Source organism: Cheilinus undulatus, linkage group 1, assembly GCF_018320785.1.
Source record: "Cheilinus undulatus linkage group 1, ASM1832078v1, whole genome shotgun sequence".
NCBI classification, from domain to species: domain Eukaryota; kingdom Metazoa; phylum Chordata; class Actinopteri; order Labriformes; family Labridae; genus Cheilinus; species Cheilinus undulatus.
In genome coordinates this window covers 23,133,700-23,254,070 of record NC_054865.1, presented here as the reverse complement: position 1 = coordinate 23,254,070, position 120,371 = coordinate 23,133,700, and the positions used below count along the sequence as shown (strand labels likewise).

The window sequence follows — 120,371 nt, the reverse complement described above, 5'->3', positions numbered from 1 at the left end:
ACAGCATATAAAAATACATGCACATGCTTTGTATCAATACTTCCTTACTCTTTTAAATGTTTTTGTTTTGTTTTGTTTTTCAGTCCTGATCTGCATCATCTTTCTCTGGACCAGCCTTTCCAAAACTTCAATATGCCCCCGCCCCCACCACCACCACTACACCCCTGTACCACCATAACAGGAGAGTCTTATATTACTTTGATATTATTTTGTTTCATAAAGAGAATTTCAATGCAAATGCGCTGCTTTCAGATACATTAATATTGCTCAGAAAGTGTTTGACAGGATGAGAGTTAGTTTCTGCTATTCATTTTGTTTTAATCAGGCATCTGCGAAGTCAAATAAATTTTCTTTTGCAGAATTTCTCTCTGTAAGTGTACTTTGTGACCCAGCAAACTCTTCTCATGTTGCAATAAAGTCTCCAAAGTCACTGATAAATTATTAAAATCAGGAAGCAAAATTGGTGAAATGAGTCGAAACTTTTGGCTGTTTTTTTTTTTTATTTCTGAGTCTTAGAATAATAAAATTTAATACGTTATTTTATGATTATTCAAAAATATATACCGTGCTTAACAAATTTATTAGACCACCACCCAAAGTAAGGTTTATGCCACAGCTGCCCTAAATTAACAGCATTGGTAATTACCAAAATCATTTTTTATGTTTCTGCAATGGTTAATACACCAATATGTAGAAGCTCTTTAACCCAAATGATATTTTCAATGCTAAAATATAATTATTATTGCTATACATGAATTTTCAAATGTACTGATTTACAAAAAAAAAAAAGAAAAAATAGTAAAGCACATTATTATTTCTTGATTAATATGTCAAATTATAGTTATTTACTTGCATTCCTTAACAGAAAAATGAGTTTTAGTGGTTGAATGTTATGCTTGATTCATTTCTGACTTCTCAGAGAAGCCCAGTGAGCCGGCTCAAATTTGGGTATAAAAAGGTGAATTCAGTTTGAAATTCCTCATTCCTGTTCAAAATGGAAAAACGTGGAGAGCTCACTGAAAATGAAAGAGTCCGCATTAAAGCACTTCATGATGCTGGATGGTCTCTGAGACAAATATGATGGGTGGTGTAATAAATTTGTTAAGCACTGTATATATTTTTTAATTTGTTTGGTTTTAAGTCATTGTAAATGACCTCTTGCAGCCCACCTACAGTGTAAATCTACGACCCATCAGTGGGCCCTGCCTATATTTTGGGAAGCGCTGCTCTAGACAAATAAAGTTACTTAAGCACTGCACATAATTATCATTTTCAAGGACCTTATGGGTGTCTTCAGTTTTTCTCCTCATGCCTCTACAGTAAATTTATTTGTTTGTTTCCATCATATTTTCAGATTCAGATGAATTATTCTAGTATAACAAAAATAAAAGACAATTTTTTTTTCTAAGTTCAAATGAGATAGTGAGGTTAAGTGAAGTGTGTAGGAGCCACCATTAGTTTAAAAAAAAAAAACCTGGTATCTGCCCCACCTTTAGCTGCAATATTAAAAAGACATGCAAAAGTGACTGCATGATGCATGATGTAATGACTGCCAGTGATTCTCAACTAATCCAGCATAATAACAATTTAAAACAATAAACTAGTTCATATCTTGTTAAAAGCACCACTTTTGTGTGCTTGTTGGAAATCACACATTTTTCAAATTTGGTGCAACATAAAAAAATATATATATATTTTTTTATCCGTCTTAGTCCACTATTTTCTCTTTTATTATAAAATTTGTCCAGACCTGGCTAATTCCATCATAATAAGCACTAGCCATCCAGCATCACTCAGGGCCGGCAGTGTTTTTTTTTTTTTTTTTTTTTTTCTGACCACCCACTTCTGTGAAATTTGTATTGCATTCCCAATGCTACACTTTAAATTATAAAACTCAAAATTGAAAATGAGAGGAGAAACTGGAAAAAAAAGGTCCTTTTTCTTGACCAAAGACCCCTATCCCCCTCCACTCAACTGGCCACAAGCCTGTTGTCAATACAGACAGCCAGCTTTATAAAAGTGTCACTTCATTAACCATATTGTGTTTGCCCCAGTAACCTGCCACTGTCTGAGGAGGTATGACCCATCTGCATTGTTCTGAAATTGGAGGCTGAGTTTGTGTTGAGGCACCTCTCAGGACAGTAAACCAAAATTATTCTTGTGTTTATGTACTATGTGGTTATGAGAATCACTTAATGTTATGATGCATTTAAATCAAGCTCTAACAAGATTTTATGTTGGCACTGCTCAAAATACTTCCTCATAATGCAGTATGAAACAGATCTGAGGTCTTGCAGCAGTTCTCAAAATATGAAAACCAAACCACAGTTAAAATACAGTGCCTATAAAAAGTATTCACCCCCTTGGATTTTTTATCCTTTTATAATTGATTATATAATGTGCCTTTTTGACAATAAATACATCAACCTCTTCAATGTCAAAGTAATGTCAATTAAACAAAAATATGTAAAATAAAATAACTGATAAATATTTCCCCCCTCTTTAAAGTGCCTGACCAAATTCAACAGAGGTCCAGTCAATTGGTACTAGTATTCTCATGATTACTGAAATGAGGATCACCTGAGTGAATGTGTCTCAAGTGATTGTAGCATAAAGGCACCTGTGTCTGGAAGGTGCAATCAGTAATTAATCAGTAATCCTTGCTACCATTACACCATGAAGACAAAAGAACACTCCAAGCAACTCAGAGAAAAATTGTTGAAAAGTATGAGTCTGGGGATGGATACAAAAAAATTTCACTGAAGTTAAGTTAAATCTATCATAAAGAAATGGAAGGAATATGGCACATATTCATTTCCTGATCCCTAGATCAGACTGTCCTCACAAACTGTGAATGTGCAAGAAGACTAGTGAGAGAGGCCACCAAGACACCTGACTACTATGAAGGAGTTGCAAACTTCAGCATCAGCTGTTCACACCTGAAACCTGTGCATCCTTGAGCAGCACTGCTTGAGCAGTTTTGCAAAAAAGGAGACAATTTTCAGTGTCCAGATGTGCAAGCCTGATTGAGACTTATCCACACAGACTCAGTGCTGTGTTTGCAGAGAAAATGCATCTACTAAATCCTGACTTGAAGGGGGTGAATATTTATGCAGTCACTTAATTTACATTACATATTTTTATGTAGTTGACTTTACTTTGTTGAAATCTGTTTTCACTTTGACATTAAAGAGATTTCATTGTAATTTTGGTTGGTAAATAAACAAGAACAATTATACTGACCATGACTGATTTATAAAATCACTTAAAAGGTTACACACCCAACCTGGTAAATACTTTTACAGGCCCTGTATTTGATTGATGGATAGAAAAGGCTCATTAAAAATGATCTTGTATAGTGGAGGGTTTTGCAGACATGTTCCTGATCCTCAGCTGTTTATCTGTAACGGCTACAACAGAGTCTTAGTATCTTTCTCCAGGCATGCTTAACTTAATATATATCTTCTGCTGGCTTGTTCAAGCACTGAAGCAAACAAACTCACTCAACCAGGTTAAGTTTATATATATATATATATAAATGCATTTATTTAAGTTAATCATTTCTCCTCATTCAAAGTTGAATTTTCTGCAGTATCTATAAAACAGGGAACAGTTAGAAGCGCTGTACAGTCAGACAACAAAACTAGGAACCGCGGCTGAGTACACTGTGTATATATGTACATACTGTACACACACTGATGTAGGTATATACAAAAATATACACTTTTACATGTGTGACCCCCTCATGCCATTACACCCAACACTGTCATTCAGTTAAGTCACATTCCTGTTAGAAAACACATAATTACCTCATTAATTCATACTGATTACCATTTGTTTTGATCAGTCTTTACTACTTGATGACACTTGTACAGTATAGTGTCTTATGTGCATGTTAAGCCCCTCTTATGCCCTGGCTCAAACACTGCTGCTGCCACTCGAAGTAAAAGATGGTGAAGCTTAAGCAGTCCTGAGCTGGATGTCTCCACAGGGCCTCTCACGGTATGAGAGAGGGCTGTTCTCTTAATCCTTCGAGGGGATTTGAGGTGGGCCGAAGGGAAAAGACATCCCTCTAGTTAGCATGAAACATGACATAACTGAGAGAGCAGAAAACCTAACCTTCACTCATTCTCTCAGATTAAAAACCCCATTGGGTTATCCGTTAATTGTTGCCCTCCAACTCACAGGAAGTATGGATGAAGTCCTGCAGGCTCAGAGGGGAGAATAGTCTTGCTCATTGGCTGGTATTCAGTCATACGGCCCCGTTTAAAGGAAATAAAGATGTCATTCTTCTTCTCTATAATGATTGCATTAAGATATTTCAAAGCCAAAGTTTTACCCCTCAACACCAGATCAGTAGTGAAGTTCTGCCCTCCTCTCTGTAACCCTGCAGGTCAAAATGAGCCTAGAAAGAATGACAGAAAACTTACTGGAGGCAACACTTAATGAGTTCCCTGCGACTTTTACTCCTCTCATTCTTCGTCATTTTCTTCCTCATACAGAGAAAATAGGAAGGAACTTTGGCACAGTGTGCTAAAGATGTAAACATTTAATCATCCAATCAAAGCGAGGCGCTGGACTACTAAATTAATACAGTCATTTTCATCTGTGTATGCAATAAAAACAATAAAAAATAAAATAAAAATCTTTTCATCTGCACAAAAATTAAGACTAGTTTAAAAGAAAAAAAAAGGCTTTGAACAACACGTCTGCACCGCTGTAGCAGAAACTGTTGCCATGGTCACTCAGGTGTGTGCAGTTTCAGTTTCTGATATTTGTGTAGGTTAAACAAACAAAACAAAGGACAAAGAAAAGCGTGATTAAGAAAATAATCCGAACCTCTCTGCTACTGCATTGTGCATCAGAAGATTTTTACCTCGAGTCCTTTCCCTTTTTCTTTTCATCAGTGGTGTGACATCAGAGGGTGCTACAGGCCACTCAAAACAACTAAAGATCAGAATCAGATGTTCATAATACTGAAGAACTGCAGAAATAAACAAAAAGGGAGGCTACAACATTTGCAAATCTACTCTATTTTTCATATCAAGACCTGAAACACTTTTAACATATATAATTTAAAAATGATCGTACCTGCAGCAAGCTCATCTGAGGAAATCTCAGTAACATTTTATTTGAAGGGCATAGGATTAACATGACTGTTATAAAAAAGACATAACACCTGCCATTCATATAAAGGAGGCTTTATGAACATTTATAAATATTGTCACCAAGTGTGTGTTGGTCAATTATGTCATTTTTAATGCATACCCTCTTCTACACACACCACTACACCAGTGGACGCCCCAATCAACAGTGGAAGTTTTCAGTGTACCTTGTACTCTGTCTGGTTGCCCTGCAGCTATTTTCTTTCCTGGAAAGCCACATAAGTAAAACCTGGAGCTAGGCTTAGACAGCTGACTACAACCTTACTTTACCAACCTGACATGCCAGATAGACTGTTTGATATATCCATTGCATGGATTTATTTCACATTCATCTGGGAAAGTTTCCATTGAAAGTGTTCCATAAGAGCAGGACTTTTCAAAAAAATATCGTAAGGTGATTTGGAGGGAAGTTCTGTCACATTCATGATGGACCAGTCAGAGAAACAAGAGAAAATGAGGTCATACGCATGTGTCTCTTGTGAGCTGACAGGCTACTACTCATAGATATCAACACATAGATGCCACCTGGGCAGCTGGCTTTCATTGGAGACAATCCGTCAAAAAAGTGGTCCAGTTCCAATTAAACTGCCACTTTTCTACAGCTACATCCAAGCTAATACTTAGTGCAGCAGAAGCCACTGGATACACCGGCCAACCCCACCCCTAACGGTCGCATACCCATGCAGAAGCAGCTGGCAGAAGAGCAAAAAACATTTTTTCCATCATGATAAGCTTTAAATCCTATCTCATATAAAAATGTGGTCCTGGTAAAACTGCCACTATACCATAGCTAAGTCCAAGCTAATCACCGCACTACTGGTAGCCATTGCTGTTGACTTTAAGTACAATTAATCACCGCCTATCGCTACCTCATGCCTCATTCTCCTCAAATGACACTGATTGGTCGGCACAAATGTTGTGGATTAGAGCTTTTCAAGATGGATTTGTCTGATGACAGAGATGAAGTCTGGCTTAACCATCTGCTTTTCAAGATTATTACTTTACTGCACAAAGAAGCAAAAAAGGAACACTGTCAACTTTGCATTTAAGGTGACATAACTAACTGAATGATGCTTAATGACAACATTTATAAACATAAAGCCTTATTTAGGTGTTAATGACAGGTGTCATGTCATGATCATAACAGTGACATGTCAGTCTTATGCATACCTCTACAAATAAAGTGTTACGGAAAATCTCCAACTTTAGAACCCAGTTATGAATTACAACAAAAATCAAGTCAAAGAAACAAAGAGACATTTAGAAAATCATTTAGTTAAATCAGCTCTTCAGCAAAACAATTTTTGATTTCTAAAATTCTTGGGACAACTGAAAAGGTTTCTTCTCTCCCTTTTCAGTATCTATCAGTAAATCCACCCTCTGATTAGCATGTAGTCTAACTGGATCTCTAAATCAAATTTGGACCCTAGAGTCTGGTCACCATGGCAACACAATACTTTACTCTCATCTCAGCGAGCCCCTTGTGTTTCTCCTCACACCCCCGTGCAGGTCCTGCAGCCTAGCAGCACAATGCAGCAGCCTGTCAAGTCACAGGATAGGCTTTTTCCAAGCAGCTGCGGTTTCAGCTGACCTTCTCCTCTCACTCTGCTAACAGTTACCATGAAGGTTTAAGACAAGGCAAACATCAAGGACCAGGAACAAAATGGAAGAAAATAAACAAAGCGAAGGAACAAAGGAAGAATCAGACAACACAGGAAACACAGCCAGCTGTCTTTGTCAATTTTGGTAACCAGGAATAAAAAAAAGAGCCTATGGATGTGCGTGTGAGAGAAATGCTGAGTATAAAAGAAGATATTTGACATAAAGAACACTTGAGGCTTCTTTTAAGAATAAACCAACACGTGATTCTTTTATAGGTCATTGCTGCTGTATTGTTTGCATTCAAAGATGTTCTGTGTTGTTGCCTTGAAGCTGCCAGGTGATGAATCACGCTGAATTCAATCAAAACCAATTCCTTCCAAACTGTATCATCATAACTCATCAATGACTAATAAACCAAGGGCTGGAGCAGTTTAAGATGAACCAGAGCACAGGCATCAGAATCATGTACTGCAAAATGGCATCAGTAACATAAATCAGGTAACAAAAGTGGCATAATCCTGTTTGGTGACACTGAAATACTGCTCTACAGACTGAAGCAGCTCTCCAGAATAAATGAGATGAGTTCCAATTTGCATTTCTCATCAGCAAAAACCGAGCCAGCAAGTCTGCCTGCGTGTGCCATCAAAAAATCCGCTCATCTCCTGCAGAATGAAGACAAACAGTAAAACCTTGTTTATCGCAGCTTCAAACTCCTGAACAGATGGCTCATCGAAGCAGAAAACAAAATATGTTGATGGAAAACAAGTGACTGAGTAGGTTGGTGACACATGCAGCTTCTCAGGACATGTGAGCATGCACAGTTGGTGCTGTTTGACTGCAGCCACGACACCTTTTCTTCTTGCAGTTGTTCCCTGGTGGCAGTAAACAATGTTTTGTGTTGTCAAAGAAAGAAGGGATCTGATGTCAAGTGCAAAATGTTGTAAGCCACACGCAAGCACTTGTGTTTTCGTCTTTTATCATGCAAGAGCAGGGAGGGGTTTGATGAGAGTAAGGACACAAAATCTAAATCATGACTCTGCTGGCTTATCCGCTAAGTATCTTCCTGTTGCAGAGCAAACACCTGTTGGCTCAGAGAAAAAGCTGCGATGTAAAATCCAGTTCAGGAGAGATTATAAGATAGTAACCTTCCTACATTTCTGACAAAGTCGCAGGCAGAGGGAGCAATCTGTCGGCAAAAGAAGAAACCGATCCGCTCCACAGAGAGCTGCTAGAGCGCAGTTAGAGTATGTGAAGAGAAACTCTTTAATTGCTCCTCTGAGTTCCTTAAACAGAAAACATCCACTTGAAGTTTGGTTCCATTTTTATAAAAAAAAGCAAATAAAATAAAATTGATAGGAGATTCTTTTTAAGGTGTAAAAGAAGTGAAGATGCTGCAGCAGCCAGTGCTACAGCCTGAAGACAAACCTGAGGAAGAGGGGCTTCGACACACCTCCCAGCCCAATCTGGCTTCAGGCCCCTATCCACGGCATTGAAGCCCACTCCCCTCCATAACACACACAACCCAAATTATAACACACAGCATTCAATTCTACACTTCACCTCTTTTTCACTGTTGATCCTGTAAACCAAAAGAGTAAACTGGAGGAAAAAGCTCGAAGAACCAAGTCCAATTCCTCTTTTCACATCGCTCTGCCTCCAAAACCACAACCAGAGTCCTCCGCCTGCTGTAACAGGCTCCAGCTGGATGTGGTAACAACAAAGAGAGAGCACCAATACCAACATCTGATTTTTTCAGAGAATAAATCAAAAAAAGCTCCTGCTAATCTCTGTGGAGACGAACAGTGAGAAATAAAAAATATGAATAGGAAAATAAAATAATTACATAGTCAAAACATCACTGAGTTCCTTATCACCAGCATGAAAGAAATTAAAAGAAAACTAAGAATTCACTCGTCATTAGTTGCTGGAGCCATCAATGAAAAAACACTGAGGTATGTTGTTTGGATGGAAAGCCCCTTCATTAGTTTTCTCCTCACCATGATGTCAGTGTCATCAACCATCCACCAAACACAGTTTCCTGTTGACTCCTCTACTGTCTACATTCCCCTCCCCCAGTGGGTGAGGCTCTGTTTTTGGGAGGGTTGAGCTGGGGGAGAGGTGTATAGACATGACTGGCTGCACCTCTGAGGAGGAGGAGGACGAGAGGCATCTGTTAATCCATCCATTTGTCTTTCTCCTCGAGTTCAATTCCATCTTTTCATCTATGTCGCAGAGTCTGTTAGTGTCTCTATACCATGACAGAATATTTGAGGGTCTTTAGCGCTCCCTATGATTGTAAATTGAGGGTGAACTTCCACTGCTGGTTGAGGCTCGGGCTGCAGACCTCCACGGTGAGTCCGCCCATCCTGGCACTGCGGCTGTCCAGACAGAGGTTACTGCCCACGTGACGAAGTTTCGAGTTTGACTCGATCTGCTCCCATTTCTAGTGAGACAAAAGGAGCAGGACATGAGCATGACATTAAATGTCAGAAATGAGTGTTGATGTTTGTTAGAGTTTAACCGTCCCTGTGTGCATTACCTGTCTGCTGTCATTCTCTCGACAGCCTTGTAGCTTGATGAGAGAGCCGGCCGTTCTATCCACCACTGTCAGACACAAGTCCATGTGTTTGACCGACTTATCCTTAGTCAGGGCCCACTCCTTTACAGAAACAGACACAACAGGAGTTTATGAATCAGTTTTAGTACATTATCCTTAATGCATTGATATAGCAGGTAAAAAATGTATCCTAACCAAATATATACAATATTTGTATAGCAGTTGTAACAGAATAGCATTTTGTTAACCTACTGTTTTTAATCTTGTGCGTATATGTTTAAATCCGCATACATGTTCCCCACAACCCGGCGCTGTGGGGAAGAGTCAAGCTACACATGTTGCCACCTATGTGTTGCTCAGCCAAAGATCAGCTCAATGGCATCTCTTTTGTCTGGTCCTTTTCACCCCTTGTAATACGCCTGGTGACCGCCAATAGTTTTGGGGCGCTGGGACATCCACAACACCACCAAGGGCTTGTGGCGTCCCTGCTTCCTGCCCTGATTGTACTCCAAGACATGCCTACTTGCCACACTCACTCCTTTCTCTGCCCTAAAGGTGGGAACTCAATTTGTGTCCCAAACATGCCTAACAGTTCTGCACAGTACTGTATATATGCACATTTGCATGGTCAAACATGTTAGGTTGTATCAACTTTGTTTGGGCACACATCTAGTTTGTGTGAGTTGTGTATGCACTGACCATATACCCTTGTTTTATTTTTTAAATATATATATTTTGGACTTTTTTTTGCCTTTATTCATAGAGGAGGATAGTAGATAGTGTCAGAAAAGCAGATAAGAAAATGGGGGAGGGACATGCTGGAAACAAACCCTTATCCTGACATGATCCTGTGCTGCCCATGTACACGGGGCACGTCTTAACCCTTAGGCCATATGCGTCCCATATACCCTTGTTTGAGATGTTTGTTAATGCCACTGGTAAGCACTTTGGATTCCCTGGTGTCTGAAAGATGCTATATAAATAAACTTCCCTTGCCTAGTTATGGCTTTTTAAAATAGAGTGAAGTCAAACTTTCTCTAGGTTTGTTGTTCTCAGCTCTGTGTCACCCTGAGAGGACAATGCTTCCTTCAACTTGTTTATTCTACACTCAGAGGTTCAAATATGTTTCATGCGAGTTTTTCTCCCTCCCTTTCCAACTGTTAGCCCTGGAAACACATAAGGAAAGAGAGACATCCTGTCTCCAATGGCACAACAGGGGAATCTTATTGCAAGTGAACAATTCAAGGAAAAACTACTGGCTACTACTTCAAAGAAATAAGAACTAAATCTGTCCTTTTTTTTAACCGTATACCCAAATGGAGTGCTACAGATGGCTTTACTTGGTTTGAACACTAAGGGGACAAGGCAGGCTAGGAGTTTTGGTCTGAGAGATTAGTGCTACAGTGCAGATCCATTGGACTGAAGGTCAGATTTCTTAAAAGCTATAAGGTACATATGAACAAGTTCTGTTTACCTCCTTCCAGACACTGATAAACTGTCCCTGGTCATTCTCAATATGTGCTAATTTAAACGTCTTTTTTCAACAGAACATAAACAATAATTCACAACAAAATATTTTGGATTATTTATTATTAACAGTGTCATTACATGGCCGTCCTGCAGAGTGTGTGCTACGCCAGTGTTTACAACACACACTCAGTGCTGAGTGCTGCACATTCAGCAGAGCATCACAGCTGAGCAGACGGTGGTCTGCAACACGATTGGTTATCAATGTGCAGTGAGGTTTGATGTTTTTACAGTTCCTGTTTGAACTTTAAGTTTGTGCCAGTAACGAGATCCTCCGAGGACAAAGCAGTTTCTTTTGTTTCTTTGCTGATATTGTACATTCATTTCTAAATGGAAGTGTTTCTAAGGAAAAGCCTCATCCTGGTATCTTTTGGCAGTGTGCTGTGAATTTGTCAAAATAGTAAATATTTTAGCTGATGGTCTGGTTCCTTTATATAGAGGAAACAACATTAATCCCAGACTGTTTCATAAAAACAGGAGCTTTAATAAAGTTAATTTAAGCAACATTCTACTTATCTTTGCAGAGTTATTTCAGGATATAATTGGTCTTACTCAAGTATGCATTTTACTTCATGATGGTTTTTAAATCTAAATTAAGTTACTGAATGTGGATTTAAAATCAAACCAGGTTGTGAACATAATTTGTGCTATTGCAAAATGATTTAGGACAAACAGGTGTGTGAAGCAGATGGTCTGTTTGAAACACTGAGAACCAGTGTTCCCAGTAAGAGCTGCACACCTGTCGTTCTATTTTAGGAATGTACAACACGTTTACACACACAGGTTTACTTGGTTACTTTTGGGGGCATATCATTGACCAACATTTATCTTCTGTAGCCTTCCTTAAGTAAGGTTGTCTAAGTGTTCAATACTTTGATACTTTTTGAATCCATATGTCCTAAAGTTATACAGTGGTTAACGATCGCTGGTATTAACGATGAAAAAAGTTGCATGAAAACTCAAACATACTGTCCTAAATGCAAAAACATGTAAGGTTTTGATATGGTGTTGCCACTGATTTTCAGTCATTTAGACATGGTGTAGGAGTTTGTTTGCAATTTGAGGCAGTAAAAAATAAGAAACTAGCCATCATTGAGGTCCCAGACCTCTGTCTTTGATGCTGTGGATTTAAAACAGGTATCAGTTAGTCTGGTTCATACCAGAGTTAAACTGATGATCAAAATTCTGGTATCATGACTATCCTAACCCTAGCCCTAACTCAAAAATATACTTTTTCACAATAAGGCTGACGACTTTGGCAGGCCACAGCCACTTTTGTATTCCATGTGCAAGACGGTACATTTACAGGCCTGCTAAACCCTTTCCTTCAGTGAAAGTCACAAAGGAGTAATGCTGGGATGAAGCCACTGAGCTGCTGAGTCAGCATGAGAGGTAGTAGCAGAGGTGTGACAAAGGGTAAATCTGCATAACTTCAAAACTGTGATACTCAACCCGCAGCTCTTTTAAGGCTTACTTTAAACTTTAATGAAGGTAAACACTGTTATCAGAAAAGATCTGTTGCAAGTCACATCATTAAAATTGTTTCCTACTAGTAGATGAGAGGCATTAACTGCAAAATTAAAATGGAAACCTTTGGTTTTTTTATCTATATATTATTACCGTTGGGTAACACCTAACAGAGAAACTTACATAGGAGAAAGAAAAGGGACAAAAGTCCGCTTGTGGTCTCTCCAGTTAATTCATTCACTGAGGTTTGATGTCTTGTGTTCAAAGGTGCTTATGTGCTTATTTTAATCATTTTCTTCAGACACTTCCTGCCAATGCTCTCCCGCACTTGTGTTTTATAATTACTGCAATACATGGCATCATGTATGACTCTCCACACACTTGACGTAATGAGTTAATATTGAGTGAAACATGTCTACCATGTCTAAACATGGGTGCTTTATTCAATCTTTGACGTACTTCTGATAGTAAATATTCTCAAAAGAGCAGATAGAGAAAATTAGATCTTTACAATTGGGCGTGCAGAAAAAGACAAAGAGCTGCCGGTGAGTATGTGCAGGGGTTGTTATAGTCGTTTGGGGGCCCAGGGCAAAGACTAATAAAAGGCCCCCCCAAAAAATATATATATATTTGAAAGCATCTCTTTTAAGTTAATAAAGCAATAAAAAACATAGTAAATGTCCAGATGTGAAATATAAATACCCAAATAGCCAACCATGATTCATCAGTGCTCATCTCAGCTTCATCACTTATCAAGAGCATCATAACTCAAACTAAGCACATCGTGGTATTTTCACATATCTCTAGGCCTGGTGGAACTTACACAAATAAAAAAATATAGGCTGTTATTGGTGACATATCTGTTCCTCTGACACTTCTCAGACATTTTTATGTATTGCATCCTATTTTACAACACAATAATCCACCAATTTTCATTTTGACAATGATATAGCTACCCCCCAAAGAAAGGGAAAAAAGGAGTACCCTCCAAAAAATAAACTTCTTAAGGTGCACGACAAAAAAACCTACTGGAAAAAGAGAAGTCAGTACTGAAAAAAGCAAGGCACAACTGATGCGTTTCGACTCTAGTTTTCCTTTAGATACCCCCCAACCTCCTTTTCAGTTGTTGTTCTAGCAAAAGGATTTTTCAGACAATGTGGCTCTTGGGTCAAATAAGGTTGAGTACCAGTGCTCTTAAAGTTAAGGGCTAGCAGGGTGGAACAGCAGATAAAAAAGTTAAGTTCAAGGCACACAAGCTTAAAAATGGCAGAGCTTTTGTAATATCAACAGACTTCAGCCAGAAAACACTTAAGAACACTCCTGATTCTAAAATGCACTAAATGTTAAAATACTGCCATATACAGTTGTTTTGATGCCAGTTTATACCTGAGCAAATACATTATTTCCTACTGTATTAATGGACATGATTCCATAAATGTACTCAACATTAAAAACAGTTTGATGTTTTGTTACTGCCACAGCTGACACATTCATGAATCCTTCGCCATCTCCAGCTCTCACCACCAGTGCCACCACCTGCCAACCCGGTGTCTCTAGAGCAGGATTTTACAATCTGACCTGTGTGTGTCGTCGTGGTAACGCTACCTGGTTTCCTCCAGCGTTATGGCATTCATAGACACCAACCACCCCATCAGCAAAATGCCCCAGGGTGTCTAGACAGTTTCCTCCCTGCTGCAGGGCTCCAAACGCTATGTCCTGATGATCTGGGACTCTAAACAAACAAACACCGTTTTGTTAACGTTTTATTAACTCAGCATGCTTGTTATAAAATGTGAGTATAAAACATTAGATTCCAGCAGAGGAGCTCAGAGTCATGCTGTTTCACCTAACAAAGCTGTGTTCTCATAATACAGCATCTATAATTTAGGTGGGGGATATGTGTAATCAAAGTTCATTACATAACATTATTGTTTCATTCCATGTTCCCTATCATATTACATAAAATGCTCTCACCGCAGTTCAGGGTAGACGTTCTCCAGGTACCATTTGAAAGGATGGCAGCCTAATCTCTTCTTCATCTCTAAACGGCTCTGGATGCTGAGAGACAGAGAGAGAGAGATGTTGGGGTATCAGAGGACTCAAAGGTTGCAGTTTTCAAACATTTACGGACAGTGATTGAGTTACAGCCCTCCTACTCTTCAAGTCTGTGAGGGCAGACAGTCGAGACCTAGGGCGGATCTTAAGGCTGCATCCTTTGGGGAAAATAACTGCTTATGTTGGCACTGGAGGAAGAGGCCAAGAGTGTTCCCACAAGGTCACATAATAAACGGTACTTTGTTGAGCTACACAGAGTGAATGTGAAAGAGCATATTGCTGCGTGGACAGTATGAGAACAGTGGTAAAGTCTGAATAAGCAATGAATGGCACTCAGTCAGCACCGTGTGTGTAACAGAAGAAACACAGTGCTTTCAGAAAGTATTCAGACCCCCTTCACTTTTTCAGTTTTGTTATCCTGATGCTCCAGTTAAAACAATTCATTTTTATTCTCAAAATGTACACTCAGTACCCAATCATGACAAAATGAAAACAGAATTTTAGACACTTTTTGCAAATTTGAAAAACAAAACAAAAAAAATCTACCACACTGACATAAGTATTCAGACCCTTTGCAACAACACTTGAAATTTAGCTAAGGTTCCTTCCATATCTCCCAATCTTTGCTGAGGTGTTTCTACACCTTGATTAGAGTAAACCTGTGGTATATCAAACTGACTGGACACGATTATGAAAGGTACATACCTCTCTATATTAGGCCTCTCAGCTGACAATGTATATCAGAGCAAAAACCAAGCCATGGAGTCAAAGGAACTGCCTGCAGAGCTGAGAGACAGGATTGTAGCAAGGGACAGATCTGGGGAAGGCCACAAAAAATCTTTGCCACTGAAGGTTCCTAAGAGCACAGTGGCCTCCATAATTCTCAAATGGAAGAAGTCTGGCTAGATGGAAGCCTCTCAGTGTAAAATGCATGGAAATTATGGCCTTCCAAAACATGTCCATCAATTTATTTTACTGCAGGTGGACTGCAGTCAAGGTGAAGAAACATCTCAGCAACGATCAAGAATCAAGAGAAATGGAAGGAACCTCAGCTATATTTTCAATTAATTAGCAATATTAGCAAAAAAAAAAAAAAAAAATATCAGTTTTCACTTTGTCATGATGGGGTACTGAGCGCAGATTTATGAGAAAAACAGTTTTTTTTCTGTCTGTTACATCAGGCTGCAATATAACAAATTTGAAAAAGGGACAGGGGTCTGAATACTTTCTGAATGCACTGACTCTCTTCTTGCCTTATCTAAAAACAGTAAATATTAGAGAAAAGCTCACAGCTAGCCTGCTTTTTAACCATTTCCTCCCACATTCCTGGCCCATTCACATCTGGTGTCTCTTCTCCTCCCTATGAATAACATTTCTTTCTATCATGCTCAGCTATTTTGGCACATGTGGTCATAATGTAACAGTAATCCCTTCAGCATGTCAAACAGTATGGCAGCCCTTCGATCTGTGTAAATCAGCGTCTTACTCTTTGGCCTTTTTTTTAAGCCGCATTAACTGCCTCACATCACATACATGAAAGTGAGTGACTTCTTTCCAGCTGACAAACTGCTAATTGGAAATTCAATTAATCTGCCCATTCATTAACCTGACATGCCAGATGGATGTGTTTCACACATCCATCTGGGAAAGCTGCAATAGGAAACGTTTGAGAAAAGGCAGAGGCTTTGAAGAAAACTCAGAGTATGATTGGATGAACGGTCTGTCTATCACATCTCTATGGGCCAATCAGATCAACAAAACACAGGATGTAGCAGCTATCGAGCTGCATGTGCGCAGCTACCGAGGAATAACACGAAACATGGTGACTATAGACATGTAAGTACTCGACTTTTGTTGTTTTTGAAAAGAAAACAACTCACTGCTGTTCTTTGTTCGTCTTTTAACGAAGGAATGTCATCAAGTTCTGATAAAACTGGCGCTTTAGCAGCATCCACGCTAAGGTCTTCCACCATAATTGCACCGGCCTCTTGCTGCTGCTTGTTTACGTCACGACTCTGCCATGCCTGAAAGTACTGCCCCTCATTGCTGATTGGTCCTGTTATTTTCTAAGCGGGCCCAAACAGTTCAGATGGGAGCTTTGCAAGATGGATTCGCCAGTGAAAAACAAGGAAACGGGCGTATCCATCTGCTTTGCAAGGTTACCCATTCATACGACTTCCTTTGTAATTTATGTTACATTAGGGGTACATTATGCTTTCTAACTTCTGCACGGCTTTTTGTTACTCACTTTCCATAGGGGACATTTCTCGCAGAGGGGACAGCAGCATAGTAGAAGTTTTTAAACTCGTCCATCCAAACCTCTGCTGCTCTTCTCGTGTTCCTGATAGAAAGAAGAGAGGAAGGAGAGAGAAGAAGAGACATCAATTATGTTGCATGACAAAACAAGAGCTAAAATAAAAGATGAAGAAGAAACAAACAAAAAGAGCAAGTTAAATACAAGGAAAGGGACAAACAGAGAGAGGCGTTGACAAAGGGGTGGAGAGGACAGGGACACAGAGATGGATTTAGGATGCAGATGTGGCAGACTGTATCAGTGTTTCATGGGAGCTGTGCCCAGGCAAAACCCAGCATTTCCAGATTTGGGAGTGTGTCCGTGCTTGTGTTTGCGTGTCTGGTAGAAAAGAGAGATGACATTATGAACAAAACAGCACACACCCTGTCTGTCTTTCACTTCAGTTTTCATCTATCTGTTCCACCATTAGGGGGCAGAGTTCCTCTGGTTAAATGGGTTAGGTGCCTGTGTCTATTTCTCCTGCAAATACCCTCATGTGTCTCTGTGAGATGACATGATGTTCAATGACATTTTGTAAAATTTCCATTTCATCTAGTGACGGTTCAGCAGGAGTCAGTGTAAACACAGTCTGCTCATGTGTCCTTTCTACCTTTATAGCATCAATGAATTGTGTTTCACAACAGCATCTGCTGCAGCTGTTGACACACAAACATCAGTAGATGGCTGAATGAGTGGGACAAACAAAGGGAAGAACCAGAATGCATTTCTCTGTTCCACTTGATGCATGTTTCTCTCTATGCCTGCAGAGGAAAAACTCAAATCTAAGCTGGTGTATTTGTCTAAGTCCTTTTCAAAATATGAGCCAACACTTTACACATTCACCTTACAAGTCTACATGAACATCTTATTTCAAAATTAGGAAACATGACAAGTAAACATTTTAGTAAACTGTTATTCTATGAACTCAAAATTCTAACTCTGGAGATGCACCTGCAGTATTTCAGAATTTTTTTATTGTTTTATGTTTTATGCAGCATGCTCTCTTCAGAAATCTGGAAAATGGCTTTTCTTTGCAGTCCTTTCTTTGCAGTGCAAAAAAATAGCATTTATCTCCAATCAGGTTCTTAATTAAAGGTCAAGCTTTACATTGAAGTGCAACACAGCAGCAAATTTAATTTGTGATGCAGAATACAGCTCTAGCTATAACCTCTGGCACTTCAACAAAAAAATGAGTATTTCAAAAGTGAATCTTGCAATGGCTTGTTGAAATATTATGGCTACATAAGTGTAGGCCAATCAGCTGGCCAGTTTCACATAGCTGATAGGGTTGGTTATTGCTTCATTTTTTTCCTGATACTGGTGCTAAATAGATACTTTTAAAAAGGTTTATGTGCCTGAATTGATACTTTTAAAAGAAGGAAGTGTTTAAAAAGTTGTCAGCTGAATAAAAGCTTTATCTGTATCGTAAATGACTTTTTATTAACAGAACAAATAAGTAAAGGAAACAGGTGTAACTTCTTCACATAATTCATTTTGTGCCTTTCCTTTGGAGTGGAGAGTTACAAAAATGAAGCACCAAAGTTGGTCTTGCAATTTGGTAAAGCAGGTATCAAGTCTGTTGGTACCAGTATTAGATACTCATCTCTAGTAGTTGACAGAAGTCTGGATTTCTTTCTTAGTTTTTTAATTTCTCAGGCACTAATAACAATTTTCTTGTTACATACATAATAAACAACATAACTGGTAACATTAAATGTTTTCAAATCCTTGATGAAAGGTCTTGAATCCAAACTTTCTGTATGTAACGACTGACTGATAATTCATCAACTGCTTACTCAATATGAATTGTATGAGCCTGAGGGCTTTTGTTGCTGAAACTGAGTATTGTTGCCATTCTTGTTCAGGTCTCCATTAAAAAAGAGGTTTCATCTCAGGGTGACTAACCTGGCTGAGTAAAAGATAAATGAATAAATAGATACATTTTAAAATAATCTAACCACGATCTCTTTAAAGAGTTCTTGCCGCTCTCATATGGTATTCATATCTATTTACTGCCATTTTTCCCTCTGATGAATCTTTTTTTTCCTTTTTCTTATTTCTGTACTTAGTACTGATAGCTGTGAAGCAATTTTCCCTTTAGGGGTAATAAAGATATCCTTCATACAAAATATACTTTACATAGTGACTTTTAGAGTTGATTATCAGACAAAAAAATGCTCTCTGCAAGTATTTGTGTCTGTTGAACAACTTCAAGGGACGATATGCATCTCAAAGGTGATTGTGTTATTCCTTTGTATTTTTAGGCTACAGAATATCTTTTTTCAGTTTGAAAAGTCTTCAGGTTTTTCCATTAGTTGTACTATTGCAACAACGCTCACTCTTGATACCCCAGACACAGCTTCCCTGAGTGGGCGAGAATGTCCATTGTACTCTGTGTGGCTGCATGGCAGAGAGGAGGTACATATGAAAAAAACAAGCATAAGATATGTTTAAGCTTTTGAGTTAAAAATAATCAAGCTAAAGGAAGTGCTGCATAATCAGTGTGAAGAGCTGAGAACAACAAACCCAGAAGGAATTTGCTCTCTTTCTAAGAAGTCATTATTGTGGAATACATTCACATGCTGCAAGATGCTGCACATAAAAAAAACACTGTTTTTAAGGCTCCCCTAAAACGTGCATGTTGAAAAAATGAAACCTACTCGATCACTGGGACGTGAGAAAATGTAATGTGTTACTTCCCACCCCAGCTACAGAGACAATGCACTCTGGGGAGCTTTAAACTTGGTCCAAAGAGGCTTTTAACATTGATAGTCTTATTAAGACACAGTCAATATACACAGCTTGTATATTTGGGAAATGCTTCTCCCAGAACAATTATAAAGTCATCCAAGTAGACAAAACAGGCGCTGTCTTGTTTCTCCCCAGGGCCACAGGCAGCAGGCACAGAGAGAGAGTATCTGGGACTTTATCCTCAGACTGAAGGGCAAGGCGATGTACTGAGCTGAACCTCAAAGCACAAATGAAGCTGCTCTGCACTGTGAGTCTCCATATTTGAAGCTGATACATGAGAACACTTGTGCAACCATCAAATTAATAAATGATATCTTGAATTGTTGGAGAGGGTTATGCAACTACTTTTGAGACTATGCTGAAGTTTTATGTAACTGACAGACACATACCGTACACCATATTCCCTGAGTGCTTCTGAACTGAAATGAGTCACATTTACAGCCAGCATGTTATCATAAAATCTGATGTCAGTTCATTTATGTCAGTATCTTTATGATTTCAGAAGGTTTGTCCTCTTTAGTTCCCTCTGTCCCTTTTGGCTTCAGTCTGCAGGGAAAATTTAGTATTTTTATTAGGCCTGTTAATCAAAAGGCGTTAACGATCGTGATTAATCTAGAAAGCTTAACGCGTAAAAAAAAATAATAACACAATTTAATCATACGACTAAGTTTGACTACAAATTCCTCCCGTAGTCCTCCTGCATGGATGTTTATGTGCCTGGGGTGAAAAGGTTAAAGGCAGGTCAAACGCAGCCAGCAGCGATGAGTGAGGAGACCCAGGTCTGCTTCATGGCAAATTTCAATTTAAAAGTTGCCTTACGGAAGTCTGGATGAAACAAAAGTTGCGTGTACATACTGCGGTGGTGTCTTTACACTGAGGCACAACGAGTCTGAGGTACCACCTCCGGGCAAAACGCATCTTTGCTAATGTTAGCAACAATGCTAACAACAACACGGGATCAAGCCATGATAGCAAACGTTGCTAATGCTAGCAAAGACACTAACAACAACACAGGATCAAACCATAACGTCAAGCTACACCAGCACAGTCCAGCAGACCCAGATTTGTCCCCTAAAACAACAACATCTAAGCTGATTAATGTGATCACTAATGGAACACCAGAGACTGCAGACCATCGACAGTGTTGATGACAAGGGGCTTCAAGACATCATCTAATTTATCTCAATCAAAAACACAAGGAAATGGTAGTATTCAAAATGTTAATTTAAAGATAATTATAATAATTATAATAATAAAAATACATTTTATTAGTAAAATTGCAGTCAAAGCACTGTTATAAAGTTAAAATAATGAATATAAACACTTGATAATAAGAATGTTAAAAATCTAAAAACAACTTAAACTGAAGAAATGCTGTGATTAACTTGATTAATTTTTTCAATCAAGTGACAGCACTCATTTTTATACGCAGCTGGCAGACTGGGTTCTCCCTTTAAAGAGGAATCACAAATACCTCTCAACAACTCAGATTGACTGTCTCAGACAATGACACATAAAAATGAAAAACTCATTCCAAAGATACTCCAAAGGATGCTTTAGTTTAGCTTTCATCTCTCGTTTCCCTAGCTCTTTGTCCAGAGAAACCACAGCCACTTTGAATCCCCTGTGATGTGTTTGTTGAAGTTGTTAATCAGGGCTGTGAGGGTTTGCCGGGCTCTTTTCCAGGGTTGGATACTTGTGGTTGGAGACTGATTCAAAGCAGAGATCTATATCTTTCCATGCCTCGTGTTTCCTATTGTTGATGTTCCTACAGTGTTTATGTGGGTACGGGCATCAGCTAACAGATCCTCTTTACATTAGAAGGCTTTGTTTCCAAATCTGAAGCCAACTTTATCCCTGTGATTACTACTCTATTGTCTTTTAATTGTCACTACTGATTTTTATTACTGTATGCAACCATGGTTTAATTCTCTAAGCTAGATAAAGTGATAAAGTGATCAACAAAGAAAAAATATTAACCAGTTATATGATTAAAATAAGACCCAAAAGAGCAGGAATCATTGCAAAAGCAATGCAGTATAAAAATGTATTAGTATTAGTGCGGTCAACTGATTACAAAAATTAATCAAGTTAATCACATCACTATGCTGTAATTAATCACAATTAATTACAGCGTTTCTTTAGTTTTAGTAATTTTTCAATTTTTAAATGTTGTTATTATCAAGTGTTGATTGTTGATTATATTACAGCTTTAAGTGTAGAGAAATGACCCATATAGAAGCTATTCTATTTTTCCAACATTTAAATAAGATTTTAGCCATTTTATCTTACAAGGATTATTTCTACACTTGGAGAGATTCTCTATTTTGCACTGACATAAGGACCCATGGATCAATTTGTCAGCCCCTTGCTTGTTAAAAGACAACTCTATTACCTAGAACAGGGGCAGGCAACCGGCAGGGGCCACATGCAAACTAACAGGGGCCATGTCAACTATTTTAGTACATACAGAACAGGTCTGATCCCAACCTCTTGCACTCACATCTCAGTGTGTCCTTGGGCAAGACATTTTACCCAATTTTGCTCCCACTGCTTTCACACATGAGGGTAATCATGACTTAAGGGCAAATTCAGGATAGACAACACAGAGGTAGGAATATAATGGGAATGGGAAATTAATTTCTTAGAAAGAAAAGAAATGTGATGGATGTCACCTTAAAAATAAATGAATATTTGCAACCACTGTCTATAATTTTGTGTTGTACGTGTGTGCTACCTTGCAAACACTGTCCCGCTGCCCCCGGGGAAGGTATAGGGATGCTGTTTTCTGAAGACGTGGCCAACTCTGCTGCAGGGGATGATCTCTAGACTACCACCACATTGCCACACACGAAATGAGATCTCTGGAAAACAAAACACAGCACAGGTCAGATCCAAATAACTTTCTGTGTAGACATAATACCTTTATTTTCTGTAAGCAGAATGTAGGAGTATCTCCTGAATAAACATCCTTCTCTAGCACTGAAAAAATGTTTTGTAAATGAGACGTTGTAAATCTGAGTCTGAACTGTTGATCCATGTTTGAATCACTGTGTTGTCTCCAGAGGAGCATGAATCATTCTGTTTATTCTCAAAAGGTTTCCCAAATGAATTCAGACAAAGAAACAGAGAGACACAGCTGTTATTATATCATTGTACGGTTTGCAAATGATCTCTATTGTGTACACTACGGTTATCTTCACTCAGTCCTTCCTGTGATCATTATCACATTATCACTGTAATTTTCTAAGATCAGCCATCATCTCAAAGACTCTTTCATTCAGATATGACCACCAGAGGATTTTCTGCTCCTGGCAGGGAGACTCTGAATGAGCTCATGAGCTGATGACAGCGTGAGACACTTCACCAGGGCTTCTCTGGTGATCCTGAGAAAGATTAAGGTTTTGTAAGTGAGGAAGAAATCTTCAGTCCATCAATATAAATGCAAAATTTATGATGAAAACAAAACAAGGTTTGATGGAATAAATAAATGTCTGAGATTTTAGTCAGCGCAAGGGGATTGTGGTCTCTTGTTCCAAAAGTGAAATTTGTGCAGCAATGCTTAAAACCTTCATAATGTGTGATGACCAGCAGGGGGCAACTCCTCCAAAAAAGACAATCATTTGTATCAAAGATGATCAGAGAATGACCCTTCCTGTTTACATCACCTCAGTAAACCTTTTACTCGTGGGTTTATAGTTTCAGTCACTAGTTTGAAGTGTACTTCTATGGTGCTTGCTGTTTTTTTATAACTATTATCCCAAAAAAACAGTGATGAAGGGTATGATTTGGCTTCCTGTGATTGATGAGCTGCTACAGCAGCCCCTTACCCACCATGATTGAGACGTCAGATTAGGTATCAACCCTGTCATTCAGATCTAATCACTGCCAGTCCAAAAAATCAAGCTTGTGACAACTGATAGTCTAAACTTAAGGCTCTTTAAGCTGCAGTTCAGAAACAAACAAGTGGCATCACTGTGGCTGTAGCTTTCACAGCTACAAATGTGTATTTAATATATCAAAAGAAGTTATAAGTCAGTTTTTCATCGCTAATTGTCTTTCTGACTGATGATGATAATATCTACCCCACCCAAATCTGAATGTGGTAAAATATGCAGCAGCAGCAGCAGGGAAAAGTAGAGAGGCAGTCTGGAAAGAGGCAAAGAGGTAGCACTGAGGCAAGCCTTAAGCCGGGTGTGAATTTAATCCAATTCAGGCATGAATTTTGAGTCTCACAACTCGCTTGTAAGTCACACATATTTTCAGTCTGATTGTGCCTCATTTGTTGTGCACTGACAGGTGTATATGACATCCGACCATCACCCGACTACGGCCCAACCAGCCGCTCCTGACTGGTCGGATAGATTTCTCACATGTATTTTGGTCATATGACTGCATACACTCCCACAGTAAGTGCAGAATCCTCAACTTTGGGGCATTTTTCCTTTGTAAAATGCAAGACAATGTCTTACATCACCATGAAAACAGCAGGAATACTTTCTAATGCCCCCCATAATAAAGGAAATACACAAGCAGGAACTATTTCTACCTCTAGCTGACACAGATGGTGATGGTGTTTATGTGTGTGTGAGATGGAGAAAGAGATTGTGAGAAAGAGGTTATGACTAGATATGACTTCAACCTCAGTATCTGAGACTGTTACAGTCTTTCCTGACTTCACTTGTACAGCGTGAGAACTCATGGCCATCGGACCATACAGTGCAAGCACATAAATCGATGTTTGTGATGCTTGCAAATTTGTGCTATATCAGCCTTACTTTATTTAAAATATATCTGTCATAACAGATATAACCCCACAGAGTATACGCCCAGAAAGACATGGGCTATTTAAACCAGAGCTATTTTTAACCCAGCCTGTAAAAATGTCTATTTCTGCAGAAAAAAATGGGCAATTAAAATATGTTATACTTTAATTTCTGGGTGTTTTACAGCCAGCCTCAAGTGGACCACAAGGAAACTCCAGATTGTTGTACTCTGCATTGGCTTTAATTTAACAACAGAAGTTGTTGCTTGTTTCAAAATTACAAACAGAAATGCTCTGTGCAGAAAAAATGTGGAAAAAAACACTTTGAAATAGCAAGTAAACTTTACAATCTCATTTTTATAATCAGAGTTAACCAATAATGCACTGAAGTTAGAGGTGCCAAAAGGTAGATTTTAGTACCACAGGATGAAAGCAGCTGCCCCCCACCCCCACCAAAAAAACCCACAAAAAACCCCAACAACACACACAAAGAAAATTCCATTCTTCTTGCAAAGCTAAGCTAAGCTAACTGTTAATCTTGCAAAGCAGATGTTTTTCGCCCATTTCCATGTTTCTTAGCTAATTTGACACACGATGGACGCATGAAAGAAATCCATCTGGTGTGTCAGGTAAGCTAACTGTGGCTTCACATCAGCAAATAGATATGTTGGACAGAACTTGCTTAAAGACAATGATATTATCTGATAAGCCTCATAATACAGATGTCCCCAGTTAAAATCTGGTAGAGACAGCTATAATGTGTGAAGGCTGAAATAATTAGTTCATTTTAAAGTATAGAGTAAAGATTATCTGTTCCTTCAGCATCCATTACAGCATAAAACTTTAATATTCTCAACACCATCATCTTTCTACTGTGGTTCTACCGACTCTCAGCTCTACTGTGACTGCTGAATCTGCATAACACTCACCCAGGTTCTCTCCTCCCCACACATCCATCATCATGTCATATTTCCCCAGCTGCTCAAAGTACTCCTTATCCATGACGAACAGACCTCCAGCGATCATAGGAGTCCTGCAGGGGGCACAGAGACCAAAGGTTAGATTAGTGGATGGAGGCAAACAAGTGTGTCATATGTGTGATCACTTAAATCAATGCATGGGTTTAATCTGTCTCACTTTATGGGGGCGATGGGATTGCCTTGTCTGGCTCGTCTTTGGTCCAAGGTCATGTAGTCCCATTTAAACACCAAATTCCAGTCAAAACCTGCCGAAATAAACACACAGAGGATGAAATAACAACACCATCAGGACCATAATTTGGGATTAAGTGGCAGACTGGTTACGCAATTAGATTTGAAAGGTTCACATTAGGTGTCTGGACGCATCAGCAGCTGTCTGATTTCACGTGTTTGTCTATTCAGAGGGAAGTCAGCCCCAAAATCTGACATTACACATGTGGATGTGCCAATTTACTTAACACACTAACCACATGAATTGCATAGGATGTGACAGAACAGAATTAATGTCTTGGAGAAAGCCAAAAACACTTGGTATGTATAATGAAATGAAGACCTCATTCACATCAATGTTATCTGTCTTCTGTAAAACTATTTACAGCATCCATCAAGCTACATACTTACAACACAACCACTCATTAAAAGTGAAGAGAAACATTTAGAGCGCCGTATGTTGACTGACTGCAGTATAGTTCATTAACCCATCTCCTCTATATGAACAGATGGGACAAGTTTCAAACTACAAATTTAAAATACTTCTAAAATATTTTTGTCCAACATGGTTTTAGTCTTTAAAGTTAGTCCTATCATGCTGATTTATGTCCTAGTGTTTATTTTTTCACTGAAGCTATTTGTTGCTAAAATAAGTGGATGTAATGCCAGCACTGTTGACAAATGCACCTGTAGTGTGACTGAGCATGATGAGCATGTTAGAAGAACAGCAAAAGAAAACACAAGTATCAGTACAAGAGTCATTTAAGTTTCCATAACTGTGACTGTTTGCTTCAAACTGAACACTCATGACTCTTTTCTGCTTTCGACCCGACTGACCCAGGTGATATTTAATAAAATAATAAAATTGACTCTGGGCTCTGCTACTCCCCATTATGTTGTTTTGTAGAGTATTTTTTTATCCTGATATTTAACAGGATATTTTAATTTGGTTTCGGCAGAACATCCTACTTCACTCATTCTTCTCTGTGCTAAATTTATGCGCAGTGGTCCAACATCCGGCAAAATTGAAGTGCTGCATATCTGGGGTTTCAGGACTACTGCAGCTGTGACAGAGCAGAGACATACTGCAGCAGAGCTGGCAGAAACACTCATCAACTAAAACCAAAAGCTATTGGCTCCATTGTCATGAGAAGGCAGAGAAGGGCCTAACACATATTTCAAGGTATTTAGGGGTCAGGATTCCTGTACATTGTTTTCTTGATGATAATTGAATAAACTTAATTGAATGAAAGAAAATGTTAGGTGCACAGAGCTATTACTAACCTTATGGATTTACAGAGGAAAGCAGAAATCAACTCAAGGGAACCAGGCAACAATAAATGCTGATAGGAAGCGCTCTGAAACTGAATTGTGGGTGCTGCAAGCTCAAAGAGCGCCACCTTTAAACGCAGGCCTTAAACTGTGTTTGGCTAGAAGAAGGAGAGGGATATGAATTCTTTGGCTCCTTCAGCTACATCCCTTCTGAGCAAGTACTGAATTCAAATAAATAATAAAAAAAATAAAAAAACAACACAGGATAAAATAAAATAAATAAAGAATATTAAAAACACTGAGCACAGCATAGTTTTAACAGCGTGAGATTAAAACTGTCAGGTTATACAAACAAAATGAAAGTAAACAGGAAACTATAAATTGGTGACAGGGTCTAAACAGATAATAAAACAATAAAACTAATAGGCATAATACACAGAAGTGGGATTAAACTATTTATAACGGATTTACTATAGAAAAGCCTTTGTGTAAAAGTAGGTTTAAAGGAGCGATTTAAAAGAGGGCAAGGAATTAGCCAACCTCAGTTCCTCAGGTAGGGAGTTCCATAGTAGTGGAGCTCTAACAAGGCAAGCTGGCGGAATGCAAAGGAGGCTGCTACCTGAGGACCGAAGACAGCGGCTAGGCTCGCAGGGTGTTGGTGAATCTGTGATGTACTGTATGTTGGGGTGAGTAATAAGTAAGTAAAGTAATAAGTAAAAGTTTAAAATCAATCCTATACTTGACCGATAGCCAGTGGAGAGAGGCGAGAATGGGGGTGATATGGTCTTGTCTCTAGGAGTTTGTTTAAAGTCTGGCTGCTAAATTTTGGATGAGTTGGAGACAGGAAATACGTTTTTGGGAGATACCAGAATAAAGTAAATTGCAATTGTCAAGTAGTGAAGAAATGAAAGCATGGATAACATTTTCAAGGTCTGGATAGGACTGAAATTTTTTTATTTTTGCAATGTCTCTTATCTGGAGAATGCAGGATTGAGTGACCTTGGTTATTTGGGTGTCAAAATTAAGGTCTGAGTCGAAAAATACACCTAAATTGCAGACGGAGTGTTTCAGATTTGCTGTAAGGTTGTTGAGATTGTTTTTCAGGGTGGTGGTGAGAGAGGGGGGCCAAATAACAGGACTTCTGATTTAATTCATTGAGCTGAAGGGAGTTTTGTGACATCCAACATTTAATGTCTGAGAGACAGGCCATAACGTGACAATTCATCAGTGTGGCTACTGGTCAGAGGGACATATGACATCAACAATGTGATATGTCAAAGCCCATCACGAGGGCATTTTGGCCTCAGTTTACATGCAGTGGAGGTGGTGACATGTCATCCATATTCATATGCAGTCAGTGCTCCAGTACGGCTAAACATGCTGGATATTTGTTTGCAAAATGAGTGTTTTTTGTGTACATGAAACAAGACCAGCTGCTTGAAGGGAACAGTGTGTGAACAAGAGCATGAGGTTGCAAAAAAACAGCTTTGAATGCTGCATCAGCCTCTCTCCTAGTGAAGCATACCTCCTTTCAGATCTGCCGAGGCTCCAACGTACTGGAAGTTGTCCATGTTGATGACATCAATGATAGGGGAAACTACTCGAGTTTTGTCCTGAGAAGGGAAGAGGGATCAGAGTTAGTAATCAGGAACCAGGAAATCTCTACTAAACACCAGTTCAGTTCCTTTTAAAAGCAAAGGTAAATATTCCCAGTAACAACGGTGATTCATATGCTCAGTTTACTTTCACAGTGTTTATTAAGCAGAACTGAAAGTAAAGCAGCTCTGTCAGATCTAACTCAGAGCTGAAACCCTCAGAGCCACATTGTACAGTAGTTTAGAGAGAGGATTACTCAAGTGGCCACAATGACAGTAACACAAACAAGCCCCCCGGTACTGACGCAGTTTATTTGTTTTGTGCTGAGATGACTTGATATGAAACATGAGCTCTCACCCACACACACAGCATTTCTCCTTCTCTCTTTTATGCATCGACTGATTTATTATTTAGAAATGTTCTGAAGCAAAGTAAGAAATGCAGAGTCAATTACTGTGACAGCAAAATGTTTCAGATTTGGCTCCAGGCGTTTATTAACTTGGGAGCGACAAAACACAGCATTTGGGAGGATCAAATGCAGAATCAGAACTTATCGGATAAATGTTTAAAGAATGACCTCCATTTTACAAACCGTGCCCCACTTCAGACTGACATCAAGTTTAATCAAGACATTTCCTCTCCAGTCAGCACAGAAAGACTTCACTGAAAATATCAGCTCTATCTTAATCTGTGATAGAGTTCAGTTAATGTTTGAGGACTTTTCTTTCACGACTTGTTGAGGAAAGAGAAGTGGGCGGACATAACTTTGAATGCTCAGTCTCTTTAAAGCAAATAACCTGGACTCTTTGATGGAAATGTATTAATACATACAAGTGGGAAGAGTGGATACTTAAAGATGACTGCACAAATAAATCAAGTCAAGTACTCCTTTTTGGCAAAATATGATCCAGTCGAATACTTTCTTTTTAAACTAAAACATCATAAAAAACACTGAGTACATGTTGAACATATATGGTCTTAAAGCATTCCTGTATGACTGGCGCTGCATTATCTTTTTCAATGTTTATAAAAGACAATGTGGATTGTGGCTGATATCTGACCTCTGTGTGAAAGATAAAAGAAGAAAAAATCGTTTTAGCAAATTGTGCTTACATGGTTCATTTGAACTGAATCTGATCTGATTCACTTTTATTATGTCCTGTATGGTTGTTGATGTCTTTGTTATTTATGTTTTTATGCTCTAGGTGCTAGAAAAAAAATCCCCTTGGTGCAGTGAAAGATTTCTTTCATTCATTGATTTGAATCTGAATAGCATACCTAATTTCTGTGAGACAGTGTAGAGCATTTTGATACTGTTTGTCCCTTAAATAATGTTCCTGTTGTGTTTCTAGTACTCCAGAGCCTTCTTGTTGATGCGTTTAAATCTTTTAAAAACACAGTAACAATAAAGCCGTACAATCATACTGCAGTGTTTACCACAACTTTCAGAAGCCCTTAGAGTTTAATGTCGCAGAAAAAAGTCAGACTGTTCAGTTTGTATTTTATTTACAGTTATATAGTCTGTATGGCTAAAACTTTTTACTAGCTGGGGTCCACTTTAATGTCCTGGGAATGCAGATGGATAAAAGAAAAGAAGGATATGGAAAAAAAATATTTCCTTATAGAGAGAGGAAATGTAGGGACAAGAGAGTGGATGACAAGTGGCAAATGTACAAAATCAGACTGAAACCTGGCCTCAGGAACTGTAGCTGGTGCACATGGGACCAGGACTAAACAATCTTATTGGGTCTTTATGTCATTCACATTTCAATATCCCACTGCTGTCTCACAGATGGAGGAGAGGGGACAGAGCAGGTGGATGGAGCGACTTCTTTCTTCATCAACTTTAAGTGAATTCACAGCTGTGTTCCTCAAAAGTCATCAACCATTCAAAAATAAATTTAGCTGACATGATCTGATCTATTTGTAAATCTGATAGGTAAATGAATGACTGGAAGAGCTTCTGACTATCAAGACTATCAAGCAGCAGTGCACACACTGAAGCTGTAAAATAAACAATCAGCACGTCTGTGCCGTAATTGGTCAGTTTATTATTTCTATAATAAACAGGCATCGCCACGTGGTGCAGGAGCTTTGTCACCACATACATGCAGCAGGGAGAGACTCACACAGAATCTGCTGCACAGTGCTCACTTCTCTAACTTATGACGGTTATTTACGGCACAATTAAATGTCACAGAAATGAGAAAACAGACAATATCACCAGCTGAGCTACCTAACATCATAGCACGAAAAAACTTATTTTAATGTCCCTGTTGTTCTGATTGAACTGGTTTATTTTTTATTTGTACTCTCGTTCATCACAATGTGCATATTTTAATTCTGTGATTCATGTGTCTCTGTGTCTACCTCTGCCACTCTCTCCAGTAGAGGCTCCAGCCAGTGGTCATTACATTCACAGTGAGAATCCAGAAAGGTAAGAACCGGTGCTGTAGCGGCATCTGCACCTCGAACCCTTGAGCGCATCAGTCCTATATGAAACAACAAAACAAATACTTTTGCTGAAAACAGCAGGACTATTTTTAAGGATGTAAATGTATGTAAATTGTTCTCCTTGACCTCGTCTAGCTACCTTCTCTGCGGTCGTTTCTCAACACGCGTACTTTTTCAATCTTTCCCAGCAGCGCTCCATCCTCAGCTGAAACACAGACAATGACAAAGTTAGACACATCAAACACCATTTAATAGTTTTTACACACTGATGGTTTTATTCTTTACTCACGGTTATCGCTGTAGTCATCCACTAGAATGATCTCTTTGACCAGGTGAGAAGGACTTTTCTTCAGGACACTTAAAAGAGAGAAGTTGACGTAAGCTTTAAACACACAGTCAACAAATCAAACCAGAAAGTTTGCAGATGGACAGCTCACAGATTTTTTTACCTACCTGACCACAGTCCTCAGCAGAGCCGAGCGAGCCTCATTGTGAAAGGTGATAACGACGCTGGAGGCCGGTAGCTCAGTCTTCCACTGTTTATGTCTACAACTACACACAAACACAAAATAGCATTAATAAGGAGAAAAAATAACAGGAGCAGAAAATGAAAATGTGTAAGAAAAACTCTTCCACACATAAACTCACAGCTGTATGTGTGTGCAAAGCTGTGAGCTGGACCTGCTCCTTCAACACAACAAAATAAATCACAATTCAGTACACACACGCTCCAGTAATGCTCTGCTGAAGCTGGGATTGACAGAGGGGTTTTGCAGACCACAGGGCAAAAAAACCCAGGAGGCTATGTTCATGTGTGAGTGTGTCCAACAGAGAAAAAATCCTGAGCACACATGACATGAGATGAGGAGCAGAGCTGAGGATGAGGAGGAGAAGAAGGACACTGACCACTGTGAGACTGCATTTTTTCCTGTCACGTCATTTAAAGTATTGTTATTCCTGATGCACATTATGTGACTAGATGTGTGTTTGGATCTACATGCATACGCAGGTGTGTTTCATGGTATGCTACAAAACTTTCCCTTTATTTTAAAGCTTCTGTTACCAACAGAGATGTTTTTCTCCAAAAAGAATAAACGCCCCGTGGTCTGTTTCAACTGCTCTGTGAAAGTTCTGTCTGACAGAGGTTCCCAAACGTTTTCAGCTCAAGAACAAAATGTTTAAGTGCATTCATACCAGGTTTGCTGAGTGTTGGCGGCATCTCCTTTTACTGTATAGCCAGACTGAGCCAGGAAAAATTCAGAATAAAAGCATTCTGTACAAAAGAGGAGATTTTCTCCAAGAAAATGCTAAACTGGACTTTTACTTTGAAAATCAGGAATTCAGTGGTAGGGCATAAGTTGAATTTGTGGGCTTAGTTCAGGCAATTTTTTTGACTTAATGATTTATCAACCAACACCCTTATAACGATAAAAAACACATTAAGCCCTTTGTAATAGATTAGTAGCTGGGTTTACATTACCAGATTTTTAATGCGCTTTTTAGATTTTGCACATTTCTGAAGGTAATGGAAATGAAACTAGTGGTTCTCAACTTTTTTTCCTATGAGCCCCCTTACTTGTGTTGTAGAGGAACTAGGTGACTCAAGAAACCTTTGCACGGACTATTCATAATTGTTTCATCATGATTTTAGTGAGTATGAGTGAATCAGATTTTGGCAACCTCAAAGCAGACAGAGCCTCTATCATTATGATTCATGAAAAAAATAGGAAATATTTCTATTCTCTAGATTCTCCATGTGTTTATTTAACCTTTATTTAGCCAGGTTTATCCCACTGAGATCAGAGATACCTATTTCAAGGGAGACCTGGCCAAGGACAGCAGCAATACACAGTTTCAACTACCAATACACTCGAAATTCATACAGTACACAATAAATGTTAACAACAATAATAAATCAAAACACAATAGCATTCTGAGAGTTTGGATTCAAGAGCTTTCATTAAAGATTTAAAAACCCTCAGTCACCAATTTCTGCTGTTTAAATTCTGATGCAGATTGTTCCAAACAAAAGGGGCAGAAAGCCTTAAAGCCTTCTTCTCCATATCAGTTTGGACTCCGGGAACATCAAACTGCACAAAGTCAATCAACACAGGTTGTGCAATCCACCCTCCTTGATTAAAAGAGAGGAAAGGTAGTTTGGAAGTTTGCCTAGAATGGTTTTTAGAAGAAAATGTCCCAATGTCTAAGACAACGTGTATTCAAAGAAGTCCAGCTGACATTTTAGAATACAAAGTATAACAGTGAGTAAGAAAGCCACAGTTAGTGATGAATGTCAGAGCTCCATGATACACACTGTCCATGAAGACTGAGTAGAGGCGTTCATGTACAAAACATCACCATAATCAAGAACAGGTATAAAAGTAAAATCAACCAGTCTTTTTTTGAAATAGAAGGAGAAACAGGACTTGTTCTGAAGTAAAAACCCTCAGTTTTTTTGCAACATAATGAATATGTTATTTGAAAGATGAGTTTTCATCAAATAAAAAAACAAATATTCAAAGAAAATACCAACTCAATTTCTTTAGTGTGATCAGTTTTCTCAGACTGTGTTCCTTTTGCTGCTGTTGAAGAATTAAAGAGCATCAGTTCAATTTTATCTACATTTAGAACACGCTGCAGCTAACAAAGCTGATCTTGGACTAAATCAAAAGCATGCTGAAGGGTTGCTAGAGTGTGTGCACGCATAGGTGCAGTAAATAACCATATCATCGGCATAAAAATAAAAAGAAGGATTTGGTATATTCTCACCATGATAACAGATATAAATAGTAAATAAGAGTGGTCCCAAAACCGAACCCTGAGGTGCCCCTTGTGTTACACCCTGTAATTAAACAGCCTGGGTACTGCCAGTGAGATATATGCATATGAGATATGCACACAGGGCGTGAGTCGCGGTGCTCAGACAGGCAGTCTGAAAGTCGTGACGTCTGAAACGTGCTGTCCCTGTACAGACCAGCTATGAGAATAAGGTTTGTAACAAAGCATTATGATTGGCTGACAACTACAGTCAACACCCTTAATCTATATCAAATAGAAAAAAATCAGAGACAACAGGTGAACTAGTCAACAGTAATAAAGTGGTATTTATGAGTTGTCTGTTATCAGACAGATGAAATCATCCCTACAGTTATCTCTATCAAGAACAATCAAAGCAGAAGTAAAGCATCATCAGACGTTTCTGAGGGATGTAATCTGTCTGAAAATGCAGCGCTGAGGCCGCCTCCTCACTCCTGCATGTTGTTCTGTCTTTTAAATGATACACCATGACAACCAGAGGATTTTACTCCCACTAAGAGCTAGATCTAAGATTTAAGATGGAACTTATGTTGATGTTTGAGCTATCTCAGCTTACCTGACATGTTAGTAGTGTGTAGAAATTATGATCAAAGTAGGCACATTTACTCTTCACATAAATTGTGAACCCAGTGTTGAAGAGCAGCAGGTAGTGTTACATAGGCACAGCATGAATTAAATGTACAGAACATTGAGCTGTCTTCGTGCATGGTTTATGCGATCTTTTTGTGCCAGCATGTCTGTCAGTATGCAGCCACATCAATCCTGAATTGACATTTCTTCTTCTCTTTGTCATTATATGATTTTTCAGTTACATCAAAAGCCCAGATGAGATAGCTCTACATGAAAAAACCCAAACAACCTTTTTTATGCTGGACAGCCTTTACCATCAGCCTTGTTTCCTGCTGTTTAAAATGACACATCTCCAGTAGATCAATAGGAGACACATCTCTGCTCTTTGAGGAAACTAATGGCTCAAACTGCAAAGTTGTGTCAATACCTTAGAGAGGCCACCACATTAAAAATAGTCCATGTGTCTCATAGATAATGTAGGAATTAAACAGTTTGCTGACGTACTGTGATGCACTTTCACAAGATGACAGTGTTTTTCCGTCTTTGTTTCTCAAGTTACTAAACTAAACCTGCAAACCGTGGAGCCTCATGCCACAATGTTTTCAGATACTTATCATAAACCTTTCACACTTTCTTCCAAGCAGTTTGCTCTGAGGAATGCTCCAGGGCAGATTCATCAAATTCTTTCAACAGGAAAAACTAGCTTATTTTAGCCTGATGAGTTCTTGCCGTCAGCTAATGTTGGAAAAGGGCGTAAGTAACATTTCATCATGAGCTTAATCACATTTGCCTTAAAACTTTGTTATACTCTAGTCTAAGGTAAGGTTGATTCACAGGAGAGTTTGTCTTGAAATATATGCCATACTTCTCTGTTAGGCTTCTAAAAATAAAATCTTACTGCTTGCATTACTTAGTAATTTTATTGTGTGCTTTAATTCAAAATGAAAGTGGGTTTGTTCCATTTGAAGGAGGCAGAGTCTGTGAAGCTGATTCTTCAGGTCTAAGTCGCCATGTACTGATTGTTCCTGCATGAGGCCTTTGTGTTCGTCAAGCATTATAAAAGCAAGCTCAGCACCACATTAACAATTTATTAAAGGCACTCCAATGTAGGAACATCAATGTCATTTCATTCACCACTCTATTAACTACAACAGAAAGAAGTTAGTTAATTGAGTTTTATTAAATGATATGTCCAAAAACATTTTAAATCAATACTCCTTACTTTTACTGTACAGTTTCCACACATAAATAAAACTTCTGAATATTTAAGGTGGAGCAGCATGGATGAACACAACTGACCAAGTTCTCCCCCTGACATTTTTTCCTGCCAGCCTCTTAGTAAAGTGGGATGGTTTGATGGTGTTAATATCACATATTCACTACAATCTTTACAAACATTTTTTTTTTGTTTTTTTGGTTTTCAGTCTGATGGAAAACGTCCAAATTACAAGCAGCATTGATATAAAGAAAAACATCTGTCCAATTACAGTGTTGGACTCCATTGCTCTACCTTGGATTCTTGCAGCATCTTTTGTACCTGAGATGTACCTGTAGATTCAGTCTGCTCTTTAGATGTTTTCCTGATTTTTTGGGTCAATAAGGAAAAAGTTTTGAATTGAGGTGTTGAAATGTTACACAAAAAGCAATAACTCATTAACCTGGCACGCCAGATGGATTTGTTTCACACATCCATCTGGAAAACCACTCATAGACACATTTGAGGAAGGGCAGAGCCTTAAAAAAAAAAAAACAACCTCTGAGGGTGATTGGATGAACGTTCTGTCACATCTTTATGGGCCAATTAGATCAACAAAACAAGTGACTTAGCCGCTACTGAGCTGCAGCATCCACCCTAATGTCTTCTACCATAACGGCACTGGCCTCTTTCTGCTGCTTGCTCATGTGGTGACTCTGCCACACCCGAAAGTACTGCCTCTCGACGCTGATTGGTCCCGTCACTTTCTAACCAAACAGCCCGAACGGATCGGATGAGAGCTTTGCAAGATGGATCGCCAGTGAGAAACACGGAAACGGGTGTACCATCTACTTTGCAAGGTTAATAACTCATAGGACGTTCAGCAACCTAAAAATGATCCTCAAGATGATGCGCTCACATTATGTCCCTTCCTTTAGATCTGTCTGCAGAGACAAAAAAAGACTCCAATAAAACTGAATGTGGATACTAAATATGTGGATGTGTTTGAGATTTCCTTTCCTTCTTGCTGATTTATGTTGAGATATTTGCTCAACAGGTGAGATTAAAATCTAAATAATCCACTGAATTCAGAGTGTTTATTTGTAGGCATTCATTCTCAAACATTTGTTCAGTTTCTTACTAGGTTTATTTTTCTACATCCTGCAGAGGAATTCATAAGTATCAAGCTCACTTAATCCTATTATTCTTTTACATGTTATCATGTGCCTGATTTATTTTTTATCTCCTCATTAAACAATCAGGCAGAACAATCAGCAGCCATTAGCAGGAGTTTGTGTTGTGAAAGGAGCAGACCGAGAACAGTGTGCGTTTGCTCTGCCGCCTCTTCCTGCTTTCATCTGATACACCACAATAGAGGGAGTTTCCAAGAGATCTTATCCAGCTTGTAGCAATTAGTCAAACAGACAGACAGTTCAGAAAGTCAGTGCACATTGAACATGAGTAATTACACGTGCAACAATACTGAGTTTGAATAACAAACATTTGTGTATACTATACATACTGGTCGTGTCTTGTGTCAGGCACAGCTCTGTCCATACGCAGTTTGTCGCTCTCCACCTGGTTGAACTTGTTCCTGGCGTATGGATCCTGGCCTGGTCGGACCACTGTGGCTCCCACATACAGATCCTGGTCAAAATCCTGCCAGCGTACTTTACCTAGACAGACACAAATAAATATCATTCACAAAGCCAAGAACAAAAAAGCCTCCAAGTTGGAAGGATTCACAAAATTTATTGGGTTAGATATCGTTTTTGATAGAAAAAAGACTGCCAACCCACTTTTTCAGTGCCACAAAAAAGTTTTAATAAAACACACTGTTTCAAAGATTTGATGAAATGTATTTTAATGTTTTTCAGATACATCTTCAAGATGCAACACTAGGGCACATCATCAGTGATGTTACCTGGGGTCATCAGGTGTTTCGGGTCTTTCAATCATCACACACCCTCACCCAGGCGACCCGACCAAGGCTGATCAGACCCCGGCCTGTGCCCTAGCAGCAACCCACGGGTCTGCCCTCCATGACGCTTGACGCTTTCTTGGCTGCGTCTGTGGTGGTGGAAATGGCTCTCCTCCTCTCTCCCGTAATGCCAAGAGCCGTATATGCACTGCAGCGCCCTGCAAAGCCTCGACATCCAACCTCCATGGCCCAACACTTGACTTTCCAGCCTCTTCTCTGACAGTTGTTTCTCAGTTCCTCATAGTTTGCTCTCTTCTGCTCATGTACCTCCTCCATCCATTCTTCCTACCGCATGGTAAGCTCAAGGATGAGGACATTTTTTGATGAGGCTGACCATAAAACAATGTCTGGCTGTAGTGTGGTCTCGGCAGTGTTGGAGGGGGAATGCAGCTGCTTTCCAAGGTCTGCTTCCAGCCTCCAGTCCTGTGCAGACAAGAGCAGCCCAGACGCCTTTTGGTGTTGTGTTGATGGTTTGTCTCCTTCTATAACAAAGCGGATGGTGCTGCTGGTTGCCTTTGTCTTCCAGCAGGTGTTGACAGTGCTGCAGATGGTTTCAGCAATTGTCCTGAGGACTTAGATCATGCCGCCACCGATAACGGCCGTCGACAAGAGCTTTCGGGCAGCAGCTCAGGATGTATTCCAGCGTACCAGTCTTCTCAAAAAAGGAGCAGGCTGGTCGTTCTCAAAGGCCCCAGCAGTGCAAGTTTGATGGACTTGAAAGGACATCATAAACAGCCCGGATGAGGAACCTGATGCTGTGTGGATCTATCTTCCAGAGATCATTCCACGTGATCTTCTGCTCCATTGCCTGTTCTGATTTTGTCCAGGCACCTTGCTGTCTCATTCCAACTGCTCTGCTCATCCTGTTGCCGTACAGAGCTATGCTGCTGATGTTCCTCGGTAATCCCAGCCATCTTGCAAAAACTGGCTGACTACCCTCTCAAGATCAATGACTGTGCAAATAGGGAACTCATACAGAAGAAATGGCCAGAGAGTTCTTGGTAGAATACCATGTTGGTAGATCCATGCTTTAAAACGCCCTGGGAGGCCAGTCCTGTCTACCTCTTGCAACCATTGACTCGCACTCCTCACAGATGTTCTTTATTGCTGCCTGGTCTCTGAGTGTCACGTCGAATTTCTTCCTGAGGCTTCTGACAGGGTTTTCTGCAATAGTGGGAATTTGGATGCCCTCTATTGCGAATCGGAATCTCTCCTCAACTCTCCCCTTCTTCAGCACTACTGATCTTGATTTTGCTGGCTTGGAGGACATCCTGGTCCACCGCGTAAGCCTCTCCAGCCCCTACAGGATCCACCTTGCACCAGGCACAGAGTCAGTTGTGATCATCAGGTCATCCATGAATAGGGATGGGGATCGAAACCCGGGTCCATAAGGACCCGGTTCTGTGTGTTTGAAATACCCGAAACCAATAACATTTTAGCCTATCGATACTGCTTTTGAGTCTCACAGGCTCTGTGAAGTAACGTCATTTTAAGATTTAACTGTTGTTAAAACATACACCAGTTCTTTCAAGTCAAGGGGAACATTACCTAGAGGTATTATGCATCACATTAAACCAGAATGTACCTTCAACTGTCAGCTTGAGGAAAAAAGATGCTGCCTGTTAGACGCATGCACTCATCACCGCCTGCGCTGGGAGTAACATGCTCTCATATCCCTCACTTAAGCTGCTTCAGAACAGTTTTCTTCTTCAGCTGCTCAGATAAATGCTGAAAAGTGCTCCAAAACTTTGACACAGTCCTGTTTGTTAACAATATTAATCCATTGTAGAAATCTGCGCTGGAATCAACAAAATTGAAGTTAATTAGCAAACTTTACGAGTTGAAGAACCACACTGGAAGCTTTCCTTGGTGGAAAAAATGTTACCCCTGACCAGCTTTGGCCCCCTGTTTTACTGTAATCTTTGTAATTTTAATGTGAACAGTGTTTCTATGAATAAGTTTTATTGAATCCGTTCTTACACTCTCTTTTATTTGCTTTTATGATTCATTTAATTGGAAAAACAGGAACCGGCTGTTGGGCTTAGTCAAATCGTGCTACAAAATTGCAGGCACCACTGTTAGCAGCCGTACTGATATATTCACACTCAGAGCTCCTAAAAAAGTCCATTCGATCCAGGATGAACATGACAATTCACTCTTTAAGGAGTTCTTGCTACTTCCTTTTGGACGTGAATATGTACAGTGCTTAACAAATTTATTAGACCACCCTAACTCTAACCAAAGTAAGGTTTATGCCACAGCTGCTCTAAATTAACAGCATTGGTAATTACCAAAATCATTTTTTATGTTTCTGCAATGGTTAATGCACCAATATGTAGAAGCTCTTTAACCCAAATTATATTTTTAATGCTAAAATATCATTATAATTGTTATCCATGAATTTTCAAATGTACTGATTTACAAAAAAACTGAAAAAATACTAAAGCACATTAATATTTCTTGATTAATATGTCAAATTATAGTTATTTACTTGCATTTCTGAAGATAACATTTAGTTTTAGTGCTTGAATGTTATGCTTGATTCATTTCTGACTTCTCAGAGAAGCCCAGTTAGCCAGCTCAAATTTGGGTGAATTCAGTTTGAAATTCCTCATTCCTGTTCAAAATGGTAAAACGTGGAGAGGTCACTGAAAATGAAAGAGTCCACATTAAAGCACTTCATGATGATGGATGGTCTCTGAGAAATATATGACATATGATTTATCTATTTTACTGTCATAATTATTGTGTCTTATACGTCAGAACTTATCTCCTATTAATCCCTATGGTTTGAGGAATAGTTTGTATGGTAGTGCTGGCTGGAAAGCAAATTGCCATTCTTGGCAACGGTATGATCTTACATTTGGCTCCACTGATAGTTATCAGTGATTACAGCTTTACATTATGTAGTTTACTTCCTGGGCTGCGTTCGTCTACTGGGCCGTATGTTCTGTCATTCTGACTTGTCCTTAATAAATGTGACAGAAAGAAAGTATCTCCAATCATCTTCTGAGAATTTTTCTTAAAGGTTTTGTGCTTCCCAATCACAGGCTACAGTCTTTTGCCCAGAGGGATGTAAAATATATCCCTTGCCATTGATAAGCAAGACATCCTATCTGGCATGTCTGGCTAAAGAAGTTTCTGCACACAGTAAAATATGTTTCTGACTCTCAAAGATGGTAAAAGACAATGAGCTTGAAGTGTTTTCCACACATAGACCCTATTGTGCAGGCCACCCAGGTGTATTTGCAGCCCCCCTAGTATATTTGTTGAACATGTTTTCTTTCTTTCTTTTTACAGATAAAGAATCTATTTTTAATAATCCATATTTTTCTGGAGTTTCTTACTCAAGATAAACTATATGCACAAAAGTATTCAGCTGCGTGACCAGTATACCAACAGGGCCTGTAATGACATTGTATTCAAATACATGTACTTTGATATGGAGTTGGCTCCCTTTTGCAGCTATAACAGCCTCCACTCTTCTTGAAAGGTTTTCCACAGGATTTTAGAGTGTTTTTGTAGTGTGCCCACTCATTTTATACAGTATTTTTAAGTTCAGATACTGATGTTGGACGAGAAGTCCTGGCTTGCAATCTCTGCTCCAGTTCATCTTCAAACGTGCTCTATTGGTTGAGGTCCGTGCTCTGTGAAGGCTGGTCAAGTTCCTCCACACTGAACTCATCAAACCATGTCTTTATAGTCCTTGCTTTGTGTACTGGGGCACAGTCATGCTGAGACAGAGAAGAGCCTTCCCCAAACTGTTGCCACAAAGTTGGAAGCATAGCATTGTGCAAAATGTCTCAGTATGCTAGAGCATGAGATAAGGGGCCTAGCCAAAACCCTGAAAACAGCCTCATACCATTATTTCTCTCAAAGTTGGTACAATGCAGTCAGCCAGCGTTCTCTTGGAATCCACCAAACTCAAACTTGCCCGTCTGACTGCCAAACAGAGAGGCGTGATTTGCAATTCACAGAACATGTTTCCCCTGCTCCACAGTCCAACGTCACTGTGCTTTACACCACTTCATCCGATGATTGGCATTGGATTTGGTGATGTTAGATTTCCCTGCAGCTGTTCAGCAGTGGAAACCCACTCCATGAAGCTCCTGCTGTACAATTTTGTGCTTACATTAATGCCAGTGGAAGTTCAGATCTCTTCAGCTATGGAATCAGTTTAGCGTTGGTAACTTACACACCATGTATCTTAGCAGTCAATTACCCCACTCTGTGATTTTCCACGGTCTTGTGCTTCATGGTTGAGTTGCTGTTGTTCCTAAATGCATCCACTTTCTGATAATATTACTAACAGTTGACAGTGGAATATGAAGCAGGGAAATTCATAAACCGCTTTATGCCAAAGGAGGCATCCATCACAGTACCATGCTTGAAGTCACTGAGCTCTTCAGAACACATTTTGTATTACAAATGGAGTCTGCAAGGTTAGGTGCTTTATTTTAAACACCTGTGGCAATGGGTCTGACTGAAACACCTGTATTCAATATTTAACAGGTATGGCCAAATACTTTTGTCTATAAAGTGTGTCTGCACTGAAGGATGATGGATATGCTACATCATCAATCGTAAGCTGTCCATGATTATGGAATATCAAGGGAAGCATTCAAGAGGTGAGTGATGTTATCTGAGCATCTTTACTGCGGGTTATTACTGCCTAATGAGCACAAACATACAAGAAACAATCCCATGAAATGAGGTGCCCTCGCTGCCATCCCTACCACCGTAGTAAAGTATCATTCTGTTGAAAAAACTGACTTGTAGGTCCAGATTTCAGAGGCAACATGTCCCCCGTGCCATTCTCTTCTGGTGAAACGAGTTTTAAATACACACAAGGTTTATCCTAAAATAAATGCTGCCTCAAAAGATAAAGTTTAAACCTTGAGAAAAGGCTGAAATGTGTCTCAGGAATGAATGGGATTAATCATCAGTGAGAATTTGAAATGTATTCAGCAGCCTGCCTGATGCAAGAATCCTTCACGACTGACAGGAAGGAAACCTCGCTGCTTGACGAGGCAGCAACACGGCACGGAGGAGAGCTGACATGAGATTTATGCCGCTGTATGTATTAGAAAATATGCAGAGCACAAGAAAGCGGACAAGGCAAGAATATTTTAGAAAAGCTAGAAAACACAAAGGGACATTTATTATTCACTGCACCGTGTCAGAAAAGAACAATTCCACTAAATTTAGCCATTGGCTGCAGCCTGAAACATGAGTTTGAATATTAAATACACATGAACATTATGTCTGTCCAGATTATTGAGATCATTGCACTAAACAGAGAAAGTTGTCATGTTTAATTTCACAGTTTATCACTGACTACTGAGACACAGACCCACACGAATAATAATGCAACTAATTAGCGGGGTGCAGCTGCTATGCTAATGACTTGTGTTAAGCATATGGCAGCATGAGATTACACTATCGCTCAGTATGGATGAGAGTGTGCATGACAGGCAGAGACAGACAGACACACATAGAGAGAGAGAGAGAGCATGTGTGACAGCATGAGAAAGGGTCCAGCATGCTAATTAGCTAAAGCTCTCAATGATCTGCCTGTGAGTGTAAAACAGCACCTCTGAGACCCTGCTCTGTGTGTCACAGTGTGGGATGTCCTTGCTGATATCTCTGTTTAGTGTCACAGAGTAATTAATGTGCTGAAGCTTCCAAAGTCTTTATATGAGGCGTTGAAAACATTTTTTACTCAGCTCTGTTTCTTTGTACTCGCTGAAGGCACATCAGTGATGGTCTAAGTGTGTCGATTTAGTCCAGTCCACATTTCCAGATACATTCTTTCAGCAGGTACATCCATCTACACCCAGCTGGTGATCTGATGGTTTTCACTCAGCCCTGATCCCTCGTCAACTCAGCTGCCCCCGCCCACAGATGCTGACTGCTTGTTTATGTTTGCTGCAACAGATTCTGGAAATCCCTTGATGCTGTCAGCTTTCCAACTGATGGCTGCTGGCAGGCAGGACTCTCAGTCAGAGCTGTTCACCTAATCTGAACTGAACCATGAACCCTGTGCCAGCCAGCTCAGATGACACTGATGCTCAGTCCTCACACACTTTGTCGTATTTGATTAATATCTTTAAAAAACAAACAAACAAACAAAAAAACACCCACAATCCTTAAATCACCTTAAAGAGCAGCTACACGCCAGGCTGAAGAGTATCACTGAAGTGACCTGTGATGACACGCAGCATGTCAAGTCACTGAGTCCTGGAGTACTTTTCTATGTCACTGCAGCAAACGGTCACCTTTATACTTTCATTAATGAAAAATTTCAGTTTAATGATTAAAATGATAAAAGAGCTCTAAAGCTTATATTAAAACTGATGATGAAGCTGAGTTTAGTATTGATATTCTACATTAATTTCAAAAGCAAACAAGACCATCAGCAAACTATTTTTTTAAAGACGTTATTAAAATTTGGCAATGCTGTTGTAGGGTGTCACCATAATTTCCACATACACTGGCTGTGCTGCGGATTGGCTGCTACTAAAGGCGAGCAACCTCGCACTCCTGAAGCATGTCTATAGCGCTGTGCAGCACAGCCCTGATCAGCTTGAGACAAGAGGGCAGAGGTGAATGTAAGTTCATGCAGGAATAGTCTGTCACCAGTGGATTATTTTGCCTTTTTGGGGTTGATTTTTCGTTAATTTCAACATGATTCCATGATTTTATTGCTTCCACCATAGATGAGTACATTAGGAAGTTAAAAGGTTAATGTTTGCTACAAAGGATGTGTGGTTTTAAGTCAAATTCTGCGAGCCTTTCCCTGCCAGTAGTGCCATTGTAGCTCTATGACCTCCCAATGACCCTTTGCTTGTGTTGCAGGATGAGATGTAATGTTGATGATTTGCAATTGAGAGTCCATGCATCATTCTGTGTGGATTGACCATATATGGCAACAGCCAGCACCAAAAATAGACCTGTTGTACTAACTATAGGGAGCAATTTACTTTGAGTTGTGTTTTGCTTGTGGATTGTGGCACAACCAAACATCAGACATCCACAAAAAATTCACACTTGGACATCTACAAACCTGTGAGCCCTTAGAAATATATAACCTTTTTTTTTTAAATTTAGCATTTATACATGTACTGTATGTATTTATACATACATGTAACCTTTCCATTTGACTCTTTAATCTGCAATGTTCCTCTCCATATTTTTTGAATTCTGAATTTTCTTTTGGGAGCCGGCCGTGGTGGGCCTGATGTGGCCCCAGGGCTTGTTGACGATCGCTACTGTACATGTCGAAACAGCCATTTTTCTTCATTTACCATCGCAAATATTCCTGGTGAGTGATCTCTTTGTCTTTCAGTGATGAGAATTATGTTAAAACACAACTTAAAGTGTAAAAGACAAGATCAGCAAAGGGCTAAGATGTACCACTTTGTCCACAGGAGGCACAAAAATCAACACAAACCAAAGGTTCCTTGCAGGAGCTTTAACATGACAGTTCATCAATGAGGGAGAATCCATTTTGGTGCCCCCAGTGGACAAAGCAGTCATACCTTTGCTGATTTTGTCTACATGAGCCCATGATGTTTTTTAAGGGAAAAGTCTCATCCTGCTTTATTTGAATAGCCAAATGTGTTGCCTGACAGGAATCTTTGACCTGGAAAATGTAAAATAAAATTATAATAAATGGCTATTTCAGCAGAGTACTGTCAATCACTTCATCTGATATGTTCGCCCTGGCAGCAGTTCAAGGTATTAAACAAAACCAAACAAAAATGTTGATCTTTTTATTTAAGGTCTGGTCTACTCTTGTAGCTCACATTAAGAGAGATCTGTATTGATTTCAGTTTGTTTCATGACCTGATAAAAACTTGCTATTGGAGCTCTAATTTTACATTTACTCCTTGTACTTTTTAAAGATTAGGTTTGTCTTCCTTTCTCTGTTTAACATTTAGTATAACAAAAAACTATTTGTCAGGGTAAAAAAGATAAAAAATAATGATATTGTATCAGAAGAGTGTGATTATTAAAAAAAACAATAGAAGAGTTTTTAAAGTAGTGACTGAGTCTGTGAAAAACTTCCTTTAACTTAAGTTTAACAGCCCCTGTGGACAAAGAGTTGTATAATATATCTTTTCTCAGTCAGTCTTATAAAAGCACTCGTAGTATTTGTTCATCCTGCTTCCTTTTAACTGCCCAACGTTTCTTTATTTGGAAAACTCAGTCATGGATAAAGTAAACAGTTTGCTCTTTAGTTACTGTATCCTGGAAAACACTGCTTTAAATCAGACAGCACTGACTGAATTAAGACTATAAAGAAATAGACAGTGCTCTGTGATCTGTTTCTGTGAGTCTTAAGGAAAGGCTTATTGTTTTGTTCGGCTGTTTTGCAACAGAAGTATGTTTCATTATTTTTGGTAAAGTTGTTTTTCCAAGAACTAGACAATGAAAAATATTTGGTGTCAAGAACATTCATGATTCAGGAGAAAATATGGATCTGGGGCATTATTCACAAAGCTTCCTCAGTCCAGAGAGTTGCTCCTAGTAAAGAAGAAAAAAAAATCTGAGAAAATTCTTAGAATTATGATTTTTTTCAAAGAAATTACCCTCAAAATAAGACTAGATCCTGGTAAAGATAGAAATTATTCACAAATCATCTTAGTCCCTAAGAGACTAAGGGGAAAATTCCCTAGGAGAACCGAGTACAACTTTTAAGAGGCTTAAGAGTTTCTCAAACTGAGGAGAAAACATCAGAATGGAGACATACGTATGTGTTAACGCAAACAATTAGCTACAGCTTTGTGACAGCCATATATCAATATCATTTATAGAAGTAACTAAAAATAGCAGTTTGGTAAATAAACCAATGATATCGATAAGAATACGGCAAGAAGAATAGGATAAAAAAGGGGGAAGATCGGAGACTTGACTGAGAATATTATTTCTGGATCATACTTGGGCTGAGGAGACAAAAATATTCATGCAGACATCAGTCCTCCATAGACCTTCCTTAGTACAAAGTGAGGCTGCATAGTGAGCCCTCTAAAGGTGTTTTACTCTACATGTGCAGAAAATCGCTGATTAGCAGACTGACAGAACTATTGATAGGGCAACCCATCTGGATACTTTTTCCAAACAATGCCAGCCCCTCTCCTGTCTGGGGGAAAACATTCCATAACAAAGGAACTGCAGTCAATGGGAAAGACTGGGTCTTTAGTGATTTACAAGCTTAAAATATAAAAACTGATAGTTACATGATTATTGAGAGTCAAAATCCAAGGGCTGACAAAATGAACATATAATGTAGGCCATTTATGTAAAAATACTTGCATCACAACACTATGAAATAAACAAAATTATAAATGTATCATTATAAATGTGTCATAAACAGACATCACATACAGTGCTTAACAAATTTATTAGACCACCCTAACCCTAACCAAAGTAAGGTTTACGCCACAGCTGCCCTAAATTAACAACATTGGTAATTACCAAAATCATTTTTTTATGTTTCTGCAATGGTTAATGCACCAATATGTAGAAGCTCTTTAACCCAAATTATATTTTTAATGCTAAAATATCATTATTATTGTTATCCATGAATTTTCAAATGTACTGATTTACAAAAAAAATGAAAAAATAGTAAAGCACATTAATATTTCTTGATTAATATGTCAAATTATAGTTATTTACTTGCATTTCTGAAGATAACATTTAGTTTTAGTGCTTGAATGTTATGCTTGATTCATTTCTGACTTCTCAGAGAAGCCCAGTGAGCCGGCTCAAATTTGAGTGAATTCAGTTTGAAATCCCTCATTCCTGTTCAAATTGGTAAAACGTGGAGAGCTCATTGAAAATGAAAGAGTCTGATTAAAGCACTTCTTGATGCTGGATGGTCTTTGAGACAAATATGACAGGTGGTCTAATAAATTTGTTAAGCACTTTACCTTATGTGTGTAGGATCTTAACACTTGAATGTGGTCAATAAGTTGGTTAATGTGTAAGGCCAACGTCCGGCAATCAGTTTGTGCCCTCAAGCTCAAGCACTCTTAGGTTATGCAGCAGGACAATGACCCAAAATACACCAGCAAGTCCACCTCTGAATGGCTCAAGAAAAACAACATTAGGGTTTGGGATTGGCCCAGTCAGGTTCCGGACTTAAATCCACTTGAGATGCTGTGGTGTGACCTTAGCTGTGCAGTTTATGCTGGAAAACCCTCCAATATATAAACAATATATAAACAATTCTGCAAAGAAGAGGGGGCCAAAATTCCTCCACAGCGATGTGAAAGACTCATCACCAGTTATCACAAACACTTGATTTCAGTTATTGCTGCCAAGGGTGGCACAACCAGTTATTAGGGTCAGGGGGAAATTACTTTTTCACATAGCCCCCACCCCCAATCTTTGTTATAGTTGTAATTAGCTGAATAAAAACTGCAACAAATATAGTTAAAAAAAAAAAAAGTTATTTTGCGCAAATTTTAATAAGAAGAATGTCAATCAAATTGAATTGTGGTATACTTAAAGATTCACATCTCTACATGCAGGGTCCAATTCCTACAAAGTACAACAACCTGAGATGAATTTAATTTTTTTTTAAAGCCTTGAAATTAATACAAAATGCTTTCTTGAGCATTTACCTTAAACTTTGGGTAAAATAACAAATTTTAATGTCCCTTTAAACAAATGTGTCTGATTTTTGTTGGTCAGGAAACTCCTTCATTTTCAGCTTAAAAAAGATCAGGTCTGTCTCAGACAACCAATCAGAGCTAGTTTAAACATAACCAGCCAATCACATAACCTGGCACGCCAGATGGGTTTGTTTCACATATCCATCTGGGAAAGTTTCAATGCTTTGAAAAAAAACTCTAAGTGTGATTGGATGGCAATCTGTCTGTCACATCTCTACTGACCAATAAGAGCAACAAAACACAGGACGTAGCCGCTATCAAGCTGCGCGTGTGCAGCTACTGAGGAATAACGCTAAACATGGCAACTATAGACATGTAAGTACTCGACTTCAGTCCTTTTTGAAAAGAAAACAACTTACTGCTGTTCTTTGTTCTTCTTTTAATGAAGTATTGTTGTCAAGTTCTGTTAAACTGGCATTTTAGCAGCATCCATGCTAAGCTCTTCCGCCATAATTGTACCGGCCTCTTGCTGCTGCTTGTTTACGTCATGACTCTGCTGTGCCTGAAAGTACTGCCCCTCGTGGCCGATTGGTCCTGTCACTTTTTAAACCGGGCCCAAACGGTTCAGATGGGAGCTTTGCAAGATAGATTCGCCAGTGAAAAACAAGGAAATGGGCGTATCCATCTGCTTTGCAAGGTTACCAATCACAGTTGCATTTCTTGGCACCAATCAAGTTTTAAACTAGCCTCATCCAGCTTTGAATATTTTTAATCAGTATCACACAAAAGAGAATGATAATTGCAAATTAGTACTACTCTGATTCAGCCGTAAATAATCAGAGCAGGGCTGACATCCAGTACAACATCCCAAACTTGGAGCAGTTTATAAAATGTCTGTTTTGTGATTCAGATGTTTAAGCTACATTAATCAAGGCAAACCATCATATCAGCATTGGTGGCCAGAACTAAATGTTGTATAGTAGGTCTTACTCAACACATGCTGTGTTTTGAAACAACACTTTTCATCAACTTCAGCTCACACTATTTAAAATTCTTCTTCACTCTCTTTCCTTACTCTGCCTGTCTCCTTCCTCTTCCTTTACCTTCCTTCTCCACCTTCTCCTCCTCTTATGTTTATTTGTGGCTGATGTTGTGATATCCTGCCATCGCTGCTATCGTGTAAAGTCACCCTGAAGTTGAAATCCCCTCACTTCAAAATTCAAATTGGATTGCATTTCCACTTGCAGATCAGATAAGAGCGTGTGTGTTCAGCTCTGGCGGGTTGCAGGCAGTGAGGGAGGGGCTGAGGATGAGATCTGAATGAGAAATCTCTGCTCTGCTCCAACACTGCTGGAAACATTGTCTGTCACAGCCTGGGTGGAGACACATAGCAGGGTTTGAGGCCAGATTAGACCAGATCCTTGAATTATTTTGGATAATCTTGCAGCTCCAGCATTAAAAATCTGCATCAGACCACTGGCTAAATTGAGCAGCTTCCTCCTGCTCTGTGGTTATTTTCACATGGAAAGGTTAAGGAGACTGAGGCAGTTTATGTTCTGCTGGTAATAAAAAAACTCAACAACAATGCCACTGTGTTACCACATTTCAAAAAGGAAATGGTTTTTGCTTTGGGAACTTTATGAGGAAGACTGTGGTGAAAAGTTTCTGTTATGCACATGCCTCACAGCTGCTCTTCTCTGTCCTGCCTTTTATTTCATACACTATGAACTCCCTCCAGATCCTCAGGGTGATCCTGTCACATATTCTCAAGTTCAGTATGAAAAGCCATTTGTTTCACATTTATCTTTAAGCAGAAAAATAGTGTCTTTACTTCAAACTAAAATAAACAAATCTAACTATTAAGTAAGGTTGTCAAAATACCACAGTTTTAAACTGTATTATCTAAGGGTTAAATACCTGATTCTGATTGGTTAGTTACACATGGCAACTGGCTGCTGTCCCTCTGTAGTTCACCATAATAAAGAAGAGCACTGTGTTACTAAAAAAAGAGGCAGGTTGCTCGAGGACTAACTATGATCATATCAAGCAGTCAAAATAATGCATCTTATAATCAGGCTTTCTGTGTTACATTAAAGCACACCTGTCTCATCTCTTCTGGTTATATTTCTTTAGCCTCATTGCACTACATCCATTCAACAAGATCCTCCTGAGACCTGAGTTTGTGTTTGGATGCATTTTTAGTTTCACCCACTTATTTGGGATAAGCTGAACTTAATAAGTTTAAAAGCCCAGCCTGGTCATTGAACAAGAATTAGTTTTAACCTAGAACAATGTCCACAAATCTCCTGAAGGACCTGTTTCTGCAGAAAATATACAACACTGGATTGGTTTTAAAAAAAAAATCCAAAGCCCAAAATTATACAAATAGCTTTCTTAAATTTCCATGAAAATGCATTTAATTTACAAATAAATTCCCCAAAACTCAAATTATAATTTTTCAAAATGTTCATGAAAATGCCCCCAAACATTCAAAGCAAATACCCAAGTGGTTCTACGTTGGTGAAAAAATCTGTTTTTGGAATCATACGTGATTCAAAAGGGAATATAAAAAGATGCCAGAAGAATGTAGGGTAGCTAACGGACACTGGTGTGTCTTTATGTAACAAACACAAAACAAACTCATACACTGATGCTGCATCAAAGAACAAGAACATCCTTCCTTTAAGTTAATTTAAAGTGTGTGCTGCATGGCAACAAAAAAGCTAGCTTGAATTACAGCAAGAAGAGGAGTCATCTTTCCAAGGTGGTTTAAATTCAGTAGGGAAAAAGCCCAAAAAACACCATTCCCCCAAAAAAGCCTTGGTAGTTTTAAAAAAGTATAAACAAGATGGACAATTTTACTCTGATAACTGGCTTGATCGTTAAGTCCTATGATTCAGGATGCGCGTGGGTGCAGTGCATGATGGTTGGTGATGTTTTCGTACCTGGCGGCAGAGTTTCAAGGCTGTGAGATTTGTCATCAGAGTTGAGTGCTTTTCCTTTGCTGGACGAGTCACTGGAGCTCCACTCGTCCTGAAACGAACACAACAAACAGTCAGTATCATCACACTCACACACAACAGCATGACACAGAGAGAGAGACTGTCACATCGTGAAAGATACAGGAGTTAAATAGAACCCACTGTTGTTTTAAAGTTAGTGTTATACTGAGGTTCAAAAGAACATTTTCGATTGGATATGTTTAGAGTTTGATGCAAACTTATTCTTTTTCTTTTAAAATATCTCTGCTTGTTTCTTCTTCTTACAATGAACAAAAGCAAAGCTCAGAACTAAACCCCTAAGCCCCTTACCCTCCAGTTTTATGATTTTACTAAGGTCACAGGAAACTCCACTTCTTGTTGTCTGTCGCCTGACTGTGTTACAAACTCTCTCTGTTAGCAGCCATTGCTCAAAACTCTTCATGTCAATGATAAATAATCATAAAGATGAATAAGCAAGCAGGTAAATACAAATGAAAAATAAAATCAAAATACATAAGACAGTTATCAAACTGATACAAAGGAATAAAGACACTATAGTGGACAATTCAAGATATCACACGCTGTAAACAATGAGTTACAGTGTCAGGTGATAGAAAGTGACCTGGAGTGACTGAAACAGCGAGGTACAGAAATAGTAGTAATAGTGTAGCATTTTACAATATAAAGAAACAGCATGATTCAAAGTTACAATATAATATGTATGTAATTTAATCTAACATGATACAGTAGCCTATACATTGTCTTCAATATTGACAACACCAATGACCCCAGTTTTCTGCTCATTTTCTTTGTGTTTTATTCTTACACTGTCGTTGAATATTCATGCTAAAAGACAGAAAACGTTTTTTAAACGTATTTTCTTAAGCTCAGGAAACACATTTTAGTTAGTGTGACATGCCACTCAGCTTAAGTCCAGCAAATTAGCAATTTATGAGTGGGGGGACTTATGTTTTTAATTTTAAGTAATTCAAAGTGGCTGGAAATCTGATGAGTAGAAAATGTGTCACTAAAATAATCACATTAATTAAAACAGGGTCATAAAAACTCAACCTGATTCCAAGTCCAAGAAACTAGAGTTTCAGTGCTTCAGCCAGAAAAAAAATTGAAATCCTATTAATAGTAACATTATAAAAACTGAACTGTTAACTGAGCAGTCCACTCAAAAGAAATTTCTCAGAGAAAACAAATTGGCCTTTATGCATAAATCTGCTCAGGCAATCTCAGTCATCTCTTCCTTCATGCACTTTTTTATATCCACAGCCAAAATCCAGATTATAAAATATGAACGTAGTCTCAATGACATCACCACCCTGGAATCTGAAGAGGCATTATGAAGGTTCAACAGTGTTGGCCACCATGCTGGAAAGGCTATCGTCATTTAATTTTCATCAGTGTAGTAACAGATAAGGAAGTTAAACTGAAGCAGGTCTTAAGCCTGCTGGCAGACATGTGCTCACCTGTCTGTCAGAACAACCAGGTCCCTAATCATGAAAAAGTAACCTTCATATAGTCACAATGATTAATTAGAAAGTAAACAGTTTATGAATACGGAGAAGAGTCACCGAGACATAAACTATTTTTATAACCAGGCTATAAAATGTTTATTTTTACTGTAAAGTGGGTGTTTTAAAATGGGTGTCAATGAAGATCCTTTTTTCTTTGTTCAGCCAGCGTCTATTACATTTACTTATTTTTCTTCATTTTTCAACCCCACCATTTGCTGCTTCAGAGTAAACGGCTATTTTCATACTCAAAAGCTCTTTACATACAGTACCTATAAAAAGTATTGACCACCTTGGATGTTTTACCCTTTTATTTATTTTATAAATCAATCATTGTAAATATAATTTGGCTTTTTAGACAAAAATATATTTGAAAAAAAATTTTCAATGCCAAAGTGAAGACAGATTTCTACAAAGTAAAATCAATTACATAACACATGTAAAGTAAAAAAAAGCGACTGCATAAATATTCACCCCCTTAAAGTGACTGACCTAATTCAACAGAGACCCAGACAACTGGTACTAGAAAGCAGCAGCAGTCACTGGTTAATCAGTATTCCTGGCTACAATTGCAGAACACACCAAGCAACTCAGAGAAAAGGTGGCAAAGAGAAAGCCACTGAAGAAAACGTATCAAATCTCGACTAGTTTGCTAAGAGACGTGTGGGGGACTCCATGGTCAAGAGGAAGAAAGGTCTTTGGTCTGATGAGACCAAAATGGTCCTTTTTGGCAGACACCAAACACTGCACATCACAAGAAATACACCATCCCCACTGTGAAGCACAGTGGTGGCATCATCATGCTGTGGGGATGCTTCTTGACAGTCGGCCCTGGAAGGCCTGTGAAGGTAGAGGGTAAAATAAATGCAATATATTTAAAAATCCTGGAGGAGTCTTATTGAGTCGGAAAGTGAACTACAGCTTGAGATAAAATTTATTTTCCAGCAAGACAATGACTCAAAGCATACAGAGAAAGCTACACTGAAATGGTTTAAAGACAACAAGGTGAAAGTTCTGGAGAGGCAGAGTCAAACTCAGACCTCAATCCAATATTGTTATTTTGGTTGGACTTGAAAAGAGCGGTTCACACAACATCCCTGTGCAACCTGACAGAGCTTGAGCAGTTTTGCAAAGAAGAATGGAGTAAAATTGCAGCGTCCAGATGTTCAAGCCTGCAGGTCTGTGATTACAGACAAGGTGCATCTACTAACAACTGACTTGAAGGGGATGAATATTTTATGCAGTCACTAATTTTATGGTACATATTTTTATTTACTTTTTTAGAAATCTGTTTTTAATTTGAAATTAGAGAGTTTTTTTACAATTTCTTTTAATTAATATTGACCATAATTGATGTATTAATCACTGAAAGGGTAAAACATTCAACAGGGTGCATACTATTATAGGCCCCAAACGTCATTCATTCATTTATCCATTCTTTGAGTTTGTTATCCTTTCTAAGAAAGTTGCCCTCTAGTTTTACTCAGATGGATGGAGGGCTGAGCCGTCCCTCCTTGTGTCCATCTGTGTTACCGTTTAAACCCACTGGATCAATACGCCGGCAGGCTTAGCAATTAGCAACCTTTCATTCCCTGTCCAGGCCTTTGTCCTTGAATTTAGAAAACTGTCGTCCGGCTGTCTTATTGCTCAGCAGGTCTCTTTCACCTCCAGTCTCTCCAAAATGCTTTATTGATCTGTTTTCTTTACAGCCTCAGTACAGCCAATGGCAGTGTGACATCACCACCATAACCAGGTTTCATGCTTTATTTCTACACCTGAAAGGAGAAATAAAGGGTAGGGGATGGTTTTCTCACTCTATTTAAAAATATGTTTTGCTTTTTGGGCCTTTGCATTTCTGGTAGACACATAAGTGCTGTTGTTTTCTGTCTCACACAACGTTTAACTCTGTGCCAACTCTTTCTTTAATCTGCTGTATGTCAATGTGTGCTAAAACTTTTCAGGTTTTACAGTGGCTGAAAGCAGATTAAACCCTTAAACATACACAAATACAATAAAAAGCCTATAGAAAATCAATCTCTATAAGTGTTCACAACAACCAAGTGTGGTCACAGTCAGGGTGTAATGCTCAGTGTAGGATGAAAGCAGAGCTGGCAGCTCCCTCTTCAGAGAAATACAGCTTGACAGCTTCCAAGGGAGAAACAGGACACATTTTCAGGTGAAATGAAGCTCCAAATTGGCTGTTTTCTGTTTCTTTGTACGGCTGTTTTGTCTCGCTGACATTTTATGATTGCTCTCTTTAAACCTAATGTGTTTTTTTTTTCATGTTTACAAAATTTCCACTTTTAAGGCTGATCAAGAAAAGATAACAACCTTGAGGAGCCTCTGTTCCTCTTAAGCACCGATGGACTGAATTAATGAAGTCAGCAGAGTTGTGTATTTGTGTTGATCATATCTGTCATGACCTCTGTCTCTTCTGAGTCTCATCAAGTGAAGGCTTAGCTGCTCTGTACATGCCTGACTGCCTCCAGGTCCACAGTTCAGGGACCATTACGCCAAGAAAACATGTTGTGGAAAGCCTTTGTCTCAGGAGAGGAGACCTCTCATTTATCTGTTCTCTTGTGAAACATCAAATGTGTGAAGAAGATCTGAGCAGGTGCACGTCATTGATAATAGGCAGGGATCAGTCCCCCAAACACAAATTATGCAGTTCTCTCCCAAGAGCCTTCTGTAACAATAACAAAAGCTTAGGTATGACATCTTAGATTAGTGTGAGATCATTAGTTTTTTTGCAGGGGTACTGCCAAGAGGTGGCCACCCTAGAACCTGGCAGGCCTCCCCAGTGGCCATACTGAACTCTGACTGGCTGTTTGTGACCTTGTCAGGACCAGGACTCATAATAAAATCAACAGTTAGGGCTGCGGTCCAAGGAGCTTTCTTTGCATTTCAATTAGGTAAATTTTCTTCAGGTGCTATAAAGCTGTATGCTCATCTTCTGAGAGGACCCCAGCCTGCAGGTAAAGCTATATAATGAAGGTGACTGAGGGCTCAGTGGAAATAGACTAAATGCCATTCTTCCTGTTGACAGTTATTGTACTAATAGTGTCCTCTCGTCACATCGTAGGCCACTGCTGGATAAGGGAAATGTGGTGGCTCTGTTGGGCTACCCCTTTCAAAAAGTCTGGCTTCAGTTAAGTCCGTGTACCCCATGTACAGATGCTGTTAGGGCTGAACGCCATGTTTTTTTCAAATGCTATGGAGATGAATGCATAAGGATGTGTGGTACACAGCAAACACTGGAATACTGTAGTCTCAGTGTTAAACATTTCAGAGATGATTTTAACTCACAAAGTTTAATTTCAACCCCAACTCTGATATTAGTCAAAATCTGTCTAGAGTCTATTGATCTAAACTCCGCAAACTGCCATTTCAAATCTAGAGGCTGGAGTTTTCCCATCATTCCCTTGGGCAGAGCGTTTCGATGTCTTTAGATGTGTTATGATGTCTGCTGTACAGTTGTTACTAGTGGGATTCATTTGCTCTTGTTTCTGGTGGATTTTTGTTGATTTGATCATAGCTACTTCTGCCCCATGCGTGAAGTTATCCTCTGACATGTGACTTTGCCATAAGTGTTTAAAAAAGGTGGCAATCTTTAAGTGTGAAAAGTGCATTGCAATGTGTCAAGAGTCAAAATTGCAAATACTTCAATTTGTAAAAAAAGACACACCATGTGAGTTTTAAAAATTAACACTAAAAGAGAGTTAAAACATTAACACTTCCCAAAGTTTAAGGTCGAAGTCCACCCCTGCCTTGTTGTTGAACATCCTTAAGATTTATTCACTTGAATGATGCCTAATGATGTATCACGTGGTATTTCTTGATTACTCTTGAAGACAACCAAATGGCAAGCATGTTACCTTAAAAAAGGTAAAGATTTCTGTTGCTGGGCTACAACTAAACAGCATATTTAGCAGAGGTTTAGTGTGCAGAAAATACAAGTTATTTAACCTTCAGTGCTGCACACACTGACACTTTCCAGCAGCACTTTACAGGCCTGCAGCCCTGCCAGACGAACAGACAGCCGTGAATAGCTCCCCTAAAAAATTCATAGTTTCATCAGCTGACTTTCTTATGAAGCTTAAGTTTGATTCATTTTACAGTCCAGCTGCTAAAATACGTGACACCACATCCTAGCAACCTTTCTAGCATTTCTTATGTCCTTAAGCAGTTATCAACAACTGATCCAGTAAGTCTAACAGTGTGATAGTGAGCAAACATTAGAGCCCTGAAAATCAAGTGGACAAGTAGGAATCTGCAATAAATTATCAGTGTAATTACTTGAAACATGATATTAATATTAGTCATCAGAGTCTAAGCCAAAGTAATATCACACTCTATCAGAGCCAGTGGTATTTATGGAAGCCTAACAGCCCAGAGCCATGTCAATAGTACCAGCTCTGTATAACTACAACCTGCTGACAGTCAACTAAAAAGCTTTAACAGACATGAGTTTAACAGCTGTTCTCATCTGCTGTCAGTTTATATGAATGCTGTTTCACTGACAGACAGCTGGCTGAACAAATAACTTTGAATAAAAAACACAAGGACAACCTGTTGGGCATCTACTGCTGAGGGAGACTTTTTAAAACAGAGCAATGTCCTGTTCTCCTGCTGGAAAGTATATCTTGCTCTTCTTAACTACTATATGAATGAAAATGTCACTAAAACAGATTTTAAATGAACGTACACTCTGTATGAGATTAAAATCTTCAAATTTCACTACTTCGTTTCATTTATATCCTCAACTGAATATTGATGACAGCACTTTATGATGTACTTTTATGTGCTTTAAGAACTTTTTCACTTTCGATTTAAATTCACTCAACAGTGTGAGATCAGGATAACAGAAGGGGGAGGAAAAGAGACCAATGCAAACGCCAGTAGAAAGATGAGTGAAGAGGAGAAAAGTGAAGGGGCTACAATGCTCCAGCTATGTCTGAGCTCACTGAAGAAAAAAATCCCAGTGATTTATGCTAACAGAAGTCTATTACAGACCGCCAAGACAGAACGCATTAGGAGACAATGAGAACAATGCATTGTTTAAGGACCATTTCACATGATTTATCATTAAATGATTGCTATAAATATGACTTTCCTCTGATTGCAATATGATTTAAAGGTTAAATGGAGAGCAGATGTTGCAGATCTCTTTATATAACTCTTATGAATGGCTTTAAAAAGCTCTTAGTGAAAATGGACCAAAGACATGAATCTGCCTCTAATCTGCACAGAAACATGATTGATTGGAGTTGTCAAAGTGAGAAAGACAACACAATAGAGTGTCCTCGCTTTAAGTCATGACCACTTCTGCAAACTTCTCAAGTTCATCAGAAGTTAAACCAAAGCTATACGCGTTTCTTATTAGATGAGGAGATGGATTTCACTCTCTAACGTCCGTACAGTCAGTGTGAAGCTACAGCCAGAAATTAGTTAGATAAGCTGAAGGGTTTGTGTAGAAAAAATGTTTTTCCTAATCTAATTTAACTATTTGTAAAGGGACCATGTGCAACATCAAACATAAGTTTTACCTACTGGATGAATTGTACCAAAGTCATCTTAAAGCTTAATTACATCTGCAGCAGGCATCTTTTGTATTGAAAGCATTAAAGGAACAAAAACACCATCAACAGTGTTTATGTCTCTAAGTTTACAGTGCCATCAGTTGAACATAGTTAAAACTTTGGAACAGCATTGCAGCATCTAAAAGGTCTTTTCCACCAAGGGAACCAGTTCAGTTTGGTATTTCACAATTGTTTCTTTGTATTTCCATTATCTATTATTGGAAGGATCCCAAACAACTGATATATACCGTCCCAATTTTCTTACCCTTTCTAAATGGTGGAGCTACACAGACAATAGACACACTGCAGTTCACTGATTGGTTGAAAGCATCATCACTTACTTACTGTGCAACAGCAGTACTAAACACAATCTGTGTATAATATCACATATTGTATCACCCAGAGTATAATTGTAATGTTTTGCCCACACCAGAATCCAGTGAATCAATTTGTGTGAGTTAATTACATGTAAAGTCAATGTAAAGAAGTGAGAACATGCGAGTTCACCTCAGGCTTACAGCAAATTATGGGAAGTATTTTGTGCGAAAGAAGCAAATTCAAGTTGTGTTCAATGCACCATTTGTTTCATTTGAAAGGGTTGGAAAATCTCAAATGAATCACTCTCACTGCGGTGAGCAATCTGCATGGAGATCCTCCGGAGGAACTGTAAAATGTAGGAGAAACTTTGGTGGTGTCTGTGGCTATACGACAGACCGTGCCTGTTCTACCAGCACAGGAATATAAAGGAGCTCGCTTGAAGGAAAGTGAGGGAGAAGGTCGGTTTGCCTGGTTAGATGTGAAAACTTTTGGTGTCACACTTAGTCACAGCAGATACAAAGCAGCAATCATCTTAATGTAGTGAAGCGCAGCCATGTTTGTTGATAACTGACTGAAATGACGGTTGTGGGAGAATGCAGTCGCTCCCCTCTCACATCTTTTGGGCACTAGCATACAAGGGATTTGACACACGAGTGTAGCGAGTTACTCACACGAATTAAAAAAGATTAAGGGAGTAAACTCCCTCCATTCAGGTTTGTGCAAAAAGGCAGTGGTTTGAGTGTGGTTTGAATCAAACATGAAAGTGTGTGGTTTCAACATCAAGACCTACCAGTTTGTCCCATCTTATACTTAAACTATCTCCAGAGAGTTCACAATAATTGTTTGACTCTGCTGATATCCATCATGTAAAGAGATGTTTGTGAATTGATCAGTCCAAGAACAGATATTTGTTTAGTTTGTTTTTGGGTCTCTGGGAGTTGTACCAAATATTCTAAGATTTCTCCTTCCCTTCTTCTCCATTGTCAAATCCCAACCTTCATCCCTTTTTTTCTCTCTCTGTCAGTCTCTCACCTCGTCTCACTCTCTTCTACTCTGACACTTTGACTGCAGACTTCTAAGTCTGCCATCTGACAGATGGTCATGACACATAGAATTTTAAAAATACACACACGCTAAGGCAAAATCTCACAGCTCATCCAGAGGAGAACGTTTGATTTGTGTCCATCACAGTGTAGTGTCAGCTATTCTCAGACAGAAGATAACACTGCATTCATTTATAACCACTTCACTTTGGTTCTATCGCCATTTGTCATTCTCTATAATTGCATGAAAGTGTGGGTTTAAATATTTTGTGAGGCAAAGCTCCTTCTTGTTTTTTTTTTTCAGATTTCAGACGTGTTTAATCTGCATTTTCAGGATATATTTCTCATGGCGGTTGGTTTGTTTTCCTAGTTTGAGCCCCCTAACAACTCTCGTGGGTGCTGGCGTCCCTGCAGTGTGTGTTTATCTGCATCCTTTGTTGTTGGTTTATGTAGGGCAGAATCAAGAAGCTGACTGCAAACAGTGCAAGAAAGTTGTTTTTCAGAAAAGTGAGAAAACTTAAGATGCATATGTCAGACAGCTAGACAGAAAGGGGAACAATGGCCAAAAGTAAACCAGAACATGAAGCCAACTAATTGTAAATATGCAGTCAGTTAAATCAGTTAAATACTGATGTCAAAAACCAATAAACATCTTCTTAGGGATGTCCTGATAGCTGAAAATAAGATTTAAAATCAAAACAAATATGGAAAATTCAAATCAATTTTACAAATATTTTTACAGCAATATATTTTTTAACTAGATGATGGTGTTATCTGCTTTGGCTACTCTGAAAAGCAACCTAACAATAACTTAATTTCCACTCAACTTTTAACAACAGGGGGTTTCAAAGTGTGCAGAAGATTTATGAAACCCAACAAAAAATATGAGCTGAGCAAATTCAACCCAAACAGCAGAAGACGACTAGCACAACCAACATGTAGCAGTATGTGAAACAGCACCACACTGCAAGGCTCAAGACAACACAGCGATAACATAGCAGAGGCCTATTTAAACTCTGTTTGCTTAAATGAGCCAGCTGAAATGGCCCAGCGTTTCATGAAACACAAACTAAAACTTTACATACTGTATATTTCTCTGATTTCCTCTGTAAGAGAATTGAAATTAAAAGGGAAATATGAATAACTTCTCAACAAACCCAGCATCATGTAGGCTATATCATACACTATATTGCCAAAAGTATTCACCCACCTGCCTTGACTTGCATATGAACTTAAGTGACATCCCATTCTTAATCCATAGGGTTTAATATGACGTCGGTCCACTCTTTGCAGCTATAACAGCTTCAACTCCTCTGGGAAGGCTTTCCACAAGGTTTAGGAGTGTGTTTATGGGAATTTTTGACCATTCTTCCAGAAGCGCACTTGTGAGGTCACACACTGATGTTGGACGAGAAGGCCTGGCTCTCAGTCTCCGCTCTAATTCATCCCAAAGGTGTTCTATTGGGTTGAGGTCAGGACTCTGTGCAGGCCAGTCAAGGTCATCCACACCAAACTCTCTCATCCATGTCTTTATGGACCTTGCTTTGTGCACTGGAGCACAGTCATGGTGGAACAGGAGGGGACCATCCCCAAACTGTTCCCACAAAGTTGGGAGCATGGAGTTGTCCAAAAACACTACTTCCTTTTACTGGAACTAAGGGGCCAAGCCCAGCTCCTGAAAAACAACCCCACACCATAATCCCCCCTCCACCAACTTTACACTTGGCACAATGCAGTCAGACAAATACCGTTCTCCTGGCAACCGCCAAAGCCAGACTCGTCCATCAGATTGCTAGATGGAGAAGCATGATTCTTCACTCCAGAGAACTCGTCTCCACTGCTCTAGAGTCCAGTGGCGGCGTGCCTTACATCACTGCATCTGATGCGTTGTATTGCACTTGGTGATGTGTGGCTTGGATGCAGCTGCTCGGCCATGGAAACCCATTCCATGAAGCTCTCTATGCACTGTTCTTGAGCTAATCTGAAGGCCACATGAAGTTTGGAGGTCTGTAGCGATTGACTCTGCAGAAAGTTGGCGACCTCTGCGCAGTATGCGCCTCGGTATCCGCTGACCCCGCTCTGTCATTTTACGTGACCTACCACTTCGTGGCTGAGTTGCTGTCATTCCCAATCGCTTCAGCTTTGTTATAATACCACTGACAGTTGACTGTGGAATATTTAGGAGCGAGGAAATTTCACGATTGGACTTGTTGCACAGGTGGCATCCTATCACAGTACCACGCTGGAATTCACTGAGCTCCTGAGAGCGACCCATTCTTTCACAAATGTTTGTAGAAACAGTCTGCATGCCTAGGTGCTTGATTTTATACACCTGTGGTCATGGAAGTGATTGGAACACCTGATTTTAATTATTTTGATGGGTGAGTGAATACTTTTGACAATATAGTGTGTATCTTTAAATCCCTTGACTTTCTCCTATCTCTCCTCCAAAAAAATGAAAGTCATCTGAGACGCTGTACAGTATATCTACAAACGGATATACATGCTAAAACTTTCAAAATAAAATGGGATTCAACTTTCGTTTAGGGTTAAGGTAAGGATATCAAAAGTTAAATAATCAAAATGTTTAGAGAAGCCGAGTAAACAGTCTGCTAACAGGAGAAGCTTGTCCTCCATGAAAACACTCTAAAGCAGCCAGCTTAACTCATGTAGCCCTATTAGCTACATGTGCTATAAAGGTAATGGAGATATGTAGCTAATGTAGCTATGTATCAAAAGCCAGGCTCACAAAGCAGGCTACTTACAGTGCTGTGAAAAAGTATTTGCCCTCTTTCTGATTCCTGATTTTTTTGCATATTTATCACACTTAAATGTTTCAGATCAACAAACCAATTTTGATATCTCACAAAGACAACCCAAGTAAAAACAAAATGCAGTTTCTAAATGATGAGTTTATTTATCAAGGGAAATAAAAATCCAAATCTATCTGGCCCTATATGTAAAAGTAATTCCCCCCTTGTTAAATCATGAATTAACTGTGATTAACCACAGTTCTTGGCCTGATTACTGCCAGATTTGTTGAATCAAGAAATCACTTGAACAGAACCTGTCAGACAAAGTGAAGTAAGCTACAAGATCTCAAAAAGAAACACATCACGCCACAATCCAAAGAAATTCAACAACAAATGAGAAATGAAGGCACTGACAACTATCAGTCTGGAAAAGGTTACCAAGCCATTTCCAAGGCTTTGAGACTCCAACGAACCATGGTCAGAGCCATTATCCACAAATGGAGAAAACCGGGAACAGTGGTGAACCTTCCCAGGGGTGGTCGGCCAACCAAAATAACTCCAAGAGTACAACGACTCATCCAGGAGATCACAAAAGAACCCAAAATGACAGAATGCCAGACAGTCACAGTACAGTGGTGGGTAAAGAAGGGGGGCTGTGGTGGGTTTTATGGCTGTGTGATTTGTAGAAATTGTAAAAGCAATGAACAAATGTGAGGCCCTGTGACCTTGACTTTGATCTCCAAATCTAATCAAGGCATCCTTGAGTCAGAGTGGACATTTGTGCAAAATTTAAGAAAATCTCTTAAAGCATTCTTGAAATATCATGTTTGTTTACGGGTGCCTTTCGTGACACTCAAGGTCACCTACAAATCAGAGCCAAGGCAACAACAATAAAAAAGAAAACAATGTACAGTACAATATAAAAGCAGAAATGATTCATAATAAAAGGTATTAAAGGGAACCTATGACCTCCATAATCTCATCATTTCATCACTGAGTCAGCATGAGCATTTGCAAGAATTTTGAAGGAAATCCCTCAGTGAGTTCACAAGATATCACATTTACAAGAACAGCCCAGATGTACAAAAGGAAGTAATCCATGTAAATGCTATCATAATAAATTAATAACTTTGGTTGTTTGGTCTGTTTTGAGTGAATTCATCAGTCTGATTGAGTTTTTAGGAGAAATTAGCATTCTTAATAATCCTTTCTTTCAGGTGAAGGATGTACTGCAGAGCTCTCACACCTGCTTCTCTGATAATGGGATAGACTTAAAGTTCCCAACAGACTAAGTCTGTGTGAGAGTGCCTTAACAGCTCATGTTTGTTTATGTGGGGGTTTGTGAGCTTGAATGCATTAGTGTCTCAATCTGGTGATCTGTCTTTGAGTCAATGTGTGTGCGGGATTGATCTCTTCTTGCTCATGCCTCTCAGTCTGAGTATAATCCAAAGTAATCTGATCACATCCACTGATAGATTAATTCAGAGAGGAGCCAAGAGTTTGCAATCACGCACACACACATACACACACACACACACACCCACACACACACACACACAAACTGGGGGAACTCCTGGGAGGTGTTGGCTCATATAGATGACGCCAAACACAAAGGGAGGTTTAAATCAATTAAAATGCGCAAATCCATATACAACCCCAGATAATGCACAAACACAACATCTTTGCTCCTCTTGATTTAAAATAAAAGTTAGGGCAGGACTATTTCTGATTATCTCTGGCAAGCCAAAACTGGTAGCATCCACAGAGGGAATCCAGATTCATACATGTGAGAAATCCAAATTTGGTTTGTTAATTATGTTAATTATCTTGGCTTTGTCTGTATTGTATGTCTTGCATTAAATTTAAAAAAAAATTATGTAAAGAACGTCTCTCTAAGAGTCAGCTGAGGGCTGTGATAACTCCATAGTAAAATAAATCCACTGATTCATATTAAACTGTTCTTGTGTTGGTTGTATACAAAGAGACAGCTTGAACAATCTTGGAAAGTGGCCTAATGCCTTTGTTTTTCAACTGTGAATGCTCCCTGCTTAGCACAATCTAATTAGTTAATAAGTTAGACTAATTGATTTCAAAACAACACTACCAGCTCTACCAAGCTTTAGTTTAACACAGGGATGCTAAAGGCTAGATGCTAAACACAGAAAGCAGCATGTTAACAGTGCTGTCACAGAAGGACTAGTGATCTTGTGGGACGACTAATTACTAAAGACTTTTTTTTCACAGAGTTTTGTATTAAGGGTACAATTGGGCCCACAACTGGCCCGATTATCCAGTAGCATGTATCCAGAATGAATGAATCCAGACCCGTGCATACATGTTACATCAATCTGACAACCTCTCCTTTTCAGCTTTTTGACATTTAGGGCGACTTATTTTGACCTGTGCAGATTCTCTTGTCTCAGCAGTAACCACACGTGATGCTACATGGCCAATCAGATGCTTCACTCAGACGAAGTGCTGCTGGTGAAGGTGTTTGAGCCGCCTAGGGATGAGTAGAGACACTTAGCTTTTAGACAGAAATGCTGACGATGAAAAAGACTTTTAATTCAAGTTACTATAATACACTCACAGTCAAACATGTGGTAATGTCAAACATTATATAAGTCAAAGAATACGTTTGAGCTATTCTGACATCTGATCTGAGGAAGCAGAAAATAAACGACCTTAGAGCCCAATACGATCAATGACAATCGTTTCCTGATCAATGATTCTCCCTTAGAGTTTTTTTGGCTTTAGGTTGACATATATATCCCTTGAGGGTTCCAGGATTGTCTGATAAAGGCCTGGTTTCAGCCCAGATTTAAACTTTTAACAGGATGACTATGAGGGAAAGACAGAGAAAAGCACATGTTAAAGCTGTTTAAAGTTGCATGTTTTTAATTAAAAAAAAATTGGCTTGGAAAATCTATTTTTAAAAATAGAGGGGAAAACCAACACTCCAGCATTTATTCAGTTTTTCTAAAAGAAGTTTTTTATGTTAACTAGGCTCTTTGAAAGCTGTCTGTGGTTAGCCTAAGCTGACAAAGCCTCTTCTACTAGCAACAAAAAGAGTTTATTTGGATATTTTACCGGGACTGTTAGAATATCATATTTTCGTTATCACCTCCAGTTCATGAAATATTTTTATTTTCATATAAACTAGACTGAATCATTCTTCAGACTCGATGAAATTATATTCTGGACCTTTGCTCAAAGGAATTTTGTCAAACTGGACCTCCAGGAATCTTAACTGATAACTCCTGCATTAGTTAATTGAAGTGTGTTTTCAATAAGACATAACGACTAGTCATGTTTGCCACATTGGTGTGTTACAGTGACTCCTTCTGATGCCAGAGTTGAAAAGATTTCTCAGAGAACACATCTCATCTAAAATGTCCAACACTGCATAGCCACCTCAAAAAGTTCCTTTGATTCTGTAGAGTACTCCACTGGGCAGGGACCTTATGGTATGTATAATAACATTGGAACTTTATATAGAACCTGGTTCTGTGTGCTTGTAGTGTACTGAGTTCCTCCAAAGGTCCCTAGTACAGAAGCAAAGTACTCATAGTGGCGAAAAACTTAAGTCTTCTCTAGAACATTTACCATCTGCTCCCTGTAGACATGACACTAGTTGTGATACCAGATTTTTAGCCTTCACAGCAACAAAAACAAAGTCCTTGGCACCCAGCTAGAGGTAATTTCTTGTTTTGATTTTTTTTTTATGAAGGCAAATTCCAACATGCTGTCTAAACTGTAAGGCTCTGTTCTAAAATAGACTCTTACCTCTTGTCAACAAGGGCTCCATTATCTACACATGAGTACAAGGGGTAGTAGTGAAATCTTCCCCTATAACAGGGGTTCTCATAGTGGGGGTCTGGACCCCAAGGGGAGTTGCAAGACATTGGGGGTCATGAGGTGCCTTCTAAGAAAGAAAGAATTTTTTTAATGATTTCAAATGGTATTTTTGACCTATTATTGTAATTTAAATCATTTAAATGTAAATTTCAACATGACACTTTGCACAGCATCATATGCTTTAACCACATCCAGGAACAGTAATGGGGTCCCCAGTCTCTGATGATGATATTTTGGGGGTGGTGGGTTGAAAAGTTTGGGAATAAAATATGCAATCCTTCAAGTTTCTGTCATCAGCGGTCGTTTCAATGGGCTTTTTTTATCGATTGTGTTTTAAAATGCTTGTTCCAAATCGAAAGAACCAAAATGCACGGACACAACATTAATATGTGATTTGATGGTTTTCAGTAATTTTCCTGTTATATCTGAAGACGCTTTGCACATCTGAACACTTCTTTTTACACTTCAGCAGCAATCTTGCTGATGATTTGCAAGGTATTCTTGGAGATTTCCATAGCAGTTTTGAATGTGCCTCTGGAAAATCTGAAGCGCCATGAAGCTTGAGCACTCCACCCTACCTCTTCATTCCAGCAAGAATCATGACACTCTACTCTGAATATGAACGTGCAAAATGTATGGGCGAGGTTATTGATCAGGGCAGTGTGTTAGGACTGAACCTAAATATGCTGGCAATGTTTGCATTCTCTTCTACTTACTGGAGCTTCTGGTTAAAATGTGGCAGAATCTCTACGGATTTTCTAAGTTTTGGTATTTTTAAAAATAGCAATCTTTAAAATAGCTGAGATCATATTGATTTAAAACATGCAGAATTGTAAAGTATCATAGAATGAAACATTCTAAGAGATAAACAGCTGTGTGCACAGAAAGCTGTGACGTTTATGTAACTGTTTAGTAAATGCCACAGGCTACAGGTCACGCTTTAACCCAGAGGGCCTCATACTGCAACATGTGCTGTTTATGATTAGAGAAAATGTCCTTCAAGTGGACGGCTAAGGTTCAAGTCCCTGTGACAGCCAGCATCTGGCCTGCTCTGGTGTCCTTAAGCCACACTGGACCCAGCTCAGCACCAGGCCAAGCCTGACCCCTGATCTGCCTGAGGACAGGAGAGAGATATACCAATGATATCACTATGAACTCCAGCAGAGACATTTCCTACAGAACAGGCTGGGAGAGAGGGAATCCAGCCAGACTCTCCCTGGTTTGACAAAAGAAGCCTTTGAGATGAGTCTTTCAACATCACTTTGCATGAGAAGAAGAGGAGGTAAACAGTCTGCTTGATGCCAACCAGACATCACAACATCAAAAAATGTCAAAACAATGACTTCACCCAGAGCCAGGTGTGACGCAGCTTTTATCATCTCCATGCTTGACCTGGGAACGAACCTGCACTGTTTACGAAACGTCAAGCAAGGAACAAAAACTGGAGTCCACCAGGAAGGAGAAAAACAGGAGGTATTCTCTATACGAAATGTAAACCTGCTTGAAAAATACGTGTCACTCAGGCTGGATGGCTAGCTATGCTAGCAGCTCTTAGGGCTATACTTGGTCAACGCTACCAGCTTTTTTTTAACAGCAGGAGTGAGCCTCACGGACAATCAGCTCGTTCCCACTGTTTCCTATTAGAGGGCTCCAACATGAAGAAGTGCAACACAATGCACCGTATTTCCACCATTACCCCATTTCTATTTTCATTCCTGTCACTTAAACATAGAGATAAAATAGGCTGAGAAACAAGGGAGATAAACAACATTTGCTTTATTTTCTTACTCTTTACTCATTCAACAAAGCTAGCGAAAGTGCTGCATGAATGTTATTCATATCTATAAATGATTAAATGTTTTGCTCTGACTTGAGGACTTGTATAATCAAAGGGTAAACACCATCCTTTGGTAGCTCTGCCTTAACAATAAAAGCACTGGATGTCACATTCATACAGGGGGAATTTGAAATTCAAAGAGAGAAGTAAAGTTAAATAAATATTTGATGAAAGCAGCATGAACAGGGAGTGTTTTAACTGACACTGCAACTGTTTTAAAAAAGGTGGGACAGGAGCAAGAATGACCAGCAATGTTATGGTATGCTCAAAAAAACACCTGGAACATTCCACAGATACAGTACGTGGGTTTTCCAAAATGTACCAGCCTTTTTTTGGAATTGAGGTTTGTACTTTTCCAGGCACCATGGATGTAACTGGATGATGCCTTTAGTGGGATACAACTTTTAGTGAGAATACCTGGAGTGTATGGTGTAAGGGAAGCACTGGAGGGGGTTACTACTGTAGTTTAAGATCAGAACTAACACGATAGTAAAGTCAGTATAAAATCAGCTCAGGTGACTAATACCGTTGGAAAAAACATAACATCAGCACAGTAGACACACTGTTTATTCAACATTTTTCTCCATTCACGATCAAGGAGTCCTTGAGACTTAGGACTTATCTGTTTCTATGTTGAAGGGCATAACTGTCTCTTGGTGTTTATGGATCAGTGTATTTTACAGCCTATGGGTTTTTAATTTGCAATCAGAAATCCAAAATGAAAAATCAAGCTGTTTACCAATTACTGGTTAAAAATGGGGAAAAAAACAAGGGGTGGGGGGGTCTGATTTTGGCCCTTCATGGCAGTTCATATTAAATGGGAAAACAACAAATGAAAAACAACCATTTTTCATTTTCTGTTTGTTGTTTTCTGTTCCCTTTTTTCATCTCCACAAAATATTTGAAAATCTGAAAACAGTTCTTTTTTGCATCTTATTGTTATTGAGTTTTAATCACAAAAGAAAGAGCAGAGAAGAGAACACTGGTGATGTAACACTATTTTTTGCAGAACACCTGCAGCTTGCCATTTATTTGGGAAAAAGGCATAAGAGAAACCAAACCAAAGAACAGGAAATAAAAAAAAATAATAAATCTTTTTTTCTGACTTTTGATTTCCACTTTAATATAACCTACCTAAAAGGGGCTATTTCCATTTTTTGTTCCTATTTTTAAACAGCTTGTTTCTTGATTTTGGATTTCTCGTTTCAAATAAATAAAGTGTTGGCCATTAAACCCACCGACCAAACAGCTCGTCACACATCATTGCTACCCTACTGCTGTGTTGTTACATCCCTTTGACCCCTTCCCTGTACCTAACGTTCCTGTGCATACTGCATCTTTCTTCTTTATTGTGTCAGTTTTTGAGGCTGCGCACAGCTGAAACACACCAGAGGACTCAGGGAGCCATAATGTGCAGCACAATTAAGTGCAGCTAAATCTCAGGCCTTATTTTAGTATGTTTGTGAGATAACATTTTCAAATTAACACTAAAACCGACACACAGCCGCCGGTTTGCTGCAGTCACTAGAAACATGACAAATTTAAATTCTAAGGAAAGTAAAAAAGCATTGAGCATTAACATTTTTACCACATGTCAGTGAGTTAAAAAAGCCTTGGGTAGAGATTTCCTGCCAGCATGAGAGCAGAACAAAGAGTCACACAGAGGAGACATTTAAGGAAATCAAACAGGAGTATAAAAAATTTAAAAACCACAGAAACACCACTTTCCAATTAGCTTCTCCTAGTTTATCTAAGCTTTACAGTTCATGCTAAGCAGTAAAAAGCTAACTAGCCTTGGGGATTTTTCCATTTCCTTTACTCTGATGCTCTTATATGAGCCTCTGTAGATGAGACTGAACATCACAAGACCAATCAGGGGAGACAATGAACGCTGTGTCAACTGACATTTTGGTAAACCAATTAAAATTGCAATCGCATCATCTCAGTCTCCAGCACTCTTTCTCTCTCTCCTCATAAACCAGCCAGGAAACATAATTGAGGATGGTATGGTATGTCATTTTTTCAAAAAGTCACATCTTTGTCAGTGAAGCTGCACAAGTTCAAACTGTCACTGCGTTCAAATTCCTGATTGAGGCTCCCTGCAGCAATGCTCTTCTCCTCTGCTCACAATGAAGGCTGTTTATCAAGAAGAATAAAAAATCTACAAGAAGTCACAGTTTTTTTCTCCCATCTTTAATCACTGTGACCTCAGGCCACACACATGCACATGCACACACATTATCTTCAGGCAGGAGCTGAGCATGAAAGCAGTGAAAGGAGGAAAGAAGCGTGTCGCTGGGAGCATCTCTTCAAAAACAGTCTTAACTGGGATGTCATTACAAAGGAGGCTGGGGAGAGGGAGGGTGCAAACACAAGGTTTTTGACATATGTGGTCATTTGGTTTTGCCTCCCAGCAGAGCTTTCCAGTACTAGTTTTGAAGTTCAATCTGCCGAAGCTAAATGTGTATTTTATGCCCCTGTAGATGCAAAACTTTGAATAAGACTGTCAAATTACATATGACTGAACTCTTCACCCTCTACTTCCAATTTCTCCCAACCTCATTTCATTTTAATGCATCTCCTCTCCTGTCTCCTCCTGTCTCCTCTCTACTCCTCTGATCATTGGCTTATCTCATACTCTTCTTCCTGGCCTCCTCCTTTTACTTCTGCTGCAGAGTTTTGAATCTAGTTTTTCTCTCTAATGAGATTTTCAGTTCTTATTACTGATCTGGATCATTTGGCTGATAAGATTCTGGTGTAAACTTTCTAGACCAACTGTGCTGTAGAAAACTGGCTAATTACTTTAGATCTACAGGGAACTCAGAACATAGCTCAACAAACAGAATGGTAATGTACAGCCTCCCTGTGACACTTGAAGATGTTTTTCCTGCTAATTATTGTGAAATTAATGGCTTAATGTTAACACATGCTCTTTATCAATCTTTCTCTCATTATGCACTAGTCAGGCTGTCTCTATGATTATCTGCATGTCTAAACGTGCAGTTTTACACAGCATGACGCAACAATGGGATAGGTTGTCAAAGCACTTTGTAAACCTCTGTTTTTAAAGGTGCTATATAAATAAAGTTTATTTTATTATTATTAGTGTGTAAAGATAATCCGATATGGATCAGTTAACCGATCTTGATGACAGCGGTCTGAGTGCATCAGTCTGCAGAGCCCTGGATCAGTAAAAATGCGGCACAAACCGGTCTTTGGACCGGTTTTAACATTAGTGATCAGTTCATGAGGCTCTGCTGTTTGTTTTCATAGCCCGTTCTGCCATACTTTGGCTTAGCGTCTGTAATCTCGCGCGACCCCCGGTGACCTTTTACCTTTAAACGAGAGTTTCGTTTGCCGTAGGTGCTCGCTAGGTGGCTGGATGTGTTTCACTGGTCATTGCCAAAACGCCTTTCAGTTCTGCACCCCAGGTAAAAGTCATGTGGACCTTATATGAAGGAAGGATAACTTTCAAAATGTCTGCCCGTCTGTACGCTTTGGAGAAAAGCGATTGAGAACTATGGCAGCTCATAAAACTCACCTGTTGAGATGGCAGAGCTTAAGTTTGAAAACAAGAATGATTACTTAGAACAAGTTTGTACCAAAAAAGTATTAGTCTTTACTATTAATTGTCACATAAAAATCTTTAATTATTCAAATTCAAGTAACATTACTGCAGCACACATATTCTTAAAGCTCAGGTTGTCCTGAAAAAAAGGAACTTTTGAGCTTGACTGTGCACAACAGGGTTGATGTTTTACAAACTTTTTAACACAATAAGTCCAGGTGAGACACAGTGATTAAAAGAGCTTAGGGCTCAGAGGGTAAATGTCCTGTGTCACTTCTTGTCGTATAAGACAACACCGGTCTGGAAGGTGTTTAAAAACTGATTTCCGGTTTATAACTCTAAAATATAGCATGGCTATATGAAGCAAGATATATAGTAAAAAAAAAAATGTATCTGATCCGTGCGTGAACACTGTGTACTCACAAATACCAATACCTACATTTTCAGCAGGATGTAATGTATTTCTGATACTGGTATCGCAATCAAAGAGCTCTAAACAGAACAATATTGGAAAAACTGATATTTGGTTACCTTTTCCTTGTTGCAGGATTTATTGAGATATTAAAAATCAAGGGAAGTTATACCAAATAATTTCTAGCTCATTTGATACTTCAAGAAGAACTGAGAGCATGGCCACGATACTCAGGCCTCCATTCAACAGGTAAAATAAACAGTGACACTGTTTATTTTTTAGTGCCATAATATGTTCATTACCATATTCATGGTTTACTTTCACTTTATGTGCATATTTTATCAAATGTCATTTTTCATTTCACATTCATGCCTTTCACAGTACTGTTAGTCCCATGTGCATTATTCAATTTCTTCAGTATCACAAAGTATAGCTGGTGTCATAACTTGGTGCTTGCATTAACATGGTCTACGCCTGTTCCCCCCATGCTCATTAAGTCTTATATTCTCTTATATTTAAAACAAATGGTATCAAAAAACATCAAAGTCTAGAACATTTTAACAACCTTAAATTTTGCTGTAGCTCTACATGCTTTAAAAAAAGTTTGCACATACGTGACAACCATACTAAAAGTGTCGTCCTCAAGGTTAAATGACTTCAAGTGAGATGATCTGGGTTAAAGCCTCAATGTGCCAGCTGTTTAGGAAATCTGTTTGAGGTTTGACCTTGGAGATTTTAGCTGATTCCACCGTTCTTGGGAATACTGATGACAGAGGATATTATAGTGGCACTTTTTAAAAACACGGCTGATAAAATCTCTGTACACGAGCACAAGAGTGACACAAATTTAGAACAAGTATTGCAAACATAATATGGCAGTGCACACCACTGCAGTCGCATGCCAGTAGGAGATAAATCCACATCTGTTGGGTCATTCTGCAGATTTTTCAAGGACCCTTGATCCCTTATCTGATGTTCTAAACAGATTTCCTTACTTATCTCCAACAGGTGGATAACACAACAGCAATGAGGGGGGTGACAGGATGGCAGCTGTGATGTTGCTGGAAACATCTTCAGTGTTTTTTGTTTAACACACTGCATGGCACAGAAACCTGCACACAGAGGTGTGACAGATCCGCACATTTTTCCATGTTACCTTTATGGTAGTGTTTGCAGATGTACATTCACAGCACTCACGTGAGACATCATTTACATCAGAGCTGATTTCACTAGAGACAACAATAAAGCTTTAAAAAAGTCAAAACAGATATTTAACTTCTGCAGGCATTCATTATGACTTCAACATTCACAAAGAAGCTTTAAATAGTAGAAGAAATCATCTGTCTCTTTTATCTGCTTCTCTTGAGGGCTGGAACTGGCAGATTCCTGCATATGCAAATGTACACCATTCAAACACAACAAAACAACGCCGCCGCTCATTGTCAGCTGTGATAAAGTTGACAGGTACTGCGGTGAAACATAGCCAGCTGTCTGTTTACTGAAGTACAATCAAACCTGAATATAATTAAAAAGAGAAAGTGAAAAGGGGACAAGAGGGGAGGTCTGTGGCCAAGTTGTGTCTGCATACCTCATGTGTTCACTGTTTCCTACCTAAATAAAAGCATAAAACCCAAAAAACAAATATGTAAAAAAGAGGGAAGGGGGAAAGAGAATCAATCAACCTGAACTCTTTCAACAGTTTTCTTCAACAGGGAGTACTACTTCAACAAAAAATGACCTGTTGTACTTTGGGTTAATTTTCTAAAGCTAGTATGTAAAATATAAGTCATAAGTACCTTTAGTATTTGTAATAAAACCAGGTTGGTAAAATATGAAAATTCAAGGAAAAAGGCACATGGTCAAGGTAAAACTGCCTTAATATTTCAACCATCTCACTGGTGCTTACACACCACTGTAAAGGTGCAATACTTTGGTCAGTGTTGCATCTTGTCTGCAATTTGTAACACATGGAGGTGCACTGGTTGAGGGAAGCTTTTCCTCCCAGATCCACCAGAGGAAGTGAAAGAGGCAGCATGGAGGGAACAATCTTGCCATATGTGTCACTGGAGCTGTTGAGGCAACATAATGAGTGTATATGGAGCTCTGGCTGCGTCTTCAGACGCCATGCCTTTCACACCTTCTCTCTGAGTTCTGCAACACCTTTCTGTAATGTGTAATGCACAGTGGAACAACAATATCACACTGTCATGGATGCACTGTGTAGGTACAAAGACATGTACCATGACATTACCAGTCTTTATGGGGGACTACCCCGCCCCGCTAATGCTACAACGATATAAAATCACAGAGCAGTTCATCTCAGTCTGATGTTAGCTGATATCACTGCCTGCATTGAGAATAAGAGCCAGCTACATGCTGTGTTTTTGTTCACTGTGTGGTAAATTTTCCAAATCTATCAGCCATGGGGGCCTACATCATAACAGAGAGATTTGTACCAGAAAACAGTAAATTTAACCCCTAGCTTCTGTCTGTAATTAGAAGCATCTTTTTTTTTGAGAGGATCATGTTTCTCCTAAGTGGGCGTGGCTTCAGCTCATTCAGCCAACATCCACACCATCCTAGAGCAGATCTTACTGCCTCATTTTTAATGATTTTGTAGCTTAATTTTTATAAACTTAGCAATGTTTTTCATAACTGAAATTTGGTCTGGTGACTCATAACATTGTTATACAAAAAAACCTAAAATAAAGATTATTTTGAATAACTTTACAGGGACTTTAAAAGTGTAGTGTGTAAAATTTTGAATATAAGATACATTTAACATTCTAGATTGTGATGCTCACACTCATGATAACCATGAAAACCTGTGGGTTTTTACAAATACATCTGTTATTTGGTCCCTTCTGTAGAAATTGAAAAATGCAAAAAAGAATCAAGATGGCAGAGTCCGTGGTGGGGACCCTCCTGACGTATATAAAACAGTCTGACCACAGCCTATAGATCTCAGATGACCCCTCTCGCAGACCGTTACTGTGAGATGCTGTCTCTGTCAGAACAGAAGTGCCCTAATTTGCCAGCACAACATATTTCCAGTTTTAGATTTATTTTAAAAATTTAACTTATTCATAAACAAAGTCTGGCAGTTACATTCATGAAAAAAACTCAAAACATCACAGACTAAGCAAAATTTCATTAAAAAAAGAAAAGAAAAATGGTAGACACATTTTAGAAGTAGATCTGCAAATGGTGGCTTGTTCTAACTTTGTTAGCTTTAGCTAAAGCTAGCATGGCTACACTGTCTACAAAGTTAACGTAACTACAAAAGCTAATGCCGCTAAGTTAGCTTTAGCATTGTGAGCTTTAGCAAACATAGCTAAAGCTAATAGCTATGCTTGCTACATAGTTAACATGAACAAATAAGCCAATGTAGCTAAGTTAGCCTTAGCAATGTGAGATTTGGCAAACATGGCTAAAGCTAATGTAGCTACATACATTATGCAGATAGCTTGTGTCAAAGTTATACTTGTAGCTTTGTTAGTACATTCATGAGCATTGTGAGCTTTAGCTGTAGCCACATTAGCAACATAGCAAGGCTATCTACATAGTTTAATCTGATTTTATTTAGAACGTTTGAGTGTGAGTATGTTTTTCCGTTCTGACAGATGCGTTGTCTCATGGTAATGGTCTGTGAGAGGGGGTATCTGAGACCTATGGTCTGCAGCCAGACCACTCTCATTTACACAGGCCTACTTATAAATATTATTTTTCTCATTTTTTACCAGGTTTGTTCTGCTAAATGCAACCAGGCTAAAAATTACACACTGTACCTTTAACTCATTATTCTGGAAAACCTGCATTGCATCTCAAGAAAATGACCTAAAAAAGTCTGGAAAAACATCACTGTACTCATCACAGTAAATCAGAGTAAATATACAGATGCATGCCTGCTTAGTTCTTCTACAGAAAACACAGTAGTACTTTAGTAGTTTTACAGAAAATAAGCTCCTTGATATATGAGGCTGAGCTTCTTGAATAATTGGCTGATAAAAATATTTTGGATGGGGTGTGTTGCTGAAAAAAGGCACAGCTGTAACACACACATTAGAGGCTGTTCAGTAACCCACCCACTGTGTCTCTCTCTCTGACATTTAATAAGGCATGACAGAAGAGGAAAGTTATCCAAAACATCACAAGTGTGTCAGAAAATCTCAAACTTTCACACACAAGCAGACACGAGTGCTGAAGAAAAAAGCGAGCTCTGCTTCAGACACTTGATGGAGCTCATTAGGTGGTGAGTAAGTTTGAAATGATGTTTATGGGTAGTAAGACCAAAGACAGAGAGAGAGAGAGAGGGCAGACAACAAAAAGGGGTGTCTGTTTGTATAGCGCACAAGACTTTAACCCTGAAGCACGTTTGACTTCACTTGGTTTAGAATTCAGACTTTACTGAGCAAACTGTGACAAGTCTCACCAGGGTGTGTGTGTGTCAGTGAGTGAAAGAGAGAGAGAGAGACTTGGGGGATGTGAGACGACTCAATGGAGCAATTGTGTCTCCTGGCCTCCTTCCCAAAACCCCATCTGCATCCTACACACTCTCACACACACAAAGAAAGATGCTCTCACACACTCCCGTGCAAAGACAAAACTGGATCCTGAAGAGAGAGCACATACAATCCAAAGATCAAAGTAATTACCATCATTTTGTGGGTTTTTTGTTAAATGAGAGCCAAGTTGCTGTAACATCCAAATGTGCTCCAATGAAGACAAGCCCATTTGCTCTCAGCTCTTCATCTCCTGTTGCTCTTACACTTATGAGGAGTTTGCAGGGAGGACACACAATCCTGCATCTAACACTGCTGTCTCAAAATGACAAATGCACTTTTGCAGCAGAAAACATCCAGCAAGCGGAAAATATTTCCCGGGGGTAAATTCTAGATGAAAGTATTTGAGCTGTGAGCAGCAGTGATTCACCACAGCTGCAGCTCAGTGACACTGGAGAAGGCTGGCTTATCACTGGCGACTCTTACACACCAAGACACCAGAATCATTACTTAAAATAAAACCTTTAGTGGCTTAAATTCCACAAATCCATTATCATTCTTGGCCATTTCCCTCAAAAAGAAAAAAAAAGCTTGGTTACAGCTAAACAAGACTCTTGAAGATATCACAGACTAGTGGTTCAGAATCCACAACCACCTCCTTAAACAGAAATCATCACCCAAACTTTTGAAAAATTTAAACCACTTAAATTTGGGTTGGACCTCAGATGGAAAAAACATTTGACAGAACACAGAGGCAGGACAAAACAAAGATGTTTTAAAAGCACAACAGTACAGAAGCCTGGAAGGACATGCATACAAATTTGACTTGACTCCATTTCCCAGGTTACAGCATGCATTTGGTGGAAGAGAGCTCAAGAATTAGATCTTAAAAAGAAAAAAGCAAAATCACGGCAGAGTAATAAAAACATAATGGATGTATAACCACTTAGGGCCTCTGAACTTTTTTCAGGCATACTTTGCAATCCACTGAAAACAGCTCAGCGACCCACTTTTGGGTCCCAACACACCACCTGTGGACTGATGTCATAGTTGATAAGAAAACAGGTGGGTGGGAACATAATTTCTGGATATGATTACTGATTAATCATTTAGTCAAAAAAATGAAGTGGTTATTTCAGACCCCCCATTCTTGGGGTGATTGTGGGACAGCCAGGGGCACATACTTTTGTTAGAAAAGTCTTCAAAAGTGTATTTTGCATAATATGGTTGGGCACGATGGACTAGGGCAGTTAATTCAGTATTCAGTTTGTAAAGCCATGATAAGACCCGCAAGCCACTCCTGAACCAGAGACAACGTCAGAAGCGTCTTACCTAGGCTGTGGAGAAAAAGAACTGGATTGATGCTCAGTGGTCCAAAGTCCTCTTTTCAGATGAAAGTAAATTTTGCATGTCATTTGGAAATCAAGGTCCCAGAGTCTGGAGGAAGAGTGGAGAGGCACAGAATCCACATTGCTTGAAGTCCAGTGTGAAGTTTACACAGCCAGTGATGATTTGGGCTGCCATGGCATCTGCTGGTGTTGGTCTACTGTGTTTTCTGAAGTTCACAATCAACGCAGCCATCTAGCAGGAAATTTTAGAGCACTTCATGCTTCCTTCTGCTGACAAGCTTTATGGAGATGCTGATTTCATTTTCCAGCAGGACTTGGCACCTGCCCACAGTGCCAAAGGTACCAACAGCTGGTTCACTGACCATGGTGTTACTGTGCTTAACTAGCCAGGAAACTGGCCTGACCTGAACCCCATAGAGAATCTATGGGGTATTGTCAAGAGGAAGATGAGAGACACCAGACCCAACAATGCAGATGACCTGAAGGCCGCTATCAAAGCAACCTGGGCTTCCATTACACCTGAGCAGTGCCACAGGCTGATCGCCTCCATACCATGCCGCATTGATGCACTAGTTAATGCAAAAGGAGGCCCAACCAACTATTGAGTGCATAGAAATGAACATACTTATCAGAAACCTGTAATTTCTGTTTAAAATATCAGTTTTTTTGTTGATCTTATGTAATATTCAAATTTTGGGTTTTCGTTATCTGTAAGCCATAATCATCAACATTTTAAGAAATAAAAGCTTGAAATATTTCACTCTATGTGTAACGGGTCTATATAATATATGGGTTTCACTTTCTGAAATGAGTGATGAAAAATATAGAACTTTTTCATGATATTCTAATTTTTTGAGATGTACCTGTACAGTACAGCTCAATGAGGGCTCACTGTGACAGCAGAGGGCGAGGGACACTGTTACAAGTTGGACACAGTTTGTAAGGCAGATCGTGATAATTGATGATTGTTTAATTTGCATTTATTTATTTTTCAATGTTGGGGAAACCTGCTGCTGCCTTACATATCCTAATGGTGAGGAATACAGGTGTCTAATTTACCACTGATGTCAGATAGGTACTTAGTATTGATGGATACCCACAGCTAGATATCAGAGCCGCATCAGCACTAGAGGGGTTTTTTCGGCAGGATGCTCACATCAAGGTGTGTGGTTCTACATAAATCAGGTGAATACTAAAAAGGAGCTGAGGAGTAGAGGGACTACTATAACTGAATGTTTGTGTGGACCACAGACTGAGAGAGGACTGCTATGGACAGGCATGACTAGAGGGTGAATAAAACGTGATGCACCATGGGGCTCTGTTCATCACTTATTAACTTCATTATTTGTTGCAGCAGTAAATAAATAATCCATCTGCTGGAGACCAGATTATTTTTATTATTCACTCATCTCTTGATTATTTCAATATCAACTGTTTTTTGATTGACTGGCTGTATAAAATTTGATCAATATCAAATGTAAAGGGGATTTGATTCCCAATAAAGACACTGAACGAAGAGAATATTGAGAGTGTTCAGCTCTGATGGACCTCATCACATCCCTTGAACAGTTCATCTCCAGAATCTCCTTAACACTTGGTAAATTATCTGTTCATGTGTCTTGGATCACTCAGCAGAAACATTACACAGAGCTCAGCTTCATGGTGTCATGGTGTCCATTACATCTTCTGTTCTCATACAGTAGGAATGGATTTAGCTAACACACACAGAAGTCTTTTCATGTTTAGTGAGGAGGTTCAGAGACAGGGGCCCCTCTGTGTTTCTGTCCAGGACTGCAGGAGGGCATGGAAGAGCATCAAAAAGCAGGTGATAAAAAGTGAGAAAGAATGCAGAAATGACAGCTACAGAGTTGATTCACTGATGTTGACAGAAGCAGAGAAAAGATCTATGAGTGTGAGAAGCACGAGGTCAGATAAACAAGGGAGGCAGAGCGCTGAGGCCACTGTGGTTAAACGAGACATTCAGTTTTCATATGTCTATCTGATTTCAAGTATGATGCTTTATGAGCTGACTGAGGACCACAGCCTGGGCCTTTACAGCCCAGTATGAAGGTATTACGCCCTGCTTCTTAGTCTTCCTAAAGGACATTTCCTCTCCCCTCAATCAAACATGAAGCAGCTCCAGACCTGCGATGTCAAGGGTAGTTCAAATTTTTACTGTTGCTCAGATAAGAGAGGAGGGAGATCTGAGGAGTGATGAGCAGAACACATGAGAGGAGACGTCAGAAATCTATTTAAGATGTTAACATGCCTCTTTATTGGATTTACTGGATATCTTTCAATAGAGGTGCAGGGACAAAAAAAACAATTTACATCAGAATAATATATTTTTAGATTCTGAATTGATACAAAATGCCAAAAAACCTACATTTTTAAATACAGGCCCACCTTCTTTCATTATATGTAATTTATCAACAGCAGACTGGGCACAGGGAGTTTTCTCCATGCGCTGTCTCTTTTCTCTAAACATTTACATTGTTGTAATAAACTGAAAAAAAAACAGAAAAAATGTAAGCTTAAAATGCATTATCTTGAAAACATTTTATGAAGATTTTTCAAGCCAAATAATAATGTAGAACTCCTTCGTGCACAGTGGACTGGAGTGAAAGCTGAAACAAGCACCTCTTAATAGAAGATAGGGCATGTGTTGTGAATCATCTGAATTGGAAATTGATTCTGAATCGAAGCATCAACAATATCATTAGATACAGTAAGAGCTACATTTACTGAGGCTGGACTTCAATGAAACGACCAAGCATGACTGGATTTTAGTTATAATTTACTTTCAAGCAGATGGCGATGGGAAGTTGAAGAGAGATTTTAAAATAGTGTCAATTTCTAAGGAGTGATGAGCTTGGTTACAAAATGTCCAATCTGAGTATTACAAGTAAATTATTGAGCATTAAGTTTCATAAAATCCTTTGCGCCTTCTCTCCTCATTTTCTTGCTTCTTCTTCTCTAAATGCATCTCTGCTGGGAGGACTGAGATGAAGGAAAAGAAGCCAGATGCACGGACTCTGCGACGTACCCAGAGTCAAAAAACTGATGATCAGCATGCTTAAAGCATGAATGTTAATTTAAAATCCCTTAATTCTTTTAAAAATACCATGATATTACATGCTGGTACTGATTATTCAGCACTGGGAGAGCAGCTAATTCCCCACTGAGAGTCTGCGGGAGCCTGAGAATTAATTTGAGAAAATGACTCCAGATAATGGCTGAGTTCTGAGTCAATTTTCAGGAGAGAGAGGAAGGCACTGCAGGAGACACTGAACGAGGGAAATGCAAAACAAGATCAGACAAGGGGAGGGAGCTGGATGGAAAGGTTGGGAGCGTGAGGATAAAGATGAAGCTGGGGGAAGACGGAGGGGAAGTGCTGAATCATCGAAGTGTGTCAGCAGAGAGGGGGGAAAACTAGGCCAGGGCAGTGGGGTGCAGAGGGTGGGGATGGTTCGGTTGTAGAAACTCTTTCATCAGCTGCTTGCTTCCTCTCTTTTCTTTCTCTTCACTCCCCCTCTTCCTCCTGGCCTTCTTAGATGCACCCCCCCACCCCCCCCCCTTCCCCGCTAACAGTAAATGATTGTCCCTTCCTTAACCACAGCAGCGGTCTATGATTACTAAGACCAAAAATGTTCCTTCTTGCTTTAAGACATATCTGTGTGCTTTCATTACATTCCTTATTATGGGGGAAATGATTGTGATTTGTGAAAATTACAGCTCCTGGTGCTGTTTTAGAGAGAATAGAATGGAAAATATAATGAGAGCTTCTGCTCTAAAAAGATCAAAGAGGCTTCAGAGGGATTTGTATTGGGTTACAGTAAGAACCTTTCAGAGCACGCTGAGGCTGTCAGGTTTACAGAGCTACTGATACACCGCACATGTTACCTCATAACATAGGAGTGGGTACAAGTGTAGAGAGGAACTACCAACCTCTGTTTCCATACAAGGAGAAAAATTTTCTGTACGTCAGCTGGAGAAGGTGTGTTTTTGTCAATGGTTATCATGTGTGCAGCTATAGTGGGGGTTGGTCATAAATGCTTTCAGTGTGTGTTAAAACTGAACCAAAGACAAGGTTTAAACTCAGCTGCCTCCTTATGATGTCATGTGTCTGCGCTGCAAACGTCCACTGCATAGAATGGGAACCAAACATAGAAATAAAAACATGCAACTTTGTTCCTGTTAAAAAAAACTCCCACTCACTCCAACACATGCTCAATTTAAACATGAACCAGAGTCCCTGGCCAGGCACCAACAACTCCCTCAAAGCAGCCTTTACACACGACTATTACAAAATGCCTGAGACTGAGCCAATGTTACGTCTGTTTCCTTTAATACCATCTGTGATAAGGTGTTTTTTTAATCATTCAACAATAAGTTATGACCAGATTACCTGGTTTGACATAAAGGCACTCAATGAGTGTCAATGTATGGTGCATTCAGAATGTATTCAGACCCTCTTTGCTTTTTTTGTTTTTCTTATGTTGCAGCCTGATGCTACAGTCAAAAAAGTAATTTTCTCAAATGGAAAAGTCTGGCACAACCAGGACTCTTCCAGGAGCTGGTTGCCCAGCCAAACTGAGCAACCAGGGGAGCCTGATGGTCACTCTGACTGAGCTCCAGGGATTCTGTGTGTGGAGATGGAACAAAGCTCCAGGAGGTCAATCATCACTGCAGCCCTCCACTGATCTGGACTTTATGACAGAGTAGCGAGACTAAGGCATTTCCTCAGAAAAACACAAGAAAGTCCATTTGGAGTTTGCAAAAAAGCCTCTGAAGGACTCCCAGACTGTGAGAAACAAGATCTTCAGCTGTGATGAAACTCATCACCTGCCCAACACCATCCTAACAGTGAAGCATGGTGGTGGCAGCACCATGCTGCAGGGTTGTTTTCCAGCAGCATGGGCTAGGAGACTAGTCAGGGACGAAGGAAAGCTGAATGGAGTAAAGGACAGAGATATCCTCAGTAAAGATTTGTTCCTCAGTGCTCAGGACCTCATACTGGGCCGAAAGTTCACCATCTGGCATGACAATGGCCCTAAGCACACAGCCAAGAGAGCACAAGAGTGGCTTAGGGACAACACTGTAAATATCCAAGAGTGGCCCAACAAGGGCCCTGACTTGAACGGAAGGACAGCCATCACTGCAGCCCTCCACTGATCTGGGCTTATGACAGAGAGGTTAGACAGAAGCTTCTCCTCAGTGCAGAACACGTGAAAGCCTGCTTGGAGTTTGCAGAAAACTCCACATGAAAGCAAAGTGGGCTTTTATATGTTTTGCACTGTGAAGAGAGCAACATCTGTACCAGGGATGCACCAATTTTGAAAACCTGGGGCCAGTAACAACACTGATGTTTATTCATTGCTTTTTGAACTGCAACACTTCCTTTATGCTCTTGTGTTTGACCATGAAACCAGATCAGTTTGTCTGACAGGTGACTTCCTCTGCAAGGTCAAACTATCTTAATTGATTCAGCAGTCAGGTATACTCAACAGAAAAACAGCAGCTGCTGACATCTGTTTATGCCACATTATTTGCTGATGGTCAATGTTTATTAACAGGGCTAATATCAGCTAATACCAATGTTAAATTGATGCACCTGTGCATACCTAATCTGTACCAGAGGTGTCTGGACATAACCATTAGGCTTTCCTTTTTAATACCATTGACTGCTTGTAGAAAAGCATTACGACACTAGGACAGTCTGAGTCTTGTGATTTTGCTTAAATTATAAATGAAACCTTCTTTCTGAAGTCATAAAAACTCATGCCTCTGTGGAATGGGTTCAGTATTGTATTTTGACAAATTTTTGTGACAAAAAAATACAGCATTTAAAAGGAAAGTTGTAAATCAAAAGCAGCACTGACCAAGACTAAATTAAAGCTCTAAGTAGAGGCTTCAGAACCTGCAACAAAGCATGATTATGCGACTCCAGAGGAAAAATCTATGTATTGATACCCCCCAATAAGCTGTTGTGTGTTACAGTTGCAGCAAAAAACATAAACTAGGAAAAGAATCATGATGAAATCCTGGCTGGAAGGTGCAGTTGTGTTTATATTGTGTGCCATGAAAGTCTGAAGTCTGCTCGCCCTCATTGGTTGTTGTGGGATTTCCGTCAGAGGCACTACGACCTAGAATCGTGAATATCAAACACGCTTGATATTTACAAGTCAAGGTCTGAGAGGCTGGGAGGTTTTGGGCACCACACACCTGAATGTTATTCCGACAAATCATCGTCTGTGACGAATCTCCACTTGAGATACGCCCCCATGATCATCTGGGGAGGAAATACCAGCCTGGAATCGGTCTTAAAATCCTGTAGTGTGTGGCCAGCTGTAGTCCAGTTAACACTTGAATCCTTCATACTGCAACACCCCTGTTTGTAACTCTCTCCCTCAGCTTTCTCCGTCACTAACCTGCAGTCTCTAAGCCTGAGCTAAGATAACCCTAATGACATCACTATGACATCAGACAGACACCTCCAGAGGCAGAGAGCACATAAAAACTGTCTACTCTGTTACATTTGATTAAATGCCGCTTTCCTCTGAACAATTCACAAAGGTACTCCAGTAACACATGCTTTTTATCCATCTGTGGATGTGTGAGTGTCTGTGTTAGCATCTTTCTGTGTTTATTAAGACACCGGATACACACACACTCGTTCAGTTGTAAAAACTCCAGGATCACAGCATCATCTTGTGTTATCTTAAAATTCACAGACATGTTCAGCCGGCATTAGTACAGAAGGCAAGCAGATGTGAGACTTTCAACAAAGACTAATTACAAACTCGAACTGTCACTCTGTTCTTTTTCTGGCATACAAAAGAGAGTTTCTTGTGTAATGGGATACAGGCTCTTTGAAAACAAATTGCTACTCTCAGCACGCCGCTCTCCCTGGGGAAAAGCATGTCTCATTTTGAATTATGACCCATCGTTTCAATAACCAGGCAGTGACATATTACAGACCTTAAGCACGCCATTTTTATAAACTAGTCTGACTGTGTATACAGTTTTAGGATGTGTTGTCAGATATATTTGGACGTGGTTCAGCCCATGTCTACAGGCTGGCATCTTATTATTGATGAGTGAAAACCTCATGCAGTCCTTAAGATAAACTGTGGGTGCAAACAGCTTTTATTTATAAGCATAGGTCACTGAACAATGTAATTTTTATTCAATTCTCTTAAATCAGTTATGGATCATTATTAGGGCTTTTTATGTCACATCACTGCAAACTTAAAGCTCAATCCCCCAACAATCAACAGCCTGTTTCACACATGCACTACATTCCTGAAAATTACCCTGATTTTCTGAGGTGAGGTGCCTCCGTAAATGTTTTTCACCCTGACTTTATTTGTTGTTTTTCCAGTCAGCCTCTTACGAAGTGAATTTGGAGGTACAAAAGCAGTGCCATCTTCATTCATATAATAGAGGGGTGTAAGATGTTTGAGTTGATACTGAGTTACTGCATAGTTACTGCAATTTAACAAAGAAGAGAAGGAAGGAGACATCAAAAACAGGGATGCATGATACTGGATTTTTGCTGAATTTTCCAAGATCATGTTAGCAGATACAAATATTTACACATCTTTTTTTTTATTGTGTAAAACACCAAGAGTGTCCTGTGCAAAGAGAGGCTGAGTCAAGCAGAGCTGAAAGACGGGCATGGAAGTTGACAATCTGTTAGGCGTTTCATTCAGGGCTAATGGTGGACCCCTTTGAGTCTGTGACATCCTTGGCAATCACCTTTACCTGATGCACTGTAAAAAATGTCCGTAGAAAATACGGCAAAAGACTGTCAAATAGCAACAGTAAAAGACCGTAAAACAAATAAACATATATTACTGTATAAAATACACAGAATTGCTGTAAATCAAGCAACGGTATGAAACATAAATTTTTACAATTAAAGTACGTAATAATTACAAAATTGTACCGTTTAAATGAAAGAAGATTGTGAAAATAAAGGAAAAATACTGTAATCTTCAAGATGGGCAATTACTCTAAAAATTACAGTAGTATTTTGTTAAAATTACAGACTTTTCTCTCATGTACATTTAAATTCACAGTAAAAATCTGTGAAAAAAATTGCAATCACATACCGTAATTTTAGCAGGGACAAGAGGTTAAAAATACTGCATGATCAGGAAAGTTCTGTAGAAAATACAGTAAAAACCTGTCAACCTGCAAAACCTGTGAACAAGCACCAATTTGTTGTTATGTTCACATTTGTTTCTCAGTGCTACACCACATGATGCTGCCTTGTGAAATAAACGGACAGTTACAGTTAATATGAAAACCTTATTGAAACAAGAATGGTACCAAAAATCATTTTGTTTGTTCTTAATTTGATGGATGAAAGTGGTCAATTATTTTAGTTTAACTGATTTATTGGAAAAGAATGATGTTAATTGCTCTCACAAAGAATGCCATTGCATTTGTAAAGCCATTCCACTTCCTTTAATGCATCTAACACAAAATACATTGATGTACTTTAATGTTTCAGTCAATCTTTCAGAACTGAAATTGGATGACACATATTACCGATAGGAAATATAACAAGAACTATTTTATATATACATAAAGAGAGAGAGATACATACTGTATATATAATATGTATATAATACAGTTGAATATATAGTATATACATTATATAAATACAATAGTTATTTTTACTGGTTAAACAACTTAAACATGAATGCAAATAGAATGACAAGAAACCCTCCATAATCAGTTTTAAAAATGAATGGGAACTGTACATATAGTCTATCAAATTAATTTCTAAGGGAAAAAAAAAAATCTTAAAAAAAAAAAAAAAACAATATGAAACCATGGTTTAGTTTCTGAAATTTTAATTTACTTCTCATACCTTATGTAATTTAATCTAAACTTCTCTTTACCTGTATGTGGGGTTATTTATGTCTAGTAAATACGTTTTGTTTCATGTGCCAATGCTGTATTAACTATTGGAATCTGTTCAATAAAGTTGTATCAATATAAAAAATAAATATATAAAAATAATTTTGAAAAACTGTTTCCCGTCGCCATTCAACCCTGTCTCCACAGGAACGTTTTCTATTCTGTCTGTACTAGAACAGCGATTTGGGTGTTTAAAAATGGAACAATTTGGAAACGAGCTACAGAGTGAACAGTTTTCAGTCACCTCCTTCCACGTACACTAACAGTGCTGCTTTCTCGAAATGCGTTTGCGCACTGTGGTTGCAGTCAATTGCCATGCGCGAATACGGTTTCGCGCAGGCGCGGGGAAAGAAGGACCTTATACGCATGCGTGTGTGGTTCGTTGGAAAATCAAACCGCCAACGGCTGCCTGGTAAACTACAGCGTTTTCGTGTCTTCTGTGGTCTCGTGTGCGCGGAAATATTTCATAAAGTTGCTGTCTGCTCGTAGAACGAGCTGCAAACGAAGATGGAATACAAAGCAGGACATTGGCGTGTATTAATTCGACGTCACCCGGAGCATCAGCTTACAAGCTATTGGTAAGGTATGTAGAACTTCTTTTGTCGTAGTGTCAAATATTTCTTGAGTTCTTTTCATTCAGTAACACCACGTGTTTATAGGTAGAAGTTAAATGGGTCAGGAGGCATTTTGTTTCAATTCTAGACCAGCCAACATTGCTGTTTGATTTGTATTTTTTGCTGTTATTTTAGCGTGGAGAACGTTTAACACTTGCTGTGTTGGGGACCATAAGTGAACCCCAAGCTCAGCGCTAACTCCGCCCACTTCAGACTTTTGAAAAATGCACAAAAAATGGGCGGTTGGGTACTGGGAACACTGGGAAGAGGGAAAGAAAAAGGACGGAGTTTTCCAGATGAGGTGGGAGTGACCGTGAGGACCGTGATGTCCCCTAGCCAAAAAGTGAGAGTCCCGCCGCAGCACTGATGCTTCAGAGCGATCTAAGGTGAAGGATTTTTCCCCTTCAGAGTCACATTCATATCTGTGTTCAGAGTCCCCTGAGGCAGGCTTTCCAGCTTATTCCTACCTCTCCATGAATATGGTTGCAACTTCCGCTCCGTTCTATCTAAATGGGACTTTGCATAGAAACGAGATGCTAAACGTGACTATTAAAGCAATTTTAATGCCAAACTACATAAACTTAGACTGCTTAACCTCAAACGGGATAATATTATTATTGTTTCTCTAGCCTCTACTGGAGAGTTCAAATTGATGACATTATTTTAGATAACCTACACGGGCATATTTAGCTAACTTTATTAGCTTTATATCGGTATAAAAAGATACATTTATAGTTTGTGGAGTTGCTGAAATTCTCATTTTACAAACTAATCCCTCTTAAATATGGGAATTATATTTATAAAATTATCCATGACTCAAGTTGCCAGCTCTTCAATTTGGTAAATGTCAAGTTTTGTATTAAGAATTAATGATAAATTAATACTAAAAGAATCACATCCCGGATGCACTTAGACAGTGGACAGCATGTTGTGAAGGACATATTTAACTATGTCATAATATTGAACAAAGCAACAGGTACTGAGCATTACAGAAAATATGATTAAAAAATTTCAGCTCATTGATTTAACAAAAATGAAGCAGTATTTATTACAGCAAATATTTATTTATTTCAGAACAACCACTGTTGACACTAAATCACTTTAGTAAGCCTTTGGAAAAATCATGTTTTTGCTATTATTGTTACTGTACTGGAAGTTCCACTTCCATTCATAGCTACAGTAGACCCCCAGGAATAATGTGGTATCCACCTTATTTACTTATCTACAGCTTATAATACAAACAATGTGAACATGTGATAACAAAAATATAAATATTTACAAATTCCAGAAGAATTCCTATTGAAACAACTGTCGTTCTTTGTTAGCGTCCATAGTTAGCTGCTGTACTAGAATACATGTATTTAATGTAGCCTACTTCCGTTTTGGCACCGGAAGTTTCGCCCATATTCACATTTGCAGTAGCGGCCCCAGGAATAAGGTGGATAGTGTGGTGGTGGACTGTGGTGGTCCTGGGCACTACCTGTTGGCTCCAGCACCTCCTAAATGCACAATGGGGATATGTGCACGTCAGTGTCATGGCACTAAAGATTTAATAGCTCACTTGATTTTTGCAGGATGCCACAAAGCTCAAGATTCAGAGAGGACAGTTGGAGGGCTGCTCAGAGGACATAAAGGGTATGGTGTTTCCCTTCTCTCCTGTTTCGACAAAAAGAAGACAACCTCTTTTGCCTTGTTGAAACATTCTTGCCAGATGGGGTACCAGTGGAAAGCCTGCCCCATGTATTGTTTTTGTAGTAAGTGGATCTCAGAAACACTTTAAAGACTCATTTGGATGGTAATGGATGATTTGCTTGTAATTCTTTTCTACTTTTATCATCCTCCCAGGAGCCTCTTGCTAGGCTTCAAGGCAGCTCATGCTATGCATTGACCAGCATTGGGATCCACTCAGGAGTTCCTACAGAGGTAATTTTTCCTCTTTAGAGGTAGTTATATGGTATAGTGTAATGCTGGCAAAATGTTTTATTTCCTTCCAGCCGTGTGCATCATATGATACAATATCAGTTATTTTTATAACTGTGTTATCTCACCTGTAACATCTGCTATCCTGAGGAAGACGTTCAGGACAATAAGAGCCAAAACTAACAGACTGAAAAACAGCACATATCCCAGAGCAGTTGCAATAATAAACTAGAAAAGCACTCAGAGAGCGCAGACCTCCGCCATTAGCCCTATCTCCCAATAGTGAAGAGTCCTTTAAAAATTCCTAGATCCAGACGATGATCTGGATCAGTCCCAAAATCAAATCAGTTCTTCCTTTTGCCATTTCTGACATTTCCTGGAAATTTCATCAGAATCTATCCATAACTTTTTGGGTTATGTTGCCAACAAACAAACTAACAAACCCTGCTGATCACATAACCTCCTTGGCAGAGGTAATAATAATTGCACTGAATGGAACTGTGCAAGATTTCGTTGTACTTGTGTACAATGAAAATAAAGATTCTGGTTCAGATTTTTAGGTTTGATAGTATCCAAATTTTCAAATTAAAAAAAAAAAAATAGATGTGCAGCATTTTTTTCTAAACCAAAACTGTTGTGAGCAGAAAAAGCGCAAGGGCAAGCAAGATGACATACAGAGCTGTGGGATCAACACACACTCTAAGTGGAGAGGGTAGCACCAGTCACAGCTTAGTGTTGATTTTAGAAGAACATATAAACACAGCAACACCCGTCTGATAACTGCTTGACAGCTGGATCACCCTACATGTATGTCTGCATTTTTGTGTCTGCTGTAGCTTCTGCCACAAAACACAAGGGATGTGACAAGACATTCAGCTCACGGGACAGGAAGAGATTGGGTCCACTCTTTTTTGAGTGAATTCAAAAATTGGATAGTACTTTGCAATCAGTGCATACATAAGTGTTCAAAACTTCTAAGTTGACATGATTTGGTGCTTTACCTTGTCTTTCTATTTTTCCTTACTCTTTTTTAAGGTCCTGTTTCTTCTGCTAGTGGTGACTAGGACTCCATTACTTTTTACTGTCTCCGGTATTCCACTCTTCTAAAAAGACGCCAGTTATCAAGGATTAATAATGGTAAGCCTTGCACAGCATTTGTACATACCTCAATAAATTCTTTAGATTAATCTTTCTTTAAGCAACATGAAGCCATTTTATGTTTATTTTATGTAGTTTACACCAAGCACTGCATTAATCTGGTCATGTAGAAATACCCAGAATACTGCCATGCCACTGCTTTGTCCAGCTTGTTCTCAGTGTTCTGATGATCACACCATATGGGGGCCAATACAGTTTTCTGTGTGAGTCACATGTTTTCATTATGATTGATTTAAAATTCAGGGCCCATCATCTTTGTTACAGCAAAATCCTTTTGTACCCCAAAGCATTTAGGGTAAGTGTACCCATTAGGCCCACCAAAATCTAAGTTCACGTATTTTTCATAGATACTAAGATGGTTTATAAACATGATCATTTGTTAGAATGAAGGATTAATCCCTCATTTGAAGGTATATTTATTTACTTATGCATATTTTAAAGAACAAATTAAAGAAATGTTATGAATAAAGTCAAAAGTCTGGCATGGCCTTAATTGGTACCTAAGTACCATTTAAGCCCATGTGTGTTCCAAATAAGCCCACAACCATGTTTATTGACATAAATTTAAAAAATTATTACATTTTTCAAGTAGTAAACATATATTAATTCAGTAACATGTTATACATGTTAAACACAATTTATTTTTTGAACTTGGCTTTAATGTTTGGCTTGTAACAATGGACCACCACAAACATGACTAAGTAGGCCTAAAACTAATTTTCATTGGCTTCAGTATTTAACATTTCATTGAACATTTTATTTAATATTGACAAAATTTGATTCAATATTGACAAAATAAAAAAATGTGTTTGTTTTTAAAAGTATTAAATGACATTACAGTGAATCAACAATATCTTATTGAACTTGGATTTAATGTTTGGCTGTAACAATGATGATTTTAGGACAGTTGCTGTAATTCCTCTTTTTTGTTGGCATTTTTCTCACTATAACCAAATAATTATGCAAAATTAACTGACATAACAATTCTTCTGGGCAGTGTGTGATCTGTGATGTACTCGTGTTAATGAAGTTAGTATAACAACATCCAACACAGGATTACAGTGAAAAGCTATCAAACCTCAAAATTTCATTTTTTCTGTTGAAACACATCAGATGGGCTTAAATGGAACACACTGGGCTTAAATGGTTCTACAGTGACTACCAGGGAAATGAAGATAATATGTTCTCACCAAAATTAAACAAATGTTTAAAGAAATGCCTGTAGCCTAAATATGCTGTAAAACTTGCCATCACAGTTATTCCTCTTCTGCCAAACTTTCTGAATTATCAAGGAATTCTTGTTCAAAGTTTTATGTAAGATTTATGTAAAATGAATCAGAAAACAGTTAGTTTGTGTACTTATCATTTTTAATCATTAAGCAGTGTATCTATCAGTAGGGCTACATGTATTGACTAGTGATTAGCTCGCTACGCTAGCTAGCATGACTCATCTTTTCACATAAAACTAAATAGTAAGAAATTACAAAAAACTACCTGTTTATACACAAAAAAACAAATTAATAATCTCTCAAATTACATAATATGAATGTAGTTAACAAGTCAGTGGCTGGAAATGGTTGAAAAGAGGTTCTTTCTGAGGGGTCCCAAAACACCAAAGTTTTGAGGCGACTTTATCTGAGCCTCCTTGAGACTGCACAAATGTAGGCGGGCCTTTTCAATATCTACAAATGTGATTGGTGTCAAACAAAAACTGACATATAAATAAGAAATTGTGTGATTGGACAAAATAATGTATAGCATAAGACAGGCCCCTCTTTTTTTTTTTTTTTTAAATTGACTTCAAAGTCGCCAGTGGGCTTAAATGGTGCCTGGGCTTAATGGATAGGCTTACCTAATACAATACAATAATAACTTTATTCATCCCGAAGAAATTATATAGAAATTATATATAAAATTATATATTATATTTACATGTAAAAGCAAATTCTATATTTATTTGGGTGGTCTTACAAGTAAATATATATATAAAGAGCATAGTTTGCAAATATTTATCTTGTGGTTCAACTACCTAAAATCACAATATAACCCTTATGAATGGTTCATACCAAGGTCTTTTGCTAACACTTGTGGTTTGGGCTATTGTGTGTAGCTTTAAATCAGTGTTAATTTAAATCGACTAAAACTATGACTAAAAATGTTCATCGACAGCTTTGTTTTCCATGACAAAAACTAGACTAAGACTAACAAAAATAGATCTGTGATGACTAAAACTGACAAAAACTAAGTTTAGTTTTTGACTAGAATGTAATGTAGTTTTCGTCGGACATTCAAAATCCATGATATCTCTCCACTGTGGGTAATTCTGTCAAAAAACAGTGCAGCTGTAGCTCTTCTGTCTCTCAGCTGTAGAAAGCAGGGACCCCAGGTTTGGCAGGGTGCAGAGAACATCCCACTATGACTTGGTACCAGATTTAAGCAAGACAATAAATGCTTGGACTAAAAGTAAAACCTAAAATGTGAGGACTTTTTATGGACTAAAACTAAATGGACAGAAATGACTAAAATGTGACTGAAACTAAAATTCATTTCACTTAAAGACTAAAACTAAGACTAAAATTAAAAATATCTGCCAAAATTAAAACTGCTTTAAATAATGACATCAATTCAAATTTATGTTTAGTTTTTACAGCAATAGCTATGTCACTTTTGTGTGTGGGTCCATATCTTCTTGGATATGTGAAGGAGGGGGGAGCTCAGTGGATACAAGCCTGGGCACCACAGCTCTAAACTATAAAGGAAAAGCAAATTGCAATTAATATGTCATAACTGTCTCATTATAATCAATAACGGAAAAAGTAATTGGCTGTTGTTAGGTGATTGCTGACTTAATAGCTGGCACTTGTGGGTACATTTGCGTTTCTTCACCATATTCTATTATAGAAATGATCTATATGTACTGTACACACTGTTTATTTTATTCTGTTGTGCTGATTGTAAGCATGGCTTATTAGAGCCTAGTTTTCTCAAATTTACATCTGTGTAGGCATTAAACTGAAGCACTGAATCACTCTTACTTTGCTTTGTATATGTACTTCCTGCAGAGAGGATGGAGCCAGTCCAAAGTAGAACACCTGATGAACTGTGCTCGAGTCTTCAAGAAGATGAAGTTTCTTGGCCACGTGAAGCTTCCCAAGTGGAAGGCCTTCTTCAGTCAAGACTGGACTCATTACTCTCGAATCATTCAGGGGCAAGTGACTTTGTTTCATCTTCATGCATTACACCAAGGACTACCTGTCATACATATGGACACAAGCTTTTTTTTCCAAGATCTAAACTGCTTTGTGAGTATACAGACAAGTTATCAGATGTGTTGAAAGGTTTTTTATTGCAAACATATAACTGCAGAGTTTCTTATTGTTTATCAGAGAGCTTGAATCTTTTGTTAAAAGTAGGAGTATTAGGGCACTACTGCAAAAATCTAGCAAATTAACTGAAATTTCACATGTTTTGTACTGTATTTTTTACAGTAAATTTCTGGCAACCACAGCTGCTGGTAATTTACCGTAAAATTTGCAGTAAAGCAGTATTAAGCTACTACTGTAAAATCTGCAAACATCAGCTGTAATTTCTCATGTTTTGTCCTGTATTTTTTACAGTAAATTTCTGGTAACCACAGCTGCCAGTAATTTACAGTAAAATTTAAGGTTGGGCAGTGTTTTGCTACTACCGTAAAATCTGCAAATATCAGCTGTAATTTCTCATGTTTTGTACTGTATTTTTTACGGTAAATTTCTGGTAACCGCAGCTGCCAGTAATTTACTGTAAAATTTAAAGTTGGGCAGTGTTTTGCTAATACCGTAAAATCTGCAAACATCAGCTGTAATTTCTCATGTTTTGTACTGTATTTTTTACGGTAAATTTCTGGTAACCACAGCTGCCAGTAATTTACTGTAAAATTTAAGTAGTTATAATAAAATACCGTTAAACATTATACGGGTCTACTGTTTTTATTACTGAGATAGATTGTATTTAGGTTTACAGGATTTCTGGTGTTTTTAAAGTAATTTACCGTAAACAGGTTTGTTTCATTATCGTTATTTTTACAGCCAATCCCTGTAGAAAATGTTGGAATAGTTCTGTAATTTCTACATCAAAATACAGTAAGTTGTACAGCAAATTACCGTAAATATGGTTACAGTATAACTGTTATTTTTACAGCAAATCCTTGTATAAACGGTTACAATATTGTATTTTTTTAACAGAAATTTACAGTTAAAAAAAACAGGTTTGAACTGTAATATTTACAGTTGTAGAATGAAAACACCGTTTTTTCTCATACATTCTCACCGTAATTTTTACAGTAAATCTCTGGTAACCACAGCTGCCAGCGTTTTACCGTAAATTTAACGGAATTTTTTTTACAGTGTGGTACAGATGTATATTTTGCAAATATTTAAGGCTGCTATATGTTTATACTGCCGATATGTATGGCTGATATATTGGCCATAAATATCTTCATGTCTAAATCTTTCTGCACTTGCTCCCAAATCAGACATGGATGAAGAAATGAACCTTTGCCCTTTTTAGATGTCAGCAAGTAAATTTGATAAATTGGTTTGTTATCCATAGCCACTTAGGCCGATATCACACTGGAGTATACACAATATGTCTGTAGACATTACTCAGAGACTTGTAGCCATCCAGTGCTACCCCATAACAGTGCATGTATTTTTGAAGTGTAGCTACATTTTTAAGGGAGACTGCATGTCAGACTTTGAGCGTATGTGCGTAGGGCTTTGCAAATCTGCAGCATATGGCATGGTGTAGATACAACACAGATGTATGAGGAGTATATGATGCAATGAAAATACAGGAACAGCTCTTTCTTGAAGTTCAGCTACACACTGTACACAAACAGAGAGTACAGCTTTTTCAGCATAATTTTCCATCAGAGAGCAATGACTATTTTTCATTTCTAATTTGCTGCTCATTTACAAATTGTGAGAAGAATGAGTAATATCTGGGGAGAGAGCACAGCAGTGTGTCAACAACAGAAACAGCAAAGACATCAGTCCAGACACCATTTAAATTCTCTATTGCCACAGTCTATCTCACTCCTGCCATTACAGCTGTCAAAGTTTAATTTCATTTAGCAGTGTTCATACATTTCTATTAAGCCAGCTGACGCTAGCAGTGCCTGTCGCTGTGCTTGATCAATCATTCACAGGGTGGGAAAGTAATCTCTGACCTGTTAGGACATCACACGCTCTGACGCTGCCATGCTGTTAATGAACAGCAGCAGGAGGAAGAGGAGAGAGGGAGGCAGAGACGGCGAGCTGACAGACGGTAAGGAAAGGAAAAATAATCAGACAAAGAATACTCTATTCAAAACACAAGCATACTCTCCAACCTTTTCCCAGAATCTGCTCCAGTCTGGCGGTACCTGTGTCTGAAACCGTAGGTTAGCAGCAGACTTGGCCTCCTCTGCACCATGACGTTAGACTCCAAAGCATTAAAACTCGCAGCAGGGAAGGTGTAAAGCAACCTGTTTTAAAACAACCTAAGGTGTGAGGTGCTTCTAGTTATTCTTAGCCCCTCTTCACTGGGTCTGACACAATCACATCTGTCCCACCCCCAGATAAATTAAAGCTACCTTTTAGGGCAGAAATGCACAGAGACACAGCTTGCCCAAGAGCCCAAGATATTCTGTTACTCCCTCTCTGTAGGTAGTTTGTAAAACTGTGGGGAAAGGCCATATATGGGTCACAGGCCTGCTTCAGGTGGGTCTGTACACGACAACAACTTTTTCATAGTTTTCCCCCTGGATGAGTGACTTTAGCACAGGCACACTGCAGAAGAACAAACAAACTAAATAATAAAACAGAGTGAGAAGACGTGAGCATGCACAACAGAAAAAATGTATCTGTGCAGGACAAAAAGGCAAAGACAGCAAATAAACAGAGGAAAAGAGACCGCAGAGGGAAGTGAGTGCACTACCATATGGTCAGAGAGAAAAGAGGAATTCAAACATCATCATACAGTAAATGCACCCCCAATCACAGGAACTCAACCAATTTAGAGATCAGCAATGTATCAGTTCAAATGTAGCCTAGTATGAACAGAAGCAATAACTTAATGTGGAGTTTAAGCTCACATAATACTTTAAGTGAGCTTAGGCTTAATTACAACTTAAATCTTAAACCTACCTCTCAGTAGGTGTAAAGTCCTCTGTAAATTCAGCTGTTTGCCATTATAGAAAGTCTAAGACTTCACACTTGCTCTTTCTCTTTCCGTGAGCAGAGATATTTTTAGCTGTCCAATAATTAAGCCATCAATTTACCTCATGTTATTCACAATTTTACCACTCAGTGTAACATTAATATGTGTAAGTTCAGGGTGTAGGCTTCAGTTATCACTTAATCACAATGCCTCAACATTATTTCATATACATTTTCATAGCTGTTTGTCGATTAACGACAGGTAACAGAAGTTAGTTTCAGCCACTCATCTGTTCAAAGAAAGTCTGGCACAAGAGACAGCCCTATAATAAAGACTGCATTTCAGAATACTTTACTGATTGGTCAAATAAAGTGAAAACTTCATCTCATAGTCAGTTTCGAAATTACACTCTAAAGCTCAACTTGCAAGGGATTAGTATTACTAAGGGTCCTCTGGTAATGTGTAATAAGGATGTTCATCTCTTTAATCCTGTGCGAAACACCCATGTCTGTAATTTCAGTAAAAACTCAGGGCAAATTACCAACCATATCTCAGCACATACATACAGGTAAAATTAATCTTGTCCAAATCAGCATCTGTGTTTTAGGATAGTAACCATGTTTTTTAAAAGTTTGCGTGGCTTTTTCTGCTCCCTTTAGGGCTTGAAAAAAATAATAGAGGCTTTGAATATGGGCTATTAATAGTTCTTTTCTTTAAAATAATTTCAGCTTTTGTTAAAGACTGACTTTATTCTCATATCTATTTGAACTCTAGTGTCCAAATCTATCTGTGTGCGCCACTGCTCTCTTAATACTCACAGCACTTCTACTCTGCCTTCTACAGCTTTTCTTTACATTTGTCTAGTCTAATGTTAGTATGAGTGAAATATTTCATAAATAATGCAATTTACATTTAGTAATGTGTCGGTCAGCATTCAGTGGTTGGGCTGAAACAGCTGATCTGTGCAGAATAACATCAACCGCATCAACTCAATAAAACTGTTAGAAATGACAGGAGAGGTTTATATTCAACATGAGACATCTCGCTTCTCTCAGACATTAACAGAAAGGAAAACTGACTTTCTTCTGCTTTTGCTTTCTCTGTCTGCAGCAGAGGTTGCGCTGGACTTTTTTGTTGTCATTTTGATGGAAAGGGTCGTAAAAATTACGTCATGCCATTTTACAATCCGTCATTATAATTTTCTCTTTAATATCTGTAATATAATATAATTGGTTAAGCAGTCAGCTAGTTAGCCTGACATGCTAGTCTTTGTAGCGTACATCAGTGCAGGCACACACTCCATTCATACATTACTGCTGCTGAGATTTACTGAATGGTCACTGCATTTTTCATACTATAAAATGCTCGATAAGTTTTCTTAAATAAAGCCACTACAGCAGAAAGTAAATCTGTCTCTAGCACCGTTGGGATCCCTGCCTGGAACTGATGGGTGCAGCAGCTTATTCTGAGTAACACAGGTTTTCCTACCATAAATCACTGTACATGAACTCATACAATTACAACTGGCATCGACTGCAGACTCCTGGGGCAGCAGGACCAGACGGGCAGTGACGACACATTACAAATAAACCTCTTCTGATAGGAACCTTCGGCTGAGTTTCTGTTCAAATTAAAGGTTTCTGTTCAAAGAGGCGTCCTTTACATCCATATAAATGCACCCATCTGTTTTAACACAACCACCATCCTGTATGGCATCAGCTCCCTCTGTCACTGGAGAAGTATGCCATACAGTAGCAGTCTGTTTCAAATACCACAGCAGCTTTGCAGTCTCAGGAGTCTTTTTTAGGGGGATGATGGATTTTCAGGCTTTTTCCCTTCTGAATTTCAACCACTTGGAAAGATGACTCCTATTTGTGCTGCAATCCAAGCTACCTCTTCAGAGCTTTTTTCGGCCATTCAACACAGACACATCAATTTAACTCAAAGGGAGGACTGGAAAAAGGGTTATGTTGTGTGAAATAGTGTAATAGGCTGGTAAATAAACTCAAAAAGTCCAGAATGTGCTGACGTGTCCCGAGAGGAGCGACCAGCCCACAGCAACACAGGAGAAGATGTGGGCAAAGACACAGTGAAACATGTAGGCTGGCTAATTATTCCCTGCAGTCTTTTCACTCCATTGTTTCAGATCTCTTTATGAGCAATCTGCTGCTCTAACAGGCTCTATATATTAAAAATGTGACTGACTGTAGCCAAGGTAAAGTTATCTTGCTTAATAGCTCACCTATAAAATACAGGGGAAACATTTACTACCACATTTTGTAAGTTTCTTATTTTCTTCAATATCTTGAAAACAAAAGAATCTCTTAAAAATGTACTTCCTGTTGAAGATACGTTGTTAATACAGTAATTTACAGTTTACGCATGTAGAAGTACTATCGATTACCTGTAAATATATATATATGATTATTTAGCCACATATTTTAAATTTTAAGACCACACTTAAAGACAAAGTATTCAAATTCTGCTGTCTGCAGCTTTCAGTCAAAACAATGACAAGAGAAGACAAGTAGAGATGCCCAGAACAAAGGAGAAAAGCTGTTAAAAGTAGCCTTACTGCTTCATGCTGCAAGCTACTTTCAAAGAATCCTTAAACAGGTGGGCCACTTTTAACAGCTTTTCCCCTTGTTACGCAAAATTCCTCCATGAAACGGAAATGTTGGTTACCGTTTGGTAATTGCACCTTACAAGGATAAGTTTCTAGTGAAAAGACTACTCAATTCATTATTAAAAGTTAACAGCAGAGGTGGAAATAGCTAAGCAGTGTGTCTCTTTTTAACTGGGTTTGGTCAGACCATCACAAAAGTTGGGGGTGCAGGAGTGGAGTTACGTATTACAGAGGGAGCTTGGGTGGCAGAACATGCAGCCAGTGGCAGAGAATAATCAGTCTGTCAAAAGTAAGCAGCACAAAAATGCAGAAGTTACAGCAAAAGAACAGCAGTGTCAAGTTGCAGGTCAAACTTCCTTATATTGCCATCTTTGATGCAACATAAAGCATCACCGCCAATGATTTTTTAATCTATCAGTGTGGTTCTGTCATGAGGGCCACCGTGGCAACAAATCCTGTTACAACTACTGTATAAGAATTTATATTTTCTCTGGGTTTATAAATGTAGAAATGTTTGAGATAATGTAAAACTCAACTAAAATACATATAGATGTACTAGAGGAGAAGTCTTTTAAATTCATATAGACATTCATGTAATTCTTCTATGTAATGTACAGGAAAAGTTGTTCAAATGTTTCTCCATTTAATGTAAAATGGCATTTAAAGCTGTTTAAAATACATTTGCATGTAAAAAATGATCTTTAGAGATCTTTACCTGAAATTGAAAATGTTAAACTTTCAGGCGATGGTAAATTCTTACAAAGCCAGGGGTAGCTCATTGTTTTATTGACCTTGCAAAGCAGATGGATTTGCCAGACTGTCATCAGGAAAATCCATCTTGCAAAGAATCAATCTACAATGTCTGTGCTAACCAATCAGCATCAAAGAATGCGGCGGTACCTCATAGAGGTTAATTTGTACTGAAAGCCAATGTCATCCTATCAACTTCTGCATGTTTTTGGAAAAGTCCTGCCCTTCCCAAACGCTTTCTATGCGAGGTTTCCCAGATAAATGTAAAATTTATTTAAGCAATGTAAAAATGAAAGAGTCTATCTGCCATGTCAGGTTACTGTTCTATAGAAAAACGGAGAAAAAAATCATTAAAAATCCCCAGATTTTCCATAAAATTCCTTTTTTTTTTAACATCATGGATACACAGTACATTTTAGGTTTAAAGAGGTCATTTCAGTCCTGTGATGAACCTGACTTTGGACAGCCAGCTCATCATTCAAACAGTCAAAAACAGCCTGGTCGGTCATTCACTCGGGTTACTCCTCATTTTAAACCAGAAGAAGCCAGAACAGCCGAGTCAGCAGCTCTGCTTCCTGAAAGCTATTTCAACAAAGTGTAGAAAGATTTTTTACAAGCTTCCTCTTCTTTAACTGTATTTCCAATAGCATCACAAACTTTACTTTGAACTTTGGACATCTTTATAGGTGTTCATCTGAGGTGATATAGCAGTGTGTGTGGAATCATGAGCTGTAGCAGCAGCAGGTGGAGTCAGCCATAAAGTAAGCTTCTGTCATGAACATGTTTCATTCAATCATTACCAACAAAACCAGTCCATCAACTGTCCTTTAACATGTCAATGGAACACACCAATTTTATCAACAGATTTTTTTTTCCATTTTAATCTGAAATAACTCACTGGTTCAGATTTTCAACTTCCAGAGAGCAGGTTTAACAGTCTGTCAGGAGCAGAGACAGTGAATGACAGCTGTTTATGCGGAGGAAAACTGCATCTCACACTTAAATAAAACATGTCATACGATTACTGCTTTACATTTTGGTCTGTTGAGGATCCTGACAGTCGTGCTCTCACACCTGTGCACTCATTGACAGTTTGGTTTAAAATGGAGATGTGGTGGAAAAAAGAATCCTTACAAACTGTCACCAGAACTTAAGAGCTACCATTTGTCAGCACACAAAAAAAACATTACTACCTCTGCAAAGCTGTGTCTCTCCCTACTAGTCAGGGTTTCTGACTAAATAGTTACTGCACATATTTGTATGCTGAATCTATTGGAAATAATACAATAGCCCAAAAACAAAACAATGGCATGAGAAGGCCTACATTCATTCAGAGACAATAACAGGAAGGGCATAACACCAAAGAGTGCCTCTCTTTCTTTCTGTGTGCCTGTGCAGAGCATCGAGTATTCAAGGGCCCTTCTGTAACTGCAGATTAAACAGAATGAACAGGCACATGTGGAGCACAGCTTCTCTTTAAACCCTTCGGTTGTTGCAAAGATATTGTGTTCATGAGAATTAGACCACAACAATGGGTAATCAAAACATACTAGCTGCCATGGTTGGCATGGCTGCTAACTTTTGTGTAAATAAAAAAATCAAAATCTTGTGCATCTCCATTAGATATCTATATGAAGCTATGTCATAATAAGTAGTGTTAAAGAGTGTATTTTAAGAGCTTGTAGGTTTATCCCAATCACATGGTCTTGAATACCTCTTGGGGGTCAGGAAGTGGGGAACAGCCATTAGGAATGAATGGGAACGGAGGAATGCTGGTACTTTACAGCTCCAAATGGACTTGTACGTTGCAATTATCATAAGAAAATTCCACACATAAAGAATATGATCCCTACACTTTACAAAAAAGTGTTTTTTTTCCAACAGGTTGACAGATTTATCTGGAGGCGGTCAATATCACAAGTTACTCAGTCCTGCACACCTCCAGAGTCATGGGCAGTCTTTTAGTTATCTGAGACCCTTTAACATATAAAAAAAAATCTTCATTTTATCACGGACATGCTTTTAATTGAAACAGAGCTGGACAATTAACCAAATAAACCTTGTAAGGGTGAGCGACCGAGTATTGATGTGCCGTTCACTAAGGAGCCTGTGCTACAAAACGGCTCTTTAATGTGAGCCACGGTAGCTAGCTCCTGTTTGAGTTCCAGTTTCCTTTCCTCCATTTTTTGTCGACATTTAATCCACATTTAAGAAGCCAAACGGGTACCAAATGAAGAGCCGTTTAGGAGCCAAATAGCCAGCTCTGAGCTAAGCCAAATGATCTGGATCTCTTAAAAGAGATGGATTTCTCATCACAACGAGCGAGGGTGGAGTTTAGGCAGATGGACATCAGCTGAGGAAAAATACTACTTGTAAGGTCAAAGTCACCTTGACATTTGACCTCGAAAATTAGCTCATACTTTAGCAGAACTGGGTGTTATTCTCTGGACTAAAACAATTCCCTGTAGACATTGGTGAGTTTCTCACCAGAATGAGACAGATAGACCAGGTATGTATGCTCTTATCATTACCTTTGTAGTCAGCACCAGAATTACTTGTTGGTACAAGTATTCATTAATAAAAAGCTCCACTTCACTGGTCTACTCTCCCTGATCTGCAGCCCTGAGGTAAACCAACATATTGGATGGATAGCATCTTGTTGCAAGAGCAGTTTGGCAGTGTGTTATCTAAGAACTTGAGATATGTTGTATGTTGGCTGTGTTGGCTGAAGCTGGCATATAAAAAACTCTACAACAAGAACCAAAGGCTTTCAGTATGAGTACTGTTTATGTTAGCCATACCCTGCAAACCAACTGCCATTAATGTGTATGTGTAGCCCTTTATACAAAAACATTAGTACAGTGAGAAATACACATTTAAGACTGAAAAAAATCCACAAAAAATAACAAACAAAATAAATGCCAAAATTTAAGAATGAGAATTGATTGAGAAAAAAAAGCTGAAAAATAAAGTGCTACTCTGGCTTGTTTTAAACAGAAGCGAGAGTGTCGTAGTAAATATGAGAGATTTTGGTGGAGCTTTCTAACAGGAGGAAGCTTTTATTAGGCATCTGAAAACAAACCATGATGTAATGCTGAGTGAGAAATTAACACTTCCCACCAGGCCAGTGTTGAAAAAATTCCGCTTCGGCAGATGGCCACACATTATCTGGACGCTTCCTCAAAAATTCACGTACTTCAGCTGCAGAGTTTCAGCTCATGTAGAGAAGCCTTTGTCCTGCTGATAATGAAGCTGTTCTGTAGAAAACACTAAAACAGATGCTGTACAACCTTTCTGTTTACAATGCTCCATGACTGGCAGACGGATGATTATAGATGGGCCATTAGCAAGCAATAGTTCATTTATGATTGAAATAATATTCATTTATAAAAATATGTGCCGAATTGCACTGATGTGTTGATATATCTATGACACTAATTTGCATGGTTAATAGCGCAATAAGGCCTAAAAAAATGCCTCTTATGAAAATTTCAAAAAAAAAACAAACAAGTAAAAAAATGTCTGCATCTCATTCAAGGTTGAGGCTGGTGCACAATCTCAGCGTCAGGATTCTGTGACCCAAATGTGACGGATGCACACACATCGACCGTGAATGTTTCAGGATGGAGTAGGAGGCCAAGATGATGGTTTCATGTTCCTCAATCCGCCCTGCGTTAAATCCACTCTGAAAGTCGGCTGCAAAAAAAACAGCTCAGGGCGATGCAGATGGAAAATTCAGACACAGATTTGGATTCCTTTAAGTCAGAAACATATTCTCTACAGACCACAAACCTACAAGCTGTACTTTAAAATCCTTCATTTTCTTGTATGTCAACTCGAAACAAATTACAGTAAAACTCACTTTACTGCTTAATGGAAAATTAAAGGTAGAGCTACACTTTTCTGTTGTTTTTTTAAAAAGAGAGTGCCCAAATGTTACTTGGTGTAAAAAATGCAGCACTCTGTCCTGATGGCATTGCTGCTAGTGCTGTAACAGAAGTCATTTTCCTGAAGTTAGCACAATATTTGATGTCAGAATTAGGAGAAGTCTGCTTGGCATTTCTGTCTATTGTAACCTCCAGAAACAACAAACAGTTTAACACTATCTGCTATTTGCCCCTGTTTGGGTTTTCCTCATAAGATGTGATTCCATAGAAGCATACCCTGGGCTCGTCTCCACATTGATTAGTCAATTTCAATGAACATTAGGCCTGTGCAAAAAAATAAAAAAAATGACACAGCATCATCTCATCACATGCACCTTGCTGATGCATGTATCGATGCACATCTGAGAGAATCATTATGCCCGTAAATGCCTCAACAGCAGTTTTAGCGTATCCTCAACAGTGCAGGTAACAAATCAGCCAGTAGATGGCAGCAGTCATAAAACTGCATGGTGCAGCACACGCCTCACTTACCAAAACAAGTTAGAGGGCAGCCTCACATCAGGTAAAATGGATCATAGTTTTTTCTACTGTTAGCAAGACTAAAAGTAAAGACACTGGATAATGTTGGGTTTCTTTGAAAGTCAGAAATTGGATATGAGTCATGTTAGCTGTGGAAGAAAGAAGGTAAAACACTGCAGTAACACTAATCCTTATCAACACACTACACCAGGCTGATTAGCAGTTAGCAACAACGGATAGGCTCACGAGCTGATCTGTGTCATCCTGACTGGCACTGAATGATGCTGTTAAGTGGAGCACTGTTTTTTTGTAAAATTATGAGCCAAGCAGCGGTGCTGATAACAAAGGCTTAAAGCAGTAGAAACAAACTGCAGCGTTGTATACAGATGTCATATACAAGTATGAAAAACAACAGCAAGAGAGACAACAGAGAGGGTCATGTTAAGTTAAAAATTACTGTATTTGTATTTATAGCCAAATTATTATATTATACTGTTCTTATTTACTTAGATCTCTGAGGGTCTGAATTTTAGAGTAAGAATCTTTAAACTACACCTCGTCTGTTATCCTCTACCATAAAGAACAGCAGCTGTGGTGAATTAAGTGCAGGAAATGTTTATCAAGTCATGTTTATTATCCTAAATTAAAATGTATCGTGCGGCTGTGGAATAAACCCTGCCCTACTGAACATAAAACTCTTTCATTATAAAGGGAGAAATAAAACAGGATAAAACTTGTAGGTGGCAACAAAGACTGTCAACTTCTCCGTAGCGAACAACAGGAGGAAGTCCTTCTTTCCCACTAGGGAGTGGTGGCATCACGTGAAAGCTATGAACTGGCCAAAGAAAAAAAAAAGGAGAAACTAAAAGATGGAGCAAAACATACAAAAGGTTACAATTCTCCCTAACTTCTTCTTTCTCTACATTTTTCCATCTCTCCTCAGCTGTCCTGGCAAAAAGCCAAAAAATAATCCTTGAAATATCATAAGACACTGGTCGTACACTTTACCTTTTAATGAGCTTTAAATACTCTTCAGTCAATCCAATATTGTGATAAATTTCATTATGACTGTATTACGCTATATATCAATTATGCAGGATGGCTGCATTGTGTTAGTATCAGTTTGTGGGATGTCCAATCATATCAAATGATATCAAATCATACCATATCATGAGGCACCCTGTCATCCACATCCCCTTATTTTCAAACCTCTACCACTTTTTCATGATGGAAAATCCACCAAAATACAGAATTGCATCATTTCCAGTAAAGCATGACTGAGTCCAGTAGCAGCGACTCCAAACACTCTAATTCAATTTCAAGGGTGGTTGTTGCAGTTAGTCATGTTCGACTTGTGTCTAATGTCATTCCCACAAGCCTTTCATAGGCAAAACATCCTGGCCACCTGCGCTCCCTATCAGTGCTATTTGAATTGTTTAAACTTGATAACATGAACACAGATTACTGCTGCCCTGACTCTTCCCTGTTTCATTGTGAAGTTTAAAGATGAAAAAGTAACACAGCTACAATAGTTTGCCTCTCAGTGACAAATTGAATAAAAGAGGGCAGCTCTGTTTTCTCCTGCTGTCTGAATAAAAAACGGATCTTTGAAAAGCTCTCATCTCCGGGCTGGTTGCATGAACAATAGATACCCTCCTCTCTTTCAACTTTTTTTTTCCATGAATGCTTAGCCGTCTGCCAAGGAATAAATCAACGCAAGAGGAAAATAATCCTGTTTTAGGCACACTCACAGATGCAACATGCTGTTATGTTTAACCACAAGGAACCTACAAATGATCCAGAGGGGTGGATGTGAAGACAGAAAGAGCAGAAAGATAAAAACGCAAGCTCTCAGGGGGTAAAACTATCTGCTGTCAGATGAATGACAGTATGATAAACATACATAAACTGCTCTTTAATACACCCACCTTTGTTGAGCTATGAACATAACTGGTTGTCTTCAGTCATGGCAACGTCTCAGTCTTTATCCAAACAGTTTTCTGTCAGTCATTCAGGCCTGACAGATCAAAAGCAGACCCTTCTGACTGCTGGAAACAAAACCCACCATTTCCTCATCCTTCTTTTGTCAGCTTTCCACCATCACTTCTTCTTTCTTTGCCTTTTTCTGCAGTGCAGATTAAAGTCCCTGGTTTAACTGACCATTTGTTTAGTCCACACCCTGTAATTACTGTCGCTATGCCTGTCAAGCTTTCCACTCTAACATTTCACATAAAGCTGTCTGATAATGGAAAACTGTCACAGATTCTATCAGCTGCAGCTAAGCTAATGCTAGCTAATTAGGCTAACGTTAGCTGTAAGACCTTGCTGAAGTCTCAGCCTGATTTATTTAATGTTTCCAGCTGACTTGTTAATCACAGGACTCCTTTAAAAATGTCTAAAATGTGCCTAATGGCTAGATGTGCTACTGTGCTGAAAGGATGAGGCTTAAGCCTTTCATCCCTGTAGGCCTAATAAAGTCCTCACCAGCTGATGACACATGGATAGAAAGAAACATTGATATTGTGATGCAGTGTAAAGCTGCCTGGCCCATGAGGGATAGTCCTGCTTTCATATGTGAAAGGATTGCAAGGAAAGCTTTCTCTTTCTTATACAACAACAAAAAAAAAAAAAAAAAAAGAGAGAAAATTTCATATCCACACCTGCTCTACCAACTGAGGCAAACCTCTGCCCAAATCGAAGCTTTTAAAAGATGCCTGTGCCTAAACAGTGCCTGAATTGATGCTTAGAGAAAAAAGTGTTTTAAAAGTCAGCGTCTGAATAAAGCTGTCTTTGTATTCTAATTGATTCAGAATTAAAATGCCAATAGAAGATACAAGAAAAGGAAACAGGTGTAACTTCTTCACAATGATTTATTTCATGCCTCTCCTTTGGGTATGGGGAACTGAAATGAAGCACTGAAATCTTTCTTGTGATTCAGAATGGGAGGTATCAGGTGTGTTGGTACCGGCACTATGATGGTACCAGATTTCAATACACATCCCTATAAATGACCTTATTATTCCGCAGCATAAGCACTTTAACATCCTCTTTCTCTCACTTCTGTTGTGTAAATGAGTGAAAAGTATAAAAAAATTCCTTAATTTTCTGATGATTTAGACTAAATTCACTCAGCTCACAGGCCAGCAATTTAACTTAAACTGGTCAATGACACAGCTAGCACTACAGACCGTACAGATGTTAAGAAACTAACTTTGTGTCTCATAACTTACTCAGACATCTGTGCTATTAACACTATAAAGTTGTTGCTTAGATTGAAATGACATTCATTGTAACACTAATTCTGTTAGCCTGTTAACTTATGATAATTGTCTTAAAACATAGCCTGTGACCAAACAAAAAATGCTGCATGACATGCTAACCTTGAATGGGTTACAGACCCTTTGTATGTAATGTCACACAGTCTGTCCCACCCCTGGACGGCAAAGGAGACAGGGAAGTCACTGGATACCAATGTAGCTGCCCATGAATCCCACTGGAGTATTCTGTGTAGTGCACATTTTGTGCATGGAAAGTTAGGAAAGCTTTAAATGTCAGTATTACATACCTGCAAATCCTTTTGCACTGTAAAAAGAATCCAACCTGATTAATGTTGAGTGAACAAATTATGAAGTATTGGGTGCATTTTCAATAGCTGAACTAGTCGATAAAACACATTTTATTAAGTTACTTAAATTATGTTAAAAAATAAACCAAGTGAACACAAAGATTTAAGGTCAGCTAACATTCCTTGGGGGTCACCTTAAATAGTTGGCACACCAACTTTAGTTGAGCCAATTGAAATATACAGTATATTGCTATTAGAGTGTTTTTCTGCCAACTCAACATTTTTAGCTATGTTCTGTTTTGGGACAGAAACACTGAAATAACTAATGCTAAAGCCTGTAGACACCAAAATGTGACATTGTTTACTAATGATTTTCAAACGAACAAGATGTTGACAACAGAGTGCTTGCTCGTGCCTCTTTGTGTAGTCTGATGAGAAACCTTTTGACATTTTGATGAATAACTAAACAAAGAGGTCTTAGCATGGATTGCTACATAAGGTAAAAAGGCTTATTGCGCATTAAAAATCACTGCCAATGAATGGAGAAATGCCTCTTTCAGACATTCATCACAAGTTCCTCAGTTTGTGAGCAACCTTTAGGTGACTCAGCTCATTTAACAGTCACTACCATTTGTGTGAAGTAAGCTAATTCGGTCAGGACCCATACACACACATAATTTGCAATTAAAAATCATCTTTATTAGCAGTTATTAATTTGCATTTATTGATGTTTTATGTATTTGGCAGTGTGGCTGTTCTGGAATTCCCCTGCGCTTCTAGGAGTCTGTGTGGAAAGCATCAAGGAGGAATAGCACATGTTCCTGCTCTCCCTGTGCCTACAGGGAGAGCCTGAGGTAGGGAGGAAAGCAGCAATAAACCCAGAACAGGGCAGACATCAATGACAATAGAATGGCACTGATTAAGTCAGTAGGAGCTAGGGTGGAGGAGGGTTGCAAAAAGAGGCTTGTAGCAGCAATGCATTATCCAGGCTAGCACATTTTATGGCAGCATGAGTGCAATCAGCCAATAGCGTGGTTAGAATGAATCAGCTGGCTGTCAGGTGATGAAGGCTTGCAAGAAACCAGCTGATCTCGATTATATGGCAGCGCTCAACTCAGTGGCCTGCCCAAATTATTGCTATATGCTCAAATTTCTAATTTCTGTTATTTTGACAAGCAAACAAAAGAGGCAGCCCTTTAAACTTTTGGTAGCAGTAACAAAACAGGCCTAAGATTGAAAGTGGGGAAGACTACTGCTTTACAGGCCTGCTGTACCTAGAGCCAGCTGTTGCACTATGATTGGTCAGTCTCTGCTTGGGGGTGGGATTTAGCAACTTGTTCATTGTAAACTTCAAAGGGAGAAAATCTGGAGGGGATGGATGAAACAGTAACAACTTCTTTCCCCCCCCAACAGCGGTCTACTGTCAAATATCCCTTGAGCAAGGCACCCCTCCCCCACACACGAACACACTAACAGACATGCAAACACAAATGAGTGGAGCTCCTCCAACAGAAAAACAGCGTCTCTCTCCAGGGACTCCCTGCTAAGAAGTTGTGTAACTCTAATGTGACCGTGACGCAGTTTCTTGGTTGAAAGACTGTTTTTATTTAGCTATCCTCTCACTGAATGATTCCTTTAAAAAACAACAGTGACACATCTGTGGCTGCTTTTGTGTCTTTATTTACTCTCTGAATCAAGGCAACAACTGTCTGTAGTGATCATTATTTAAAAGAGACACACACACGCAATCAATACTTCAAACAAAAACGGTATATTTGAGAAGGACTGGGTTCCCACAGCTTAATTCAAGCCTTTTATCGATTCAGTGTTTGCTCTAAGGTGCAATCAGTTAGTCAGAAATAATGGATGTGCTTTCTGGCTGAAATTACACAGTATTATTGTTATAAACACATCAAACTGCCGAGGCCTCAAGTGGTTGAAGCCACAGGTGTGTTAGCTAGATTACTGTGTTGTAGTTACACGACAGCAGGAACTCTCACACATGTGACCAGTCTTATGAGTTAAAGCAGAGTGTGTGTACAAAAGCCTGCACACAGTAGAGATATGACCTTAAAGATTACAGATACACTGCTGGGTTTGTGTGTCTTAATCAGACAACACTGGCTCTTGTGTTGCATACATAATCAAACATGCAGCTCAACCAATCACAGACTGCAATAATGCATCATCGCCTTCACTGCAAGCATTCTGCAACATTTTCTGCAGAGCACTCAGAGCAACTCTGCATACAATCAAAGATTGATTAAGGCGAGGTTGATGCATGCACAGACACGCAGAATCTGAACACCTCGAGCTGTGAATAATAGCGGCCAAAGCATTCCCATAAGACTCATGGACCAGCCCAGCCTTAAAAGCTCCCATGGATCCCTGCTGCTGAGCCAATTTATATGTTCTCTTCTCTCCACAGATTCCTGGAAGAAAAGCACTGGTGAATTCTCTACCACCAACTACAAGCTAATCCAATCCTCTGGCCAAAATCACAGCATGCCGAGAGATAGCTGAAGTGACGCACCTTTGGGTGGGAGCTCAGGTCTGATTCAAACAGAGGACAGTTGGTATGTTTACATGTAGCAAGGTCGTATCATGTGTTAGCCAATGAAAAACCAGACTTTCAAAACTCACATTTACCTGACATACTGTGTAGAGCGTGGCTAACATTAGCAGCTAGCTCCCCCAGCCTTGGTTCCTCTTTTCAAATTAATAAAGTGCTTTGTGACCTCTTTTCACTTTGATTGACTATTTCTCCATTAGTTTAACCCTTGACAGCCTACATACCACTTCATTTCCATTTTCTACTTGAAAAACTGCCATATCGCACTGTTTCTTCTACATGCTAACTGCTAAGCTTCTCATGTTTACGTCCTACAAAGAGCTGGAGGAACGCTCTGACAGGAAAGCCATTAACTGAAGCTTCAGCGGCCTCTAGTGATGGGAGGCTTCATTACAGTTTAAAAGAGCATTAGACCAGGATCTCAAGCCGTTGTTAATACTAATGATAGGTATAGTTTAACTGACTCATACATATTGCGCCGGCAGGTTTGATAGACTAATTTAACCATTTAACCACATGCATCCCTAGCATGTATGGGCCTCAATTGGACCCACACTGGATGTTTCTGCATGTTCTCCACAGTTTTCAGGCCAGAATTTAACCCGGAAGTTGATGAGCATAAATGTTAGGCCTAGCAGAAGTTGCACTGTGTCGTTGTCTGTCTTTGGATATCACTGTAATCTAGGGTGTGCAATGTGCATTGCATTTGTGCCAAAAGTAAAGTGCAGAGTAGGAACAAAATATACAGAGCTGTTAAGTTTGTCAATGTTTTATCTGGCTGACATACAGCCAGGTTAATGCTTACTAACTTAATAACAAGATCAACTGGCAGAAGGTAAATGGTAAATTGATTTCAGCCTGTATAGCACTTTTCTAGTCATCGCCTTTTCCCTTCACATTCACACACTGATGGCAGTGCTATGGAGAACTGGCCATCAGTATCTAATTAGTAGCTATTCTCATTCATACGCATTTGCAAGCCACTGTGGTTGAGTGTCTTGCCCAAGGACACATTCACATGTGGCTGCAGCAGCTGGGGATAGAAGCCACAACCTTACGATTGCGGGATGCCCAAAACTACCTACTGAGCCACAGTTACCCCATGGACAACAATACTGACATATAGCCCACTCCCAGGGTAGGCGATGGAGCATGGACAGTAGTCCACAATGCACCCTAGCATGCACTGTTTTAAAAAGGGTATTGCTGGTGTCAGGCTGAAACCTCGTATCTCCATTTTTCATAATTCAGTTTTTTTTTCATAAATGAGTTCTATCAGTCACCCTTAACATCTGTGGTTTTTTTTTTAACTATATAAAGTGTAAAAAAGATGCTGTTTATGACCATTCTGTATTTTTCCACTCCCTGAAAAGCGGTCATTTTGGAGACATGAGGTTTTTGGCCCCACTGCAGCTGTATGTGATCAGAAATGTAGGGCTTCATTACATGCATTTGAGTTAATTTTTTAGGAGTCATGATTCATGTTTGATCAAATGTACAGCTCCCTGTGTGGCACTGCAACTAATCCAATCACAGCTGAAAACTTGCTCTACAAGTCTGCTTGTAGATGGTTTTTCCTGTGGTTCAATGCCACCCTGCCCTATCTGTCATTTCACTCCCATCTCACACCACTGATTAGCAGGAAAGTAGACTCAACAGTGGGATGTTGGTTTTTTTAAAAAAAGAAAAAAAACCCTAAGAGGTCTGTCCAACAGGAAGACTTTAATGTGGGATCCTGGTGACCCAGCACGCTCATGTTTGTATAACGTGAAACATATAGGTTTTTAAGAAGCAGGTTTTTCCAGAAGTTTCCTGTCTTTCTAAATATTGTGTGTTTTGTAGGGCAAAAAGGAAGAAAGGGGGAACTTCGGTCTTTAAACCACATGACAGGAATATCAGTAGAAAGAAAGAGATGGAGTGCTGAGATATTATGGGCTTTTGTTGGAAAATGAAGCATGACCATGTATTATTACAATTTAAGTGAATGACTCAATTCAGGATTCAGGATAAAATCATAAAAATGTGGTTACACATTGTTAATGTGAAGGTAAACCTTTGTTTCAGTTCTTGTCCTCTTATTTTATGATGTGGTCATTGTCATTCAGGGCAGTAAACCTGAGAAACTCTCCAGACCACCCATTATCACTGTGTACACTCATAAAGACAACGTTTGCCCGTGACACAGCTCTAGATTTATGATCAAAGACAGCAGGGACATAAAAATTTGCTCTTGATAGAAACAGCACTGTACAGTTTGGTTAAATCTTTTATTTAGCGTTGACATTTTATTCAGAAAGTGTCTTTACGTCATACAGCATTTCCCAGTCCAGTTCTTTGAACTGAGCTCTCTGATCATGATAGCCTCTTAGGGTTGTCAAAATTCTCATTCATTTGATAGATTTAAATACAACCTAAAAAAGAGCCAATCATTCATTAAATGAGATAATACAAAAGCTTCATAAAACTACAGATCTCCAGTCACATTTAACCGAAGCTGCTGCAGATGAGAGGCAGAGAGCACAGTGGCACATTTAAAGTCAGATGATGCTGACATTTCTTGAGTCTTAATAGAGTCTCATGAAGATGCACAAAATGTCCAGTTTTTCACAAATACATTAGTATGAAAGCTCATTTCATCAACTCCAGAAAATACAATTTTCACTCTTATCTCACAATTACAAGAAAATATGTCATAATGATGAGATAAGGATCACATTATTACTAGATCCTGGTGTTAAAATTGTGGATCTGTATCGCTCATCATAGTAGCCTGATCATCCTGTCAGACAGAGCAGCATGAGTAGGTAGTTTTTGGATGATTACCTCTCTCTCTCTCTCCCTCTGCAGTGTTATTAAAGTTATTAGAGTAAGACCAACAGACCTACTTCAGCTGATGTCTTTTCCCTTATTCATCATCAGTCTTTATACTTTAATGTTTATTTAAGGAGTGAAATGTGTTAATTTGTCTAAACTATGTTCAATATTGGCATCAATATTGATACTGGCTAAAATTATTTTGTAAACATTGGCTGATTGAATATTGCAAAAAAGTCAAGGAAGACATCCCATTATGCTGCTCTGACAGGATTATTAGATGGACCACTCTCAGTATAAAACCTCATTGAAAACCATAAATGCACGCCCAAACATGGAATAACTTACAGACTACTGTAGTAGCCTAGATCAGTGTATCCCAAACATTTTTCCTTGGAGCCGCCCCAGGACCCAAGAGAGGAGAAAAAGTGACGCACTGCCACCAAAAATCAACAGATTTTACTTGTTTCACTGATAAAACCATAAAAAAGGCATTTGTATGCTTTTCTTATCAAAAGTCCTTTGTATAAACTACTTAATAACAGATTTATCATGGTTTTAGACCCCAGGTTGGCAACCGATGGCCTAGATGGACCAAAAAAACTACCACATGCACCATGCATCCCATTAAGGAAGTTAACATATGTTAAAAAAAAAAAAAAGTAGAATCATGGCTTTACATGTGCCTGATTTTACATGATGCTATAGTGCATTTCAAATGCATCCATGCCAGTTTAGGACGTCACAATTATGACATACAGATGTCAGAGTTACAAGATACTGACCTTTAATTTTTTTAAACCCTTTTCTGATAATATTGAGATCAGGATCTTATGGACTATTAATGAGATCTTGATCTCATAATTACAAGAAAAAAAACACCTTAGTTATGAGATAAGGGGTCAAAACTGTTTTTATTCCCTCCGTGAATGAATATGGTTAATGTATTTGAAACTGGTAATGATATTGTTTAATTTTTGTGTCAGAGTTTGAAGTTCTGGTTTCGTGACAATCCTAGCAGCCAGAGTATTATGAGTGAGTGAGAGGGGAGAAGCTAGCTGGAGTTATTGTTCTGGCAGAAACATCATTCTTTACATATTTCAGGCCTGTTTTTTGAATGAGCTGCAGTGATAAAGTGAGCCCTCTTTAGGCTGGCTGATAGAGAACTGCTGGACTCTAGATTTATCACAGTTGCTCACAAGCAGCAGTGGCACAACATGTAGATACATGAGTTTAAATGTATGATGCAGGCACTCAAGATATGTTGGATAGTTAAAAGAATCTTCACTATCGTCTAGAATACGGAAATGTCCTTTGGAGGCATTTACATACAGTATTTCTCGGTGCCACTAAACTAGACATCTGCATCAGTGTAACTCAAAAGAGAAGCTCTTGTCCTTATTTGGACACAATAAAATAGCTGTTGCTTTATCTAAGCTCAAACTTTCATTTAACCTGTCTGCCAAGATAAGAATAAAGGTGAAAATTGACAGAAACCACATTAAACCACTGAGGATTTTCTTTTATAAATTTAATACGAGTTGCTGGCACAAGTACTGAAAGGATTAGTCGATTTACAGAAAATTAATCCCTGAGTATTTATATCATAATAGACTTATCCAAATTTATAATAAAGACAGAAAACAATTTCTCAGTCACACAACTTCAATGTCAAGATTGGGCTGAAATTCAGACTATATTTTTATCTTTGAGGCTCGGATTCAGTGAGCAAAAAATAAGACAAATGGCTTTATGAAGGATCTACATAACTTACATTTGAAATGATGAATTCTCTGTAGCTGATGGGTGAATCATCTTCTTCTAAATATGGTTGGACTTTTGTGGCCCAAGCTCCCAAAATGTGTTTTCTGAAGCTGAGCTGGAGATGCTTCAAGGCACGAAGCCAAGTTGTTTTATACTTTAATACTTAATACTGTTATTTTCATTCTCAGTAGTATGGAGTGCTGCAAGAACCACATTTATTGGCCATCCTTGAAGTAAGCATTGTTGGGTCTACTGACAAAAAAATCCTTTGGCCATTTTTTTCCATGGGTGTTTGGATTATTGCTAAGTATAAGCTATGTGGAGCACTGCTTTAGTCCAGTTGGTATGCAGGCAAACCAGTTTTGTAGCCATAGTTAGCAACTTGTTAGTAACCACATTCTTTAAGACGTGAAAAGCTTCAAAATTCACAAGTGGGGACCTTAAGAGAGAGAGAGAGAGAGAGGGCGAGCGTTACCTGTCTGACTGTATTGTGCTAACTATAAAGTTTGGCAGGGAAGAGATAATGGTACGGGCTGGTTCAGGGCTTGGACTAGGCCCCTTATCTCCAGTAATGGACAACCATAACGCTTCAGCATACCAAGACATTTTGGGCAATATGCTTCCAACTTTGTGGCAACCGTTTGGGGAAGGCTCTTTTCTATTCAAACATGGCTGTGCCCCAGTACACAAAGCAAGGGCTATAAAGACAACGTTTGAAGTGTTAGGTGGGGAAGAACTTGCCCTGACCACAACCCCATCGAGCACCTTTGGGATGAACTGGAATGGAAATTGTTAGCCAGGCCTTCTTGTCCAAGATCAGTGCCTGACTTCACAAATGCTCTACAGAATGAATGGGCACAACTCTCTCAAAAACAGGCCAAAATCTTGAGGAAAGGCTTACAAGAAGAGTGGAGACTGTTATAGCTGCAAAAGGAGGCCAACTGCGTATTAAAGTAAATGGATTTGAATAAAATGTCATTACAGTCCCTGATGGTGTAATGGTCAGGCGGCAAAATACCTTTGTCCACATCATGTATCTTGATAATCCTATTTCAGTGACATGAGCAAAAGTTAGGTAATTTTTAAAGTGTCCAACCAAAAGCATTATCCAACTCTTGTTTTCTGCTCATCTAGATTTCAGTGGTAATGCCAAATCAGTTTGGTTGAGAGTTTGTCCATCTTTTTCATTTAAGGCTTTTATAACACCTGCAGCACTCCAAGATACTGCAGCCCTGTTGTTCATTCTTTATTGTCAGGGCATTACTGGTTCCTTTCAAAGGTAAATTTGAGTATTACAATAACACCTCTACAATAAATTACCCCCTCTCACTTTAATGAGTTTACGTGAGGCTGAAGTGCTTTTGAAAACACTCACAAAAAGAGTAGGCACAAAGTTTGTCAGTATGAGAACTTATTAAATGCCTCAACTCCTTTAAAGTGGAGTGGAAAATCACAAGTTACCTGTGCAGCTGCACCTTTGTTTAAACAGATTAAATCTCCCCCTGCGTAAAGACAGCAGTCAGATGTAGCCCATCATCTAGGCTCTACATTAATGCTGCCTGCAATCCAACTCCAGAGAAAGTTGCTTATCATGGAGTGCCACTTTGACCCCCTTGACAACCACAAATACCACACACACACTCACACACATAGAGAGCAGGAGCTATCAGCCTAATGGAAAAGTAAAAGGCCTGCTCTGGTTGACTGGGGCAAAGCAAACACATAGAGACAGATAGGACAAGACAAGAAACAGGTGGAATACACACAGGGTGTTCACACAAAAACACACAACCAAATCTAGACGGGTAATAGAGGAAACGCGCTGGTCACACAGCCACCTGCATTGAGCCCCTCATACTCACACAAACTGCAGCAGGATACACAAGCAGACGCACACAAGCAGTCTGAGTTAGTCCAAGCTGAATGGGTATAACACAATAAGGTAACTGTACTCACACACAGAGCAGGTACAGTACCAAGTCTTCTACTACACCTGGAGGAGATTTAAATTACACTTCATGCATGATGTCTCTGAGGACATCCTCAGTCATTCAGGCCATTGTAATCCAAATACAACTGCAGTATGCATGGCATACGACTGCATGTACAGGCCTGGTATATTATGAATGGAATCCCTGTCTCCAAAATAAAGCTGAACAGCCTCTGCTACTTTTAGGCTACATACCACCACTACCGGTTGTTTCAGTTGTTGTAAACCAGCTTAAGACACAGAGAGCAGAAGTCTGTGTGAGCAGATGATAAACTTCATGTCAGTATAATGAAATGGCTTGAACATAATTGCCATTTTATTAAGTAGCAGTGATAAATCTGGTGTGGCCCAATAAACAGCCTTGGTTTTATGGTAATTTAGGAAGCTGCAGATTGTGTCACTGTTAAAATGTATTGTCTGATGCTAAATGTGTTACTTATGGAAGCCCTAAGAGGACATGCATTCATATAATTTATCTTACTATTTCATCCATGACAACCAGTAAATTTTGCTTGTTTTTTGCAATATATCAGTTTATTTATCTCATTATCTTGAGACAATGATGCTGGTCTTAATGTGATAACATATTAATGTCAGTGGTCTTCTTAAGATCTTGAGAAAATGACTTATTAACAAGGGGAAATCAGTATTATCTCAAGACAATTAAATTAACGGGTCAAGATTTTCAGAAAAACCGGCTAACACTCATAATGAGAGCAAAGCAGATTATAATAAAACACATGGATATATGTCAACTCTGTAAAAATCCCAACTTGATTAATGTGGAGTGAACAAATCACGAGGAGCGGGGTGCACTTTTAATGACTTTTTACATGCCACAGATGAGGCAGTTGGAGTAAATTGGGGTTAGGTTCTTGAATAAGGACATATGTGACTACAGGAGCTGGGAATCCAACCCAGACGCTTCCAATCTGGGGGCAACCAACTCCAACTGCTGAGCCACAGTCCTGCATAAGATATAAGATATCTACAAAGGGAACATATAGAACATACAGAAAAAAAATTCTGCCAACTCAACATTTTTAGCTATGAGCATGTTATGTCAACTACATGGCAACATGGCAGCAACTCAAAAAAGCTTTTACTTTACTTGTTAACTGTTTTACGTTGGACCCTTATGTTCATTTTAAAGTGCACTTTGGGTGTCAATGTGAACTAATATGGCAGCAAATTTAATTAATTAACAATATAGATGGATCTGCCAAAAGCACGAATGGTCCAACAGGCAACATGGGGCCTGCATTGTCATTTAATTCAATGTAATTTTAATTCAGTATCATCCTTTAAAGTTTGCACAGACTTGCGTTAACATTGCACTATACCTCCAGACAATGACATGTCCCACTCTACCAGATAAAATGCTGCTGTGCAACTGTAAAACATAACATAGGTCTCATCTCTTCATAGTTTTACTTTAAAGTTTTGTTTAGGTTTCATTTCAGGGACGTTGTTGTAAGACTGGACAGATATTTCATAGGGATGCACAATAGTAAATCACATATCAGAATTAAATACCTGCGAAATGTACCATCAGGTATAGATGGCTTTCTAAGGTGCCATACACTCTAGGCGGTCGATCTTGAGCCCTGAATATTTTGAATAAAGCAACAAATCAACCATCAAACATCTATTCAAACAACTATCTGACAGTGAACTCCACCCGCTCCTCTCTCAGCTCCCCTTGAATCAGCCTCTTTGCACTGGAGACACTCGGTGTTCTTTACAATAAAAAAGTGTGTAGTGGTAACAGTATCTGTATTGGCTAAAATGGGTTTGGAAATATTGGCAGATCCGCTATCATTAAGAATCTAATATCATGCATCCCTAATAGTTAATGTTTTGTTTCTCCCTTTCCTTCCTTCCCAACTGTACACGTCTACTGGATGCCTGTCTATTCACTGTACTGTTTTATGTAGCAAACTGTCAGATTAGAGCAAACATTTGCCATTTTGATTTAGAATTGACTGATTATGTGATATCATGTTCATCAATTCAGTATTTCAGCTCTAGCTTATATTTTATTGGCTTTCATAGTAAAGTACACTAACCCACTGACATAGGCTTACTGTGAATATGCCAACTGGGTAGTTATAACAGGCCTAAAAATGTGATAATATGATGGTTTTACACGAGTGATTATATCTTTACCAGAGTACAAAAAACATCTAATGTTAAAGTGACACTATCATAAACAACCCTCTCCTGACAGCATGGTTTATCAGAGCTTTAACTTGTGAAATAACACACTTCCTGATCTCATTTCTCGGAGCAGCAGCAGCAGCAACTTGTGCTGACGTGCTCTATAGGCTCACCCCCCTCACCACCACCACTACCACCCCCGGCCCTATGAGCCAGGCCAGCAGCCCTACATTACCAAAAAGCCTCTACATGCTTCCACCTCTATATGGCTCTGAAATTAACCGGCACCGCCACGGTAGTGGTTACCCGGCTGCCCGGTTTGAACGTGCTCCGTTCCCGCAGCCAAGAGAAGGCAGTCACCGGCGCAGCGGGAGGTCCGTGCACGCCAACCGGCCAGCCCAACTATCCTCTGTCCTTGTCCACACTCATCTCCACTAAATCAATGCCTGCCCACTGATACTAGCAGGCCCTCTATCCCGCTCCTCACGGCATCAAAACCGAGCCCCGAAAAGCAGACGAGCGTCAAATCACGGCGCTCCATCTTCGCTTTGTCCTGAAGAAAACATCCACACGGACACCGCGACGGACCGTGTGGCCAGAAAAAGCAGTCGAGGAACGGAAATCCTACCTTTCGACTCAACGCTGTCCCCGAGTAGAAGTAGTAGGCTATCCCCAGCACCCACAGTACCGCAAAACACAACAATATCCTCGATTTCCTCCGCATGGCTGTCCCGTTTTTTCGTTCTCGTGCCTGAGCGTTTCGTGGCTCTTCTCCGGTGTGCTTGTAGCAGCGGCTCGTCCCGGTCGGCTGTGTCCGAGGTGGGCGCCTCTCCGTGCGGCTTCTGCAGGCTTCGTCAGTCGGTCAGGGGGAGCAGTGGGAGCAGGAAGCAGCCAGCCAACATCAGCGGGGTTAGAGGGCAAAGGCTAGCATACTCTAATCCAATCAAACACCGGCTCAGGCAGCCCTGGAGGAGGGCCGGTGCTGGCAGAGAGGCGATCCGTGCCGTGCGGATCTGTGCTAAAGCCGAGCACAGGGGGTGGGGTCAGTCCCTGTAGCAAATGATTGTTGTTAAATATCAGTTCTGTGGCTGTGTGAGCTGAGCGAGAGAGGATCTGTGATCATCATCGAGCTACATGAATTCACTGTCTGCTCAGAGCTGCACGTGCTTTGAGGAGACGCCAGGGGCGCCAGAGTCACTCTGACCCGGGTTAAACTGAAAAAACAGAGGCTGCTGTTCTCTGGTTTGGAGCCAACTCATCAAAGAAAGGCAAACGCTCCGAGAGATGCTTCATGATTAACATTTCATCCCATTTCC

General features: G+C 39.1%; 1 protein-coding gene across 2 annotated transcripts; it reads right to left on the bottom strand.

Annotated features, from left to right (window-relative positions):
- Positions 1–3,552: 3,552 nt before the first annotated feature.
- galnt2 (UDP-N-acetyl-alpha-D-galactosamine:polypeptide N-acetylgalactosaminyltransferase 2) lies at positions 3,553–120,151 on the bottom strand. Of its 2 annotated transcripts, none has more exons than XM_041785910.1 (16): positions 119,684–120,151; positions 50,825–50,912; positions 36,799–36,952; positions 31,148–31,246; positions 30,984–31,051; positions 30,834–30,899; positions 30,611–30,732; positions 28,170–28,257; positions 25,320–25,407; positions 25,112–25,215; positions 22,155–22,281; positions 16,622–16,714; positions 14,293–14,376; positions 13,897–14,050; positions 9,307–9,426; positions 3,553–9,210 (listed from the first exon to the last, which is right to left on the bottom strand). In XM_041785910.1, the coding sequence occupies exons 1-16, from the start codon at positions 119,777–119,779 to the stop codon at positions 9,055–9,057; spliced, it is 1,707 nt and encodes a 568-aa protein (XP_041641844.1). In that variant the 5' UTR covers positions 119,780–120,151; the 3' UTR covers positions 3,553–9,054. The 2 variants fall into 2 exon arrangements, with proteins under 2 accessions (XP_041641844.1, XP_041641852.1); XM_041785918.1 differs by having other exon boundaries at positions 13,924–14,050.
- Between the last annotated feature and the right edge of the window lie 220 nt (positions 120,152–120,371).

Excerpts from the sequence above, each read along its gene's own strand:
- galnt2 (XM_041785910.1), bottom strand. The coding sequence starts at position 119,779 with ATGCGGAGGAAATCGAGGATATTGTTGTGTTTTGCGGTACTGTGGGTG. Across the intron at positions 14,377-16,621 it reads AGAAATGTCCCCTATGGAAA|CATCCAGAGCCGTTTAGAGA; the intron begins GTGAGTAACAAA and ends TCTGTCTCTCAG. Across the intron at positions 9,427-13,896 it reads TACCACGACGACACACACAG|GAGTGGGCCCTGACTAAGGA; the intron begins GTCAGATTGTAA and ends GTTTCTGTAAAG.